The sequence below is a fragment of the Callospermophilus lateralis genome, chromosome 5, assembly GCF_048772815.1.
Source record: "Callospermophilus lateralis isolate mCalLat2 chromosome 5, mCalLat2.hap1, whole genome shotgun sequence".
In the NCBI taxonomy this organism is placed as follows: domain Eukaryota; kingdom Metazoa; phylum Chordata; class Mammalia; order Rodentia; family Sciuridae; genus Callospermophilus; species Callospermophilus lateralis.
Genome location: NC_135309.1, coordinates 65,728,498 through 65,872,676, shown reverse-complemented (window position 1 = coordinate 65,872,676; position 144,179 = coordinate 65,728,498). Strand labels below are relative to the sequence as shown.

The window sequence follows — 144,179 nt, the reverse complement described above, 5'->3', positions numbered from 1 at the left end:
ACAAAATGAGCTGATGCCGGAAAGATTCATTAGCACCTTGTGGCCACAGCTGGAAATATGAATCTGATTCTACATGTGGAATCAGAAGTTTAAAATAATGTGGGTTAATCCCTCTAATTTATATTATAAGAAATCACAGGCTAATATCATATATATGATATTTTATTTATATATAGATAGATATAGATATAAAATAAATAAATCATTGTGCTCCTGGCAGCAAAGAGTCTGATAAGGATGCAGAGTAGCAGTCCACATGAGACAGCAGCAGCTTGGTCCAGTTGGTAGCCATGGAGAGAGTCACAGAGAGTTATAGAGGAAGAACTGATATATATTACAGAGAGCACAAACCAAAAGGAATCAGGTAGAAATCCTGGGTTATTGGTTTAGGAAGTTGAACTGAAGCTGGAGACATTTCCAAAGTCAGGCTTTAGCAATGGGAATTTACCATTGGAGAGTCAATGAGCTCAAGTCTCATGCTGCACCATGATATCCTACTCATGAATGTTTTTTCTTTTGTTCTACATTTAAGTTTTGCTTTTTATTTTCCTCTGAAAAAGAGTACTGCGATGATCAAACTTGTATAATCAGGACAGATCACTGGTTCTATTATTTCATTAGTGTAAGGAAGTTGAATTATAGGATTGAAAATCTGCTCATTTAAAATATTTATTGTGGGTTGGGGTTGTGGCTCAGTGGTAAAGCAATTGCCTCACATGTGTGAGGCACTGGGTTCGAGTCTCAGCTCCACATATAAATAAATAAATAAAATAAATGTCCATCAATAACTGAAACATTAAAAAAAATTATTGAGGGCAAATGATCTGAATAGACATTTCTCAAAAGAGGATATGCAAATGGCCAACAAGTATCTAAAAAAGTGCTGAACATCACTAATCATCAGGGAAATGCAGATCAAAACTCTAACAAAATAGCATCACACTTCAGTTACAACAGCTATCATCAAAAAGACCAAAAAAAAAAAAAAAGGTTGGCAATTGAGAGAAAAGGGAACTCTCATGCTCTTCCGGTGGGAATGGAAATTAGTATAACCATTATGGAAAACAATATGAAGTTTCCTCAAAAAACTAGAAATAGAATTACCATATGACCCAAGTAGTACTGGGTATGCATCCAAGATAAATGAAGTCAATATGTTGAAGACATGACTGCACTTGCATATGTGTTGTAAAACTATTCTCAAAAGCCAAGTAAACATCTATCAGTGAATGAATGGATAAAGAAAATATGATACATTTATGCAATGTAATATTATTCAGCCATAAAAATAAGGAAATTCTGTCATTTGCCTTAACATGGATGGAACTAAAGGACATAAGTAAATGAAATCAGGCACAGAAAGACAAATACCGCATGTTCTCAGTCATATATAGAAGCTAAAGTTGATGTCAAAGGAGTAGAGAATAGAATAGCAATTACCAGCATCTTGGGAGGGTGTAAGGAGGGAGAGATGGAGACAGGGTTGTTAGTAGGTATAGGGAATATTGTTGGATAAGAGGAGTGACATCTAATGTTGTATAGCACGGTAGGATAGCTATAGTTGACAACTCTTAATTGAATATTTCAAAAATAGCTGAGAGGATTTTGTATGTTCACCACACAAAGAAATGATATGTCTGTGGTGACAGATATGCCAATTACCCTGATCTGATTATTACACACTGCATCTATGTATTGGAATACCCTACTCTACCCATAATTACATGTAATTACTAGCTGATTAATATAAATTAATTTTTAATAAGTTAAATAAAAATATTTATTGACCCTCATATATTTCTCTTCAGAATAGTACTGATCCACACTGCCACCACAGTGTATAAACATTACTGGTTTCCACAGACTCTCACAGTAGTGCCTATGTCTTCCTTTTTAACTCTTATGAAACTAGATCGAATCCTATTTCTAGTTACTACATACTGAGGACTCCATCTTTGGCCAACTAAGTTTGAATGTCTTGGAAGGGAGTTGGAGAGAGCATCATCAGAGAGAGAACAGGAGCTAAATAATAGTACCAACAATAATAACTAATACATTTTAAGAGTCTATGATTGCCAGGAACTGCTCTAAGCAATATATGCATCAATATATATATATGCATTAATTTATTTAATTTTGTTAATTTTATTATGAGATAGCAGCTTGAAATTTTCTAGACAAGTAATCTGAAGCTATAACCTGCCCAAGTTTACAGTTGGTAGCAGGTGCAAAGGTAGGCAATTCACCTTCTGTGCTTCTGGCCATTGTCTTCTGACAATCTATGAGACATCTGTAGTAAATAGAAGCTAGTATCTGTGGCTCATCTGTCAAATAATCTAGTAATTGGGGGAAAACACACATGTGCTGATGTATTTAGAACTTGGTAGAACTATTGAAAGCGAGAAATGTCCTCTGCTCTGTTTTCCGTATCTGGTCAAGTGGCCAGGCAAAACATCACCTTCATTATCATCACTACCAAGAGTCGTCTGTGCCTAGTTTCAAAATTCTTACTCTTCCACTAGTGGCAAGTGAAGGATAAGAAAAAATGTTCATAAGCCAGGATGGTATCAAGGGCAAAGGATTTATTTACATGTATCCTAACAGAAAAGCAGTGGCCAAAATGTGTATGTGGTGGGGCTGGGGGTCATGCAGATTGAATCCAGAAGTGCTCTATTGCTGAACTGCATCTCTAGTTCTCTTTATTTTATTTTGATACAGGGTCTTCTTAAATTGCTCAGGGCTGGCCTTGAAACTTGTCATCCCCCTGTCTCAGTCTCACTAGTTGCTGGGGTTACAAGCATACTACACCATCCCAGGCTAGAATGTGTGGACTTTGCAAAACAGAGAGGAGTAATAAAATCTTGGCTGGGAGGAGCCATTGAAGGAATTTTGTGGATAGAAGTCCTCATTAAAGGAATTCACAATAGGTACCATTTATTGAATAATCCTAAGAATTTTCAACTCTTATCTAATTAATACAATAACTGTGAAGTAGTTTAATCTCAGTCAGTGCTCAGAAATTTTAAATAATTTGCTGATACTTCATAGCTAGCAAATAGTAGTTCCTGGACTCAGAAGTTGAACTGTAAAATTTTAAAGACAGTGTTCTTTGTTTTACTTTTTGTGAATGTTATGGGAATGTAGATTAGATGACACTTCCAGATCTGAGAGTGGTAGAGACTGGGCAATGGGATAGCAGCTGATAGAAATGGCCAATATCAACCCCCATTTCATGAAAGGGAACAAGGGGAAGACAGAGTTTTGCTGGCTGGCCTTTTCTTATTTATTCCTTGGAAAGGACGTAGATGATTCATGCTTAAATTCTCTGAATTTTTTTAGCATAGGATGAGATGCTTAAACCCATCTTTGTGGTGTGTGTGTGTGTGTGTGTGTGTGTGTGTGTGTGTGTGTGTTTTACATGATCAAGAAATGTGTTGGTTAACTGGTTTGGGGAGGAATTCCAGTGAAATTGAGATTGGTTAAGGCTTTCGATCTTGAGAGATACAAGATCTAAATTCAATGTAATGAGAAATGATATTGGATTAAAAGTAATTAACTTGCCATATTGATGCTCAGAAGGGGGAAGAAATTAGAGCCTAGAGTTGGAGTACGTGTGTCTTAGCCATTACCAATACTTACTAGACATTTTATTTTGAAACTGAATTCTTCATAACTAACTCTCTTCAGCTGTGAAATTAAACACAGGCATTTACTTCACAAAGCTTTTGGAGGTATGGATCATTAAGACTGAGTGTTTTAAAATGTCAGGGACCAACATTAGTAGAGACTTTTCTGCCCAGGTCAGGCAACATCCACAATTTAAAAATACAATCTAGTATTTAAATTAAAATTTTAATTAAAAAATGTTAGAAGGACAAAGAATGAGAAAATTCCCTTGGAAACAAGGATTTAAATACTCTACCACATATTGTATCTGCAGAAATGTATAAGACATTGCCCTGTTGGAGTCATAGCTAGAGGAAAAAAAAGAAATTAATCATTATAATAATATCTCAAATGGGTGTTTGGTTGGTACATAGGTGCTAGAGGATTTCAGAAGAAGGAGTGGTCCCTGGATACAGGTGGATGGTTCCTTGTGGCTGATGGAACTCTGTTCCACTTAGATTTGAAGGTAGTGGGCAGATTCTTTGATACTGAGCTCCTGTAATACATTACATCATATAATAATGCAATCAACTAATCCTTCTTTCTCATTTCACAAATATGGAAGGAAGGGACCAAAGAAGGCAATTTTCCTATCATCTAACTTTTTAAAAAATCAATACTCAATTTTTAAAAAATCAATACTCAATTCCAAATTACCTGGCTTTCAGGTCATTGTATTTTAGCCTTTCCCTACCTATAGGTAACTGTCGCCCTGGAAGACCTCTGAGTGAGCTCTGTCATGTTTATGACACTCTTTGTATTCAATCACTTTGATTTAAGAGTTGAACTGTCTGCTTCCAATGCTTATTAGAACAAATAAATTAGTGAGCATAAATGGACATGAGTAGTCCTGGATAAAATAACATTCTTAAATCTAAGGAAATACTATGGAATGAATCATCACATTATAATTTAATGTTGGATATTTTGATGGATTTTATGGATGGTTTTATTTAATTTTTAAAAAGAGGACGAGTGGGATCTTAAATGAAAGGCAAAGAGAACCCTTTTTATTAACCAATTACTGGGACAAATTCCATTTTACTTTAATCCTCATGTTATTTTATGAGAGCATTAACATCATGTTTCTTTATGCTAAAGTTTATGCACCTGTCAGATGGAGAAGGCAATATCTAAAGCATGTGTTCTTTCTTTAGCACTGGTTTGTTTTGTACATTCTCCAGATTGGGTGGGATTTTAGGATTCCTCATCTATAAAACGGGGAAAACATTACATTTTCCATCTATTGCCTACGTAGGAACAAATGATGCTCCTTTACTCATTAAAGAAGAGTTAAAGGTATGGTAACATATTAAAAAATGGTATAGTATTTCTTTAAGTTGGAGATGTGGGATCACAAGCTTTTGGAAGTTTAAAACTGGAAAGATACCCAATGGCATGGCTTTGTGAATGCACCCTTCAGGTTGGGATTCACTCTGTACCACTCTCCAATTTTATGATTTTGTGCAAAGAAACTCACCTTTCTGAGTCTCAGTTTCTACTTTTAAAATTGGGCTAATAATACCCTATAGTCTATTGTTAATGTTATACTAGATGACAAGTGCGGAATATTATATTAGATAGTTTTCTAGGTCATACCCAAGGTCATACCCAAGCTACATCTAGTGATGGGAAGATAATTTTAAAAAAATTGTAAGATAACTGCAAAAAGAAAGAAGAACCCTGAGGGGGGAAATGTGATATATACCGACAATGGAATTATTCAATCATAAAAGCAAAAGATTCTTTTATGACTCAAAAGAGTGAATTTGAGAACATTATGCTACATGAAATAAACTGGTAACAAAAAATCAAATACTACATGATCCCACTTACACCAGGTCTAAGAAGTAGTCAAACTCATAGAATCAGAAAGTAGAATAGTGGCTGTCTTGGTGTCCGGAAGGGGAAATGAAAAGCTGCTGTTCACTGGTATAAAGTTTCAGTCACACAAGATGAAAAAGTTCTAGAAATTTGGTATACAATATAGTACTTATAGTTTACAATACTGTACTATACACTTAACATTTTTCTGAGAAGGCAGATCTCAATTTATGTTTTTTGTATCACAATAAAAAAGGAAGAACAAAAGGAAAGAAGGATCCAAAGAAAGTCTGAAAACGTTTTGGTTCAAGACCAAAAACAGCCCAAATAGATGGTCCAATAAGCAGACTGAAAATGTGCTTCAGTCCTACACAGCCAGAACTTACAAGAATATTTTTCAAAGTTCTGACATTTCATTGTAATTAGTGTATAGTTGTTAAAGGAAAACACAAGTGTGTTTGTCTGCGGTACACATGATTTACAATTTTGAAAATTTTGAATTCCATATTTTGTAGAGGGGATTGTCAATGTAATTACAATGATTGGCAGCCATGTCTTCATCTCTGGTAACAACAGATTTCCTTGCTGCCTCTTTCACTAGTTCTTTTTTTAAAAAAACAACAAAACAACAAAAAATAAAAAACCTTTTTATTGTGTCTTATAGTTATACACAATAATGGGACGCATTGTGATATATTTGCACATGCTTGTAACATATCACGAGTTCTTCTAATTCCATACTCTCCTGATGTCAAAAAACTTTGAGTCTTATTTCCTTTTCCATGGACAGTTTCGTGGTTTCTTTATATTGCACTACTCAAATTCTAGAGGGATTATTTAGCTAAGACGATATCTACTGCCCTTAAGAAGCAAGTCTGTACATGGCATCCTCGGCCTGTGGATAGACTGCCTGTGGCTATGTGTCTACCCTCCCCCCCAATTATCGTCTACCTTTCCCCATTCTCCAAGAACAGCCTAGAGCTTCTTTTTCTTCAAAGAAATCAGGTGGGAATATTTCATGTAGACATGTCAGGTACCATGGGACAAATTACTGTTATAGCCATTATTTGAAATTAGAAGTCATCTGGTTTATTCTCTATATGGCATGAATAAGGAACCTCTGTCCTAAACCATCTGATTTAGTCAGATGACTTGAAACTGGTGGCCAAGATTACAATCTATGTTTCTGGCTTTCTACTTCCAGTATTTCTCCTCTATCATTTAATGTTATCAGCTTGGTAATACAACTTGTTAAAGAAAACTATCCTGTGTCAAACAAACCCTTTGAGCAGTACAAATTTGTTATTGACTTTGTCATAGTAACTGTTATCATCCACTGAATACTTGGGTAAATGGGAGTGGGGGGGATTTAAAGCCACAAAGTTTGCGATATTTTTTCTTCTCTTTCTCCTTCTTTGTACTCTTCCTCTTCTTCTCTTCCTTCCCCTTTGTTTTACTTTATTTGTGTGTGTGTGTGTGTGTGTGTGTGTGTGTGTGTGATGGAAATTAAACCCAGTTTTGTGCAGAGGTTAAGTATATACTCTACTACTGAACTTCATATCCAGTGTGTTTAAACAACTTTGATAATTTCTCATTTATTTTCTTCAAAAAATTATTCATATAGCTTGACTCATTTCCAGTAAAATTGTTCATGAAGTTCCATTTTTAAATATCATTTGTGCTAACCTTGGCCATGTTTTTAATAATAATATATCTTTATTGTTTATATATGATTGATATTTGTAGCATTTATATTCTTTAACTATGAAGGTATATCAGGTTACTCTTCAATTTGGCATGCCAAAGTTTGGCCACACTCAGTAAATATTCAAAATATAACAGTTAACTAAGATGTTTATTTTTATATAATAATAGCACCATATACTAATTTACTATAAAGATTTGATATTAGAAAATTACAGACAGAAAAATTTGTAAGAAATATATCAGGATCAGACCTATGATCCAGATATTGTGTCCTTCACATTTTGGACCCAATTCCTTTTCTAATAATATCTATACTTATCTTTATTCACTTCTGTCACATTTAAAATTTAACTCTAAAATATCACTTTGCCCCAACATATTTTCTTCCTTATTCCCACTCACATATTTGTGTGTCCAGATCTTATTACAAAACATTTGTCAAATTTCATTTTTCCTATAAATTTTTTCTTGAACTTTCAATTGACTGTGATTTTTTTTTTCCAAATCCTCGTGAGTCCTTATATTTTGGAAGTTTTAACTTTTTATTTCAAGTAGAGCTCATTGGAGATATGCCTTAACTATCTTATTAGCCTACAAGGTTCTGAAGGGCAATGCTTATATCTGATGATCTCCATTCACTTCTATAGAACTTTGAAACTGATGATCAATTATTACCGAACCAATGATGAATAAATAGTTTCGACAGAGATAAAGAAAACAATGAGAAGTGAGTTTTGAAAATGAAGAAAAGGAACATCAAGTCTGAATGATACAGTCAGTGGAGAAAAACACAATCCTTCACCACATGAGGAATGTATGTGACACAATCTGTAACTTACCTTACAGCATTTGAAATATGGGGGCGGAGAGGGTGAAAGGAAGTATCCATCGTTAGCATGGTTTTGATTTTCAAACTGGTTTTGGTTTTTCTATGTTTCCTCTTCATCAATAATTCAGTATACTAATAAGTATGTATATGCTTGTCTGCATTTACCTACTCAGCTAGCTGCTGGACATATAAAACTGACTTAAAAGTTATGTTCCCTTCTAGATAGGGCAGATGGGTTGGAGGGGAAGGGAGGGGGCATGAGGTTAGAAATGATGGTGGAAAAAATCAAATAATTTGGTGATGGTCATTATTATCCAAAGTTCTATTATGCACATTATGATTATATTTAATATTTTTTTGAAAAAATGTTATCATTTAAATATTAAATTAGATATAGTAAAGACAGAAGCATTGCAAGTCTCAAAGAAATGCCAGAAATCATTTGGCAAGTTTTCAAAGAACAAGGGGAGAGGAAATTAAGAATGTAAGCTTTGTAATGCTAATTTGAGATAAACCATGCTTAGGAGACTAGAGTCATAAATACAAAACAATGACAACAACAAAGCTTTGAAGTGTGATAATCTTTGAATGTCAGTGTCAACTTTAAAGTTCTAGCATAGGTGAGAAACCATTTAATGAAGATCCTTGTAAATAAATGATCTAGAAATTCAATCAAGAGGAATACTACCTTGGAGACTCTGATGACATAATAATGACTGGAAAACAGAGGAGAGGCATAGAAAGACCAGGGTAAGAAGTCAAGTGTGCTACACCTTCTCTTGAAAAGGGTTTTTGGTCAAAATGGGTTATTGATGGGATCAAATTTGTGTGTGTATGTGTGTGTGTGTGTGTGTGTGTGTGTGTGTGTGTGTATTCTGCACTCAGGAGAATAAAGATTTGATTTTCTTTTTTCAAAACAGAGGTAAGAAACTGGTTTAGTCTAGAAGACCATTCAAAAATCAGTGTTGCTTAACTTGTCTGGTAAATATCCATACCTTCTTTTAAATAACATAGCAAAGTTCATTGTTGGAGAATTGACTGTCTCCTTACCATGATAATTAATGAACATTTAAAGCATATCTGACTAAAAAAGTATAGAGCCAGGTTGCCAAACCTCTTTATTGGCATCTTGAACTGCGTTATTATTTGTTGGCAGAGGCATCTTGTGCTCAGTAGGATGTTTAGCAACACCCCTGTCTTCCACCAAATGCTAAAGTGCCCTGTTTGTACCGCTGCCAAATATCCCCAAAGGGTCAGAAGAGCCTCCAATTGAGCGCCACTAGAATAGAGGGGGAGTAACACAAATGCAAGCTAGAGGTTAACCCCAGGACTCAGCATGCTGTACGTGAGAGGGAAAACAGAGTGAGGAAAGAACGATCAACCCCAAAATCAGACATGAATCTATGATGGAAAAGGAAATTGTGGTCTAGGAAAAGCACCAGGACTGGGAGTCGGGAGAATAGGAACAAGATTCAGCTCTGCCACTTTCTAGCTATTTGTCCCTGAATCACTGACTCCCTCTTATTAGGGATGAGTGAAAAAATGAAAGGAGTAGAATATACTGGAATACCTTAAGGCCCACACCAGCTCAGAGTTCTCTTCATAAATCTGTACTTGATTCTTAAAGTACTGAACTCTCTCAAATATTATACGCTCAAGAGGACAGAATATATTTTCTTGCCAGAGCCTAACCTGAGTCGTTTTTCTTCTTTTTTTCCCCCCTCCTCTTTTCTCTTGGGATTCATCCTTGCATCTTCATGACTTTATCAAAATTGCAGGAAGAAAGTATGATATGGCTAAATAAAGCTAATTTTGCTTTAAAATGATATTGACCTACAGAGAAGCAGTTTGGGTTATGAAAGCACTTGTTTTTCTGTTTGTTTATTTGTTTTGTTTGATTGTTTGTTTTTATCTCAAAAATGTATGCAAGTGGGCAAGGACTTAAAGGGGAACTTCCACTGGAACTATATTGTCCAGTCTCCTGAACTTGCCTCTCAGGAAAGGGATGTCAGAGGAGATGTACCATTTCCACCCTAAGTAGGCTGCTATTTCTCCACTGTATCAGACTGAAATGAAAGATTACTCTGACTCCCAAGGGTTGTTTTCCACACACCAGTTAATTAGGCAACATGACAGCAGGGTGGAGTGATACTTGTATTCGAGATGTCTCCACACCCACAGTGGATTTGGCCTGGTGCCCCTGCAAACCACCCTCAGAGCAGTGGCATCTGAGGCAGCCACACCCAAATGACAACAAATTTTTTTATTTAAAGGGCTCATTTTAATCTAAAATGCCATGTATTAGTTAATTTAGGTGTAAATGAGGAAAAGTGCCAGTTCTAATTCTGCCCTTCCCTCACCATTTCTAAGACTTAGCTATGTAACAAGCCAGCCTGTGAGTGCCCTGGGTCACGGTAGGAATGCAGGTGGCTTGACATACACAATATCAATGTTCTGAAAACCTGGCCTTGGAATAGAAGGACCAGCAGCTAGCTAGCTTTTACTTAGCACCTAATAGCTCACATTAACTATATTTTAATTAACTGTATTTTAATGATGAAAGTGACATGCAGATGGTAACATATTTCAAAAGAAAGAAAATGGGCTCAGAGATGTAAATAAACAGGTCTAGAGTCACCTAGACAAGTTCAGGGTACAACACTTTTAACTTCAAATCTCATGTTTTTTTTTTTTTTTTTCCACTCTTTTTAATCGCTGTTCCCTATGTAACTTAAGTGGAATGTTCAGGTTAAAGAAGTCATCAATTAACTCAGTATATATTGAGTACCACTGTGCCGGGGTACTGCTGCCTCTGAAGACAATAGCTTTACATTGGCTGATATACTTGATGAGCACAATGTAATTATCTGCCTTTTTGTTGTCTCCTTTTCCCATCTCCAATCAGCCTCACTTATTGAGTAACTTCAGTCTCACCTCCGCTAAACCTGAAGACTGGAATTAAAACTCAATCTCAACATCAGACATCATTTTGATCACATTTACTACCTTGCTAGTGACAGAGGTAGAGAGGGACTGTAACAATGTGAAGGGCAGTTTTCCCCTCTAGCTACAGGATAAGACATTCCCCCTCTTTTTAAGAATAGAAAATGTTTGAACATTTTAGAACTTAGAATGAGTTGTTTTATTTTCAGACCTATTTGAAAAGTGTCACTTTTTCATTGTTCAGATGACTTGCCAATTCATCCAGCTGTGTGTGGCAATCATTCATTGAAAGGTGACCCAATTCCCTGAAAAAGCTTCACCACATAAGTACAATCAGCTGTCCAAAGCAAGGGTCACTAATGATTCAGTGACTCCTCTGCTCTGGAGGCTGTTTGTGTTTCTAAGATCAGGCATTATTTTTGGCACTTCCATGAGATATTCAGTACTTCAAGAGACCTGGAGGGGGACACCCCCATTTTGAAGTCTAATTCAGCATAATCAACAGCCTAACAGAAGACTTCCAATAACAGCTAACATGGAGAACTTCCTAGGCACAAGATACCATCAAAAGACTTTTTGTATTAACTCTTTTAACAGTTGGGACAACCACTATTATAATCCTCAGTTTAGTGGTTAAAAAAAAAAATCAAGAAAGTGACTTTGGATAAATTGTTCATTGTCACATAGCAAAGAAGTCAGAATTTAAACAGGTATCACTGCTCAAAGGTCAACAGCTGAACTTTTTCTTCTTGACCCCCACCCCTCCGTATTAGGGATTGAACACAGGGGTGCTTAACTACTGAGCCACATACTCAGCCTTTTTAAAAATTTATTTATTTTATTTTTTAAATTCTAATTATATATGTTATATATGACAGTAGAATGCATTTTGACATATTGTATACAAATGGAGCATAACGTCTCCTTCCTCTGACTATACATAGTGCTGAGTCACACCAGTAGTATAAATCATACATGTATATATGGTAATAATGTCTGTCTCATTCTGCCATCCTTTCCATCCCCACAATGCCACCCCTCCCCGCATTCCCCTCTACACATCCAACATTCCTTCATTCTTCCTTACCTTGCCCCCACTATTCCCAGCCCTTTTTTTTGTTTGTTTTATTTTGAGACAGGGTTTTGCTGAGTTGTTTAGCGCCTCACTAAGTTGCTGGGGCTGGCTTTGAACTTGCAATCCTCCTGCCTTAGCTTCCCAAGTTGCTGGCATGACAGGCATGTGCCACCATGCCCTGCAAAACACGGAACTTCTAGGTTCTACTTCCTTCTGGTTCTAAAGTAGGCTTCACTATGTAGGACATGAATTGTTACCAGTAACAATAGTTTCTGCAGCTTTTCATCATCTTCTGAATCTGACCAGCAATCTCGTAAGTGGCTGGCACTCTTATGATATGCCTCAGTTAAAAAAGCTAGCAATCATATTCACAAAGTCTTTGATCTTATATGAGACATATTATAGTTTGAATTAAGAATGTCCCCCTGAAGACTCATGTGTTGAAGACTTGGTCCCCAGTGGAGCAATACTCAGAAGTGAGGCTTTTAGAAATGATTGGATCATGAGGGCTCATCAGTGGATTCCTCAATCTGTGACTATATCTCGTCCCTGGCCTCTTCCTCACTTTATCTCTCTCCTTTTGGGCCACCATGGGATAAGCAACTCTGCTTCACTGTGCCCTTTCCACGATGATGCTCTGCCTTGCTACGGGGCTATAGCAAGGGAGCCTGCCAACCATGAACTGAAACTAAAATACTGATTCGAAAAAAAATCTATCCTCCTTTAAAGTTGTAGAAGTATCTTGTTTTGTTTGTGTCACTGGGAATTGAGCCCAGCAAGTGCCCTACCATTGAGCTATCTCCTCAGGTATTTTCTCACAACAATGAAAATCTGACTGACAACATAGATTGGAAAACTTAACTTCTCTGTCTAGGCACTGTCTGGATAAACCTTCAGATACTGGTCCAGGGATATCTTGAAACACTTTACTTTGCTATGATGGAGTGGGAGTTTTAGAATGGGGAAAATCACCCCTATCCCTAGTTAAAATAAATTATGACATCTGTAACTGAATTATGTAGCTCAGGAAAATGCAGCACTGAGGGCATATGCAATTTATTTTAAAATTTGAAATAATTAGGAAAGTTCACGCTTTGCTTCAGCCAGCATATTGTCACCTGTATAAACTAAAGGGGTATGATGGTTAATTTGGGATGTTGATAGTATTGACAGATGCTTGGAGGACTGGTAACACATTTCTTCTAGGTGTGTCTGTGAAGGTCTTTCCAGAGAATATTGTTACGTAGATCAGTGAAACAAGGGGAGAAGACTCACTTTCAAATGTGGGCAAGCACTATCTGATTGACTGGGGATGGTATAGGAAAGCAGAAACCTTCTCTTTGATTTTTCCTTCAAAGACAGGGATATGTTTCTTTTGACACTGTTCTTAGATATCAGACTCTAGTTTTTGACCTGTGGACTCTGAGACTTGAATCATTGTCTCTTTTTTTTTTTGAAATTTGCTCTAATTAGTTATATATGACAGTAGAGTGCCTTTTGACAAATCATACATAAAGGAGAATGACTTCTCATTCTTCTGGTTGTACATTATGTAGAATCACATTGGTTGTTTAGTCATATATGTATATTGGCTCTTGATGGGGCTCTTGGGTCTTTGGTCTAGGAATAGGGCCAGTGTCATTGATATCCCTAGTTCTGTGTCTTCTGCTTCTTGGACTGAGCAATTCTGCTAATTTCTCTGGTCTTCAGCATGCAGATGGCCTGTGATCGAACTTTTTAACCTCTGTGATTATGTGAACCAGTACCCACAGAAATCCTTTTTAATATATGCATACACATTCTATTAGTTCTGTTTCTCTGAAGAACCCTGATTAATATAGGGGGGTGCCTGATGAATTTCAATGTCTTGTTCAACCCTAACAATATCTGATTATTTTGTTAAAAATAGTGTTCTTGTTCTTAAAAATAATACCTACTTCATACAAAAATCTTATCCGACAAGGAAATTCAAAAGAGAAACATAAAGTGTTATAAGCAATTCCACCCATCATCAGAGATAACATGATAGGTTTTAAAACAACAACAACAACAAAAACATCTGTTTCTGTTGCTCAATGCATAATACATAAATAATTTTTAAATGATCTGGTATTGATTATGGTTTTTAAAGTAGAGTTTGTCACGATAAATTTTATTTTAAAAATTGCAATTTAGGGGGTACAGTTGCAGAATTTTGATAGACATAATTACTTAAGTACCAACCAGCACAACTGAGATAAACTGTTCCAATAGGCCCAAAGGTTCTCATGTACCTCCTTCCCCAGCCCATTAGAATCACTTGTCTGATTCCTGCTTCTAACATTTTGCCATTTGGAAAAATGTCACATCAATGGAATCATAAAGTATATAGCATATAACATTCTGTATATGGATTTTTATAGAATAATGCTTTTGAGTTTATCCATGCAAGTATAGTAGTTCATTTTTATTCTTAAGCATCAGTCCATTGATATACCAAAGTTTGCTTATGCATTCATCATTATGCATTCATCAAATATTTGATGTATATTTCAGTTGTTTCCAGTTTATAGTGATTATGAATAATGTTGCCGTATTTTATTGTAGGTATCATGGGAATGTTTTAACTTAAAAACTTAGAAGTTAAATTGTCAGGTTCTATGGTAAATACATATAGAATTCCATGACTTACTTTTTTAACAAAATAATTATAGATTCACAAGAATTTACCAAATTAGCGGAAAAGTTTTTGTGTACTCCATCATTTCCCTATAGTTAAATTGTATATAATTGTAATACAATGAATACAATGTAAAAATCAGAAATTTGACTTGGATGCAATGCATATATATATATATATATATATATATATATATATATATATATATATATATAATATATATATATACTGTTACTTGGTTACATGAATAGATTTGCATAATTACCCTGCACTCAAGTTTTTAAATTTCCCATCACCATTAAAATCACACTACCTCTCTCCACCATCATCCTTAACCCCTGTCAATCACTAATGTTTTTCATATCTATAGTTTTATAATTTTGAGAATAATATACAGATTGAAGTATTCTGTGTGACTTTCAGAGATGGGCTTTTTTTTTCATTCAATTTAAAACCCTTCAGATTCATCCAGTTGTTGCATGCAGGCATAAATTTATTGCTTTTTATTGCTAAATAAGATTCTATGGCACAGGGAACATTTTGATTATTTCTAACTTTTAGCTGTTACAAATAAAGCTACCATGAACAAGTAAGTATAGGTTTTTGTGTGGATGTAAGTTTTCATTTCTCTTGAATAAATATATAGAAGTTTAATTATTGGGTGATATAAATGTATATTTAGTTTTTAAAGCAACTGCCAACCTATGTTTTGGATCTGCCATACATTCCCACCAACAACAGATGAGAGATTAAATTCTTCAAATCCTTGACAGGATTTGGTGTAGTCACTATTTTTTTTTTTTTAATGTTAGTCATTCTCACATCTACTCTTCTAAAATTGTTTCTCCCTCTTTTCCTTCTCATTTATTCATTGCAGTTGAAAGGCACTGCAAACTTTTCATGGATATTCCACAATATTTTGTTCCAGGGTCTTTGCTTATGTTATTCTGCTGAAATATCAGACAATTTTTTATCTTTTAAAATTGGTTCTTTTTAGTTATACATAACAATAGGATTCATTTTGACATAATTCTAAAAGCATAGACCAGATACATTCTTATCCTCTCTTATTCAAATATCCTAAAGTCTCAAGGCCAAATTCAAGCCAGGTACAGTGATGTACACTTGTAATCCCAGCTATTCAGGAGGCTGAGGCAAGAGGACCACAAGTTCAAGGCTGTCCTGGGTGCTTAGCGAGGCCTTGTCTCAAAATAAAATGGAAAGGAAAATGTGCCAGGGGTGTAGTCCATTTGTACAGTGGTAGAGTGATTGTTACACATGTGCAAGGCCCTGGGTTCAATCCTTACTACTGCAAATACAGAGAGGGGGGTTGGGGAGGGAAGCCAGATTCAAAAATATCACAGCTTTCAAAAAGGGTCATTGCTCATCTCCCAGATTTTATATATATATATTCCCCCATTCTTATTTTATGACATATGTTATGTATTATTGAATCACTTTTGAGCAAGTATTATCATCCTTACTAGGATGTTAGATTCTTAAGGGCAAAGAATCTTTTCATTTTATTTTTTCTCTCCTTCCTTCCATTACCTAGGATTTTCAAGTGTCCAATTAATAAAATTCAACACGATTCCTACAAATTGATACTGATTTAATTTTTAGATTGGCATTAATCCTTATTGATTACAGTATGAGAGAAAAGCATTTAACATCAAACCTCTGTGCTGATCATTTCCTTAATTTTATACTATCATCATCCTTACTTCTGCTGGTTAAATTCTATATAAACTTCAAATTTTATAGATTAAAATCCATTTATTCTATTATTGGCCCAGATAGTAGCTGCCCAGTTACAGGATCCATAAGAGTCAGTAAAGTTTTTCTGTCATTTCCAGAGACATAAAACATAATATCTGCCAGACAGACACTTGTATTTCTTTTGGTTGAGATTTTATTGCAGGAGAACTGCTGCTGGAGTGGAGAAATCTCTGCCCCTAATGTCAGGTGGGTTTTTGGGTTACATGGAATAAAACTACCATTTTTTTTCCTGCTAGATAATAAAGGATTTCAAGTCTTTTGTGATAAGAGGTAAAAACTCCAGATTAAAGTGAACTTTAAACAGATACCTTACTATGTGAATGCCTTATTTTCATGTAACAAAACAATAAAAAATAGTCTCAATTTCTTTAACTTGGCTACTTCTCACTAATTACGTACAACCATTTGAAACTGGCCTGTTCTCTTGATTAATAGATTTTTGTCATCATGAAAAAATCTCCTTATTCCTGGTAATATTTTTTGCTCTGAAATCCATTTTGTCTAATATAAATATACCACTCAAGTTCTCTTTTGATTAATGTTAGCATTTTCTATATTTTCCTGTCATTTTATTTTTAATCTATTTATATCTTTATATTTGAAGCTTACTTCTTTTAGGCAGCAAATACGTTGGTCTTGCTTTTTTTAAAATCTAACTTGACAATTTTTACATATACAACACATTTATATCTAATATTAACATAGAATATGTTTATATTTAACAAATGTATAATTTATATAAATTATAGGCACACAATACATAGATTATTGATATGATCAGATGTGAGTCTACCATCTTGATATTTGTGCCATGTATTTTCTATTAGTGCCATCTGTATTTGTGGTTCCATTTTCTTTTAGGTGAATAAAGTAGTTATATGATATCATTTGTATCTCTTTGTTAGTTTATTAGCTAAGCATCTTTAGTTGTTTATGTTTAAATAGTCCATTATTTTTAAAAGAAATTGAAATAAGAAGTATTCTTATATATTTATTCATACACTTACTCTTTTTAATGTTTTTGCCCTCTTGTATAGATCTGTGTTTTTCTCTGCCATGTTATTCTTCTGCCTGAAAATTTCCCTTTAACATTTTTTTTTGTGTGTGTGTGTGATATGTTCATGCATGTACATAACATAATTTGGTCAATTTCATTCCTTGGTACTTACTCCTTCTCCCTCTATCCTCTTCCTTGACTGTTCTCTCTACTTTCATGAGATCCCTTCTTAGTTTTTTTTTTTTTTTCACTTAGCATGATGTTCTCTAGTTTCATCCATTTAAGAGCAAATGACATAATTCCATTGTTTTTCATGACTGAGTAAAACTCCATTGTGTATATATACCACATTTTCTTTATTCATTCATCTGTTTACAGAACCTAACCAAATTATGCTATGTGCATGTATTAATATATCACAATGAATCCCACTTTTTTATGTCATCATAATGCATCAATTAAAAAAAGATAGGACACCAATAGGGTAGAATAAGGGGATGGGAGAGGGAGGGAGGGAGGGAGGAAGATAGAGAGAGAAAGACGAGGTACTAGGAATTAAATGGAACAAATTATGTTATGTGTATATATACATATGTCACAATGAACCCCAGTATTATATATACTTATAATGTAGTAATAAAAACATAATTAAAATAAGATATAATTATTTTTTAAAAAAAATAAAAACATTCTTCTAGTTCAGATCTTTATAAGTGATAAATTATTTTAACTTTTCTATGTCCATATTTCTATAGACTTTATTTCACCTTAACACTCAAAAGGTAATTTTGCTGAACATAGAATTCTGGGTTGACAGTTTTATTTTTGTTCTTACAGTTTTTGAAAGATGCTATTTCACTGCTTCTTCACTGACATTGTTTTCTAAAATAAATTTGGCATCATCCTAACTTTTATTTCTCTGTTTATAACAAGGTTTCCATATCTCTACCAGCTACTAGATTTTTTATGTTTTACTGTTTTTGAAGAATTAGATAGTGGTGTGTGGGTAGAGTTTCTTGAGTGTGAGTTTCATTGAGATTCTTGGATCTGTCAGTTTATACTTAGAAAATCTTTTCAGCTGTTAACTACACATATTTATCTGCTTTAAAATGTCCAACTTCAGGGACTGTAGTTACATTTCTATGAATCTGATAACTGTTGTTCCACAACAGTGAGCTGTTCTTATTCTTAACTTTTTTTGTGTGTGTCTTATTATAGTTTCTTGTATATTTCTGCAAGTTCATTAATTCTTTCTTTTTACAAGGTCAAATTTATTATTAATCACTTTTATTGCATTGTCATCTCAGATTTAAAAATCAATTTGTATTTCTGTTTTTGTATCTTCTAGGTCTCTAATTTACATTTTGAAAATGTTAAACATTTATAATAACTGTTAATTTCCTTTTCTGATAAAAACATCCATAACAGTTTTGAATCAGTTCTGATTGGCTAATTTTTCCATTCCTCGTGGCCTATATTGCATCTTAGCATGTCCTCAATCTTAGATTGTATACTAGACTTTGTTAATTTTACATTAATGGGTGGGTAAATATGTTTGTGTTTCTACAAATACTCTTGAGTTTTGTTCTGGGACACAGTTAAGTAAGTTAGAAATCATGAAATCATTTTGGGTCTTGTTATTAAATTTTGTTAGGTAGAACCATAGAAATATTTAGGCTACCAATGGCTAAAAGTCCCCTACTACTGAGGAAAGTCCCCTTTGAATACTCTACCCCAAGCCATATGAATATTTGAGTAGTTAAATTCTGGATGGTAGGACTAAGCAGTATTCTTGAACCCACATGAACATTCAGCATGACTTTTCTCTAATCATTTTAGATGGGACAAATATTTCCTTGATTTCAAATTGCTTCCCCTCTGCATTTGATGATCAATACTCCACTGAACACTTAAGGAACATTAGATCTCTGGAATCCTAACTAGGCTTAGCTCTCTCCTCTCCAGTTCTCTGCTCTGCAAACACCAGCTACCTTGACCCTCCTAGAAGCTGAACTGTCACCTCTACACAGCCAGTCTGCATGATTATGCTTGGGTTTTCTTCCATAGCTAAGAAATTGTCTCAAGCCAGGAGGCTGAAACAAATTTAGCATCTGGCTTTTTTGCTTCTTGTCTCTCATAAACCTCATCTTCATTTTATGAGACTGATGTCCACCATCTTAAAAACCATACTTTCCTATATCTCTTTTCTGTTTTTAAAAAATTGTGGGGCCCTGGGTTCAATCCTCAGCATCACCACCACCACCAAAAAAAATAAAATAAAAAATAAAAAATTATATTGTTGCTTCCTTGCTGCATGCAGGAGGGTAATACCAGGCCCTATTACTTCATTTCAGCTAGTCAATTTCTTATGGTTGGTTTTTCTTATTATTATCATGAGTCTTATCTCCTAAATTTGTATGTCTCATGATTTTTCTTGTATTTTAGGCATTGTGTATTTGCTTTGATGAGGGATGAATATATATTTTTGTATTCCTCTAAATATCTGTAAGCTTTGTTCTGGCAAACTGTTTAAATTACTTGGAAATACTGTGATCCTTTCAAGACTTGTTTTTGAGCTTTGCTAGGTGGAAAAAAAAAGCAGGCTTTGAGGTGAATTTTGCCCCAATGTGGGGGCAATACTTTCTTAGATATCTAAATGAGTGACAAACTTCCCCCTTCTGACTAGTGGGAACACAAGCTGTCTCCTATCCTGAGTAAAGTCTAATCCCTAGAGTGATTCTTACTATAGCTTCGACTAGTTTTCTCACGTTTTACTACTTAAAATTCAGCTGAAGATTCCAAATGCACTATTAGCTGCACATTTCTGAAGTTCTCTCTTTGGAGTTCTCTCCTTTTCCAACTCTGCCATGTGAATATTACCTCCCTGGATCTCCCAGTTCCTCAGCTTTATATTCTCATCTCAGGAAAACTTTAGGGCTCTGCCTGTGTTCTCCTCTGAACTGCAATCTGAAAATTCTCTCCAAGCAGGAGGCTGTGGCAATGTAGCTGTGACAGCGCTGTAGTAACTTCATTTATTTTCCCTCTCCCAAGGATCACTGCCCCGCACTATGTGAGGTACAGTGTCAGAAAACTAGTGTCTATGTTTTTTTTTTTTTTTTTTTTTTGTGTGTGTGTGTGTGTGTGTTTTCTCTCTCATCATTGCAGGTGGGAAACATCTTGGCCAGAAGCAGAAATCATATTTGTCAGTTAAAAACAAATTATTATATCCCTTATCTCACACACTAATTTCTATTTGTCTTTTCAGGATATAAAGAAGGTACGTAATTTTTTTTAACTTCTTATTTGCTTCCTAATGAAAGTTTGAAAGCTGTGTCTTCAGGCATCAATACATGGACAGGAAAGTTTAAGGGTATTAGAAAAAGCATCTTGAGTCAATAGACTTATATCTAATTTCAATTTTCATTACTTACCATTTGTATCTCTTAGAATATTCCTCTATGTCTTTAAGTTTAAGTAAATTGGATAAGATAGCAGCAATACATGTCCAACCTACTCACCAACATGATCATGTGGAAAATATATAAGTGTGTGTGTGTGTGTGTGTGTGTATATATGTATGTATGTATATGTCTATCCCTTAGAATTTGTAATGTATTTTACAAATGTTAATGCTTACCTTTATCATCAAGACTGGTTTAAATTTATTTTTATCTTTAATGTATTTGTTGTCTTCCTGTTCTCTGTTTTTGCATGTATGTTTCTCTTTTGCATTCTCTCCACATTTTGTCTTTCTTTCTCATCCTAAAATAACTGAATTTGTGTTTATAATTCTTTTGAATATAAGTGAGTGGAAGAAAAAATGCATCAAAATAGATCAGGCCTGCTGGGTGGCGCATGCTTATAATTCTAGGAGTTCAGAAGACCGAAACAGGAGGATTGCGTGTTCAAAGCCAGCCTGTGGGGATATGTTAAGCACCCCTAGGTTTAATCCCAAGTATTAAAAAGAAAAAAAAAAAAAAAAAAGGTTCAGGCATTCGAGTTCCTTTGTCTATGTCTACCATTCATGGCTAACTAACCTGAGGCACATCAGCCAGTCACACTAATTTTTAATCTTCCTGGCCACAAAGAGGAAATAAATATTCTTTGCTTAAATTAGAAATACTGTGAGGATCAAATACACAAATAGTCCCGACTTAGAATGTCTTGACTCATAATTTTTCAATGTTGCAATTGTATGAAAACAAACACATTCAATAGAAACAGTACTTTTGATTTTGAATTTTCATTTTTCTTTGGGCTGGTGATCTGTGGTACAATCCTGGGCAGGGGCAGCAAGCCATCACTCCTAGTCAGCCTGTGATTATGGGGTGGGGAAAATGCTGGTACTGTGTAGTGCACCATGTGGCTGAGCTGTGATTTTCAGCACGTTAAGTATATAGAATACATTATTGATATAGTTTATTTAAAATTTATAATGGGCTTATCTGAATATAATTCCATTATAAGTCCAGGGTCCTCTGTATAAGATATAAATGTTTCTATACATACCTATTCCTTACAAATTGGCATTGTGCCATCTTTGAATATGTATTGTTCTTTCATAAAATATACTCTGAGTATAATAGACAGGTGAATATATCTTTATTAATGTTAGGAACTATAAGAAGTATTTAAATCATTTCCTATATACTTTTTTTAATATTTATTTTTTAGTTTTCGGTGGACACAACATCTTTATTTTATATTTATGTGGTGCTGAGGATCGAACCCAGCGCCCCGCGCATGCCAGGCGAGCGCGCTACCGCTTGAGCCACATCCCCAACCCCTCCTATATACTTTTAAAATAGTTTCTCAGATGGTATTTTCTGTCTAAGAGGTAAAGAAAAAAGTCCCATTTTAAATTTTAGACTAAAGCTAGTGATTGCATTTTCTGATGATCTTTACATGTTGGTCAAATACACTTACACTGTGTATATTTTATTGATCAAAAATATTTAAATAACTCTTTAGGAAAAACTTAAGTAGCTTTATGATAAGGATTCAATAATGTAATACATTAATATCCCAAAGGAGGTGTCACTTCAAATAAACAAAAAGCATACTGAGTACAAAATATTTTTCATATTAATTTTAATTTCAAACTCTGTACCCTGATTATGTTGTGGGGAGGGTCACTCAGAAAACACATCAAAATTTTCTTCTAATAAATCCTTAGGAGGATATAAATATGGCTATGTTGGGAATGAGTCTGATAAGTATCATGGACAAAAAGTCAGGCTAATCTGAAACTCTTGATTTAAGTGTCCATGATAACTGATAAGATTTTTATACCTGGCATTTCCAATTATACAAGCCTGACTTATATCTATATAGCATGTACTTGATATTAAAATTGACATTTAGACAAATGAGTGCTCATGAAGAAAAATTTTAATTAAAAAATGGATCCAAATAATTTAATTCAAATCAAGTAATCAAATAAAAATATAAATGTCTTCAAGGTTCTAACTTATAGGTTTCTCTAGGTGACCAAACAATAAAGTCTTAATTTCTAAAAAATATCTAAAATATAATATAATATCCATTACTTCTAAATTTTTTTTCAAGAAAACAGAGATGATTAATACTATTAATCATGTTTTTCTTATGTTTTTTACAATTAAAATAAGTGAAGTAGATTTAATATAAATGGGATTAATCTTCATGAGTATAGTTTGTTTCTTTTTTTCAATATTTATTTTTTAGGTATAGATGGACACAACACAATACCTTTATTTTTTTTTTAATGTGGAGCTGAGGATCGAACCCGGGTCCTGCCCCTGCTAGGAGAGTGCTCTACTGCTGAGCCACAATCCCAGCCCGAGTACAGTTTATTAAATACATAAATCAAAAATTACAGCTGATGCCAAACTGATCTCTCATTTTTTCCGGTTGTTAAAGAAACAAGATGCTACCTCCTTTCTTTCTTTAACTCCTTCTTTCAAAGAGGATTTATAGAAAATTAAGGATTATCAACAATAATGGTGGATCAACTTTCAATATCTAATGTGCCATTGTCATTGATAGTTTTTGTTAAAACACCTTATGCTTTTACAACAGTAGTTGCTAATTATAATAAAAATTATATTAAAATAATTGTGTTAAAATAATTAAAATTATATTAAAATAATTATATTGTCCTCATTATTCAGACTATAATATTTTGCCTTTTACTGACACCTGTGTGCTCAATTAATTACTGATGATCATATTGAAATTTTATCCTTAACAGGTATGGACATTCATGTTTCATACCTTACTTATAAAAAAATTTCATATCTCTAATACTTACAATTTTCCTATACTATCAAGTTTTATTAACCGATATTTTAGCCCCAATTGATTTTCACATGCCTCATGACAGAAAATTCTCTTTTATATCAAGTTCCTTAATTATATCCCTTTTCCTTAATTTCTACCATTCCTTTTGTATTAAAGGTGTATACAGATAAAAGTAAATAAAGAGGAGTAATATTTGTTAATGATAAATGGACTATTATACCCTACCTCAAATTTCTCCACAGCAAGCTGAATTAGCTGCCATTATCTTAGCGCTAGACTATTTTCTACTACTTTAAATATTATTACAGATTCTCAATATCTAACTAAACTTGTTCCCCATATTTTAATAGCTGTGATATATCCTCATTTAAATTCCAACTTATCGTCTCTTTTTTTAACCCTTCAAACTCTTTTACAGCATCATACAACTCCTATCTTCCTCGCTCATATACACAACCACACCAAGATTCCTAGACCTTTGATGGAAGGTAATGCTCATACAGATGAAGCTGTGAAATCCCTTTGTCCTTTATTTTCAGATGCTGTAAGTTTCCATGGATTTTTTTTTTATCAAAATGCTTGATTACTAATAAAAATGTTTTCCATCCCTTCTCAACAGGCTCCTGCTATAGTCAACAACTCACTGTATATCTCTCCAGGCTCCTATGTGAAAATCTATAAATCCACAAGGCCGGCATTCTAATACATTTTAACAAATAGATGTTTACCCATTACCTCCTTTTCATCCTTACTCCTTTCTTCATTTTTTAATTGATACTCATTCTGTGTTCATTTGGGCTAGTGACCAGAGGTCTGATAAGGTATCTGCTTGCATTTCTTTTTTTAATTAATTTTTATTTAATATTTATTTTTTTAGTTGTAGTTGGACATAATACCTTGATTTTATTTATTTATTTTTATGTGGTGCTGAGGATCAAATCCAAGGCCTCACCTGTGCTAGGCAAACCCTCTACTGCTGAGCCACAACCCCAGCCCCATTTCATTTCTTATTTATTACTCTGCTTTGCCAACATGGGCAAGCCTGCTTATTTAAAAACAGATATGCCCCTGCATCTTTTTTTAAATAATTATTTTATTGATTATAAAAATCATCTCGTGCTTTTTATAATCAATGAAATATAATTTTAAACCATGAAATTCCTCATAATCCTACTGGACAGGCTTTGGTTAAGTGAGTGCATCATACTCTTAAAATTTACCTTTTAAAACAAAAACAAAAAAGGGGATATAGCCTCTCTCATGGTAATATATGCTTTAAATATTGTATTATTTACAGTTAATGCACTCAACATGCAATACAAAGTAATACTCACAATTGGTCATCTGCTTTGGATAGACATTTTATTCCCAAACAGCCATTACCAAAAATTTATGTAAAATACAGGGTTCCAACAAACCCAGGATGACAAGATCCTATGCCTCTGACCACATGGGGAAACGTAAAGACTGTTATGCTTTCACCAACAGGTCCAGTTTGGATTCCGGCTCAGTGTGTGAGACCTATCAATTATAAATTAACTAGTCAGGGACTTCACAACCTGATCCCCAAGTTGCATTTCATGCTGGATGAGGAGAGTCCCACTAAACAAGAGGACAATGATTACTATCCTTTAAAGAGAAGAAACATTAAAAGAAAATTCCAAGCTACTAGACATCCAGTGACTTGGGGGAATACAAAATTATTACCAGCATCAGCTCAACAGCTTTTGGCTTAAATGGGATTAAAATGTACTCCAGAACACTTAGTCACAACTTTGATTGCTAAACTCACACAAAATTCTGTAAATGCTTTGGTCTTAACAATAATGTTTTTCTGTTGTACCCCAGCTGTGAAAATTCAGTACAAACTCCTTGACTTCTAAAACCCATTATAATATCTAGGTTTGCTTGGCTGATATTGTTATATACCTGCAAAAATGTCTCATGGTACCCAATGTTGTTTTAGCAGACTGTTTTTACTATCTTCAGGATTTAATAGGCCATCATCCTGCACAAAGCATCTTTAAAAGGTCTATTCCTCTTGATAAAAACTGTGCAGATTCAGTGAGCATTCTCTCTAAGGCAAAATTTGACGTTTTGATGTTTTCCTTAGTGGGTATCCCTGGACTAGCTGTCAGGGCTTACAAAACCACTATAAAACTGACCTATGCTATGGTAAAAAATATTAATCATATCTCTATGGCAAGTAATATACTTAATGAAGAAAAAAACAACATCATCAAGCCATACTTGACAATCAGGCCACAATTAATTATTTGCTATTATTACATCATAAAGGGTGTCAGGAGCTTAATAATATATGTTGCTTTAATTTAAGTGATAATAATAATTCTGTTTCAAAGGAGATAAATTACCTTAAAGATATTGTTAAAAAGATCCAGCCACACGATGGAGGTTTAGACCTATTGGATTGGCTAACTTCGTGGTTGCCCAACTTTACTTGGGTCAAACAATTATTCATAGATGGAAGTTTACTAACACTGGGATTGTTATGTTGTCCTTGCTGTTGTCAATGCCCACCCTATATTTTTGACTCTACCAGCATTAAAAATTAAACAGACATTATTCATCCAAAAGGCCTTAAAAAACAAAAAAGGGGAGCTATGTGGGTTCTGTGTTTGGGATTGGGGTCCCTGATGACTTCATGGCTGTGGCACGCTTGGTGCCTGGGAAAGTTTCTGTGCAAAGGCATAGGATACCCTGTTACTATGGTAATGCCCTCCATGCTAGAATCTTATCAGCTTCCACCTTAATCTTGGGCACATAACTCCTGCCAGAGGAACTTGCTTATTAGATAACTACAATGTTTCACCAAGCTCTGGTGCTCCTGGATCTGCCTGCTTAACAGTAACTTTAGCCAATGGGCTTTTTTGAAAGCTGCACAAAGCTCCTGACATTGCATATTGTAACTGTGAAATGTAACAGCAACTGCAGACTAAGCAACCTTACTGGTACTCTAAACAATAATGTAGTTATGGTATTAATGGCCTAATGTAACCTATTGATATAAATAAAGCTTATCATCTTGGTTTCTTAGCCCTTCTGCCACCTTCTCTGCCTCTGCAGAGAAGTTTTTATTTATTTCTTTACCAAAAACCTATTAGATTGAAAGTTAACCTTTGTAAATTGGTCTTAGAATAAAGCAAAGTATAATCAGAAAATCATATTAATCTAGACATGTGGGATCAAAATCATGAATTTAACAAATATAGAATTTTAAAAGCCTTCCTGGCCTTTGTCCTGAAATAGTTCTGCTCATCAAAGGTGAAAAGAATTAAGGGAACATAGACAAACAAAGGTGCCTTATTCCTCCCTGAGAGAACTTCCCAAAGAGGCAGTTCCTTTTATCTCCTCAGGAGGTCCCCTAAGTTTGGGGTTCTATTCTAATTTTTTTTCTGGTTTCTTGGATAGTGGCCACAAAATTATAGACTAACATTGAAAAATCTTTGGATGATTTTTAATAGTTGGGTGTTATTCATGCTTGCAAATACTGAGAGACAAAAGCCAAATTTCCTAGACAAAATTATGTTTTGTAACACAATTTAGAAATAATAATATTATAAAACCCTTTAGAACTAATCTGCCCTCTGTAGGAACTAACATTGTCTTCCCTCTTGGCCACCTGGCCAAGTTCCTAAATGAAGGCAATCTCTAGAATGCTTTTTTTTTTTTTTTTTACCTTTAGCTTTTACTTTTGACAATTTTTTTTCAGTCCTGTTGGCAGCTGTTTATATTTTAATGCAAGCTTTAGTGAGCACAGTTAAAACCTTCTTAACCATTGTTTTAACATTATAAATAAACTGACATAGAAATAAACACCAAACAAAAAGGAGACAAATAATAACAAACAACAAAAAAGACAAGACACAAACATAAGACAGACAATAAAACACACAACCCGTAAGGCTCCAAAGACAAATTTAACCAACAGAAAACCAGACTTAGACTAGAGGGCTGAGTACAAACCAGACCAAGGAAAAGCCAAATCAGAGGACCAAGCGACGTCTCACTATAGCCCTGGACTCAAGGAAATAATACTGCATCCAGCTTTCTCTCGAGCCTCTCCAGAGGCAGATCCACACAGACCAGACTTACCTTCTCCTGGGAAACACAGAAGACTCTTGGCAGTTTTGGGTGGGCAGGGGTCCATGGAGGGATGGCCTGGGGCTGAGAAACATCTTCTCAGAGGCCTTCCCATAAGCGATCTCTCTGCCACCTTACCTCCCTTGGTGGTCCTTAGTGATCTCTGAAATTCGAGAAAAGTAGATCTCGCTGGGGTCTCCAAATGTTGTGGGGTGAGTGGCTCAGAAAACACATCAAGTTCAAGTTTTGTCCAAATTGAAGAGTCTTTATTTAGCTATCCACCTGGTGACTACTTCCCTCCTCCCCCTGCCCACAGGATCCATAACTGTCTCTACAAGGAACAGCCCAGAGCCTGAGCATTTTAGGATATTTAAAGACAAAAACCACATCTGGTTTGACATAGATGCAAGCAAACAGGTACAGAAGCTGAATTGGGCAGTTAGCGAGACAACGCAATGGGCACATTGGTATTTCCCAGGGGTCTTTCTAGGTTGGCATAGCATCAAGCAAGCAGAAGGGTAGTGGGTCAAAATGACTCTAGTTCAGTACAAATTAGAGAATAGTCACTAACATCTAGACAATCAATCTCTGACAAGGTACCTTGCCCCCAAAAAATGGAAACCAAAGAGTACAATTTTACATTGTATAAGAATTGCTGTTTTCTTTAGGTAGAGGGAAGTGAAAGGAGGGGAAAGCAGGGGATGTGGGTATAAGAAAGAGAGTATAATGAAACAGACATTATTACTTTATGTATGTATGTGACTGTATCACCAATGTGATTCTACAACATGTACACTAAGAAAAATGAGAAATTATATCCCATCTATGCATGATATATCAAAGTATATAAGTGTATTTCACTGTCATGTGTAACTAATTAAAACAAATAACAAATTAAAAAATAAAAAATAAATTAAAAAAAAGAATTGCTATTTTCAATTGTCAAGTATGCTATGCTAGGTAATTATTAATGGATACAAAGGCAGGGCTTTCCCATGGAGAAGAATTTCTTACATGATATGGAGTCTAAGGGTAAAATGGAGTCTGTTTGGTCATTGCCCAAAGAGCCTGGCCCATAACAACTACTGTTATTTAGGTAACTAACTAGTGGTATAGCAGGTTAAATTGTGTATATAGTATATAATATAATGGGTAAACTAAAAATGTCAGAAGAAATTACCAAAGCAAAACTTTGGTTCTCTTAATTATTTAAGGAATGATTCAATTCCATTAGCTGAGTTTTCAGGTAAATGAGGTACGTTTTAAGCATCCCAACTGACTTTTTACATGTGTCATCCATTGCCCATCCCCCACATATGTTGCCTTACATAAATCATTTCTTTGTCTGATTATGTGATTGAATTGAAGGACACCTATGTGTTAGCAAGAAAAGAAGATCTATTTTTAGATGGTAAAGTTACAGAAGGGCGTACACAATGTTCCTGGGAAGTTGTCAGCAGTAGTATTGATAGTCTACTTCATAATTAAAAGAATTGTCTGCTTATGATTCCAAATTGTTTTGCAGATGAACACAAAAGTGTATTTATCCTAGGTCATACATCCCCCTACCTACTTGACCTATAATAATTCATCCTACCCTCTGTCATTTATTTTTCCAGCTGTATTAGACTTACTTCAGCTTCTGGTGGGATAGCACTTTCTTCTTGTACATGCTTGGGGGTTATTATTTCTTTTAACTAGTTTTCACCAAATAACAACAATTCATATTTCATTTATTTATTTATGTGGTACCGGGGATTGAACCCAAGAACACTTTACTACTGAACTACATCCCCAGTTCTTCATTTTTTTTTTTTATTTTGACACATAGGGTCTTGATAAATTACTTAGGACTTACTAAATTCCTGAAGCTGACCTCAAATTTGTGATCCTCCTTCCTTAGCCTCCAGAGTCATTGGGATTACAAGTGTAATCTGCACCCAGAATCTGCACCCAGCTTCAACAGTTCATGTTTAAATAGTATAGCATAATTTAATCTGGGCAACTCCTTTTCAATAGGTAAAATCTTCCTATTATGTGCAATTTTTTTCTCTACTGATATCATCTTAAAAACTCTTTTGCAGATTCAGTTGAACGATGATTTTTTTTTGATTATTCCTCTATTTCCTCTATTAGACTATTTTTTTCTTAGAGGTCAGAGATGCTGTTTTGTTCACAGTTTGACATTGAACTCTAGTACAGTGCCAAGCAAATACAGGCTTTAGTAAATATTTGTGATGTTCATGTGGAGACAGTTACGGAACTTAAGAACTCCTCTGGGATACCATAACAATATCCTCACTTTAGGCTTGTACCTTTAACTTTTTAAATCACATTTTAGTAATTTGTTTCCATGCCTGAGGATTCTCTGCTTTCATACTTATTACTCATTTCTTCTTCTTATTTTACCTTCCTAATGAGTCATGATTGTCATATGACACAATGGTTAGTGTTATTTATTAATTTTTAAGTGTTAAGCCCTAGATATGAGTCTTAGCTCAATCACTTAGAAGCAATGTGGCCTGGTGTGAGTCGCTGCTGAGCCTCCCTTGGTTACTTTTTTTCCTAGGATAACCCACTGTCTTAACTTAGTAGAGATCAAATAAAGTAATAATTGTGAGAGTTTATTATAAATTGTATTGCTCAGCTCAATTTTCAGGTAATATATCTTATACATCTACTCATTTAAAACAATTATTTAAAAATATTATTTAGCTCATTCACTTTAGGTGTGAGGAAGCTTGCTGAGGAAAATGTGCACATGGATAATATTTGGAGTTACAGGAGGGAAAGTCTGGGAATCTGCTTGGCTCTGTTCTATACATGCCTGAGATAAGTTAGTTGCAAGTGTAAAAAAATGCATTTATTACATCATGCAATGTCTAAGAGCTTGGAATCTGCAGCTTAACTGCCTTTAATTGTGTTGGCTGTTGTCATTTGCAAAGGTCACTACTTACAAGCTATATGACCTTGAGAAAGTTAGAGAATCTCACCAAACCTTAATTTCTTTTCTTTTTTTTAAAAAAATTTTAAGTTGTATATGGGCTCAATGCCTTTATTTGTTTTTATGTGGTGCTAGGATCCAACCCAGTGCCTCACACTTGTGAGGCAAGTGCTCTACCACTGAGCTATAACTCCAGCCCCTTAATTTCTTTACCTGTACGAAAATAATGAAAGTATACTTAACCTTTATATTTTTTGTCATATCTGTCACTGAATACACAATATTAATAATTTTATGCTTCTTTGAAAATACTTTTATATGATGGAGTGATCATCTATTTTCAATATTGTTTATAAATAGCAGTTTTGTTCCTGCTTACCATAAACACATATATTACATGTATAAAATACAAAATGCTCTTTTACCAAAATTCAGTACACTCTTAGCTATTTCAGAATTAATCTATTGTTTTTTGAAGGACTATAGCCTCACTTTATATTTTTTCCTTTGGTGTCAATATCCTTAATGTGAATTCAGATTCTGAGCCATTTGATAAACATGTTAGATTGTAAAGACTCACTATTGTCCTTTCTAATGAGAGGAAAAACTGTGCCTCTTTGTTTTCTACTTGTAAAGCTGAATCCCAGGAGACTTTACAATGTACTTAATTTTCAATTTATGGACAGGGTGGGACCCTAAAACAGAACTGTTCAAGTAATAAAAACTTAAGGGACAAATTGAATATTGTATTTAAGAACCAAATGCTATAACTGTAACTTTGTAACTTATTAAAGTTAAAAATTAACATTGAAAATTTCCTGTTTCCTTAATCCTAATCTATTAAAAGCAACAATTACATCTATAAATAGCAGAGTCTATATGCTCAGTAAACAAATGATGCCCATCCCATTCTATTCTTAGATAAAATGAGATTCTTATCTCTAAATTTTGTTAGTCTTTCCAGACAAACAAAAAGGAATTCTCACAGAGGAAGTGAAGTTAGTTGCTAATGAATCATTTTGAGATAAGAAGGTCAGTAAAGCTTGTTTTCCACAAAGGAAATTTGCAGACATTGCATCCCTGTGGAAAATATTAGGATTATAAGAAAGGGAATTAAAATTAAGAAAATAAAATAATTATTTTATCTTCTAGGATCTATTAGGAAATACAGGTAATACCAATGCTTCTCAACAGATGATAGGGTTGTGTCCTGATAAACTATCATAAGTTGACAGTGAAGTTGAAAATATGCTTAATGTACCTGAGCTACCAAACACCATAGCTTAGCCTAGCCTGTCTTCAGTGTTCTGAGTATATTTACATCAACCAGCTGTTAGGCAAGATTATCTAATCCCAAACCTAAGTGTTGACTCTTTCACGTAATGTACTAATTGAAAAACAGAATGGTTGTATGGGTATATTTTCCCACCACTGTAAAGTTGAAAAGTTATAAGTTGAACCTCTTAAATTGAGGGCTGTCTGAACACATTTCTGAATTCATGGTCACAATACACCTTTTTTTTTTTTTTTTGCCTGCTTCATTATGAGTACATAGGTGTGTGTGTGTGTGTGTGTGTGTGTGTGTGTGAGAACTGAGGGTCAGAGGAAAGAACTACAGTGGTAACTCTGTAGCTGGTTTAAAGCACTGTAATGTCTGGATCCTCTGAACTGTAAAGTCTGTGAGTCCGTAGGAACTCAGGGAAGTTAAAAGTATAAAAGACAAGAAAGAATCAAGGCCATGATGGGCCTCCAAGCCAGGGTTCTATAATGGTACTCTTTTGGGTAGGTGAGGAAAGGATAATAATACCTGTTTTATCTACCTCACAACATTACATAAAGTAATCAAGAGACCTAATAAAGGGCACATTACTTTGAAAGTTAGAAGTTGATTTAATCATTAGGGACTATAGTCATTTATTAATTATTATCATCATCAAAAATCTCTCTACATAAAAAAAAGAGAGAAGACTAACTGGATTTTGGAAATAACCTTTGTTTTTGGTAACATTTTTGTTCTCCAAAAATCTTGCTTACTTTATGCTTTTTCTTTCCATGTCAATGTCCTTCCTGTGAATTCAGATTCTGAGTCATTTGATAAACATGTAAAATTGTAAAGTCTCACTACTGTCCTTTCTAATGAGAGGAAAATGGGTCCCACATGTTTGATGAATAACTAAACGAACAGAAAACAAAGCAGATTTTTGAATTTGAAAAGAGGTACTCTGATAACCTAACTCTGATCGAAGCCCCAATTATTCAAAACTTCAGCCCCATTCATTTGAACTGAAACACTGGCGGTTTTCAACAACAAGTAGTGATTGACACAGTGTATGGTGAATCACTTCCAGTTTACAACATTCCTGAAATGAACCACAGAAAAAGCTTAGATAACTGAGTACTTCCAGTATTGTGGGTGGTCTTTGGATGCTCCTTTGGCCACCTTCTCCTATTATAAATGATTATTGATTCCAAAGCTTTTATTCATCCTTTGAGAAGGCTATGGCTATCAATGGGTGTTTTGTCAGTAGGAAGGACACCAACTCCTTCCATGTTTCCTCATAGCAGAGATTCTTCATGAAGGAAATCACTTGTTGGTTCTTGTGTTCCTCCCTAGTGCCACTTCCATTCCTGGGAATTCTACCCATCTGGGCTAGATTTGGGGCCACTGAAGGATGCTGTATAGTCACTGATTCTCTTGTAAGACATTCAACTTTTCTACCCCCCAATGCAGAGTACAGTTAGGACACATTTCATGAGGTCTTCTAGGGCAGATGAAAGACAAAAATTAGTTTGGTGTGTCAATAACTAGAAGAGGCTCCTATAGAAATATGGAATTATGATTAAATTAAGAAATGCAAAAGAGAACATGAATATTTATGTTTTAATTTCATCTTGAAATGTGTTCAGGAAGTTATTCTACTCTGACCAAACTGAAATTCATTGAGATCCATGTGCAAGAGATGTTGACTTTTTCTTGAAATCTCAGAAATTATCTAGTACAACCATGTCATTATAATGCAAAGACCAGCTATCATTAACTACAAAGCTTGTAACATATACTTGGTATTGTTATAAACAGTAAACATATATAAACACACATAACCACAATATACGAATTACCTGTAAGCCTTATAACAGTTGAACAATGTAGGTATTATTATCTCTGGTTTACATATTAGGAAACTGAGGCTCAGAGAAAATAAGTGACTTGCCCAAGGCAGAATAGCAATGGTGAGTCAAGTTTTGCACTCAGAAATAACCTTGCTCCAAAGCCTGTTTAGTTTCCATTACACTGTGTAGTTACAAAGACAGGAATAGAAACAGACTTTCTGACTCCTTCTCCCATTCCCTTTCCAGAAAGCCAAGATGGACTGAGATTTACTAACTTGTGACAGTAATGCAATTTGCTTCCTATGCTCACTTCTTTTATTGAACCATTAGAATGAAACAAGCTACCTCAAAAGTGCAACCCTTGAAACCAATAATTATATTTTGCAGGAAACAAATTATTTCATGGGACACCAAAAGAAAGGACATGCTCTTACTTCCATGGTTCTCAGAAGACTGTCATGTCCTCAAAGTTGGCCAGCCTTGATAAGTTTCTTGGAACAGTTATAAAAAAAGGTCTTTGACTGCATGAAGTCCAGAACTTTGCTTCTATTGGATGTGAAGCTCATGAAAATGACTGAAATCAAACCATATAGTTTTTGCATGTTCTTGGAGTGGTAGTGTGTTGAACTGGTAGAGTAAAACAAGCTAGGAGTAAAAAGGCATTACTTGCAAGATGGAGGAGAGATCCAAGAAGAAATTTTCTCTAGAAAAATGTCACACATATTTATAACCTTTAAGAGTTTTTTTTTCTTGTTTTCTTCTTGAAAACCTAAATAATAGGAAAATACAAGAATAAGTTTACTTTTGGTAAAAACTAATTAAGACCCATTTTTTGAACAATAATTTGGATATTTATGTGTTATGGGAAGTTAACTTTGAGTCTCTGATATTTATGAACATGTTTGATTATAAAATTAGGCTGAGGATAGAAAATATCATTGAGACTGAAAAAACGTTAGTAATTATATACAAGCTTTGTTTTCCCTAAGTGTCTGCCTTTGGTAATGAATAGGGGTGAAGCAGTATGTTCAGTGGAAAGAACATTGAACTGTGTGTGGTCTGCTGTGGGTGTCACCTGTCCCTTCTACCTCAACCTTTTGCTCTTGGGAAAATGATTGATCCTTCTCTGAGTATTCAATGTTAGAATTTGGCTAGATTCTCCCTTAGGGTCATTTATCTCTTATGACAATTAATTCAGATAATTCAGAACATATGTGGATAGAGTTAACAAGGCCCCTAGATTCTTACACTATAAGCAGTTTTCTCCAAATATAGAAATCTTTACCTTTGTATCTGACTGGTAGGACAACCAACCTGTCTTCTTTTCTCCTCCCTTTCCACTTATGAAGGGAACTCAGTTGGAAACATGTTGCCTACGAGGTCATATGTCTTGTTCTAATAAGGAACTCAGCTCTTATCCAGGATTATAGAGTGCTCAACTTTGGGTAGGTCCTTGGATTCAGTCCCTCGCTTTTCTGGGGGAGGTATCATGAAAACATTTTACTACTTTAGAAATAGACATTATCTGCTCAAATCTGCCACCTTGACAGGATCCTAAAGGATGGAAGCTTGATTGGTGTGGTGTATGAAGTCTAGCATGAGCCTGAACAACTGGTTTTATGTGTCACCAACCTGCCAGTATATAAATGAGCTGTGTCTCACAAGTTCCGTCTTAGAGAACCAGCTGAGCGATGCACGGAGCAGACCTGTAGCCACCTTACATCATCTTCAACATGAAGTCAGTCACAGTGCCAATGCTTCTGACCCTGGCTCTTTGCCTCATTCAAGGTGAGTAATTTGCATGCAATCTAAGCCTCTTGCCACACATCTCAAAGCCCTGGGGAAGGGCCTTTTTTCCCAAATTGCCAAGAAAATGCTTATGTATATCTATAATTTTGAAGTGTCTTGCCGATATAGGTTTTAAAGATTTAGATACACGGATTTGTAATTATTATGTCAACTTTAGAACTAGCAAGTAGTTTAAAAACATCTTAATTTTTATCCATGAGCAATTCTTCTACTAATTCTCTACTAGTTCTGAAAGGAGAATAGATTCTTCTTCACCTTCCCCTCACCAAACTTATCAATTCACTCTACATAGGTATGTTAAACATTAAAAAAAAAAAAAACTTTTGCAAGTAATATAGATAGCTCAATTCTATATGTATAAATAAAATATTTCAAAAGCAAAATTTAATTATCTATTCTTATTTTAAAGAAAATGTGCCTTCTACCTTATTTTATTTCTGTGTTTTCAAGTGCTAAATGGATTCAAAGTATTGCTCCTAAAATAAGAAGGATTTTTGTATGAGCTAAAAGATGAGTTTTAGCATTTTATATTTTATTGTGAAGGGAATACAGATTGCCTAGATTTATCTTGTTCTGAATCACTTTTTAAAAAATAACTACATAAATAAAGTGAGATCATTATTCACAAATGATACCCACTTTCCTAAAATAAATGTATAGGTACAAGACAGTTAATGAGGGTATGTCATAGTCTGATTTTAATTAATCTTTCTTTTATCATATCTTTAATATTTGCATCTACAGTAAGTAGGCAGAGTTGCCAGAATTTAGAAAATGGAATTTTATGTGTATATGTGATAAACTTTGTGCTCTATTATGCTTTTATATTAAATTTAAAGGGATATGACATCTTTGGTAGTATGTTATATTACAATTTATAAATGGGGACTTCCATACTTTACTCTGAAAGGATCTTTTAGAAATTAGATATTTTGAGTGTGTCAGAAAGCATCTGAGTATTAGTTCCCAAAGAATTTCAGCTTTCTGAGTGAATAGACCTTCGTGAGTGTACATGCTGAATTCCTGGTGCCACTACCCTCATTATATTTGCAGTGATAAATCTTAATGTGTTCAAAAATAATTTGTGGTTTTACAACGTATTGTTATTAAAGCAATCAAAACACTGCATCGAGTGAATCACTTTTTTCATTTACCGGTTTACATTCCCTTAACTTTGGTTTCTGCATTTTTATCCCAGATGCTGCCAGTGAAGATGCAAATCAGGTTAGTCTTGCTTTTTCTCATTGAATCCATTCCAAGATGCCTAAAGAAAAATGGTTTGTGGCCAACACCTTCATGTTAATAACACCAACATTATACAGATGGGTCATAAGAGCTTTCGTTAAATACACAGTGAACAGGTTTTTAGGACTCAAGACATGAATCCCTCAGTCTGTCTTTCTCATTCTCTTTCCCATACTCACACAACCAATGTTTTGATGATGATTAATGTCTATAAGAGACAATCTATTGTGCTAAAGAAGTGCTTTAAAATCCCATAAACAAACACAAAATAAACCAACCAAAAACCGTACTGTTCTACTTAGCAGCTGAACAAGCCATGGTACACCACTTAAAGAGCTAAATGTTTTCATAATCATTGTGCAAAAGAGGTTGTTCTTATCTTGTTTATAGTCAGTGTAAATATTCCATCCAATAAACATATATTGAGCATCTATTATGTGTCAGACCCTGTTTGTAATGTTGGGGATATTCTAAAGTAAACAAAATAGTTGAAAACTCTGCCTTTCTGACTTGTATTTTAGTAAAGAGATGAGTTAATAACTAAATTAGTTAAATATATAGTACATTAAGTAATGATTATTGCTAGGAGAAAAATAAAGTGGGATTCAAGATAGTAATTCCAGGAAATGGAGATGGTATCACTTCTCACTGGAATAGTCAGGAACCTTCTCCCTGAAGAGAAAGATTGGAACAAGAATCTGAAGGTTCATTAGAAAGTGAGCTGTGAAGATTTTTGCAACTTCTAACAGAATAGGCAGAAGCACCCAGAGGCCCTGATACAGGAAGAGGGTGCTGAACCAACCAGAAAGGGTCTTTTCTTTGAGAAACAGAATAATCATTTTCTATGGAAATAATTTTTTAACTCTTAGAAAGACAAAAGGGCCAATACCCCTCCATGCACACACACTGCTTGCTATTCATGCCATTAATTGAACACTAAAAATTGTGTTATGTACATAACAAAATTTACTGAATTGCTCAAAGACCATAAATATTAAAATAATAAAAACTGAAATGATTCTTCTGCCTATTGAAATTCTTTGAACCATAATTAAATTATTTTTTTGCTCTATTTTACTGAAAAAAGATTTTAAAAAGATAATTCTCACAGTAATACCCCAGGGAATGCTATCATAGTCTCTTTCATCTAAGTTTGCTGATTAAGGGGAGCTCTAGAAACTGTAGTAGAGTAGAGGAAAAGGCTTGATTTGGGGGAACCAGAGAGCATGCTCAGTTGGAAAAAAGAAGAGCGTAGTACAGATCTCACAGCACCAAGCCAACATTTTCTTTTTCAGAATCCATGAGAATAGGTGATGATTGAGAATTTTGCACTGATTTTTTTTTCATATGGTTACATTCTATTTCACCAAAAATGTAGGTTTAGCTACATCATATCAGCATAAAAGACAAGAAACACACAAAGAGGTAATCATTTCTTTGGATATTGTGATAGAAAGGAAAATTATTGATGGTAATGTTGTTCTTTTCCATGTTCAGTTGCTAGAGATCTTTCCAGCATCAAACAAGCATGCTGAGTGTTAAAAACATGAGCCATAACAGCATGGAAAAGCACTCTAGCACTTGAAAGGATCTTAAGCACATGCTTAAATTTGTCAATACAGAAGGGTCCTTGTGAAGTCAAAGCAAATGTGTTACTGCTCTGATACCCAGATAGGGTGATGCCAGTTCTTGGAGGGTTATGAATGGACAATGCAAGACCACAACAAAAGAGGCAAACAAAGAGCAGTTGACCCAAGAGGGCTCCAGACATGCAGAAAATAAGGACAGCAACAATAACAAAAGAAGAGTGAGCTGAGGACAGGCAGTCACACTGTCAGCTAATAGTGGCTGGAAAATCATCACCTCACCTCAACAGGACTTATTGGTCTAGATCTTCTCCTGCTTCAACAGTCTGTATCATGGCAATTGAGAGAGAGTCTATTTACCCCAGAGAGAAATACAACTTCTGCTTTCAATTTATATGGCCTTTTCCTGTGTCCCAGGAGAATCACTAGTTAATTTTATGACTCAGAAAAAATAATACTGAGCCTCATCTTAAGTAATTGATACTTTGAGCAAGTTTCTTAATCTACTCACTAAACCTTTGTAAAACAATAAACAAACAAACGAATAAATAAATAAATAGATGTGAGTCTTTCTAGGAACTTAGCTCTCATCTAATTGTGACATCGTAGGTGTTCAATTCAGAATTTATCTGGATTTATGCTAAACTTTTATGATCAATCACTAACAGTTATTTAGAGCTTAATTCCAATATTATTATGTCTTTGCTCTATATATTTTCTCTAAGATAACTTCATAAGGGATATATTTCTATTATGAAGATACAAACTCTTCTCTCATTCTGTTGTCATGTTTTTAAGATGTTTCAGAACCAATTATATCTGGCAATTGAGGCAGTAACTTACAAAGTTGGCATAAAATACTACAGAATCAGAGACTAGACACAGATCTCAAGATGCCTGGACATGAATCTATAGTCAGAAATTAACACTGTGATACTCTGACAATATCACTGGGTGGGGATGATAATCTTAAGAGTTATTTTAACAGGTCACCCTTAGTAAAATTTCCAAGATCTGGACTCTGATATTTTTATTGTTCTTTACCATTAATCATTTTGAAAGTGCTTCCAACTGCCCATCATGCTTATGAGGCTAGACTGTCCATTAGACTATAAGCACTATTCTGGAAAGGATACTTCTGTCTAATTTGCTACTGTATCTGACACCTGACAAAATATAATAATCTCATAATAAGTGATTGTTATTGATTGAAGTATTAGAAAGATATAGGAGGCTCAATAGAATTTTATAATCAGTACTTTTGAGAAGGTTGTCAGAGTTGGAACAAAAATTTTATTTATTTTCTGAAGCAAGCATTATGAAGAATTATTCTTTTGAAAAAATCAAAATATAATAAAATCTTATATCCCAAAGGCTTGATCCAAAGACCTAGTGAACTTTCTAAGCTAATAGGGAATATTAACACTTTAAGTGTGTACTTTGCTAGATGGCACCAATGCGCCACTGATTTTTTTTTTTTTTTTTGTACCAGATATTGAACCCAGGGGCACTTACTCACTGAGCCACATCCCCAGCCCTTTTTTATATCTTATTTAGAAACAGGGTCTCACTGAGTTGCTAAGGGCCTCGCTAAACTACTGAGGCTGTCTTTGAACTCTCCATCCTGCTGCCTCAGCCTCCAGAGCCGCTGGGGCATCAATGATTTTTAAACTCCTTAAAAAGATTAAGTGATATATTCAGCAGGCCTTTAATAAGACATTTCAAACCAATAAATGAGAAGAAAGAACCATCACTTTTAAAGATGATTCTACTGTCATTCCCCTATCCTCTCTACCATGCATAATGATTTCCACTTTCCTCTCTAACTTCGGTATAGTGCAATCATTGGTATTTACCAAAGCTCATAGCACGTGGCAAAATATGTCTTCAAGGATGTTGCACAGAATAGTCAAACAGTGATGCAGGAGAATGATCCGAGAGAGACAAATGGACAGACAGAGAGGGGTAGGTTTTTTTTTTTTTTTTTTAAGAAAATTTTCACTTTTTGAAAAGAATTGCTCAATAACGTATTTATTTATTCTTTTATGTGGTGCTGAAGATCAAACCCAGTGACTCACACATGCTAGGCAGGCACTCTACCATTAAGCCACAGCCCCAGTTCGAGGGGTAAGTTTTGAGACAATGGCACAATACTTCCATGGATTCACAAGCTTTTATTCTGGTTGTAGTGACAGAATTGATATTGAAGATGTTGTTATTGGGGTAGGAGTGGAGGCAATTTTAAGAAAAGAATACAAGTTTGAAAATAAAGAATGGCTAGGACTTTCTCACAACCTTGGGAGAAGGGCCATGCACCTTCAACTTTATTAACTTTTTTATTTAATGGCACCAGGGATTGAACCTAGGGGCACTTAAACACGGAGCCCCATCCCCAGCCTTTTATTACATTTTATTTAGAGATAGATAGGGTCTCCCTGAGTTTCTTAGGGCTTTGCTAAATTGCTGAGGCTGGCTTAGAACTTGTGATCCTTCTGCCTCGGCCTCCCGAGCAGCTGGGATTACAGGCATGCGCCACCTCACCTGGCCACAAACTTTGTTAACTTTCTCTCTCTCTCTCTCTCTCTCTCTCTCTCTCTCTCTCTATATATATATATATATATATATATATATATATATATATATAGTGCTGAGAATCAAACCTATATATGTGTGTGTGTGTGTATGTATATATATATATATAGTGCTGAGTATCAAACCTAGTGCCTCATACATGCTAGGCAAGCGTTCTACCACTGAGCCACAATCCCAGCCCAACTTTGTTAACTTTACAGTAAACTTTGCATATTCCAATAATCATAATGACCAGAACCATAATAATATTACTAATAATAATGAAAGAAAATTTACTTATTGAATATTTTCTGTGTATCAGATATTCTTCAAAAACTTTACATAAATTCACAAAATCTAATCTTCCTACAACCTATGAAATATATATATTTGTATCCCCTGTTTTGTTTTATTTTTATTTTGAGACAAGATCTCATTAAGTTGCTGAGGGTGTTGCTGAGTTGCTAAGGCTGGCTTTGAACTCATGATCTTCCTGCCTCAGCCTCCCAAACTGCTGGGATTACAGGCGTGTGCTACTGTACCCAACATCCTCATTTTAGATAGCATAACTGAATGAATAAATGACAACCATGAAATATTAGCTCAGTTTTGTTTTAACTCCCAGACCCTTATTCTGCCTGTTTCACTAATTGTATCAGATAAATGCTTCTTAGATGAATTTTCTATCTTCAACAGGAAAGCCCAAGTTGTGATTTTTGTTTGTGTTATTTGAAGCAATTGACTGAATGTTTTCTGTGGAGGAGATAGTAATCGTTAAGTTATACTGTCTAAGGAGGTTTTTCTTAAAGTTTTGTTTTGACAAAGTTTCAGCCAGTGCAACCCCCGCTTCCTCTTTGTAGGAAACATGCAGTGGATTTCAAGACTTGATGAAAAATGGGAAATTGTTCTGTTCTCAGGATAAAAAACTTTTTCAAAGCCCTCAAGGAAAATTGCTCTTCAACAAATGTGTCACATGCAAAATGATACTGTGAGTAAAGTTCCTCTTTCTTTCAAGTTTTTGAGGTACATGCTATTCTCTGAACTAGAGAAAATTATTTTTCTAAACTTGGATGGCTAAATAAAAATGCTTAGAAAACTCTTGGATAATTGCAACCCACCTACAATGACTTCAATAATCACTCAAATGGGATCCCAAAGGCATTTGAGAGGACCCAATATTAATATCTTATGTAGCACACTACAGCCTTCTGATAAAGTAGTTGGGTTTTGATTTGGGGAAAAAAAGAATTTAAGAAATGAAGTCAGCTTCCTTTGACCTAATTCTGTTGTAGTAGGGCTGGGATGGGAGTCTTAAAGTTTCCCTTGAGTAGAAAGCTAGGCTTTCCTTGTGGGGATCAAGCAGCAGAAGGATATAAGCAAAATACATTCAGATTCTCTGAGCTACCAGTGTCTTTAGACCTCTTGGATTATGCTGGAATGAGTTGGACCAAAGAGCTGTTTGTAGTTTACAGCTCCCTACATATCAGAAAGAACTAGTATCCTGGAAGCTGATCAAGATATTATGCAATGTTTCGGTGTCTGTCCAATATTTCTGAAATTGATTCCCTTCTCTTCAGTGACTATCAATTATAAACACTCTGACCAAAGTGCTGTAATTTTTGTTTTTTTAAGATTTAATTTGGAATTTTTTTTTCAGTCTGGGAGTTGATCCCAAGGCATTGCATTACTTCTGTGCTAGACCCACAGCCCTCTATTTTTTTTAACATATTTTTAGTTGTTTTTTTATTCATATGAGGTGCTGAGAATCAAACCCAGTGCCTCACACATGTGGGGTAATTGCTATACCACTGAGCCTGAGCCAGCCCCCCAATTGGTTTTTAAACAGGGAGGCTATCTTCAATTTCTGATTGCCATCAGAATTTCAACACTGTTACTAAGGCAATACTAAGCTTATCCATTTAAGATAATTATGTTATAATTTGTTTTTAAAATGCCAGGTTGGTGTGTGTCAGGGGATTTAATTTGACGTATCCAAGAATATTGGGATAATGAAGCTTTGATAGCAGATCTGGAGGGCAGCAGAAATTTAGGGCAGGGTAAATATTGTTTTTTTTAAATCTCTTAGAAGCTGAATGTAAACTAGCAGTTACATTATTTACTATAAAGTTTCCTGTTTGTTACTTTTTTTTTTTTTTTTTTTGCTACCAGGGATTGAACTCAGGGGTTCTTAACCACTGAGCTATATTCTCAACCTTTTTTAATATTTTATTTAGAGACAGTGTCTCACTGAGTAGCTTGGGGACTCTCTAAAGTGCTGAGGCTGGCTTTGAACTCGTGATCCTCCTGCCTCTGCCTCCTGGGCCACTGGGATTACAGGCATGCCAAGATAGGAGACTAAAACTATGAATTTTAATAGGAGACCAACATTTTGAATATAATAAACTTAAAAATAATGTAAAACAAAGATAAAATACCTTAAGACTTGCAAGAAAGTTGATCAGTTTGGAGTCACTTTTCCAATTACTATTTTTATTACTTATGTAAATTGTAAATTTACTTTGGAATTTTTTTTTTTCAGAATAAATTTGTTATCTTAACTGGAAAAGAGATGGTGCAATGTATTAAAACTATCTTCCGATTAGTCCCAGACCAGGTTGATTTGCTCTGTAGGGTCTTGGGAATAGAATTGGGACCAATACAGAAAATTAGATTTTTGATTCAATGTAAATATTGACTTTCAAAGAGTTCATTTAAATAATGACAGAGATAGGTTTTTATGGTTGGTGAACTTCTGGCTGTTTTAAGTATTCAAGGGAGGCAATCAGCAATGTATTCAAAGGCAGAGATTCTTGCATATAATATTCCCTTTTGAGACATTTTTTTCAACATTCAGGGCACATTTGTGCTTTTGTAATTATTTCTGGACATTTCTCCACTTCTGACATGCAAGATTGAACTGAGAAGAGCAATCAAAATTAAGTGTAATTTTGATTTAATTGTACCATGTAAATTTTTATTCTTCAAATTTGGGTAAGCGATGTCTAAATGATGCTATTCCTTGTTTTCTTCTAGGGAAAAAGAAGCAAAATCCCAGAAAAGAACTGGGCGTTTAGTGAAAGCCACTGCCCCAACAGAGGTGAGACTATCAGGAGCCAACCTGTTATATGTGGTTTGGGATGCTGTTTGACCCTAATTAGAGCTATCTGTTTACTTCCTAATTACCAGGTTATACCTGTCATGAGGCCAAATACTTGGAAGGGAGGGACCCTGGCTTAGTCCAGGGGTGGGCTAAATATCTGGTACATCTTGTCTCCAGGCCCAACCCATGACCCAACTCCCTGAAAACATTTTGGGTACTGACAGGTGCTCTGAGTTGAAGTAAGCCAGGGTGGTGTGTGTCTTCCGGGACCATTTCACATACCTCCTGTCCTGACTACCTCTAGAGAGAGGCTTTCTGGTGCTGTGGAACTAAGATCAAATTCCAAAATTATTACTATGTAACCTAGGCACTTTATGTATCTTTGGTTACTATTGTTATTTTTTTTTATCTGTGAAATGAGTCATATTTAAAATGAAAAATTGAATTTAAAAAGTTGCACGGTGTTTAACATGTGTTGGCAGGCGCTTGGCTCATTCTATTTCCTGTCTTTTTTCTTCTTTTGGATTCTATTATATATCTTTTCGAATACCTTCAAGATTCTCCTAATTGGCTAAGGTTGATTATTTGTATCTATTTTGTAGACTGACACTCAGGTTAATATTTTGTTTTAAAAAAACATTCACTGATAAAAAAGATTAAGTAGTAAGAAGGAAAGACAGATTTAGGTTACTACCTCGTCATTTCATGTTGATAAGTATATATTTTTATTTATACAAACATTTTATTTTTAGAATATAAAATAAAATTTAAAAATAAAAGATGTGGGACCATATATCAGTGGGAATTTTTGATCTATGACATCTCACAATTAGCTGGCAAAACTGGGGCCTGCCACCAACTATCCTAACTACTCACATCATCTCCAGATATCCTATATGGCTTCTTCTTCAATTTTTTTTCTTTCTCTTTCTCTTCTCTTGGCCCTGACACATAATTAAACAAGCAATATGAGCAGGTACAACCTAATTACTTAAAACATTCATAGTCTAGCCAACTTACCTTCCTCCATGGCTGTATTACTCAGGGATGTCTGAGAATCTCAACCTCCATGGTAAACATGGTCAATTAATTTCTTGTCCTGGGCTCAGTTAGTCTCACTTTTAAAACAATAACACAGCCAACACACAACTGGTCAATCTCTGTATATCCTTTATCTGTGACAAAAGAGATATGTGTTTTTTTAAATTAATTTTTTTATTTGTTTATATATGTTTTATGGCACAAAAATATGTAGGAGCCAGAAATGGTTAGTAACAACATTTAAATCTGCCTTTGTCATATGAGGGAGGTCACTATGTAAGATCCAGTCTCTTCTTCCTGACATATATCTGTATATTTATATATCTGATCAACACAGGTGTTTTAAAATCATAAAACACAAGCAAAGGACAAAAATCAAACACACACACACACACACACACACACACACACATACACACACACACACACACACCACTCCAAATCTTAACAAATCTATTTAAAAATCTATTTAAAAAATATTACTAGTAAGATGTTTATATCTCTAGAAATGATTTTTGAGTTTCAATCAAATAGAAGTTTTTTTTAAGAAAAAAAATTACAAAATTCTGATGATTATTTTTCCTGAGTTTTAATTTTTAACTCTAGATAAATTACATGCAAATATTTGGTTTTCTACTTAAAGAAACCACTTACTTATAAGCTAAGGTGGTTAATATTTGGCTGTGTGCCTTTCAAATAATTTGTCTAGATATTAAATGATTTTTGCAATTATACTATGTTTTTGTTGGTGTTTCTCTCTCCACTATAAAAGAGAACAATCTACTCACTTTCTCTGCTTAGGTTTCTCCCACCAAGAATCAACCCTGACCCTACCTCTGAGAATGAAGCGCTCTACTTGTTCGAGAATGTTCCACCTATAGACATTCTCTCTCCACCTTATCCTTGATCTCTTTTTCTTCATCTAGTATGTAACCTACTCACCTCCCAACTCTAATATTCACTCCATCAACAAGCTTTCTTGGTGCTGCCTTCAAAGTATACCTCAAACTGAACTCCTTTTCACAATTTCTATTTCTGCCACACCAATTCAGAATCCAGAATTTCTGATCTCCAGTGTGTTTGGTCTATGTGGAGATTTTCAGTTTTTAATTGATGAATTTGTTCATTTAATATTTCTCATGATTCTGGTTGCCAATGTTACAAGACATTAAATTTGTGTGGGTATAGGAGTATTTTTAGCTTCTATGTTCTTTTTAAGTTGGTTCACTGCTTTAATAACTAGTAAGGAAAGTCCTGTTTCTTTGTTCTTGCAATTAAAACTTGACTAACATATACATATATAGAGAGAGAGTTTCCATGTATATAAGAAATGAAAAATTACTGAGTTCATAAAACTTCAATTTGAATTTGGGAAATTAATATGTTCAGCAATACAAAGAATTAAAAATTAATTTAGGTAAAATTGGCTTTTTATAATACTAAGTTGTAAAACTCAAGAATATAGAATAGTTTGTCATTAATTCATATTATTTCTATGTATTTTAGGAAATCTACAAAATAGTCTCCACAGAAATTCTTATATTTTTGTTAATATTTACAAAATTTATAATTTCATTGATATTTTGAGTAGTTTTTTTTCATGATATTTCTATATGGATACTACTTATATAGACAAATTCTATTGATTAAGGAGGTTCATCTTATATTAGACAACTATGTGGTATCTTGTTAATTTGGGTGGCTTATTGAATATAGTGGCTTTTTGGCAGTTGATAACAACATCAGCATAAAACAGGTGTTTATCATTTTCTTTCAGTATTAGTGCTCCTTTATTTTCTCTTTTTCCTTATATCATTGGCAAGGATCTAGATTTGAAATGTTAAACAGTAGCGATGATAATAAATATCAAACTAACCTCTCTCTCCTCATATTGAAGGGCAGAGCATCTCTAAAATTTCTCCATTAGTTATAATATTTATAGTAGGGATATTTTATATATATTTTAGAAAGTTTCAGAAACTCTTTCTGTTCTTAGTTTGCTAAATCTGTGTTGGTCATTACCACACAAAATGCCTTGTCTGCAACTATTAAAATAATCTGAAATTTCTCCTATCAATATAATAAATTTCTGGATAGATTTCCTGATTAATTAAACTATAATGGTTTGCTTAGGGGAAATCATAATTAGTCATAATATTTTGATATGCCATTGGATTTTGATAATATTATATAGAGTTTGACATTTATGTTTATAATTAAAGTGACTCTATAACTTTCTATTGTAATTATTCTTATTAGTTTGTAAATATATATGAAATACCCTTGAGGTGCAGCGCTTCATGTGGTGGCTGAGTAAGGAGGCCAGCAAATGCAGCCATGAAGTTAAGCAAACAATCATGTTAGCGCTCTGAGAATTAACAAGCAGGTATGCCAATCTTAGAAGCATTTATGTTTGAAATACTGCCTAACTTTGGATAAGAAGAGTGGGAGTCTATGATGTTCTTGCTTAGGAATATCTCCATCTCACCCTGCCTCAGTTGGTTTTGAGGTTCTGTTCAGGGCAAGCCATGAGCATCAGCAAGTGCAGAGAGCTTACCCAATTTAGAGTAACGGGCAGCTACCATCCCCAGAGATTGGCAGGTAGAAGTGATGATCTTCACCAAGAGTAAGGAGGATGGCCTAAGTTTGCAGGTATGTTGGGATGAAGTTGTCACATGTGGTCATCAGAGAATAAAAAGGGTTTGCATGCCCTTAAAAGACACAACACATCCCAGTAGAGAGCAAATACTGGAGTAGGTGTACAAATGGTCTAAGCTTTACACATCCTCCTCATACACAAAGGTCCACCTACAGAGGATGGAAGTCTTTTTAGGCTGAGGTATTTGAGCACAAATTTAGGTCTAATCGTTGACTGACCCCTAAATTACAAAGACATAGGGTGAAAAACCTAGAAGCTAGTTACAAAATAAAAACTGAGTATTTTCTTAGCAAACACATCAGCAACTACAGATTATAAGAAAACGAGGTTTCAAAAGATTTAGTGTAGTGAAAGAAACTAAAAACTAACAACTAAATAAATTATTCAAAATAAATTTTAGAAGGAGAAATCATAATCTTGAGTTTCTATTGTACATTATCTAATATGTTCAGTTTCAGTAAAACTTATGAATAATACAAATAGTAAGACTATGTGACTCACATGCAGAGACAGTAGCAGGCATGCTAACAGATGTGTGATAGCAATACCAGAAACAGAAGAGAAATAAAAAGGGACAGAAATATTATTTGAAAGAAGAGTGACCTAAATTATCTCAAATTTGATGAAAAAATTCATCTGAACATTCAAGAAGCTCAACAAGCCCAAGAGTCAGTAAATATAGAGACCCACAGTAGTCCCACCAATTAAAAATGTTTAAATTACAAAGAGAAAAATTTGAATGAAGAAATAAAAATAACACATTCTATACACAGATTTCAAATAAAAGCTGAATTCTCATCTGAAATAACAAGGACAACAAGACAAGGTAATGATGTGTTCACAGTGCTGAAAGGAAAGAAAATTAAAATATTTCATATCCTTCAAAACTATACTACAAAAATTAAGGCAAAATAGAGATATTCCTATATCAGTGAAATGAAAAATTATGTTGCTAACAGAACTGCCTTAACAAATGAAAATAAATGAGATTATTTAGCTTCTAGTAAATCTCTACCAGATAGCATCTTGGGCCTACAGAAGGAATTGAAAAGTACCAAAAATGTTGAAAATATGGGTTAATATGAAGTACTGTATAAATACATTTTTTTCTTATTTTTCATGATTTATTTTAAAGATTTTATATTGTTAAAAGTAACAACTCTAATTCTTTTTTGTTGGGTTGTAGATATACACAACAATATACAAATGGGAATGGAGAAAGTAGAGCTATATTGGGAAAAAAATTATATATTTTACCAGAATTAAATATCAATCTGAAATAGATTACAATAAATTAGTATTTATATTGCAATTACTAGAGTAACTACCAAAAAGAAAAGATATCTAATAAGTATATAGAATCAGCAGAAACAATAACAAGGCACACTGAAAATATTTAAACTAAGAAAAAATGAGGTAATAGATAAAGAAGCAAAAAGAACAAGAGCAGTTTTAAGGCAAATAGAAACTGTAAACGCATCCATATAAATAAATATATTAAATGTAAATGGTTTAAACCTACAATTAAAAGGCAAAGATTGGCAATTAATATAAAAATATATAAGCTGTTCCAATCGACTCATCTTAGATTCAAAGACACAAAAATTTGAAAGGATAAAAGAATAATATGCCAAATCCAGGTATCAGAAGGCAGGATATACTATATTAATATCAGATAAAATAGACATTAAAACACATATGTTATTAGAGACAATTAGGAACATTTCAAATTTTAAAAGTGTCAATATCCCAGAAGATATACATTATAAATATGTATACATCTAATAAGAGTAGCTCACAATTTAAAAGAAAAAACTTGCCATTTCTCAAAGAAACTGACAATTTAACAAAAGTAGTTGGAAATTTCAATTCTCTACTCTCTAAAATTGCTGGAACTACTAGACAAAATATGGCCAAATATTTAAAGTATTTTAACAGTAGTGTCAACTAAGTCAACCTAAACTGAAATTGAGAAAGTATTTCTCCAATGATTGAAAAAATGGGCATTCCTTTCAATTAGTAAGAATATTCTTCAAGAATATTCTTGTTAACTATCATATATACATATCTATGATACAAACTTCTCAAATTTGAAAGGCTTAAATTTATACAAATATGTTGTTTTATGACAACAAAATTGAATTTAAAACCAGCAAGAAAAATGAATTAGAGAAATACCCCAAATATTTGGAAATTGTGCAGTGTTTTTCTAAACAACTAATGAACCAAAAAAAAGTGAATGATAGAAATTAGAAAATAATTTGAACTGAATGGAAAAAAAAAAACCAAGAACAATTCAGAACAAAGAATTTATCTAAAGCAGTATCTAGAATCTGGAACTTTAAATGTCTAAACCAGAAAAGAAGGAAGGAATCAAAGTCATAATTTAAAATATCCACTTTGAAAAACTAAGAAAAAGAGAGTGGACTAAAGTCAAAGCTAGCAGAAAGAAGGGCATATATAAATTAAAGAAGAAATTAATAAAATACAAAGAAATAATAGAAAGTATTAGTGAAAAAGATGAACAAAGTCATAAAAAAGAAAAAAAAACTCTTTAGCTAAATTGGTCAAAGTAAAAGGAGAAGACAGAAATTGCCAAAATCAATAATTAAATAGTGGGCATCAATAAATGCCATCAAATTAGTTGCTTGTATAAAATGGAAAAATTTTTAAGAAATATGTTCTTAAAAACTGACCAAGAATAAATAGAAAATCAGAATAGATCAAAGCAAGTAAAGAAATTGCATTGGTAATGAGTCAAAGGACAACCCAGGCCCAGATGACTTCACTGGTGATTTTCATCAAATACTGACAGAAGAAACAATACCAGTTCTTCAGAGATGCATTCAGGAAAAAGAGAGGGAGGAGACACTACCCAGCTCATTCCATGAGGTCAACTTTATTCTGATACAAAATACAGATGAAGATATCATCTGAAATCTCCTGAAAATATCCCTCATAAACATAGACAGGGAAATTTAGCAAATTAAATCCACAACGTGAGAAGAATAAAGCCACAATCAAGTGAAAATCATCTTCAAAGTGTTAGTCTAATACACCATATTGATAAAATAAAGGGAAAATCAAATGATCATGTCAATAAATGTTGAGACATGATTTTGGCAAAACCTAACACTCATACAAGATTAAAAACTCACACAGTAAACTACTTGTAGAAGTTAATTTTCTCTAATGAAGAGTACCTGTGAAAATCTACAACTAACATCATACTTAATGGTCTGAGAGTGAATGCTTTTGCCCTTAAGATTGAGAAGAAAGAGTAGTTTACTTTCAACACTTCTATTCAACATTGAGCTGAGATTTTAGCCAGTATAAGACAACATTACTTAAATAGTGATTGGAAATAACTTTTTAATTGCAGAAAAGTGATAGTATATACAGAAAGTCCTAAGGATCCCCCCAAAAGAAAAGTCACTAGAACTAATAAATCAGTTTATCAAGGCTTCTGTGTATAAAATCAAAATTACAAAGTAAATTGTATTTATATATACTAGCAAGGAAAAATTCCAAGATCAAATTATTATTAATTCTACTCATAAGAGACCAAAATATATAGAAATAAATTTAACAAAGTAAGTGCAAGGCTTATATTATGTGAGATATGAAATATTTCAGTACACTCATGCACCACATTACAATGTTTGGGTCAATGATGATATATATAACAGTGATTTCATAAGATCATAACGAAGCTCAAAAGTTTCTATCACTTTTGTCTTTAGTGATATCATATCACTAACCTGATTATAGTGATTATAACACCATAATACAATACATCATTCACATTTGTGGTGGTATGGTGTAAACAAACCTACTATGCTGCCTGTCCTAGAAAAGTCACATAAATTATGCATATGTAATTATGTGCATACTTGATCGACAAGTATGTTACTGGTTTATGAACTTAATATACCTTATTTTTTATCATTATTTTAGAGAGTAGTCCTTCTACTCATAAAAAAAGGCTAGTATAAATCAGTATGCCATGTTTCAAAGGCAGAAAACTCAAAGTCCTTTTTGACCATGGCTCCTGATTGCCTCATTTTCTTTTGTGCTTGATTTAACCTTCTGTTGTTTTGTTCATTGTGGTCCCAGGAGCAATAGGATATGATATATAACATAAATAATACAGCTTAGGTGTGTAATAGGTTGTACTATCTAGGTTTGTGTAATTATACTCTAGTGTGCTCACAATGATGAAATCACCTAATGGTGCATTTCTCAGAACATCCTGTCATTAAGTGATACATGACTGTAAATGATGAGGCACTATATCTTCAGAGATGAAAAAGTTACTATTGTTGGGATTTATATTCTTCCAAAACCTAAAAATTCAATATGTATTTATCAAAATCCAAGTAGGTTGTTAAAAATAGAAACTGACAGATTAATCCTAGTACTTATATAAAAGTGTTAGAACACTAAGTAAATGAATTCAAAACTTACTATAAAGCAGGTGTGCCCAGTGATGTGTTATTATTAAAAGAAGAGGCATAAAGATCAATGGAACAGAACTGAGATTCCTTAACTTTAATTAAGATCAATTAATTAAGATCAATTAATATGTGTGCAACATGTCAACATAAATAGATGCTAGGAAAATTGAATGTACATGATAAAAGAAGTTAGATCCCTACCTTATGTTTCATTTTAAACATGGATTTACCACATTACCCATCAAATTCAGTCCTATGAACCCAGTAAAGTTTCTGAGAATGTGTGTCTACCCAGTCAGACATGTGACTACTAAGTAGCAAGTTTTTAAAAAAAAATTGATAAATTATCACTATACATAACCATGGGATTCGTTATCACATATTTGTATAAGCACACAATGTATAAATATATTTTGGTCAGTTTCATTTCCTAATACCTCCCCTTCCTCTACTCTATTGATCTTCCTTCTATTTTGGTTAGATTCTCCCACACTGTTATTTTTTTCTCTTTAGCTTTCACATATGAGAGAAAATATACAGCCCTTGAAATTCTGAGTTTGGCTTATTTAGCTTAACATAATGCTCTCAAGTATAGTGGAAAACTGAAATCAATTCAAATGTCCAAATGACTAGAGAATGGAAAAATAAAATGAACCATACTTCTGCAATGTAATATTATTCTGCAATAAAAAGGAATGCGCTCCTGACCCTGTTATAATATGGTTGAATCTTAGAAACATTTTGCAAAGTGAAAGAATCTGAAATTAAACGATTACATTTTCCAATTTGATTTATATAAAATGTCTAGAAAAGACACATTTATATAGTCAGAGAGAAGTTCTATGGTTATCTAAAGCAGGAGCTGGGAACTGGGAGTTATCTGTAAACGGCACAGGGGAATTTCTTGAGGTGATGGAAATATTCTAAAACTGGTTATACAACTCTGTAAGTAAACTTAAAAAGTATCAAATTGTATAACTTAAAATGTGTGAACTTAGAGGTATGGATAAAGCAGTTTAAAATCTTATTCAGTTCACACACTTCGATTTTGTAGTAACTTGAAAATTATTATTAGTAGATACAAATTTTCCTAACTTCAAAAAAAAAAATAGATTGGGGAGTATTCCAGACTTGGTTATATTACAAAGGAAATATCTCACATCAGTATATCAATTGGATTAATTCTTATTGATCTATTCAAATTTTCTCTTCATTGAACCATTCAGAATTTTATACTTTTTTGTAGTCATGTATTCATTTTGATTTTCAAATATATTAGCATATAGCTGTAATATGCTGTCATTGTATTTATATCTCATTTTTTATATGGTTAGTTTTAGTTATTTCATTTGTGTGTGTGTGTGTGTGTGTGTGTGCGTGTGTGCACAAATGCGTGCATGTGAACGCATGCATACAGGTATGGAATCTAGGGCCCTCTACCCCTGAGCTACATCCTTAGCCCTTTTTAGTTTTTCTTTTGTGAGATGGTCTTGCTGTTGTCTGAGGCTGGCCTCAAACTTGGGAGCATCCTGCCACAGCATCCCTAGCAGCTGAGATTACAATTTTGAGCCTCCATGCCTGGCTTCTTTTTCTCATTTATCCATCCTACTAGAAACCTGTTCTGTCAGCCTTTTAAAACAATCTTTACTGTTATATTTATTTTCCAAATTACGTTTACTTTGCTCATTTAGAATGGGTTGAGAAATACTTAGTGCTTTATTTTTTTCTATTTTATGACAGTTACTGCACTAATTTCTAAGTTATTTTTAAAGTAGATTACTCTTTCTTAGTTTTCTTTGGTTCTGATTTGAATGTAACTATTTAGTTTTATTCTTGTTATAAGTACCATGAACCAAAATCCATACTTTCAGTTATTTACTATTGCTTATATCTGTGTCTGTTACCGCTATCTTTACTTTCTCTCCTAATATGTTACCTTTTCTCAGTTTAGTCTCTGAAAACACCCTGTAAATCTCCACAATTTTGTTTTTAACAAGAGTTTAGTGGTTAGTTGCTATGGCTATTTAGTTCTCTTGATCTTTCATTTTTGTCATTACCTCTAATTTTTTTTTCTATTTATTGAGATGCTTTTACCTGCAGGACTTCTAATTTAATTCCTTATGTTCTTTAGATTTTCTCTTCTATTTTAAATTCGTTTTCTACTTCCATTGCCTTTTAGTAGAGTACCTTGATCCATTCCTCTGGTTTGCAAATTCATCTATTTTAGCTATATAATTTTTATTCCTTATATTATATATTATTTAAAATATTTTCTAATTGAAAAATATGCCACTTTTTTCTTCCTATATAACTTCTATTCTCTTGTTTCATATTGCTGTTATATTTTTATCTCTCTAAATCACAGTAATGCTTTTGATGTATTATTTTTCTATCCATTCCAACAATTTTGCTTTAGTTGATACATGCTGTTTAATGTACTGAATTTCTTTTATGTTGTTTTACTGAGATATACATACATTTTAAAACTTTGTTCTAACTAGTTATACATGACAAAAGAATGCATTTTGACACATCATACATAAATGGAGTATAACTTCTCATTTTTCTGGTTGTACATGATGTAGAATTACACCAGTTGTGTAATCATATATGTATTGGGTAATAAAGTCCAATTCATTATTGTACATACATTTTTACTGTTAAGTTTTCATAATGAGTTTAGCTACCTTTTCCTGCTAAAGTGAGTTAGACAATGTTCAAGGTCAAGTTTCTGGTGTGTGTAAGCATAAGACAAGGGATAAGGCCTAGACTGAAGATTCTGGAACCACTGCCTCCCACTCCAGTTTGCTCCTGTGGGTCAGGATGCATCTTCGAGCTCCCAGGAGTTGTCAGCATTAGGAAGTGGTGTTTTCTGTAGTCTGATTCAGCAACCCATGGAGTATGGAGAAGGAGGAGGTGGAGTGTTAAATACTTGCACCTGTTCTCATGGCCTCCCAGCTGGACTTTTGATTTGCCCCCTGGCAACACCTGTGATCTAGTATTGCCATTAATTTTCTGGTGAAGGAAAAGAGCACTGATTGTCCTAAGTTAATTACTTTGATCTGTAATTTCTTTATTCTCTGTAGTTTCCAGAAATGACTTTTGAGAGAAGGCCAGCAGCTCATATGCATTGTCTCTCTCTCTGTATTGCTCTTTTATGCTCTACCCACAGTTATTTCTGCCCCTTAAGCAAAACAATCCAGTCTCTATGAATTCTTGTCCACATTTTCTGTACCTAGAATGTTCTTCCCTTAGTCCTCTGATGGTTGACTTCTCATTAATCTCATCTTCCCTCAAATGTCACCTTTGAAGAAAGACCTTTCTTGCATGTTGAAAGTTAAAACCATCACTATTCTAGGCACTATCATATTGTTTAGTTTGGTTTTTATAGCACTATCATATAAAATTGTTGTATTTATACTCATACATACATATACATATACACACACATAAATATATATATATATTGCTGGGGCAGATTCACAGTCTAATAGAGAACTTAAAGTCTTATATAAATGTAATAAACTTTATAAAATAAATGAGCAAATGAATGAATGAAATAAAATTATTTATCTTATTTTCACTCTACTAGTGACTTCTTCCTGAATATAGGAAGTGGATAGTGGAATGGTGTTATATGTTTTCCTCTCTATTTTAAAATCTTCTTGTTTTATTACCTTCTAGGAGAGTTCTGCAAGCATATATTCTGGTTGATAAATTTACTATATATATATATATATATATATATATATATATATATATATATATATATATATCTCCCCTTAATTGCTATATTTGTGGCAAACTAGATCATAAAAGGAATATGTTCTAAGTGTTCCATATATACCATTAAAATATTTGACAGTGATGACATCAAAAAATATTTTTCAATGTGAGGTCCAAAGCTTGGGGTATTTCCATTTTATGCAACTGATTTTAGATAGAAGTTAAATTTAAGATAACACTCTTCTTTAGTTAGCATATGTCACAATAATTGTTGCCAAATAATATTTTGTGAGTATTTGTATGATCTTTACCACAGACCTGGAATGTGGGTAGGGTGTGAATTCTCATTTTTCAGGTGAGGAGAATGAGATTCAAAGAGGTGAGGTAAGTGGGTGGCACGTCTGAGATATGAACACCAGCCTTCAGTTATTGCCAGATGCAATTGTTTTCTCACTATACAGGTGTCCCTAAGTCTATGCCATATTATTAGAGCAGAGTTTTGGGATTTCTCTGATTATCCCTAAAAGATGTTTTAGCTTTCTTGGCTTGATTGTCAGTGGAGAAAACATTTAAAATAACAACAACAGATGATTAGAATGTGTTAGGACTATTTCAACTGCTGTACATGTAGTAACATGCTTACATATCCTTGTAGTCCTGAGAGGTTGGTGAAATTATGTTCTGTTAGCAAATGAGGACGATTAAGTGCCATGAGGTTAAGCTACTTGCTCAACCCACACAGCTAGCAAGTGGTAGAGTTAGAACTATGAACACAGAAATGTGACTTTTAATAATCATTCCAATCTATGATAGCAGAAACTTTATAGTAGTTTATAGCTTACAAACTTTTCATATGCATTACCTGTGGAGCCTCATTAACACTCTATGGAGAAGGAGGGTAGGATTTGACAGCGTACTAAGTTTCAGAGAAGTGATTTGACCAACTCCACCCAGATAGCATGTGATGGAAATCATACTGAGATCCTTTCTTTTGAAAGGTAATTATAACTCTATTCTTAGATATGTTCCATTACCCATGATTTTATTAGCTTACTGATCTTAATATTTTTTTTTTCTTTCTGATGGCGAGTTATATGATTCTGGGCTTAAACTTTTAACCTATCTATATCTAATGAATATTTTATTTCTTGTATTTTAATGCTCTTTGATAATGTCTCTTTCAGCTGAATTGCAGTGATTTCCAGAAAGGAGAAAAAAATGGGGATTTTATCTGTACTGCTGATGATGCTGCAGTTTGTGGCACAGATGGGAAAACATACCGCAACAGATGTGAACTGTGTGCTGAGAATCAGTGAGTGGTCTGCCTGTTCTCTGCATAGTCATAGGACAGCTTCCCCCCATCTTTAAGATAATTCATTTTGTGGAAGTTAACCACCCATAAGCTATTAGAACTACTTTTTTTTTTTACCACTTTTAAGAAAGGAGTATGTAGAGTTATGTATGTAGCATAATTTTATATTTTACTTTTGTGCGCACTGTCATCACTGTCTTTATTAAGTAAACAGGATAGGGAGATTTTATATATGTGTGTGAATATGTATAATATCTATACACATGTGTGTATGTACATATATAGACATATACCTCTATGCAATATGGATGTTATATGTATACATGTGTGTCCTTACACACTTCTGTCAATCTATTCATCTAACATGCCATTTTAAACAGAGAATGATTTCATCTCAAATGATATGTGTTCATTAATTAAAGTAGTATTCATTAATTAGAGTAAGAAATTGGATCTTTAAATAATGAATTTCTTCTCATCTATTTAATCTTTGCCCGATAGATAAAGCATCTCACTGCCCTATATTTTGCCCCCATTTTATTCCTTCTCCACCCTGCAGGCTAGGCTTGGTTATTGATTGTTTTCCATCAACAAGATGCAGACCTTCTGTGCAGGTTCTGAATTGTGACCTCAATCTTGAGTTGTCTGCTCTTGAGTTTTTGCAAATATAATAACTAATGTATGAAAAGACTAGTCAGGCCATACTCATTCTTTGATATTCTTTAAGTTTTATCTTTTCTTACAATAAGAATCTCCCACCAAAATAAAACTTTGATCCTTCACATGTTCAAATTTTCAGAAAACATTCTAAAATTAGGCTCTGAACTCCCACCAAGGGCTAATATAAAGAAACACAAAGGAAAATAGACATGTGAAGAACATGCAGGTTGTTATGAGATATATTTATTTTGTAACACAATTGCAAACAAAAGAAACACTTGTTTTTTACTGTCTTGAGTGAGGAATCCTGTCTAACATCTTCAAATCTCTAATCCAGGTGAAAATTCCTCTCCTTAGATTTCTAGAATACTCCTTGTTATTATACACTGAGAAACATACTGCCCGTTAGGTTTCTTTCTTAATATTTTAAGAATTTAAAATTTAAATTTTAAGAATTTAAAATATTAAGAAAGAAATTTATTTCTTTCACAATATTTTAAGAATTTAATTTTAATAGTTTTCCTCAGCCAATATCATTGGAAAACAAACTTCTTTTCTTATCAGTCTTACATATTTTATTTTTATTTGTGTTATTTTTGTTGTTATACAGATCTTAAATTGCAAGTTGCCTTTTTAGAAATTAGGAAGTGTCTTACCTTTATGGTTCTATATTACCAGATTTTTTAAAAAGTTCTACTAAAAGAGTAGAACTAGACTAAACAGAGTAAATTATCAGAATTTTAAGCACTTTTCTTGAAAAAATAGATTACTATTCAGTGTAACCCAAATGAAGAAAACTATAGTGGAATACTGGATAATTAAAGCTTGAATTTGTTTACTAAAAATAACAAGAGCAACTACAGCAAAGTTCTTGAGAGCATCTCACATCTAATTACAAGTCTTCCTTTGGCTATCTTCTGATGTGAATTCCCACCCCAGACACAGGAAACAAAAGGTCTCTGGAAATTACATTCACAACTCTGAATGTTATCAGTCTTCCAACATGGCCATTTCTTTGACTTCAGGTTCTAACTGAATAGGCTGTCATTAGACAACTGAAGTAAAAAATGGAATATAGCACTGTTCTCAGGAGGAAAAAAGAATCAAAATACAATGAAGAGAAGCAAAGTGGGAAAGGTGGGGAGTTAGTTCTGTGATATTAACTGGTAAATCTGCTAACTTGTGATTTCAGGAAGACCAGCTCCCAAGTTGGCATAAAAAGCGAGGGAAAATGTGAAAGCAATAATCCAGAACAGGTGAGGACAGGAGTCAGGGTGGGGGAAAGCCATGGGTGGTGGGGGGTGACCTCATAGAGGAAGTGGGTGCTCTCCTCTTCCTCTTTGGTGCATGCCTGCAAGGAAGTAGTTCTTGTTTTGCTTGAAATGGAATAGTGAATACACCAGCTAATAAGGAAAAGTAGTTGATAGTTCCTGAAAAGAATCACTTTACTTAGGTGGTTAGACCTTCTAACTCTATTTCTGCTTTTATTTAAAAAAAGAATTCAATCAATCAAACTAAAGGAAACTGCATGTGTGGTGAAAAGGGCCCTAAAGTTCAGTCATTTAACCTGATTTGAAACTCCAGAGTTGTCATTTGCTGACAGAAGGCCTTGTAAATTACTTCACTAAAATGATATTTAGTATAAATAGCTACTTTCAATGCTGATTCTGTGAGTCTGCAATGGTAGGGGAAAAAAGAAAGTGTCACATGCACGTGGGGCTTGACATTGTCTAGCTGAAGAACATTCCTGCTCTTCAGAGTTCAGTTCCCTTGCTTTAGGCCTCTGAGGTACTTGAGATTACCTCCCTGAAGGATTTTAGCACGTACTATTTTAAATGTTTCTTTATCTGAATCTCCTAGGAGATAATGAGCTACCTGAATTCTAGCACCATCATCATGCTTACTGCATTAATGAATGAATAAGTAAATAAGTAAATATACTTAAGTATATGAATTACAACTACTCATTGAGCTGCCTCTACACAGTTGGCATTGCTTTAGATGGCTAGGGCCATCATGATGCAAGAGGTGCTGGTTTCTGTAAAATTTATGAAAGCGGTGTTGTAAGTACTGCAGTCATTCTAACAAATGCCAAGTTCCTTTCCCTTTCCAGGATGTATGCAGTGCTTTTCGGGCCTATGTGAAAGATGGAAGACTTGGATGCACAAGAGAAAACGATCCAGTTCTTGGTCCTGATGGGCGAACACATGGCAATAAGTGTTCGATGTGTGCCGAGCTCTTGTAAGTATCCTCATACCCAGGTGGTCCTCTGAGCATGCACTGAATTCCTCCCCAGATACCCTTCCATGGAGCAAACATTCTTTTTAGGAAGCAGGCAATCCTTTGTCTTTATATTTTGAAACAGGCTTTGCTTTCAGAATGGCTTGTTTTTTTCTTTTTCTTCATATAATCAATTGTAGTTTCTAAAAAGGAGAGAATAAAGTGGTTATGCTCGTTATTAAATTTGAGACCCTGCATTTTTGGAAATACCCAGTGTTTATAAAATAAGTCATAATATTTTAATATTCAGAAACAATTTTATATAGAATGATCTAGGTCGATAATTTGGCATGCATTGCTTCATTTGGGCATGTGGAGAGACCCTTGTTGAATAATGACAGTTTAACTTTGATAAAAATAATGATGATAATAATAATAATAGTGCCATGTGTCTGAATTCATTGTTAGTGTAAGTGAATGTAATAGAAGAAAAAGAACAATTGGGTGAACCTTTCTCTGAGTGCCTGGCACTGTTTTAGACACTGGAGACTCAGATATGAATATGAGGCAATTAGTCTTTTATATTCTGGCTGTTAAACTAGGTATAGACTCTATCCTTGCAGCAGCAAGCCTTAAAGTGCTATATTTACATTAATGAATCTTTAAAATCAGGGCAAAAGAAGATTTATCAGATTAATAAACTTCACACTTGCTTTTGAAAATGACCGTCAGCAGTTGTAAATTCCAAGGGCATGTTCCATCAGGTTCAGGAGACAGTGATTATTATTGGTTTCCAAACAGGAAAGAAGTGGATTTCCACTTTCTTACCTAGGAGGCATGTGCTTTTGGTGTTCAAACCTGCCCTAAATTCTGTGTTTTTTTGTTTCTTTTCAAGCACCAGCTGAAAAAAAGAGTATTTGAGCTTTCTCAGCTGGTTCTTCCACTGTAGAAGTGATATTGCAATGCCTGTCTCCAGGAGGAGACTATAATTAGGTAATAGATGTGAAAGGGTTTAGGAGTTCAATTCAAATTTAGCTTTTACTAACAACCATTCCTTTACATGAAGGTAAACAAATGCTTTAAGGTTTAAGAAGCTAAACACAAGGGTGTGGATAGCAATGCCTCAGATGTGCAGTTTGGTTTCACCCCTGTCACAGCATTGTTCTAAAGACCGTGGTTCTGCCTATCAGAGGGAATTTTCCTGACAGCCTCCTGTTTGTCAATCAAAGTGGCACACCCATCCACTGGTACAGAACAAAGCTTCTAATTGACTGGCAGTGAGTCAGTTTCACACCCTTCCTTATCTTTGGTAATTTCTCTGGCTCAAGCATTCAAGACAGGGAAATGCTTGTCTCCTGCAAATGGATCAGTTTCAACAGGTTAAGGCAGAGGACACAAAAGTGCTTAGAGTAAGACTGGATTCTGAAAATAGGATTGAGCCATAAACTAACCAGCTGTTTACTTTCTGTAACAGTTTGAAAGAAGCTGCAGAAAATGCCAAACGAGAAGGTGAAAATAGAATTCGAAGAAATGCTGAAAAGGTATATGATTCACCAATAGAATTTGGCTCATGTGGCCATGAACATTAATCAAATTATGCTTGAAAGTTTAAAATAATGCAATAATGTCATTAACCAAATTATGCTTGAAAGTTTAAAATAATGCAATAGTGTCATTGTCCTTTATTACCACATGGCTTTTTCTGAATGTTAAAATTCCTCAAGTTTATTTATTTTTTAACTCAGGGGCACTCAACCACTGAACCACATCCCCAAACCTATTTTGTATTTTATTTAGAGACAGGGTCTCACTGAGTTGCTTAAGCACCTTGCCATTACTGAGACTGGCTTTGAACTCAGGATCTTCCATTCTCAGCTTCCAGAACCACTGGAATTACAGGTGTGAGCCACTACACCCAGCTAAAATTCCTCAAATTGACTATTATGTGGCTTAGTTTTAATGTTAAAAAATCCCCAAATTGATTATTCCTACTATATTATCATTAGGTTCAGATTTAAACCAACATTTCCCATCTAAACCTCAAAACATAAATCTCCACCTTTGTTTCCTAGTCCCCCCAAAAGGATCAAGTTTGTGTATACTAAATCTTGCTAATTTTCATCAGCCTTCTCTCTGGCATGGCTTAAAGCATTTTACCTTGAATAATATTTTAAAAAATTACAACATAATATAAATGAAGAATAACTTTAAAATTAAATCTTCAAACATTATACTCCCTGATGTATTTTATAAAAATTCCACTGACAGAGTTTAGAGTTATTCACTTTTCCATATGGTTATTACCTTATTGAGATCTGCATTTATAAAGGTATTGCTTTTGCTTAAATGAAGATCTCTAAAATTGAGATGGCAGTTCAAAAAATACTCTTAAAATGCAGGGGTTTTCCCCAAAAAAATTATTTGATAATTTAATTATTTTTCAATCCAGTACAAAAAGTTATTCCTTTTGTTAACTGAAGAATCACTGTAGTTAATGTAGTCTGGATTTTAAGTTACATCAAACCCAACTTTCAACAAGAGGTACAGCAATTGCTTTGCTAAGTGGCTGGCCTTTGTGAAGTTAGGACACTTGGGTTTTAGCTTTGTTTTGTCATGCTGTGGGTGTGTGAGACAAAGCAAATCTTCTCTCTGGGCCTCAATTTTCTTGTCAGCAAAATAAGGAGGTTGGATGAATGACCTCAATTTCTTCCCTTCTTCCTGTTGGACTGTGATTCTACATCCTGCATTCTTTGTACTAACACAAACATTATTTTGTGGATTGTAGGGTTTGTGCTTTCCTATGGAAAACAGGCATAGTGTTTGGAAATCAAGAGCTGACCCTCCTTCCATGTCACAGTGTTAGATAATGAAACAAAGTTCCAAATTCAGTGGGGTATTCTGAGTTTAAATTTTGGGAAAAAAAGGCTATGGAGAACCTTCTACAGTGTGCTGGACACTCTCCAAGGATTGAAAGTAGTCCTTCCATGGTGGTTGGTAAATTTTGGTCTAAAGGTCCTATGATAGGTAGCATTTATTACTCCCTAATACAGAAAGTTATACTCCCCTGGTTTTCTCAGTGTCTGGGCTACTCTGGCTTCTTCTTTATGTGGCTGGGGTCATTAGGCGTAACTGCATTGAATAGGACTGCCTAACACTGATGGCTCAATATGGCTCTGTAATTAACCTGTCAGTGGGTTGCTCACAAAAGTGTTTCTTCAGAATCTCCTTGGGTGAATCACAACTTATAAACCGAAATTATCATTGTTTCCCTTATGGGAATCATTAGGCATTGATTTTATTACCCTGCCATGATTATCAGCATCTGTTTTCCTAGATTGTTACAACCAGGAAGTTTGGCACATACCCTTTACTCCTCCATAAACAAGTACCTTATTATAAGGAGGCAATTAGGATTCTCCTTTAAAGCATCCTATTGAAATTTGAATCATTAAGAAAAATCAGAAAATGCTTGATCTAAAACAGATCCTTAAAATCTTCTATTCCAAAAACCTCAGTTCCCAAAGGTGATGGGACTTTGTTACAGTCTCCCAGTGAGTGGAGCCACAGTCTGACTGCCCAGGTTCTCTGACTCCCAGTCACCTCTTTATGCTCATGTTTCCTTGGTTGAAATGAAAGGATGAGGGTCACACAGTTGAAAAGTTTATATAGCAAATTTTTTATAGTTTATATATTATAATAATATATGCCATCACAACATATGACGTGAAGATCTTAAACCCAGAGGAAATTGGGGGTATTTTTTTTTTTTTTGTTAAGTTTATAGCCCTTACCAAATAGAGCTTTCAAAACACAGTGGGGGAAACCTGAAAGTTCTTTCCAAAGCTTCAGGAAATCTGAGAAGGAATCTCTCTTTGGTTATTTTGATAATTCACAATCTTTTTAGGTTATTTAAGTAGATATTAGTCTTGATAGTCTGTCAATCTCTCGAAGGTGGAGGAGAAAAAAATTAGATTCACTTTTTCAGAGGTTTTCACCTATCATGTCAGAAACTCAATAAACAATGATAAAGCAAGCAGAGTACACATAACGCTGGACACCATCATGTTCTCTTTCCCCTGCAAATGAGGACTGGATTATTTTTGACTTGATCCTTATTAAGTAAACTTTAAACATCTAATTTCTTCAATTCAATCTTTTGTCCATTGGAATTTTTTTTTGGTCTTGGCTAGTATTTTGTTGGGTTCATGTGGGAAAAATCTTGTTTTTTTTTTTTGTTTTGTTTTTTTTTTTTTTGTTCCTATGGATTAGGAATTAGCAAGATCTAGTTTTAGTTTTAGGAAACACTCTTTTTTCATAGGCTGTTTTTGCCTTTTAATAGCAGATAAAAGTGCCAAATAACTTCACAAATTGATTATTATTCCTCATTAATTCTCCTTAATATGTTGTTTGTGTTTACCAATACTTCCAGACCTGACATCCTGTGATTATAAATCTATCATGTAAAATGTCAAGATTAAAGAGTAAAAAATGGTGACTATAATGCTTTGTCTTTTTAAGGACCTCTGCAAGGAATTTGAGAACCAAGTGAGGAATGGGAGACTCTTTTGTACACGAGAGAGTGACCCCATCCGTGGCCCTGATGGCAGGATGCACGGCAACAAATGTTCACTGTGTGCTGAAGTTTTGTGAGTACAGAACAGGAACACTTCCCAATCTGTGGAAAGAAGGAAGTGGAGGCTCACCAGGACTGATCAAACCTCCATTCGATATTATTCAGAGTAATATCCAGTGGAAGTTTTTGTCCGTGAGAATTGTGTGAGCAGTTTATGTCCTCCACAAATCACAATACCATCAGTAAGTCAGCACTATTTTTTTAAAATATTTTTTTAGTTGTCAATGGACTTCATTTTATTTATTTATATGCAGTGCTGAGAATTGAATCCAGTACCTTATACATGTTAGGCAAGTGCTCTACCACTGAGTCACAACCTCAGCCCTAAAGTTTTGTTTCTTTTTCTGAGTGCAAACTGACTCCCTTTTCCAGTTAGAGGGCTGATTTAGAAAACACTTCTTCACATTTCCCCGGGGACCTTTGTGAGCCGCTTCAGTACCCAGTCATAGCACAGAATGGGTTAAAAGCAGACAGCAAGATTTGTTTTTCTTTAGTAATTACATCATTGTGACAAAGTTGATGGAACAACCTCAAAAAAATTGTTTACACATATTTTAATTGTATTTCAATTACCTTTTTATCTGGGATGTGTGGCCTTGGGAAAAGGACAAATCCCACTATGTATAAATTATGACATTTATGAAGATGTCCCAGACAAGTCTCATTATACTTTCCTTCAGATCCCTGAGTTCCGTAAGATCTTACCCACTTGCTGTGTATTGCCAGTGTCTCTCAATCTTGGCATTTTAAGATTCTCATTCTTGGATAAGAACTCTTGAAGTCCTTAATCAAAATCAATCCTCAAATCCTTGGTAATGTTTTTTAATAACAGTCATCACAGATGGTAATTGTATAACTGTTTCTATGACTCTTTGTTAATTATCACCCTAATGGACTACATGTGTCAAGAGAATAGGGCATAGATTCACATATACATGATTGTATACCCAGGCCCAGGCCAAGGATTGCCAAACAATAGTTGCTAAATAAATGATGGGTGAGGGAATGAATGAGTAGATATACAAATGATGATCCCTGCTGTGAGTAAGTTTATAGTTAATAGCAGAAATAAGCCATAAATGCACAGGCACATACATGTTTACATGTTATAAGACAGAATGAAAACTATTCCATAAGAGAAGAATATTGAGGTATAACAACACAGTGATTGACAGAGAGCTCATGTCTCTTTAGGTACTGGAATGACCTCTTCACAAATTTAAGCTGGGAATATTTAAAAGGAGAGATGAGAAAGAAGATCTTTTTAGTGGAGCTTAAGGTGATTTAGATGTGCTTGTGCCAGAATCCAGGAAAACTTGGCTGCTTTTCTATCTGTACCTAATGACTATTTTGCAGCATGAAGTTTTAAAGCACCTCTACTCATTTATTTATTTATTTTTCCAGCTTGAGGAACTTTTCTGAAGAAAAAAATAAATCAGATCAAAATCTGATTGAAAATGAAGAAAATGTTAAACTTAAAAGAGAAATTGAGGTGAGGAGGAGTCTGATCCATCTGGTCATGACCTTTGTGTGAGAGGTTTGGATGTGTGGGCATATTACTCTAATATGTACTTTCAATTTTGTTTAATATTTTCCCTACTACTAACAAGTTTTCTGGAAATTAATTTATAGTTATTGTTTTAAACTTATAAAAATGATTATGTCATTACCATTTCTTGATCCATGTGGAGGAAAATAATCAAGGCTCATTAGTAAAATAATTCCACATTCCAAATGAAAGTGGTATATCCAAACATTGTCTGAACTCAAAGTGTGTTGTGTCTCTTCCATAGTATGGTAGCTGTTGTGAAGATATTCATTTTAAAAGCAATAACCACGTACAAATTCAATATGCTTCCTTTAAAATCATGCTACATTCACTTTCTAAACATCTCTTAACTTACCATCTGCCTGTTTTTCTATTGCTGTTATCTTAGCTCTTACACTTAATAATTTCCCTTTGCACAGATGCATTGTCTGGTCTATAAACTTTTAATACACTTACTTTCCATCTTCCTCAGTCCTCATGATCCATTCACCCTCCCTGTTGTCTTCATAGAACAGGAGATATTTTTATGAGTCCTTGGCATTATGAAATTCCAATGTTTAAAAATATCCTGGAGTATATTTGAGTCATTTATTGAAATGCTAGAAATCTTTTGTGAAGAAACCCTATTTAGATTTATTCTTACTGTTACCAGCTTTCTCAGATGCATAGCTTAGTTTGGCAGAGTGACCTGCCCCATTAAAGCTGACTCTGTGTAACACCATCTTGCTGCCTAGGCTTCAATTTTAACTTATCTCTTCCTTATAATCTTAGTTTACCAAGTTCTTCTAATTTTAGTGCTCAAATATGCCTTGACTATTCGATTATCTCTCACTTCCATTTCCTCCCTCCCTCTTCTCTCCCCACCTTGGTTTGTTCCTTCCCATCCTCCTTTCTTTCTGTTTCTAGAATCTGGTTAGTTTTTTTTTTTTTTTTTAATTTCAATTCTCTATTCACTCAATTCCTTCAAAAATCTCTTTGACAGTTTTTCTAAAATAAATATGATTCTGTCATTCTCTGCTCTATGTATTTATCATGTTTTCATTGCCTAAGGATAAAAATCCAAATTCCTTTAAAAGTTTACAGGTCTGCTTTTGATCAAATTCAAGGTCTCCTTTTTGACCACTTCCCAAACCTTTCTTTTTTTACCCAACTAATTGTTTAGCTGCTATACTCAAAGAAATGTTAAATTATCTCTAGAGAACATGTAGTATAATACTGCCAGGATTTTGCATACCGTAATTCCTCTTGAAGGACTTTTTGTTCCATGGTGATCCTGTGTACATCCTCAAGACAGAATTTAGTCAAAAATTCTTAGAACTTCCATTACACAATTAATCTAGATCTGAGTTATGTTTCTTATCCATGTATATTGAAATTACTTATTCTATTTGGCTAATAAAGGACCTAAATCACATTCATATTTGTATCCTCTTCATGTATTTGTTGAATCCTTAAATGGATGAATATTGCAAGAAGGGAAGTGTTACAAAATTTTTGGTCATTCTAAATCCTAAGTTTTATTTTTTTTTCATCTGAAATTTCTCTTCTCCAATTTTCTTGATTAAACAGCATACGAAATTTACAAATAGAGACCTATGTCTAAAGATTCTAATTTTCATTATTCAGAAACAATGCAGTGAATATCGAGATCATGCAAAGAAGGGGATACTTTTTTGTACCAGAGAAAATGACCCTGTCCGTGGTCCAGATGGAAAAATGCACGGCAACCTGTGCTCCATGTGCCAAGCCTTCTTGTGAGTATGGAGTTTTAGAATGTCACATGGTGCCCTAGTACAGCCAGTTTGTTCCATAGATAGGGAAACCATGGTGCAAGATTGGAGAGTTGAAAGGGTCACAAGCAAGATGCTGCAGTAGAGCTGAAAGTAAGTGCTCAGAGTCATTTGTTTTAAGTTGCCTTGTTTTCTCTGACATTCACTCTCTTAGCACTGGAACCTCCTGACAAACATAAACTTATAAAAATCTTAGTTGTTGCTTTGTTACTGAACCTTCATAGGTGAACCTATTTGACAAAATAGGCACCTCATTTTCCATGGGGGTTGGAGTCAAAAGTTAGCACTGATAGAAATTGAATGGAATTGCCAAACTTCTCTAAAATTATCTTAAACATTACTTTATATACTCTGACATTTTTAGTAAGTGAGAACTAACAGTTTCCTTTTACTATTTAGAATAGTTCTTACTTTATTTGGTTATGCTCAGACTAAGTATTAGACTATATCTAGATTATAAAAAAGCTATATTTAACTTTTTGTTCTGGTTAATAGCCATGTACAGCTGAAATACCATCAGGTAACTGTGCATACCATACAATTGCATTTACAAAACAAATTTAGGGTCATTTGGTTTATCAATGTGTGGAAATCATGATTTTTTTACCGGTTGGTATCATCTTTTGGCTTTTACATAAAGTATCTATGAACAAACAGTGCATTTAAGTTTAACTGAAACCCACTCTCTACATGATGTGTAGATGAACCATGGACTGGAGGGAGGATACTTTGGTTGCAGTCACATCCTGAAAACAGAGATAGTCAAGGCCTTTATGCCTCTCATCCTTTCTGAGAAACAAGAAACAAGAGATTGAATCAGTGAACTTGGTTAAAGCTGCTTTCCACCTCCAGATGTTATATCACCATTATTCTAATTCTGATATCTATCTTCTTTGTGAACCTTGATGATCTTTTTCTCACCATATGCAAGAAGGATAATTTACAGAAAACAAGTTTTCCAGATACACTATTGCCATCTTTCTTTTAATGTTAAGTAGCAACTATCAAGAAGTCATTATACCAAACTGGAGGCATTATACCAAACCTGAGGCTGCTTTGTTGCTTCTTTTTGATATGTCATGATAGAGGGAAAGGGATTCTCCTCCTTAAGAGGGAGGAAAGATCAGTGGTGCAGGCATGCAAAAAAAAAAAAAAAAATTCAGCACGTGTTTGCTCTTAATGGATCTCTTCTATTTTCTTTTTCATTCAGCCAACAAGAAGCTGAAGAAAAGAAAAAGGCTGAAGCCCAAGCAAGAAACAAAAGAGGATCCGAAAAAGCACCTTCATATGAAGTGAGTAGGATCCATCTAACAAATCCTCCTCTAACTGAACACCTCAAAGAAACTATCAGAAAATCCCAACCCTTCAATCCCAGATAGCATTGAGTTGAATGCAGTGGGATATTGTGCTGTTCTTGGATCTTCAGAGACTAACTTGTCAACTATAAAGAACTTCTTGGAGTCAATAATTGAGTTCCAGATCCAATTTCAACATTTCCAGATAGAGGCTTTTAGCTATTGCTAAGTACTGTCCAGAAAAACAGTACATGTGCAATTTCTCCAGATGAATACCTGAAATTTCGTATCTGAGTCGAAATAAAAATGCCCTGATTCTATTAAAGACATGGATTTTACCTCTGAAATATTACAGTATTCATTAGATGAATGATCAGCACAACCTGTTGTAATGATGAGTGTTGCTTAATTCTCTCTCTAGATTCTGTCCTTTCTCTTATCCTCCTCTTATCCAAACATTAACCTAATACAGTAAAAGTAACATTGCAAAATGTGAATCAGGTCATAATACTGCTCTACTTAAACCCACAGACACTCCTTATCAGCTACAGGATACAGTTTAGTCTCATGCCTCTCTATTAATTTGCTTCTTTACCTCTATTCAGAAATCCACTTTCCACTATGTGCTATATAATTTTGCATCTGTGTCTCTTGGCTTGTTTTATTTTCACAATGCAGTGCACATATTCTAAAGTTCATTTTTTTAACCTAGGAAAATGCTACTTTTGACAGACTTACTTAAATTATTCTTGATATCTTTCCTGGTTTCCACCATCAAATTCCATGATCCCAGACATTTAGTTGTCAGATATATTGTACCTGTATATTTTCATTTATTTTATTCTGTTCAGTTTATGGTAGGGTTAGCTTGTGTACCTCTTATATCATATTGTGATGTTCTATTATTTCTTATGTGTGGCCATTTCTTAGAAAATGATATTTTGTTATTGTTGTTGACTTAAATTTTACATTTAAGTGAAATATAATTAAACTCCTGGGCTTATCAAAATATAACACTAATTTAGGCCAATGTAGATATTTGAATTAACTTCCTCCCCATACCATGGCAGGATCTTTGCAGTGAATATCGACAGTTGGTGAGGGATGGGAGACTCCCCTGCACCAGAGAGAATGACCCCATTCGGGGCCCAGATGGGAAAATGCATGGCAACACCTGCTCCATGTGTCAGGCCTTCTTGTGAGTAGAGTCACAGCCTAGTTGCCCTCTCTGCTTCCTTTTATGTTCAATTTGGAAAGGAACTATTTCAGTAGGGAACTACAAGAATTAAAACATATTGAAAAAAACTGCCTCATTGGAGAAACATATAAAAACCATGTCCTTACACTAAGGCCAGGAAGAGTCAAAGTTTTGAAAGATCCAAGAAGTGAAACAGGACTTTTCTAGGTTGCCTCCACGGATGCAATTGAGGCCAGTGAGGGAAAGCTCTGGAAGACAGGCTCCAGGTCAATGCCAGGAAGAACTTCCCAACAGTTTGATGATTCCAAAGATGGAATGACTTATCATTGAGTGTCAAGGATGATATAGGTTAAGGCATTAAATGACAGATTAAAGCAAAGGCTGGACAGTCATCATAGATATAGTACTGAGCACTGGAAGTTTAGAAAACCACCTCTGAACTAGGGTCTAAATTCTTCACTTGCATTTACAATTCTGTCCTTGGATAAATTAGGCATTCTGTCTGTTTTCTTATTAGAAAAAAATGGGTTAAAGTAATAGTTTTACTACATAAAGTCATGCCTATTTCATAGTATGAGCAGAGACTTAGGCACACAGTAAGAATTTAATACATGTTAATTAACTTCAAATTTTGTCTGAGATTATTTTCAATCTGAAAATTCTCTGATTCTTTCTTATATCTTTTCTTCAACCACTCTCATTTAGCCAAGCAGAAGAAGAGGAAAAGAAAAAGAGGGAAAGTACATCAAGAAATAAAAGACAATCTGCTTCCTTTGAGGTGAGCTACCCTTTCGAATAAGTCAAAGGCATATGAACCTGGGGATGAACAGGTGGCATTTGGGAACACGTGAATTCCCTGAAACCCTATGAAACCTTTGTACAGCTTTTGTTTTTTTTTGTGTTTGCATCTGTGCATGTACAGATGTGATTTTCTTGCTTGAGGATCCATTGATAGTATTGCTTACAAGTATCCTAAAATAGGCCAAGAGTTGACCTCCAGTTTAAAAAATAAAAGGCTAAATTTTACTCATTCTTGCAATCAGATCTACACTTTGATTAACACCTCCAACTTTCCTCCTTGATTTCTTTAGAAGTTATGTAGTGAATACCGCAAATCCTGGAAGAATGGACAACTTATTTGCACCAGAGAGAATGACCCCATTCGGGGCCCAGATGGGAAAATGCATGGCAACACCTGCTCCATGTGTCAGGCCTTCTTGTGAGTAGAGTCACAGCCTAGTTGCCCTGTCTGCTTCCTTTTATGTTCAATTTGGAGAGGAAATACTTCTGTAGGGAATGAATATAAGAATTAAGACATATTTGAAGAAACTGCCTAATTGGAGAAACATATAAAAACCATGTCCTTACACTTAGGCAAGGGAAGTTTTGAAAGATCCAAGAAGAGAAACAGGACTTTTCTAGGTTGTCTTCATGGATGCAATTGAGGCCAGTGAGCCAGTGGGTGAAAGCTCTGGAAGACAGGCTCCAGCTCAATGCCAGGAAGAACTTCCCAACAGTTTGATGATTTCAAAATTGGAATGACTTACCATTGAGTGTCAAGGATGATATAGGTAAAGGCATTAAATGACAGATTAAAGCAAAGGCTGGACAGTCATCATAGATATAGTACTGAGCACTGGAAGTTTAGAAAACCACCTCTGAACTAGGGTCTAAATTCTTCACTTGCATTTACAATTCTGTCCTTGGATAAATTAGGCATTCTGTTTTCTTATTAGAAAAAAATGGGTTAAAGTAATAGTTTTACTACATAAAGTCATGCCTATTTCATAGTATGAGCACAGACTTAGGCACATAGTAAGAATTTAATACATGTTAATTAACTTCAAATTTTGTCTGAGATTATTTTCAATCTGAAAATTCTCTGATTCTTTCATATCTTTTCTTCAACCACTCTCTTAGCCAAGCAGAAGAAGAGGAAAAGAAAAAGAGGGAAAGTACGTCAAGAAATAAAAGACAATCTGCTTCCTTTGAGGTGAGCTACCCTTTAGAATAAGTCAGAGGCATATGAACCTGGGGATGAGCAAGTGGCATTCGGGAACATGTGAATTCCCTGAAACCCTATGAAACCTTTGTACAGCTGTTGTTTTCGTGTGTTTGTATCTGTGCATGTACAGATGTGATTTTCTTGCTTGAGGATCCATTGATAGTATTGCTTAAAATATCCATGCCTTCAAAGTTGAGAAGTATCCTAAAATAGGCCAAGAGTTGACCTCCAGTTTAAAAAAAATAAAAGGCTAAATTTCACTCTTTCTTGCAATCAGATCTAAATTTTCTTTAACACCTCCAATTTTCCTCCTTGATTTCTTTAGAAGTTATGTAGTGAATATCGCAAATCCTGGAAGAATGGACAACTTATTTGCACCAGAGAGAATGACCCCATTCGGGGCCCAGATGGGAAAATGCATGGCAACACCTGCTCCATGTGTCAGGCCTTCTTGTGAGTAGAGCATGGCCAGGGAGCTTGGGAAATGCTTTGGGAATACTGTTTTAATGGAAAAAATGCACTTTCTTCTTCAATGTAGAATTCAGTTTGAATGTCATATTTAAAAGTACCAAAAAATCCTAACAGCAAATGGAGAACTTTCAGACTATAAGTGCATAAAGATACAGCATAAGCAAGATGTAAAAGTGAATTAGTGTGTGATCTTATTTATATATGACATCTTAAATATCAAACTTACAGAAGTAGACAGAGACTGGTGTTGGGAAGGATGGATGTTGGGAATGAGGAAATCTCAACTAGAGGATCTGATTTCAAGAGGCATGCTTTTTGAGATCTTTTGCACAATATGGAGACTGTAGTTAATATATCATGTATTTCAAAAGAGCTAAAAGAGTACATTTTAAATATTCTAACCACAGAGAAATAAATATATGAGGTGATTATGTTTCTTAGACTGATTTAATCATTCCACATGTATATCTATATCACATTATCTTCAAAAATAGAAATTATTTGTCAATTAAAACAATTTTTCACAAAAGAGATGCAGAATGGTATCTTATAAGGCATTTCAGAAGTAATCTATAATTTCCTATCTAGATTAGAGATTATATATGACAATCATACTAATTATTTTCAGCTCTCTGAAATATTATTAGTCAAACTAAGAAAATACATGATATTACAGGTAAAGTATCATTGTAGTACATAGAAATTTTATGAGATTTTTTTCTTTTGCTCACTATTTTTCTTCCCACTTATTCTGTGTGAATTTAGGGAATAAAACTAAAATGGATAAGAGGTATAGAGAGGGAGATTTGAGTTTAACATGAATAATAACATAATGATAATGACTTAAGGATTATGATTTCCATGTGTAGAAGTCAGTTACCTATTTTAGGGAACCAGAAGTTTGGCTGTGAAATAAGTGAAATGATATGAACCCTTAAGCAAGAATCTACAATTTCCCAAACTCATTTTTTGACAAAAAGTGTTTGCCAATTTAATTTCTCCACAGGTATTTGGTTATTCAGTTTTCTCTGTTGGGCCCAGTATAATTCATCAGAGTTTTCCCATAATGTTAGAGCCATTGAACTCTAAAAATCTTTTTGATTTGGAAAAGTCAATATGATGGTGACTTAGGTATCATAATAAGCGTTTATCGAATAGATGTAATTGGCTGGTATGTGATAATATTTGCCACATAATCTCATAATATATTCATCATAATCATATGAAATAGGTACTATATAGTCACAAGTTACAGATGAAAAGACGAAGGCCCAGTGAAGTTGAGAATGGCAGAAAATCAGCTGAGGTTATGTTCCATGTTGGTAAAGAAAATTATAACATGCTTCTCACTGTAGTGTAGACAGGACATGATCTCTTATCAAGGGTTTACCAACTACTGGTGATATATTTGCCTATTCATAGGCTTGTTTCCATCTGTTTTTCTTTTTCCTCTACAATCACTTTTCAAGGCAAGGAAATAATTCTGCCACCTAGTGGTCAGTTCTGCTGCCTTTTCTGATCATTCCTCATTAAAATATTTAGTCAACTTGGATATATTTAGGTCAGTTTTCACTTAAAGAAGTATGAAAATCTCACATTTTAAACCTATTTTAATAAATACAATAAATACAAAATTTCTCCAATAAATACAAAAATCTCTATTCAAAAACACTTTTATTACCCATATTTTGTGGATATGCTAACAAAGGTTACTGAGTTTCTTGATGATCTTTTTCCCTCCATTGTCATTTTTTGCACTTTTTCATACCATGTGAAAATAATCTTTTCATCTTTTAAAAATGTTTTAATTTGATGGATGGTCAAATCTTGTATTGATTAGAATACCTTAAAACATTTTAACAAATTGTGCAATTTTTTTCTCTATACATTGGGATTAGTTTGTGTCATATACCAGCTATGCTATAGGTCCAACCACTAAATTCAGTTTGCAACACTAGTAATTGTCTAACATAGAAAGATGTATTGCTCTCACTTAATTTTATCATATGTCTATTTTTGGAATGTTTACTTACAATGATGACAATGCTGATGATATCAGTCCCTTATATCATTTATGCTAATCACAGCATAAATCACTGCATATTATGTAAGAGTTACTATTCTAGTGACTTTATATGTACCAACTCATTTAATACTCCAAACATTCCTATGAGAAAGGTATTCTTATTACCTGTCCTATACCTCTATTGCCTCTTCATTTAAAAACAAGGTGCATCTCATTCTCCTTGGATGATCTCATTCCAGAGTATTTCCCCTTTAGCTACTCTGCTCTACTGCTGCCCAAACCAAATATTACCACTTTATAAAAGTGACCACAGAAGCAAATCAGAGAGTATTATTGCAGTGCACATGCTGGGAAGTTAAATGGATTACTCATTGATAAAGGGACTTCCTTTTGCACACTATTGTCTTGAGGTGTGGTGAACATTTCTAGTTCATTATAAATAAAAGGACAAAGTACTATGGGTGGATCTTGAGAATAGACAAAGCAGTGGATTATCAATCTATGAATCAGCCTATGAATGTGAAAGTTCTGCTCTCCTGGAATAAGATCCATTTCTTCTGTCTCTCTCTTTTTCCCATCCCTTGTAGTAAACAAGAAGAAAAAGGAAAAGCAAAAGATAAAAGGGAAGCTGCAAAGGTAATTTTTTCAGAAATGCTGATTCTGTGCATTGGCAATTTTTCTTTACAGTAACATTCTAGTTATCTCATTATCATAAATTGTTTCTGTTTGTTTCATGTCTGAAATAAACTAAGAAAACTCTTATCCTTTAAAAAAAGAAAGAGAAGTCTTTATGAAATTTTTCTAATACCAATTTTACTTCATAATTATTCAAATTTTGAGGTTCATTTTTATAAAAAAAAATGAGTATTCAAAGGTTAGAGGGAGACCTAAACCCCAAACTGATAACAATGTCCTAAGTAAGAATGCTGAAGTGACCTTAGAACCATTCACAGACATTCACTCCTACAGCAGCAACAGAGAGAATAACACAGAGACTGTAGACAGCACACCTGTCGGGGACCTCAATATAGATCATGTCCATACCTTCACAGAATTGTGAAGCCTAGAAGAGCAATAACAGAGAATGTAATCCATATACACTGCTGCATACAACATATCTGACCCACTGGACGGACCCCACTATTGTGAGATCTACAGAGAAAGTGGGATCCTCAAGCACTAACACAATAAAGTGTCAAGATACACTATCACCACAGAAACAATAACAATAAGGATTCTATGCTACAAAACCCCCTTGGAAATATATTCATAATAACCTGACGATCTGGAACATTTCATCAAGAGAGAGCTATGCTAAAGTCTAGAGCAAAACAGATCAAGATCTGGGAAATCTCCAGGCAAGAGAGGGAGACTTCACATAATAGTGGAAGAGAAATCCATCCCAACAGATGCACAAATACCAACTTAGGAATATAAGAATTATGGAAATGAAACAAAACAAGAGAATGTGTCACCAGAAGGCTCACAATTCACCAGCAACTTATTCCAAAGATTGAGTACAATCTTTGAGTACAAAGATTGAGTACAGAAGATAAAGAATTTAAAGAATGATTATAAAAGTGACTCATTGCATGGAGTTTATTCCTTAAAAGAAGAAAAAGTCAACAAATAAATGACCTTATACTACATCTCAAAGCCCTAGAAAAAGAAGAAAAAAATCAGCAAAATCAGTAGAAAGCAAGAAACAATTAAAATTAGAGCCAAAATCAATAAAAATGAAACAATAAATAATTGAAAAAATTGATAAAACAATTTATTTATTGAAAAAATAAATAAAATTGACAGACCCTTAGCCATGCAAATGAAGAGAAGGATCGAGAGAACTCAAATTACCAGCATACGTGATGAAAAAGGTAATATCACAACAGACACTACAGAAATACAGAGGATAATTAGAAATTATTTTGAAATCTTATTCACCAATAAAATAGAAGATATTGACGGCATCGACAAAATTCTTAAATCATACAATTTGCCCAGACTGAGTCAGGAAGATATACACAATTTAAACAGACCAATTTCAAGTGAGGAAATAGAAGAAGCCATCAGAAGCTTACCAACCAAGAAAAGCCCGGAACTGGATGGATACACAGCTGAGTTCTACAAGACCTTTAAAGAAGAACCAATACGTTTCAATTTATTTTAGGAAATAAAAAAAGAGGCAGTAATTCCAAACTCATTCTATGAGGCCAATATCACCCGATCCCAAAACCAGGCAAAGACACATCAAAGAAAGAAAACTTCAGACCAATATATCTAATTAACATAGATGCAAATTTCTCAATAAAATTCTGGCAAATTGAATTAAAAAGCATATCAAAAGATTGTGCATTATGATCAAGTGGAATTCATCCCAGGGATGCAAGGTTGGTTCAACATACGGAAATCAATAAATGTATTTCATCATGTCAATAGACTTAAAGATAAGAATCATATGATCATCTCAATAGATTCAGAAAAAGCATTTGACAAAATAAAGCACGGCTTTATGTTCAAAACACTAGAAAAACTAGGGATAACAGGAACATATCTTAACATTGTAAAGGCTATCTACGCTAAGCTTCAGGCCAGCATCGTTCTAAACAGAGAAAAATTGAAAGCGTTCCCTCTAAAAACTGGAACAAGACAGGGATGCCCTCTTTCACCACTTCTATTCAACATAGTTCTTGAAACACTGGCCACAGCAATTAGACAGACTAAAGAAATAAAAGGGATATGTATAGGAAAAGAAGAACTTAAATTAGTACTATTTGCTGATGATATGATTCTATACCTAGAAGACCCAAAAAATTTTTCACCAGAAAACTTTTAGAACTAATAAATGAATTCAGCAAAGTAGCAGGATATAAAATCAACACAAAACTGAACTCAAAATGGATCAAGGACCTAGAAATTAAACCAGAGACTCTGCTTCTAATAGAAGAAAAAGTGGGCCCTAATCTTCATCATGTGGGATTAGGCCCCAACTTCCTTAATAAGACTCCTATAGCACAAGAATTTAAACCAAGAATTAATAAATAGGATGGAATCAAACTAAAAAGTTTCTTCTCAGCAAAAGAAACAATCTGTGAGGTGAATAGAGAGCCTTCATCCTGGGAGCAAATTTTTACCCCTCACACAACAGATAGAGCACTAATCTCTAGGGTATATAAAGAACTCAAAAAGTTAAGTACTGAAAAAATAAATAACCCAATGGGCCAAGGACTAGAACAGACACTTCTCAGAAGTGGATATACAATCAATCAACAAATATATGAAAAAATGTTCATCATCTCTAGGAATCAGAGAAATGCAATCAAAACTAGTCTAAGATATCTCACTCCAGTCAGAATGGCAGCTATTATGAAGACAAACAACAATAAGTATTGGCAAGGATATGGGGAAAAAGGTACACTCATACATTTCTGGTGGGACTGCAAATTGGTGCAGCCAATATAGAAAGCAGTATGAAGATTCCCTGGAAATCTGGGAATGGAACCACCATTTGACCCCAGCTATTCCTCTCCTCAGACTATACTCAAAAGATTTAAAAACAGCATACTATAAGGACATAGCCACATCAATGTTTATAGCAGCATGATTAACAATAGCTAAACTGTGGAGCCAAACTAGATGCCCTTCAGTGGATGAATGGATAAAAAAAAATGTGGCATATATACACAATGGAATTTTACTCAGCAATAAAAGACATTAAAATCATGGCATTTTTCAGGTAAATGGATGGTATTGGAGAAGATAATGCTAAGTGAAGTTAGCCAAGCCCCAAAAAACAAATGCCGAATGTTTTCTCTGATATAAGGAGGCTAACTCATTGTGGGGTAGTAAGGGGGAGCATGGGAGGAATAGATGGATTTTAGATAGGGAAGAGGGGTGGGAGGGAAAAGGAGGAGGCAAGGGATTAGCAAGGGCGATGGAATGTGATGGACAGCATTATCCAAACTACATGTATGAAGACATGAATTGGGTGTCAACTTACAAACAGAGATATGAAAATTGTGGTATATATGTGTAATAAGAATTATAATGCAAAAAAGTACATGTATAAAGACATGAATTGCAGTGAACATACTTGATATACAAAGATATGAAAAGTTGTGCTCTATATGTGTAATAAGAATTGTGATGCATTCCACTGTCCTGTATTTAAAAAAAATCAATTAAGTAAGAAAAATTAAAACAATAGATAAGAAACTATGATTAGGTACATAACTCTGGGACAATATTAAGAAACTGAACTTAAATTTCCTGATTTAAATCCTCATTCCCCATCCCTGGACAGGAATTCACTCTAGGAAAGATGTTGCTTTCTCCAGGGATCATACTTTTTCTGCTCACATCTATAAAGAAGAGCATGCTTGTTTTTCCTCTTCTTGGCTTGCTAAAGACAAACCTTGACTCAGCAATTCTCTCTCACCTCTAGGAAGGCTTCCCTATAGGCCTATTGACTCTCCTCACCATGGTTTTTCATAACTCTTAGAGATAGATTAAAATATACATTATGACACAAACATGCATGTTTTCTGTTGAACTCTGCCCAACTCGTCAGCCTGATTCTGCACCATAATTACAGGCATCCTCAGGAGAATGATGGTGATGGTTACAGATCTGATGTAACACCAGGGCAATTTTGAGTGTGTGACTGGAGCTTTGTACTTCTTTACTGATTTATTGCTATATGTCATAACTTTTCCTGACTTTGTCTACACTGCCATGCATGACTTGTTCCTCATAGGTAGAAAGGATAGAAAACTGACCTGAGAAAATATTTTCTTCATTTTCCAGGAAATCTGCAGCGAATTCCGGAACTACGTGAGAAATGGACTGCTCATATGCACCAGGGAGCACAACCCTGTTTTTGGCCCAGATGGCCAAATTCACGGAAACAAGTGTTCCATGTGTTCTAGTGTGTTGTAGGTATCCACCCCAGCTCTCCCTCTGACTCTCTTCATCACTGTTCACCTTGAGCCTCAGATTCCTCCCACCTCTGTAGTATATCTACCATGGACTGTCAACTAGAAAATCTTACAAACACATGGAGAAGACATTAAGTACCACTGAAGTACCCAGTGACAGTGTTATTCTCAAGCCAGTCTTCCTTCTATCTTCTAATTAAGTTAAAGGAAAAGTCTCCCTTTAGTGTTGATATGTTTTTAACACTTGACACTCTTTCTTTATGACAAAAAGGGGGCAGAAGTTTCATGGTCTGGATTGCATGCTCTCTTTGGTCTCTCTTCCTCCTCTGGTATATTACCACTCTGTGAGGATATTCAGATGTGGGTTAAGGTAATCCAGTTGAATAGATAGATGTGTGTGGGGCTGAGACATAAAGATTGTTATAATAACCTGAAGAAGACAGAGAAGTGGAATAGAGAGGACACGTCTAGCTTTTCAGGGAAAGTGCTAGACACAGGTGAAATGCACACTTTGAAAGTGTATTAGTGTGGCAGGAAAGCCCTAAGAGTCAGGTTCATGTGCCAGATGTGTACTGAAATGTTAAGTCAGGTCAGGACTTGCTAGGCCTTTCTGTTGCTTCATGCTATGGATAAACCTGAGGCCTGGAGTTTCACTGTGTGGGGCATTAGAGAAGCTGAATTTTATCAATTCTAGTTCCTTCCTTGTTAGACTGCCAATTCCCTCTTGAACATCACTCTAAAATAAATGTGGAGAAAAATATTTAAATGATTGCTTAAAGAAACAACAACAACAACAATAACAACAGAAATAGTCTCCAATTACAGAGGTCTTACCTTAAGTGTATGCAGGTAATTTCTTAAAAGGAGAGATTGACAGAATGACGCATTAGATTAAATAGTGACTGGGAGGAAAATAAATCAGGAATTTTCCTCTCATCTATTCCATTTGCTTATGCTGTGGTAATAACCAGAGGTGGTAAATACTTTCAATGTCTAGCATGACATGCTACATGAAGTCATACCTGTTTCATGGTTTGAGCACTGGCTTAGGCACACAGTAAAAATTTAATCCATGTTAACTAACTTCAAATTTTGTCTGAGATTACTTCCAATCTGAAAATTCTCTGATTCTTTCTCATATCTTTTCTTCAACCACTCTCATTTAGCCAAGCAGAAGAAGAGGAAAAGAAAAAGAGGGAAAGTACGTCAAGAAATAAAAGACAATCTGCTTCCTTTGAGGTAAGCTACCCTTTCTAATAAGTCAGAGGCATATGGAACTGGGGATGTACATGTGGCATTCAGGGAATGCGTGAATTCCCTGAAACTCTATGAAACTTTTGTACAGCTGTTGTTTTTGTGTGTTTGCATCTGTGCATGTATAGATGTGATTTTCTTGCTTGAGGATCCATTGACACTTAAAAATATCCATGCCTTCAAAGTTGAGAAGTATCCTAAAATAGGCCAAGAGTTGACCTCCAGTTTAAAAAATAAAAGGTTAAATTTCACTCATTCTTCAAATCAGATCTAAACTTTGTTTAACACCTCCAACTTTCCTCCTTGATTTCTTTAGAAGTTATGTAGTGAATATCGCAAATCCTGGAAGAATGGACAACTTATTTGCACCAGAGAGAATGACCCCATTCGGGGCCCAGATGGGAAAATGCATGGCAACACCTGCTCCATGTGTCAGGCCTTCTTGTGAGTAGAGTCACAGCCTAGTTGCCCTGTCTGCTTCCTTTTATGTTCAATTTGGAGAGGAAATACTTCTGTAGGGAATATAAGAATTAAGACATTTTTGAAGAAACTGCCTAATTGGAGAAACATATAAAAACCATGTCCTTACACTTAGGCAAGGGAAGTTTTGAAAGATCCAAGAAGAGAAACAGGACTTTTCTAGGTTGTCTCCACGGATGCAATTGAGGCCAGTGAGCAGTGGGTGAAAGCTCTGGAAGACAGGCTCCAGCTCAATGCCAGGAAGAACTTCCCAACAGTTTGATGATTTCAAAATTGGAATGACTTACCATTGAGTTTCAAGGATGATATAGGTAAAGGCATTAAATGACAGATTAAAGCAAAGGCTGGACAGTCATCATAGATATAGTACTGAGCACTGGAAGTTTAGAAAACCACCTCTGAACTAGGGTCTAAATTCTTCACTTGCATTTACAATTCTTTCCTTGGACAAATTAGGCATTCTGTCTGTTTTCTTATTAGAAAAAAATGGGTTAAAGTAATAGTTTTACTACATAAAGTCATGCCTATTTCATAGTATGAGCACAGACTTAGGCACACAGTAAGAATTTAATACATGTTAATTAACTTCAAATTTTGTCTGAGATTATTTTCAATCTGAAAATTCTCTGATTCTTTCATATCTTTTCTTCAACCACTCTCTTAGCCAAGCAGAAGAAGAGGAAAAGAAAAAGAGGGAAAGTACGTCAAGAAATAAAAGACAATCTGCTTCCTTTGAGGTGAGCTACCCTTTAGAATAAGCCAGAGGCATATGAACCTGGGGATGAGCAAGTGGCATTCAGGAACATGTGAATTCCCTGAAACCCTATGAAACCTTTGTACAGCTGTTGTTTTCGTGTGTTTGTATCTGTGCATGTACAGATGTGATTTTCTTGCTTGAGGATCTATTGATAGTATTGCTTAAAATATCCATGCCTTCAAAGTTGAGACGTATCCTAAAATAGGCCAAGAGTTGACCTCCAGTTTAAAAAAAATAAAAGGCTAAATTTCACTCTTTCTTGCAATCAGATCTAAATTTTCTTTAACACCTCCAACTTTCCTCCTTGATTTCTTTAGAAGTTATGTAGTGAATATCGCAAATCCTGGAAGAATGGACAACTTATTTGCACCAGAGAGAATGACCCCATTCGGGGCCCAGATGGGAAAATGCATGGCAACACCTGCTCCATGTGTCAGGCCTTCTTGTGAGTAGAGCATGGCCAGGGAGCTTGGGAAATGCTTTGGGAAAACTGTTTTAATGGAAAAAATGCACTTTCTTCTTCAATGCAGAATTCAGTTTGAATGTCATATTTAAAAGTACCAAAAAATCCTAACAGCAAATGGAGAACTTTCAGACTATAAGTGCATAAGAGATACAGCATAAGCAAGATGTAAAAGTGAACTAGTGTGTGATCTGATATATATATATATATATATATATATATATATATATATATATATATATATATATATATGACATCTCAAATACCTAACGTATAGAAATAGACAGAGACCAGGGTTGGGAAGGATGGGTGTTGGAAATGAGGAAATCTCAACTAGAGGTTCTGATTTCAATTAAGAGGCATACTTTTTGAGATCTTTTGCACAATATGGAGACTGTAGTTAATAGTATATCATGTATTTCAGAAGAGCTAAAAGAGCACATTCTAAATATTCTAATCACAGAGAGATAAATAAATCATTCCACATGTATATCTGTATAAAAATATCACATTATCCTCATGAATAGAAGTATTTGTCAAAACAATTTTTCACAAAAGAGATGCAGAATGGTATCTTATAATGCATTTCAGAAGTCATTTATAATTTTCCATCCAGATTGGAGATTAGTCTATGATAATCATACTAATTATTTTCAGCTCTATGAAATATTATTAGTCAAACTAAGAAAATACATGATATTACAGGTAAAGTATCATTGTACTATATGGAAATTTTATGATATTTTTTCTTTTGCTCACTATTTTTCTTCCCACCAATTGTGTGTGAATTTAGGGATTAGAAATAAAATGGATAAGAAGTATAGAGAGGAAGATTTGGGTTTAGCACGAATAATAACATAAAGATAATGACTTAAGAATAATGATTTCCATATGTAGAAGTTGGTTACCTATTTTACGGAACCTAAAGTTTGTGAAATAAGTAAAATGATATGGACCCTTAAACAAGAATCTACAATTTCCCCTAATTCATGTTTTGACTAAAAGTATTTCCCAATTTACTTTCTCAACATGAAAGTCTATGAGGATAATGTGATATTTTTATACAGATATACATGTGGAATGATTTAATCAGCCTAAGAAACATAATCACCTCATATATTTATCTCTCTGTGATTAGAATATTTAAAATATACTCTTTTAGCTCTTTTGAAATACATGATATATTATTAACCACAGTCTACATATTGTGCAAAGGATCTCAAAAAGTCTTCTCTGTTGGATGAGGGGAGGGGCAGTCTAATTCATCAGATTTTTCCCATAATGTTAGAGCCATTGAACTCCCAAAATCTTTTCTATTTGGAAAGTCAATATGATGATGACTTAGGTATGATAATAAGCATTTATTGAATAGATGTAATTGTCTGGCATATGATAACATTTGCCACATTATCTCATTTAATCTTCATCATAATCATATGAAATAGGTTCTATATTATCACAAGTTACAAATGAAAAGACGAAGGCCCAGTGAAATTGAGAGTGGCAGAAAATCAGCTGAGTTTATGTTTTATGTTGGTAAAAAAAAATTATAACATGCTTCTTACTGTAGTGTATACAGGATATAATCTCTTATCAAGGCTTTACCAACTACTGGTGATATATTTGCCTATAGATAGGCTTCTTTCAATCTGTTTTTCTTTTTCTCTACATTTCATTTTCTCTACAGAAATAATTTGCCACCTAGTGATCAGTTCTGCTACTTTTTCTGATCATTCCTCATTAAAATATTTAGTCAACTTGGATTTGTTTAGATCAGTTTTCACAAAAAGAAGTATGAAAAACACATTTTAAACCTATTTTAATAAATACAATAAATACAAAAATTCTCCAATAAATACAAAATCTCTATTCAAAACACTTTTATTACCCATATTTTGTGGATATGCTAACAAAGGTTACTGAGTTTCTTGATGATCTTTTTCCTCCATTGTCATTTTTTGCACTTTTTCATACCATGTGAAAATAATCTTTTTATCTTTTAAAAATGTTTTAATTTGATGGATGGTCAAATCTTGTATTGATTAGAATACCTTAAAACATTTTAACAAATTATGCAATTTTTTTCTCTATACATTGGGATTTGTTTGTGTCATATACCAGCTATGCTGTAGGTCCAACCACTAAATTCAGTTTGCAACACTAGTAATTGTCCAACATAGAAAGATCTATTGCTCTCACTTAATTTTACCATATGCCTATTTTTGGAATGTTTACTTACAATGATGACAATGCTGGTGATATCAATCCCTTATATAATTTATGCTAATCACTTAATGATGTAAGAGGTACTGTTCTAGTGACCTTAAATGTACCAACTCATTTAATACTCCATACATCCTTATGAGAAAGGTATTCTTACTACCTGTCCTATACCTCTATTGCTCTTCATTTAAAAACAAGGAAGGCGTAGGGAGACTAAGGTGTGTCTCATTTTCCTAGGATGATCTCAGTCCAGAGTATTTCCCCTTAACCACTCTGCTGTATTGCTGCCCAAACCAAATATTACCACTTTATATAAGTGACCACAGAAGCAAATCAGAGAATATTACTGCAGTGCATATGCTGGGAAGTTAAATGGATTACTCATTGATAAAGGGACTTCCTCTTGAACACTATTGTCTTCAGGTGTAGTAAACCTTTATAGTTGATTATAAATACAATGACAAAGTACTATGGGTGGATCTTGAGAATAATCAAAGCAGTGACTGATCAATCTATAAATGTGAATGATCTGCTCTCCTGGAATAAGATCCATTTCTTCTCTCTATTTTCCTGTTCCTTGTAGTAAACAAGAAGAAAAATCAACAGCAAAAGAAAAAAGGGAAGCTGCAAAGGTAATTTTCTCAGAAATGCTGACTTTGTTTCTTGGAAATTTTTCTATATAATAGAATTCTAGTTATCTCATTAGCATAAATTTTTTGTTTGTTTCATGTCTGAAATAAACTAAGAAAACTCTTATCCTTTAAAAAAAAGAAAGGGAAGTCTTTATGAAATTTTTCTAATACCAATTTTGCTTTATGTTTATTCAAATTTTGAGGTTTATTTTTATAAAAAATATTGAATATTCAAAGGATAGGAAGAGACCTAAACCTCAAACTGATAACTATGTCCCAACTAAGAATGGTGAGGTGGCCTTAGAACCACTCACAGACATTCACTCCTACAGCAGCAGTAGAGAGAAGTAACATAGAGCCTGTAGACACAACACCTATAAGGAACCTCAATATAGATCATGTCTGTACCCTGTTACAACAGAATTGTGAAGCCTAGAAGAGCAATAACAGAGAATGTACTCCATATACACTGGTGCATACAACATCTGACTCACTAGATGGACCCCACTATTGTGAGATCTACAGAGAAAGTGGAATCCTCAAGCACTAACACAACAAGTGTCAAGATACACTGTCACCACAGAAACCATAGGAATCTACAAAACCCCCTTGGAAGAATATTCATAATAACATGATGCTCTGGAACATTTCATTAAGAGAGAGCTATGCCCTAAAGGGGTCTTCACATAATAGTGGAAGAGAAATTCATCCCAAGAGATGAACAAATACCAATATAGGAATATAAGAATTATGAAAATGAAAAAAGAGAATATGTCACCATAAGGCTCATAATTTACCAGCAACTTATTCCAAAGATTGAGTGGATGAAACAGAAGATAAAAATTTAAAGAATGATTATAAAAGTGACCAACGAACCAGAGAACACAGAAAATTATGTGAAAAAAATAAGGAAACAAGTATAGGATATGAATGAGATTCAATTAAGAAATAGGAATATTGATGAAGACCCGAACAGATATCTTAGAAATGAAAGGCACAATCAACAAAATAAAAAATTCAGTTGAAAGTCTCTTCAACAGATTAGATAAGGTAGAAGACAAAATTTCAGTTTGAAGACAAGTTGGCTGACTTTGAATATACAGATAAAATTAAAACAACAGATAAGAAACCATGATTAGGTACATAAATCTGGGACAATATTAAGAAACTGAACTTAAGAATAATTGGCATTCAGGAAGGAGAGGAAATTCAGATTAACGGCATTAATAACCTTTCCAGTGAAATAATGGCAGAAAACTTTTCTGAATCTTGGGAATGAGACGGACATCTATATACGGGAAGCACTTAGAACCCACAATAAACAAGCTTGCTGGTTTCATACAGTTGCCTTATACACAATTTGCATTTAATTTTATTTTTAAACAATAACTACAAAAGTCTGAACCTAATCATTAGTTGGGAAAAGTTGATACCAACTCTTTTTTAATAAACGTTTTTATTAGCTGCAAGTGTTCCTTATCAGTAATTTAAAACTAAAAATCTATTTCATCTATTATATTTGATCATTTTCCAAGGTCTCTTTGATATTCCCAATGTTCCTCACCCATTTTCTCCTTCTCTCCTCTCCTATTGTACCCTCCTGATTTAAATCCTCATTCCCCATCCCTGGACAGGGTTTCACTCTAGGAAAGATGTTGCTTTCTCCCGGGATCATACTTTTTCTGCTCACATCTATGAAGATGGGCATGCTAGTGTTTCCTCTTCTTGGCTTGCTAAAGACAAACCTTGACTCAGCAATTCTCTCTCACCTCTAGGAAGGCTTCCCTATAGGCCTATTGACTCTCCTCACCATGGTTTTTCATAACTCTTAGAGATAGATTAAAATATACCTCACGACACAAACATGCATGTTTTCTGTTGAACTCTGCCCAACAGAGTCAGCCTGATTCTGCACCATAATTACAGGCATCCTCAGGAGAATGATGGTGATGGTTACAGATCTGATGTAACACCATATCAGTCAGCCTGATTCTGCACCATAATTACAGGCATCCTCAGGAGAATGATGGTGATGGTTACAGATCTGATGTAACACCAGGGCAATTTTGAGTGTGTGACTGGAGCTTTGTACTTCTTTACTGATTTATTGCTATATGTCATAACTTTTCCTGACTTTGTCTACACTGCCATGCATGACTTGTTCCTCATAGGTGGAAAGGATAGAAAACTGACCTGAGAAAATATTTTCTTCATTTTCCAGGAAATCTGCAGGGAATTCCAGAACTACGTGAGAAATGGATCACTCGTATGCACCAGGGAGCATAACCCTGTTTTTGGCCCAGATGGCCAAATTCACGGAAACAAGTGTTCCATGTGTTCCAGTGTGTTGTAGGTATCCACCCCAGCTCTCCCTCTGACTCTCTTCATCACTGTTCACCTTGAGCCTCAGATTCCTCCCACATCTGTAGTATATATTTACCATGGATTGTCAACTAGAAAATCTTACAAACACATGGAGAAGACATTAAGTACCACTGAAGTACCCAGTGACAGTGTTAATCTCAAGCCAGTCTTCCTTCCATCTTCTAATTAAGTCAAAGGAAAAGTCTCCCTTTAGTGTTGATACGTTTTTAACACTTGACACTCTTTCTTTATGACAAAAAGGGGGCAGAAGTTTCATGGTCTGGATTGCATGCTCCTTTTGGTCCCTCTACCTCCTCTGGTATATTACCACTCTGTGAAGATATTCAGATGTGGGTTAAGGTAATCCAGTTGAATAGACGTGTGTGGGGCTGAGACATAAAGATTGTTATAATAACCTGAAGAAGACAGAGAAGTGGAATAGAGAGATTTGTGTCTACCCTTTCAGGGAAAGTGCTAGACACAGGTGAAATGCACACTTTGAAAGTGTATTAGTGTGGTGGGAAACCCTCGATACTCAGGTTCATGTGCCAGATGTGTAGTGAAATGTTAAGTCAGGTCAGAGCTTGCTAGGCCTTTCTGTTGCTTCGTGCTATGGACAAACCTGAGGGCTGGAGCTCCAGTGTGTGGGGCAATATAGAAGCTGAGTTTTATCAATTCTAATTCCTTCCTTGTTAGACTACCAATTTCCTCTTGAACATCACTCTAAAATAAATGTGGAGAAAAACATTTAAATGATTGTTTAAAGATACAACAACAACAACAACAAAATAGTCTCCAATTACACAGGTCTTATCTTAAGTGTATGCAGGTAATTTCCTAAAAAAGAAAGATTGACAGAGTGACGCATTGGATTAAATAGTGACTGGGAGGACAAGAAATCAGGATTTTTCTCTCATCTTTTCCATTTGCTGGTGCTATGGTAATAACCAGAGGTGGTAAATACTCACAATATCCATCATGACATGACACATGTCAGAGGAAATGACAAGAGAATGAAAGCGTTAGGCTTGTGATCAACCTCAAAAAAGGAGCTGCTGCTGAGCTTGGTGGCACACAACTATAATCTCAGTGGCTGCAAAGGCTGAGGCAGGAAGATCATGAGTTCAAATCCAAGCTCATCAACTTAGCTAGACCCTAAGCAACTTAGTGAGAACCTGTCTCTAACTAAATAATAAAAAGTGCTGGTGATGTGGCTTATCTCTGGTATAAAAAAAAAAAAAGAAAGTAGCTGCTTAATCTTACTGAACTTGGATCACTATTATGATCTCAAACTAGAATTTCTCTATGAATATTAGATCCTCTAAAATAATATTTAAAATTTGTGTTTTATAGTAAAATATGTTTCTTAGACATGGTACCATTTTTTAAATACCTTTATTTTGTTTATTATTTATTTTTATGTGATGCTGGGGGTCAAACCCAGTGCCTCACATGTGCTAGGCAAGTGCTCTACTACTGAGCTACAACCCTAGCCCGTAAAACATGTTTTATATGATGATGGGTTTATCATCGAACTTGGCATTACCCTTTGCTCCCGTCCTTGACATGGTAGTTATTTGTATAGGAAAGGTTTCACAATTTAAAAAAAAAAATCAAAACAATTGTGGCTTCTTATAGATCACTGATTGAAATCACAAAATCTATAGAATATAAGATCAACAGAGGGGCATAAGCTGATTAAATTCGAGCTTTTTTATTATTGCTATTTTTTAGAGAGGGGATATAGACTATTTAATTTATCTGTGCATTGGCTAAAACAATAGCATTTGTTGGGGTGGGTAAAAGTGTCATAAAGACTGTTTGACTTTCATTCTGAAAGCTCCTCATTCCTTCTTGAAACGTGCTACCAAAGTCAGTGGAGAATCGTACTCAGCCTGTGATCTTCTATTGCAGCATGCTTGAAGAAGAGGAGAAGAAAAATCATAACAAAGAAGAAACGGAGAAAGCTGAGGCTGAAAAAGTTAAGAGAGAAGCCGTGGAGGTAGTTGTTTTAAATCATCAGAGTCACATACATATACAATGTCGTTCTCCCTCAACCTGTCTCCTACCCCACTAGTTCCAGGGTCTTAGTGTCTGCAAGCTGAGGAAATATATTGGATCCCGGTGGATTAGAAGACTCCTTTTCTTCTTATATATTAAGCCCAACAGGGCTAATATGCCTGAAGGGCTGTGCCTAGGTCTTTATTCCTTCTTTCCTTTATCCTTTTCCAGTTTACAAGACCTCATCTCTACTTTTCTCTTACCTCTTTCCTTTACTCCCTAGTGTCTATCTTTGATTCTGAGAGAAAAGTAACCATTCAAAAACATTAGGCAAGCCATGTCACCCAGAGGCCTCTCAGCTCAGGGTAAGAACTGAGATCCTTCTAGTAGCTTACAGGCCAGGCTTGGTCTGATCCCTGTCACATCTCAGACCTCATTTCCTATTGTTCTGCATACCGTTCTTCTGCTGGTTTACACTGACCATCTTGTTGCTTTTTGAACATGCCAAGAATCAATTCATGTCTTTCTGTCTTGTAGAATTCATGATATCATGGTTAAAAATCTGAATTCAAACTTGTGCTCTCAGGGTTCAAATCCTTGCTCTGTCTTCTTACGAGTTAAGTTCAGATAGCCAAGATCTCTATGTCTTAATTCCTCATTTATAAAATGAGAATGTTATTATTACCTATAAGGAACTTATCTATGTATAACAGCACAGTGTCTCCCATATCTTTTTTAACATGTTTTTAGATCTTGATGCACCTTTATTTTATTCATATATTTATTGTGGTGCTGAGACTTGAACCTACATATACTAGGCAAGTGCTCTACCACTGAGCCACAATCCCAGCCATATCTTAAGCACTCAATATATAACATCTGTTGTTGCTGTATTTATTGTATTTATCTGTGTAATCTCATTACCCAATAGGATGTGTCACATTGCACAATTCACTAATTATTCAACAACTTTGCCTTCTATATGGCTTTGCTCTTAGGAAATTTCCTTGACTAAATAAAAATTCAGGCTCAGAATACAGAGTAGTTTCTCCCTAAAGATTTCCCCCACTTGAATAATGTATTTAATAACTCTATCATTTATTATGCGAGAAAATTTCTTTATTTTTACAAAATTTGCTTAATTCTTATAATTTCTTTTTATGTTTTTTTTTCTAAAAAAGTAAACACCTTGTATTAGTTTTCTATGTTTGCTACAACAAATTACCACAACTTGGTGGCTGAAAGCAATGTAAATTTCTTATCTATGATTTTGTAGGATTAAAGTCAGACAAACATACCAGTTGGGCTAACATTGAAGGTTGGCAGGGCAGCCTGCCTCTCTGGAATCTTTAGGGAAGAATCCATGTCCTTCTCTGTAGCTTCTGGAGGCCATTTGTGTTGCACATGCTTGGACTCCTTCCTCCATCTCAAAGCTAGCAACACTGCATCTCTCTGACTATTCCTCTGTGATCATATCTCACTCTCTATTCTGTCTCATCTTTCAATTTTAGGGGTTGGTTCTTGAGATAAGCCCATTAGAGTAACCCAAGATACTCTGTTCATCTAAAGGCCTTTAACCTTATCTTTGTCATGTAAGGTAATCTATTCACTGGTCCCAGGTAGTAGGACTTTGACATATTGGTGAGAGTGAGAATTATTATTCTGCATGCCAAAAATTCCTTTGAAAATTTAAGAGACAATAAATTGTGCTTTGTATCTGCCACAGTGCTTGCTTCAAAATAATGTTTGAAGATTTTCTAAAGAGATGAATACAACTGCCTTAAATTACAATTAATGTATGACTTAGGCCACTGAGAAAAATCTTGGCTAATATTCTCCTTCTGCATCATGTTTTCTATGCTGTAGGGCATTGTGTTTTAGTTTTCAAAAGGTTAAGTGGAGAAAAGTTTCCAGTGCTTAGTTATCTGATTCTGAAATCATCCTCCTTTTGACAGAAGCTGTGCAGTGAATACCGTCAGTATGTGAAGGATGGGCGGCTCCCCTGCACCAGAGAGAATGACCCCATTGAGGGCCTGGATGGGAAAATCCATGGCAACACTTGCTCCATGTGTGAGGCCTTCTTGTGAGTAGAGTTGCAGAGGAAAGCTCCGGTGGGTGAGAGGGTGACACTGCTGGTCTCTCCAGGAGATAGATAATGAAGGCTGTATAGGCATTGAGTTTGGAGATTTACTATTTTGAGGCTATATACTTAGCATGCTTTTCTCCTAGTGTTCTGAAAGGTACTTGAATTACCATCAAGGAAGGCCCATGTGCTAAGGGCAAATTTCCGTGGAGTTAATGGCATAAAAGGGTTAGGCCTTCTCTTTTCTGTGCACAGGGCACAGTTGTGATTAATCCAAAGGTGTAATCTTTGGGTACTAACAAGTAGAAAAAAGTGTTAACCTCTCATCAATATCCTAATTTCTTTTTGAGAGAAGGACAATATCTGTATTTTGTAAAAGAAATGTCATAGTGAAAATTTGTTTACTGGTTTGCTATTACATGTGTGTCTTATTTTTTAAGAAATATTAAAAACCAGAACCATAGCTGGGCATGGTGGCATATGCCTGTAATCCCAGATGTAATTCCAGCAGCTCAGGAGGCTGAGGCAGGAGGATTGGGAATTCAAAGCCAGCCTCAACAAAATTGAAGCACTAAGCAACTCATTGAGACTATGTCTCTAAATAATACAAAACAGGGCTGGGGATGTGGCTCAGTTGTCAAGTGCCACTTGTTCCCCCCCCCCCCCCAAAAAAAAACCCAAAACAATGATATGGAGGTGTATGACTTATTTTTTTTCAAGTCCTGCGGTAAATAAATAGAGGTATAGAAGTAATGGAATATTCTTACCTAGAGTTATTTTCCTTTTAATATTCTCTATGCTGAGTGGTATGAATGATTCTCCCCTACCCCTCTCTAACAGCCTGCAAGAAGCAAAAGAAAAAGATAATGAATCCAGAGAAAAAGTTAAAAGAGAATCTGAAAAGGTAATTGTCCTGGAAAAATACAAAATCAATCCTAATTACTGATGGTAGTTACTTCCATGATCTTAAGTGATTCGTTTATTCTCTCTCAGTTTCTCAGATAACTCTAGAGTTTACGTCTATCGAGTAGTGTCTACATGTTAGTAACTGTGCATATTTATACATTTATCACATATTCTCATAATAATCTGGGATATTTATTGAGTACTGAAAACATATTGGCCACTATTATTTTAACCATGTACAAGAGGTGCTATTACTTCCTTTTATAGATGAGATAACTGAAGTACAAAGAGGCAAAAACCTTTACCCAAGGTCTCTTGATGGAAAATTTGGAATTCTAACTGGCAGTGCAGTTGTCAGCATAGTAGTGCTTACCAGGCCACACTTAGGATATTATGCTGAACTTATTAGGAAAGGGAAAGAATCCAGAGTAGGAAATGGAACTGAAACCACATCATAAACAGAACAACTAAAGTATCTGGGTATGTGTAGCTCTTGGAAGAGAATATTCAGAAGCATGAGAAAAGATCCAGAAAGCTCTCTGAAGAACATGCGTGAAAGGAAAAATACCATTGATTTTTCAGAAGGATGTAAAAGGCTTCATCTTTGCTTGCTGGTCTGAAGGAACATATTCATCCTACTTTATTAACTTAGGAAAATAAACCTGTTTTCCAAGATCTCCCTAAAGTAGTATTACGGGTAGAATTATCCAGTAAAAAATTTGGAATAAACCATCTGGTAGGTAATAGAGTCCTTATCACCGCATGTCTTCCAGCAGAAATTGAATGACTTCTTGGCAGTCATAGTTAGGGATTGAGAGACAGTATGGATGGTCAGACCAGATGAAATTTGAGGATTTATCCAACGCTAATCTTTTAAGTCTATGACATGTGTAGCGTTTTTAATTTTGTTTTTTGCATTATGATGTAATAGAGATAGACAGCAACCCCCTGAATAAGGACTGCAACCAGTCCTCAGAGAACCCAGTTTGTTAAGAGTCTTACTTGTGTGTAATTGCTGGTTTAGTCTGGATTTGGGGGATAACTTGCAAGGAAAAAGAAACACAGATCTCTTTTTGAGTTCTATGTTCTTAGTAGGAATTGAGTGTTAGAATTGTCAGAGAAAAAAATCCCTAGGGAATTTCTTTCCCTCATCCCAGCACCTTTCAGGAAGTACTTAGTAGGAACCAACAAAATAATTTCCAAGAACATAATCAAGCTCTTGCCTTTTCTCTTTCTTTTAGGATAACTGTAGTGAATTTCGGAGCCTTTTGCAAAATGGAACTCTTTTCTGTACACGAGAAAACGATCCTGTGCGTGGCCCAGATGGCAAGACCCATGGCAATAAGTGTGCCATGTGCAAGGCAGTCTTGTGAGTGCACAGATAGAGCTCCTGCTGTGGGTTGAGAAAGTAATTGGGAGGCAAAGCTAGGTAGGAGATATATATGTGTGTGGGGTGGGGAGGGGTCTTTTCCCTTCCTTACATATAGAAGAAACAAATGATTATCTATCTTGATTATCTGTAAAGAATTTTAAGGTAAATTTATATATATATATATATATATATATATATATATATATATATATATATATATATGCCAAGATTCATAGTTCTAGAAATAGACAATACATTATTAGGTCATTCTCTAGTTCTGGGGTACAGCCTCGATCACTACTAGATCAGAATATTTTTCTTGATAATATTTAAGTCCTTTGACAAGTATATCCCTTTTCTCGATTATTTTAGAATTCCCACTAGGAAGAAAACATGCAGATTTTACTGTCAATTTAAGTTTTCTATTTACAATTTTGGAAATATCACATTTTGGGAAATAAAACATTTAGAAGTACATCTAAAATATTTAATTCATTCCATAGCAATTTTCTGAACATGTGTAATATATAGCATATCTAATGATTATATACAGATGAATGAAACAAATTCTCAGAAATCATATAGGCCCTTAGATATTAGATATAGACATGAGCTAATATAACATGAAAGGAATTGTTAAATGAAAAATGTTGGTATGGTACTTCAGAAAAAGCACAACTAATAGAAAGTTCTAAGTTGAATGAGAACTGAACCTTGCAGTTTGGATTAGGTATAGACATGACAGGAAGGAATGAAAAAAGAGTGAAATAGCAGAGGTGAGCACCTCAGTTAAGAGACCTATATTATGTCAAGAGCAAGACATTTAGTTTAATTATAAGTTACCAACTTACAACATTTGAATGACAAATCAAGGATTCTGGGGTCAATTCTACACCTAGGAAGCTGCTGAAATGGTTCAGGTAGGAGAGGAGGTGGCCAAAATGTGGTTCCTTTAGGAAGATCCACTTGCTGGTAGTAAAATTGAGAAAGAGAGGGAAGGGCCCAAAACTCAGAATGCTACTGGGTGGGGGTGGGGACTGAGGGGAAAGGGTTGCAATAATCCGGTGAGAGACAACTAGAGTACAGGAGCAGGTTAGAAGTGAGTGGATCAAGGGGGAAGAGCTGTGAAGGTGAATTCAAGGTTATGTGGCCACAGCTATACCAGCTGAGAGAGGAGCCCTCAGAGGTGATTCCAATACTTTGTTCTTCCAGAAAAGCAGAGAATCCAAGAGGATGGTAATGCTTGGTAGAGAAGCTAATTATTTTATGTGGGAAAGGCCTCTTAAACAAAAGGTATTTATAAGAAATACAGCTGGAGATCTAGTTAACACTTAGGAAATGCTAATTAATGGCTCATCTTGCCTTATTTGTGATTATGTATATGTTGGTTTTCTTGTACTGTCATGAAAGCTCTTCAGGCAAGGGTCTCCACCCAATTCATCCCTTTTATTTTTGGACAAGAGGGTCCATAGTAGATGTCAAGTAAGTGCAGGTAGACACTATGCAAATCTAACTTGGTCATATGATGAGAAGCTCATAGAAATATGCTCTGTGTTCTGGAAACCGTTTCTTGCTATCTTCCATTTTCTAATTTCTAGCAAGAAGGAAAATGAAGAAAGAAAGAAGAAAGAAGAGGATGATCAGAGAAATTCTTCAGGACAAGGTTCTAATGGTGGAGGAGGGAAAGCTCAGGTAAGAGCCACCTCTAATGACATAACCAGGGGATGGACTTTGGGCAGTGGGGCAATGATAGGTCCTGAAGCAAAGGAGAATATAGGGAGTAATGAGCCAGAAGGTGCTTGGAGGAACAGTGTATTTCTCCTGAAGGATGCAGGGTAAGATGTCAGCCGTCACAGCTTCTCTAGGGCTCCTTTTGACTTCTCTAAACCTGGAAGTAATTAGCCACATGAAGGCCTTATCCCAGTTTCCTGCCCGCTGTTCTGGTGACCTAGTACTTCTGTCAGCATTTCTTCTTACCAGTTTCACACGCTCTGCATCTTCTTTCATTATTTTTTCTTACCCTGGATGGATCCAAGTCCTGAGGCATCTTTTCTATTGGTCTAAGGCAGTATCACATGGTGAAAGAGCACAGGATTTGGAGTCTAAGAGTTTGGGATACAGACCTGCTCACTCCTACTTGGACCTGTGAAGCACTGAATGCATCATTTGTCTCCCTTGCCTAACAGTACTCTTACAGAGATAAAATAATTTAGGCAAGCATTTAGCGCATTTTTCGAAACATTTTTAAGTGTCAGCATGACAATATTGCATATAAAGCAACTCCTCGGGCCGGTCAATACAACCTTCCAAGACTATGGCCACCTTATTTATCTTCTTATGACCTTGGAATTTCAAGATCATTTCTTTGTTTCTAAATCTAAAACATGTCCATTATTTTTATCTTTGATGTAATCTGTCCTTTCTGCTTTTTCAATATCTTCTGCTTTAGGAGGTTGAATTCTCACTCTCAAGTACACCTATTCAGAAGTTTTATCCATCTTCTCTGTAATTTGAACAAGCTAGCTTTTTTGATAACTTATGTAACTTTGCACTTATCCCCAGAATTTTTCTCTCCTTTCTACTCACAAAAGAAGTCAGCTCTTGTATTTACTAACTGGCATGTGGGTCATATGGTGTCTGTTGTAACTCTGCAACTCTGTCATTATTGTTGGAAAGGAACCACAAATAAAGCCTAAAAAAGGATCAAGGATGTGCTTTGATGAAACTTTACATGTGGGATCGGGCAGCAGGACATATTTTGTCTGTGGACTATAGTTTGCCTATCTTTGATCTATGCTTTTAAATTCCAATCAGCTTTATAACTTGCTTATGTAGGTCCTTAAAAGCAGCATTAGAAGCTAGGACACCTGACACTTTATACTTAGAAAACAGATGAGTCTAGCCCCTCTTTCTGTGTATACAGCAATGTTAGCTATCGTAATTCTTATAAAGGCAGATATGCAAGAACTTTTCTCAGGTTGTTTAACAAATTTAATGATAATTCAATAGTCTAAGCAATTCAGGAGGCCTGCTTTCTTTTCCCTTATTAGGATCCATGTGCTGAGTATCGGGATCATATGCAAAATGGAAAACTCAGCTGTACTCGGGAGAGTGATCCTGTACGTGGTGCTGACGGGAAATCATACAACAACAAATGTGCCATGTGTAAAGAGCTACTGTGAGTACTTATTACAACAGTCATTTCTAAATGATAGCCATGTATTCCTCCTGAGTTAATGGCTATTTCTAATTTTCTTTGACTTCCTTCATGAAAATCATTATTTCTGTCATTTCCAAAATATTATCTCTTTCTCTTGTATTTCTTAAGAAATATAGACCCTAGGAGGCAGCTAATCAAGTTGCTGGTGCCCACGTTGTTTTTTATTATAATTCTTTGTGACCTCCAAATGCTGTTATTGATAGAGTTGTTCTTCAATTGTGCCTGAACCCTAGGAGGACTTCATGATGGTATTTGGAATAGCCAATTTGTACAAGAGAGCTTGTTTCCTGTTGTATTCATGGACACACTTATTGCTATTTACTTTACCTTGGTTCATGGTACTGAATTAACATACTTTATGACCCAGTTTGGCCCTTGTTTTGTGCGTTTAGGGCAAGTAACACAATTACTGTCAATCCCATCTGTAAGTAAAAGTAGTGTTTTCAGTTCCCAAACTTATCACAATATTCTTAATTATGGCATTTAATTGTTAAGTGTTTAACAATTATTTAGTGCCCCCTTAAAACACACACACACACACACACACACACACACACATATGTTCTTCACCTTTCTACTTGAAAAAAAAATTGTTCATATAGGCCATGTGAGAAAATCTTATTTAAATATTACACTCTACTATTAAGAAAAACAGATTGATTTATTCAGGGTTTCACGAGGTGTGAACATCAGGGCTCAAGCTAGAATCCAGTTCTTCTGAATAACAGCCTATTATCTATTCTACGTTATTAAATCTTCAGTAGGAGCAAGAGTGGGGTGATGTGAGTGGTTAGCATTAGATGGGATTTTAGTTCCATGTTCTTGAACATGTCACATCCCTTCCATAGGCTTTAATAGCTCATATGTTAAGTCCAAAGAGACAACAATAATCACAATAGCTGTGTAGTGTTTCTTTTTGTAGTTCAATGAGATGAGCCATGTAAACTTCTTAGCCCAGCAACAGACACAAAGTAGACATCCATTTAATGTGAATTGTCACTAGTAATGTTGACCTAATGTTCAGTAAATATTTGGTACAATATTTACAGTAATAAATAATCACTAATATTATGGTCTCTTACATAATACCATGTTCTCTTTTTCCATGACTCATACTTTGTAGATATGATACATTTAAATGATATAGCTCTTTTCATTTGTGACTTTCTTTCTGCATCATTCTTTAATAGCAAAATATTTTGTAAAAGAACATTTTGTATAAAACCACAGATCATCAAATGAATAAGATTATTAAGATAAAAAATCTGCTATTATAAGATCTTTACCTGGAATAGTTAACAGGAGAAAACATAAATTGATTATTTTGACAATATTTTAAAGACACTCATCTTACAATGATTGGCTTTTAAATGCCTACCATTTGACAGGCACTCTACATGGACAGGTTTTCTACAAGTGAACTAGACAAAGTTCTTGCAATTATGAAACTATAATATAATATAGGAACTATAATGTAAAATAATATAGATAATAGACAAATAAGCAAATAACTATATAAGATAAGATGATAAAGATAATAAAGCAACAGAACGGGAACATAGTTGCTGTTTTAATTATGGTATTCAGAAAAGCCTGAGAGTTCAGGGAGACCTGTGAGGTTTGGACAAAGTAAATCATTTGGAAATCAGGAAGAAGAAAGTTTCTGACAGAGCAAGAGACAATGCAAGGTCTGAATATATGTGTGTGAGAATTAGCAAGCCCACGTGATCAAAAAGGAGGTTACGAAGATTATCATCAAAGATTATTGAGGAAGGGAGACAAATACAGGAAATTAGTTTTGAAAGATTATTGAAGGCTGTTTAGAGCCATGAGAAAGATGTTGAATTTTATTCTATATGTGTTCAGAGGATACTAGAGGTTTTTTGAGTAGAGCTATGACTATAATTCAAATTCCAGTAAAGCCAAATAATTATAGGAACACTCATTTTTCCAATAATTTACTTGATTAAAATTTCATGACTTTAAATGTGAGTCTTAAATGTGTATTTTATTGCCACATCTCTATTTCCTGTATACTTAAAGGGAACTCCCTAAAATGAATATGTACTTATTAAAGTTTTATATTGTTTGGACCTTGGGTTAACTGCACCAGAATCACCAGACTTGCTTTTTAAAAATTAGGTTACTGAACTCAAATTCAGTTTTATTAAACTGTTGAGATGGTCAGTGAATCAAATTTTGCATAGAGTGATATTCCAAACTCATAGAGTGAGTTTGGAAGGTTCCCTCCTTTTCTATTTTATGGAATACTTTGAGGAGTACTGGTGTTAATTCTTCCTTGAAAGTCTTCTAGAACTCAGCTGAGAATCCATCTGGTCCTGGGCTTTTTTTGGTTGGTAGGCTTTTGATGGCATTTTCTATTTCATTACTTAAAATTGATCTTTTTAAATCATGTATGACTTCCTCATTCAGTTTTGGTAGATCATATGTATCTATAAATTTGTCAGTGTCTTTGATATTTTCTATTAGAGTATAAATTTTCAGAATAGTTTCTAATTATCTTCTGTATCTCAGACATGTCTGTTGTGATATTTCCTTCTCCATCTTGTATTTTAATAATTTGAGTTTTCTCTGTCTCTCTCTCTCTCTCTTTTTTTTTTTTTTTTTTTTTTTTTGTTAGCATGGCCAGGGGTTTATCTATTTTATTTATTTTTTAAAAGAACCAGCTTTTTGTTTTGTCAATTTTTTCAATTGTTTCTTTTTCCTGATTTCCAAATGGTTTACTTCGTCCATAATTTACAGATCTCTCTAAACTCTCCAGCCTTTCTGAATACCATAATTAAAACAGCAGCTGTGTTCCCTTTCTGTTACTTTATTGTCTTTATCATCTTGTCTTATTTAGTTATTTGCTTATTTGTCTATTACCTATATTATTTTACATTATATTTTCTATATTATATTATAGTTTCATAATTGCAAGAAGTTTGTTTAGTTCACTTGAAGACTACCTGTCCATGACTATTTTATTTCATTGATTTCAACTCTGATTTTAATTATTTCCTGTTTCTACTGCTTTTTGGTGTTGACCTGTTCTTCTTTTTCTAGGGCTTTGAGATGTAGTGTTAGGTCATTTATTTGTTGACTTTTTATTCTTTAAATGAATGCACTCTAAGAATTTCTTTATTTCATCCTTGATTTCTTCTACTATCCATTCATAATTTATTTGTGAATTATTTAGAATATTTCAAACTCATTATATGAGTTTAATATCACCCTGATATCAAAGCCAGACAAAGACACATCGAGGGAAGAAACTTTAGACCAATATCCCTGATGAACAAAGATACAAAAATTCTCAATAAAATTTTAGCAAATCATATACAAAAACATATTTAAAAGATAGTGCACCACGATGCAGGGTTGGTTCAACATAGGGAAATCAATAAATGTAATTAATAGACTTAAAAACAAGAATCACATGATTATCTCAATAGATGCAGAAAAAGCATTTGACAATATATAGCAAACGTTTGTGTTCAAAACACTAGAAAAACTATGGATAGTAGGAACATGAAAACATTGTAAAATCTGTATATGCCAAATAAAACCAGCATCATTCTAAATGAGAAAAATTGAAAGCATTCTCTCTAAAAAATGGAACAAGACAAGGATGTCCTCTTTTATTACTTCTATTCAACACTGTCCTTGAAACTCTCCCCAGAGCAATTAGACAAAAGAAAGAAATTAAAAGGATACAAGCAGGTATAGAAGAACTCAAACTATCACTATTTGCTGATGACATGATTTAATACCGAGAAGATCCAGAAAATTCCATGAGAAAACTTCTAGAAATAATAAATGAATTTAGCAATGTAACAGGACATAAAATCAACACCCATAAATCAAATACATTCCTATGTATCAGTGATGAATCCACTGAAAGAGAAATTAGGAAAACACTTCATTCACAATAGCCTCAAAAAATAAATAAATAAAACTGGGAATCAATCTAACAAAGGAGGTAAAAGACTTCTACAATGAAAACTACAGAACACTCAAGAAAGAAATGGAAGAAAACCTCAGAAGATTGGAAGATCTCCCATGCTCTTGGATTGGCAGAATTAATATTGTCAAAATAGCCATAATACCAAAAGATTTAGTGCAATTCCTATTAAAATCCCAATGACATTCTTAATAGAAAAAGGAATCATGATATTTATTTGGAAAAATAAGAGACCCAGAATAGCTATAGCAATACATAGCAAGAAAAGTGAAACAGGAGATATCACAATCCCAGATCTTATACTATACTGCAGAGCTATAGTAACAAAAAGGACATGGAATTGGTACCAAAATAGACTTGTAGACCAATGGTACAGAATAGAGGATACAGTGACAAACCCACATAAATATAGTTATCTTATACTAGAAACAGGTACTAAAAATATTCACTGGAGAAAAGATAATCTATTCAACAAATGGTTCTGGTAAAACTGAAATTCCATATGTAACAAAATAAAATTTAACTTCTATCTCTCACCATGCACAAAAATCAACTCAAAGTGGATCAAAGACTTAGGCACTAGAACAGAGACCCTGCACCTAATAGAAGAAAAAATAGGCCCAAATCTTTACCATATCAGCCTAATGATCTGAATTCCTTACCCTAAAGCACAAGAAGTAAAATCAAGAATCGATAAATGGAATGGATTCAAATTAAAAAGCTTCTTCTCAGCAAAGGAAACAATTAATGATGTGATGAGAGAGCCTACTGATTGAGAGAAAATCTTTACCACATGCACCTCTGATAAAGCATTAATCTCTAGGATATATAAAGAACTCAAAAAACTTAACACCAAAAAAACCAAATAACCCAGTCAATAAATGGGCTAAGACACTGAACAGACACTTCACAATTGATCAACAAATATATGAAAAAGTGTTCAACATTTCTTGCAATCAGAGAAATGCAAATCAAACTACTCTAAGATTTCATCTCACTCCTGTCAAAAAGAATGGCAATCATCAAGAATACAGGCAACAATAAATGTTGGTGAGGATGTGGTGAAAAAGGTACACTCATAAATTGCTAGTGGGACTGCAAATTGGAGCAACCACTATGGAAAACAGTATGGAGATTCCTCAGAAAATTGGGAATGGAACCACCATTTGACCCAGCTATCCTACTCCTTGGCTTATACCAAAAGGACTTAAAATCAGCATACTACAGTGACACAGCCACATCAATGTTTCTAGAAGCTCAATTCACAATAGCTAGACTATAGAACCAACAGAAGAGAAATACAACTGATCGACAAATATATGAAAAAGTGTTCAACATCTCTAGCAATCAGAGAAATGCAAATCAAAACTACTCTAAGATTTCATCTCACTCAATAGATGAATGGATAAAGAAAATGTGGCATGTATACTCAATGGAATAGTAGTCAGCTTTAAAGAAGAGTAAAATTATGGAATTTGCCAGTAAATGGTTGGAGTTGGAGAATATCATGCTAAGTGAAATACGCCAATCCCAGAAAACCAAAGCCAAAATATTTTCTCTTATATACAGATGCTAATTCACAATAAGGCAGGGGGCACTAGGGAAGAATAGCATTATCTTAGATTAGGAATAGAGAAGTGATGGGAGGGGAGGGGAGGAGACCTGAGGAAAGGGCTAACACCAATTTCACGGGGGATAGTAAAGATAGTAGAATGAAACAGACATTATTACTGTGTGTGTACATAAGTGATTACATGACCAATATAATTCTGCACCATGTACACTCAGAAAAATGAGAAATTATATCCCATCTATGTATGGGATATATCAAAGTGCATAAATGCATTCTACTGTTATATATAACTGATTAAAACAAATAAAAAATTTTTTGAAAAAGAAAAAAAAAATTGAACAATCTCTCAGGTAATTCTTAATGCATGTAAAAACTTACAGACCACTGGCATAAATCATGTGTGAGTGTCTTAGTCAACTATTTCACTGCTGTGACTGAAAGACTGACAAGAACAATTAGAGGAAGAAGAGGCTTTTGTGGGGGCTCAACAATAGAGGGCCAACTCCACTCCTTGGGGCTCAAAGTGAGGCTCAACATCAGGGCAGAACAGTGTGACTCAAAGAAGTAGCTTCAGACATGGCCACTGTGAAGCAGAGAGACTCCACTCACCCAGATGCAAAATATATACCCCAAAGACATGCCCTGAGGACCCACCCCTCCAGCCACACCCTACCTGCCTTCAGTTACCACCCACTTAATCCCTATCGGAGGGTTATAACCCAATCATTTCACCCCTAAGCCTTTTGCATTGTCTCACACATGAGCATCTGGGGGACACCTCACAGCTAACCCATAACAATGAGAAAGATAAGATATAAAACAGAATGTGATCCTCCGATGCTTTTAATATTACTCTTATTTCTATTTGGGGTTCCACACTTTGAGAAATGATGATTTAATGGGTTGACTTCAAAGTTAAGGAAGTGGAATGGGGAGTTGATGCAGCATTAGAAACCATTGCTTATACTGAAAGACCAAGGACCTGAGGAAAGGGCGAACGCCAAGGAGTAATAGATTGGGTGTCAAGCTCTGTACTGTTCTGAGAATACGATCAACAGAATGAAATTTAAAGGAAGATAAATCTGGACACAAACATAGGAGACTGTGTAATTGGGATTTGATGTACCTTGTGATGAAGCTCAACTGCTCTAAGGTCAGTAACTCAGTGGACTGTCTTCCTCGATGAGGGGCAGAGGGAGTTGCTCATGAGGAGGTTCAGGCTATGTAAACCATCACCCCTGAGTACGTGCTGCTAAGGTGACACTTTTTGACACTTTTCTCTCTCAGGCAAAAAGAAGTAGAGGAAAAAGAAAAGAATTCTGGCGTCAGATCAAATGAGACTGGATCAGAGTCAGGAAAGGTGAGTCATTAACTAGGTTTTGACAGAACTGTCTTAAGTCCTCATAGACATAGAAAAGGGTTGTGAATATGGTCAACCAACATCTTGTCCTTTGAAGATCCGGAACCAATGTTAAAACAAGAATATTATTGGCAATTTGCAAATTTGGCAATTTAATGTCAATGGGAACCTTCCAGTCTAATGATTTATTAATCATTACAATTAATAAATCATAGTTTATTCAATTGTCTCAGCAGCTTGTAAAACCTTTAAACTTTATTTTAGAGGAAATGAGTTTTAACAAGTATAGTTCTTTTTTAATTGCTATTATAACAAATGACTATAAACAGTAGCATATAACAAGACAACCTTATCATCTTAAATTTCTGGATTTTAGAAATTCTAAATGGTCTCACTGAAACCAGCACACAGTAAAGTTGTGTTCCTTTGTGGAAACTCCAGAGAAAGTTCTGATTCTTTGCCTTCTTTAACTTTTGGAGGCAACCTGCTTATCTTCAGAGCGAGCCAGGGCCTGTCAAGTCTCTATTATGCTCTATCATTGTGACACTGACTTTCTTGCTTCCCTCTTTCATGGATAAGAACCTTTGTATTTACATTTGATCCAGTCTGATGACCTCCCCATTTCAAACATAAATGCCAGATCTAATTCTATATTCAATACAACCCCCCGCCCTTGACATGTAAAGCAGCATTTTTGCAGGTTCCAGAAATTGGGACACAGACATTTTTATGGGCCATAATTGTATCAAGCAAAGCAAGATTAACTGGCTGCCTTGCTCTTGGATGCAATCTGATTTTCAAATCCGGTCAATACTATGTGAAAACAGCACTTCTGACATAATGTTTCCTTCTTTTCAGGATGTATGTGATGAGTTTAGAAGCCAACTAAAAAATGGACAACTCATCTGCACTCGAGAGAGTGACCCCGTCCGGGGTCCTGATGGCAAGACACATGGCAATAAATGTGCCATGTGTAAGGAGAGGCTGTGAGTACCTACCAAAAAAGGGGTCTTGTCTGCAAGTCAGGAAAGTGCAATTTCTCAACAATGTGAGAAAGGAGAAATTGTTTTAGAATCAGATCTTGTCATTGATGAGGGGTTTATTCACTTTGGTTGAAATGTTTCTTTTCCTCCTTTCCTTCAGGGAAAAGGAAGCAGCTGAGAAAAAAAAGAAAGAAGATGAAGAAAAGAAAAATAAAGGGGAAAAGAATAACAACAAGGAGGTGATGCATGCTAGACACACTAATGCCTACACTAGGTTGCTTTGCTGTTCATGAATTCATCTGAAGAGTGTTTGTGGAGGGCAGAATTTCCCCGTCATTCCAGTAAACATGAAAGACGAGGCTCCTTCTTACAAAGAAACAGCCTGCTCTCCAGAGCCCCAGGATCAGCTCTGATGCACACATTTGTAGGGCAAGTGACAGTTCTCAAATTATTGTGATCATACATTCAGTGAATTTCACTTCTAAAGTTTTAAAACAAACCAATAAACAGGTACCAAAAATTACAAATAAGAAAGCAAGTATCAAAATTTAGAGTTCGAGAAGATAAATTCTTTAGCTGGCATTTCAGTGCCACCTAGAGTTGATTTTGGCTTTATAAATAGTGTTCACCCTATAAGGTCATCCTTCTAATCTGTCCAGAGATTCCAAATAGAAAAACAAAATAGTAAAATTTTCCTAAGCAGGTTTTCCAAGTAGTGAGGCAACTTTTCATCAGTTCACTGTACTGGACTAAACAAAATGAAGCATTAATAGTAATCATAGTTACTCTAAAATATTTGGGCAATATCTATTGTGCATTTTAGTGATGAAAGGCTTTGAGAATACAATTTATTGTACAACTTCAGATGATCTGAACTGTATTTCATGTAAAATTTTGGTCAATTTTCATGTTTGTAATATTTTAGAAATTTCAAACTGAAAAATAACTATCTCTGTGTGTGTGTGTGTTGTGTGTGTGTGTGTGTGTGTTTGTATTTAAAATATTGAGATTTCATGTATGTGTCAAAAGGCTACTCTGGTTCATCTGTAAGTAAAAATTACCCTATTTAGAAATCCCTAATATGTATGATGTGGGTTGTTTAAATTTTACAACTGAGAAAAATTCAAGAGACAGTGACTACACATAAATATTAAACAGAAGGGACTAAACCCTCAAAGCAAGTGTTGCACTACAGGCAGATGGGTACTAAGATGAATGTTTGTGGTACTCTGGGCACCTAGAAAAGAATATGATTCTAGTTACCTCTAAAATTGATGGTTGTGAGACATTTAATATATTTATCAGGTATTCAATTTCAAATTCCAGAGATCTTTCCTGCCCCTTCCTTCCTTCCTTCCTTCCTTCCTTCCTTCCTTCCTTCCTTCCTTCCTTCCTTCCCCCTCCCCCTCCCCCTCCCCCTCTCCCTCCCCCTTCTTCTTCTTCTTCTTCTTCTTCTTCTTCTTCTTCTTCTTCTTCTTCTTCTTCTTCTTCTTCTTCTTCTTCTTTTCTTCTTCTTCTTCTCTTCTTCTTCTCCTTCTCCTTCTCCTTCTCCTTCCTCTTCCTCTTCCTCTTCCTCTTCCTCTTCCTCTTCCTCTTCCTCTTCCTCTTCCTCTTCTTCTTCTTCTTCTTCTTCTTCTTCTTCTTCTTCTTCTTCTTCTCTTCTCTTCTTCATGCAGCAGATTAAAGCAGGCCTGGAAGGTGGGAGACATGGCTCAGTGGTAAAGGGCTTGCATGGCATATGTGAGGCCGGTTTTGGTCCCTGCACATTAAAACAACAACTACAACAAAAGGAGTCCTGGAATTGTTTATGAATATCACAATTTAAAGAAAAAAAAACACTATCTCTAGGCATTTAGCAGTATTTTTTAAGATGTTTTCGTATCTCTACTTTGCCTCTTTGAAGTTAAAGGAAGTTCAAGTGACTTCTACACATCTCCAAAGCTTTAAAAAATGCCAGGTTCTGTGGACTCAGTTATATTGGCTTCTTTTTGATGTCCTTATTTTCAACCAACAAAAAGGTCAGTTTGGATGTGTGGTTCAGTGGTAGAGCACTTGCCTACTATGTGTCAGCTCCTAGGTTCCAAAACTGGGAGGGAAAAAACACTCAGCTCTATTTTTAAGAAGTAGACAGGATTTTTATCTTGCATGTAAAAGCAAAGCAGTAAAAAGAAAAGCCTAGTTGTCATAAGATTCCTGGTCAAAACTCTAACTTTGATGTTAACTACTTAATATTGCTGATTCATATTTTTCTCATCTGAAAATGGGGATAGTGAATATTTATCTTATGGATTTCTTTGACCACGACAGGAAACCTATTAGAGCATGTAACAAATGCCTGACATGTAGTTCACATTTGATTAAAAAAAAGAAAAAAAAAGTGTGTGTGGGACGGGGGGTTTAAAAAATTGTATTGAAGAACAAAGCTGAACATTTACATGTTTGTAGCCACAAGAGTGTTTTCCATTCATTCCAGGGCTGTTGAATTAATCTTTTTAATGTATATAGTAATGACTACAGTTGCAGAAACAGACTTAGTGGTTAGCATCTTAAGAGACTATGTAAAAATAGAATGTTTTCTCCAAGCAGTAGTGAAATTCCACTAGGGTAAGACAGTTATTGGGAGAGATTCTGTGGACAGGATTCAAACTATTTAGACAGAGATTGGATAGAATACCTTTAAAACACATTTCATCTCAGAAATCTCGTTTTTTTTTCTTTTTTTTCCCCCTTCAAGTGTTATGAATTTATATCTAACCAACCAATCATGTTTTCAGGCTTCAAAGATTAGCCTATTATAGTAACATCATCTTTCCTCCTCCACCCCCTCCTGTTGACAGGATCTGTGTTATGAATTCCGGAGCAAGCAGAAAGATGGAAAGCTTGTCTGCACCAGGGAAAATAACCCTGTTCGAGGCCCAGATGGCAAGATGCATGTCAACAAGTGTGCCATGTGTCTGAGCGTCTTGTAAGTGAAGAGGCTTATTTATCTGTGCATTTGTTATATTATGCCTATTACTTTAAAATCTAAGAGCCCTTGGCTTCACACATTAAAGATAAATAGAACTTCAATTCTGAAGAGAACAGTTAGTTTCCAAAACACTAAGATTTTTTTTTTTTTAATTTCAATGATAGGAAGCATAATCCTATGTGAAGTCCCTGTGGTAGGAAAACATCTACAGTCTAATGACAAAATCCATGGCCTTTCAAAAGGGGGGTTAGTAAGTAACCTGGGACAAGCCAGCTCATTTTGCAGAGCCTCAGTCTCTTCTCTCTGTGAGTGAAATACAACAAATACCCAATACAGTTGTTGTGGGGATTCAAAGTGAGAGCATTTTTTAAAACGTTTCTAAACTTCAAATCACTATCACTATGTAAAGAACAATCACAATGGAGAGTTTAGATATAATACACCTGGAAAGGTGAAAGTGGGAAAAGAAACACCTCTGTAGATGAGAGAATAAATGTATTCTATTAAGGGAAAATAAAGTAATGGCCTTTTAGGATTCTGTCATTCTATATGACAGTATCATAAGTTAAACAATGAAACTTGAGAGCATTGATTGCCACAGATACGATATGAAAACTCCAACCCCCAGAACAGACTAGGCATTTTTTCAGTATGAGAAAATCGTGTTAGATTTGCTAATGTTTAGAATTGGCAAGATAAGCCAGCCTGGTGGTGCATGCCTAGTGACTTGGGAGGCTGAGGCAGGATGATCACAAGTTCGAGGTCAGTTTGAGCAACTCAGTGAGACACTAAGCAACTTAATGAGACGCTGTCTCAAAATAAAAATTAAAAACAATGGGTGACATGGCTCAGTGGTTGAGTGCCCTTGGATTCAATTTTCAGTACCCCCTAAAAAAGAATTGTCAAGATTACTTGTCTAAAGACAATTCATTAACAAGCCTTAAAACACACACACACACACACACACACACACACACACAAACACACACATCCTATTTTTCTTTTTCCTTCTGCAGTGAGCGAGAAGCCAGTGAAAGAAAAAATGATGAAGAGTCAAGTTCCAAGCCTTCAAACAAGCCTTCAAATGATGCAAAGGTTGTTTCTTAAAAGATACCAAAATAACTCTTCCGCCTTTTACCTTTAGAATCTTGCCTTCTTCTGAGTCTTGGGATAACAAAGATACTAATATTTTATGTAAAAGATCATTGATTTTGCACTGTTATCACTCTGGGTCATAATGAGACTTTGGGGGTCTGATGCTTTTCTTGATTTTGTGGATAATTTTCCTAGAGCATGTGTCAATTATTGCTTTAGTTTTTCTGCTTTAGGAGAAATGAAGATTCCAGTGGTTGGTAGTCATTGGTTTGAATAATACAGGCAAGTTAAACTAATCTTAAGTCTTCTGGTTAGTTTCTCTCCTTGATGTCTTTTTTTCTGTTTTCTCCAGATGATTTTCTCAGCATCAACGAATCAATAGTGTCCATACACCATGCTGCCTTTTCTATTTTGCTTTTCAAGACTGCAAAGAAGAACCTCCATTCAGTCCTTTAACAGTGATAATCACATTTGTAGAGTTGCATTCTGGTGGGATTCTCCTGGAGCTAACAGCACATCTAATGTGGAAATGGGGAACAGTGGATGAAAGGGAAAGGGCAAGAAGGAAGGCGTATCAAGTACTGTTTTATGTTTCCCTACATTTCCAGGACCAGTGCAGAGAGGTTCAGAATGAAGCAGAGGATGCAAAGTTTAGACAGTCTGGGAGTACCTTGGCCTCGGTTGCCGGGATCAGAGCAGTGAGTCTGATCCCAGAGCCAGCGGAGGACTACCTAAAGCCACCTTTGCTTCCTAAAGCCCCCTAGCAAAAAAAGGAAAAGGCCCTGTTAACCTCCCCTCTCTCATCTTCCAGGATGAGTGCAGTGAGTTTCGGAAACACTTGAGGAATGGAGAGCTCATCTGTACCCGAGAGCATGACCCCGTGCGAGGCGAAGACGGAAAGTTCTACAGAAACAAGTGCCACAAGTGCAGAGCTGTCTTGTGAGTAAGAAGATTCTGTTCTGGCTGTAGAAGCAGGGGAGCTGCATTTTTAGAAACAGTTCATTGAATAACTGTGTGTGCTCATGGAGCCACGGAGTCCTTCAAATAAGTCTTTGGAATCCTTGCCCTTAACGTGAGAATACGCAGCTTGGTAGAGAGAGTAGAAGGAGTGGTTGAACTTGCTGACAGGAAACCCAGGTGTAAGTTCTTACCATGATACTTTCTGTACCACTTACATTTTTTCTGCCTGCTTTCAGCATCATAGTTAAAAGGAATCATTCCAAATCTTTGTTCTACAACTCTATTGGATTCTGCAGAGAAGTCTTTTTAAAAGCAGATTTTTATACTTAAAAATTTATTAAATCAAAATTTCTAGAGCTAAAGAATTTGTGTTTTAGAAAGGGTTTCTAAATTGTTTTAATGATCAAACAAATTTTGAGACCAATGTAAAAGTGACAATCAATAGTTATGAAAAACACTAAGATAAGAATAACAATATTTATTTAACTTTCACAGAGTATGTTTTTTGAAGTAGGAACTACCAACACTGTACTCTCTATATTCTAGGAAATTGAGACTCAAAGACTCTAGGCCACTTGTCTAAGGTCACACATCTATGAAGTGATAAGAGCTCTACACCAACTCCCTGTTGCATACTTTTCTAGATGTTTTTTCCTGGTTGCTCTCTAATGTTCTGGGTTCCATAATATTTTACCAAGATTGCCAACTTCCCACTAGACATCCCATTCACATTCCTCTTGTGATTATTACTTTAAATAATAATAATAATGATGATAATGATGATGATGATGATGATATTTTGTTCCCTTGCTCAGTCAAAAAGAAACTTTTGAAAATGCAAAACTTCGTAAAATGTCATTCCACATTAGAGCTTCTGAAGAGGAAAAAAGCCCAGGTTCGCTCAATTCTTCTCTGGTAAGAATGACTATTTTGAAAACCTATTCAAGAATTTAATTCACTTGCATTTTCACTACAGCTGTTCCTTTTGCATAATTCCCATTTGCTAGCAGGGTCTGGGGAGGCTGATTGGGTGCAGCCCCAAGAGAAAGCTTTGCTTAGAGGACTAGATGCAGTTCATGCTTGGTGACATTTCTGGGATTACTCATCAGTGCATCTTTCTGCTCTTTAAGATTATTAGCCGTGATTGCATTGGGAGCATTCTGAAATTTTAAGAATTGGGTGAGACTAACTCAATGTGTGGTTAAATATGTAGTCAGATGCCTTAATTTTCTAATATCTGCAGGTCAGAAAGGTCCATCACTCAGCTTCCACTCATTTGCCTCCTCCAGCCCAATCCCTTCCTAATAGCCAAGAACACACAGCAAATCATTCTGGAAAGACATTACAGGGAGGCAAGGGCAGAAGCCAGATAATCCATGAGAGACTGCAGTAATTCATGAAAAAGTTATGCTGGCTTTTACCACCATGGAGGGTAGAGCTCCTCAGAGGTGGTGGGATTCTGGCTCCACTTTAAAAGTGGAGTCAAGAGAATTTGTTCAGAGTCAATGTACTAAGAAAAGAAGCATCCTGCCTTTGTTGCTTCTGTCTTTTGCTTCTTTTGTGGAGCTTTATCCTGATACCAATCATTGCAGCTACAGTAACCTGAAAATACAACGGACTTAACTAGTTCAGTCCAGATTTGCCAAGATTCCTAGAAGTTCCTGTCTGAAATCTCCCTGGATATTTATATTACTATGGAACTCACTACAGTCTAAAGCAGTTTATTTAGACGTTTGAATTATTTATCAAAACAAAAGAACAAGTAGTTGCTGCCCAAATCCCTTAGAGTATCAACAGTTATAATACCGTTGCATTTTTAATTTCTTTGTGTTTGTTTCAGAGTGTAGTTTCCAATAAACTTATTGATTTGTTCTAAGTTGTCAATTTCATTGGCATATAGTTATTCACAATGTTTCCATGTTATCCTTTTAATATCTGTAGTTGATATGTCTTTTTATTTTTAAGAATGGTGATGTGTATTTTTCTGCCTTTTTCATTGACTTCACAGGTAGATATCACTCTATTAATCAATCTATTAATCCCTTCTAGAAGCTAGCTTTTGGCTTTGTTCTCTTTATTTCATCACTTTCCCCTTTTTTTTTTCCTTCTGGTTTCTTTGAACTTAATTTGCCCATCATCTGCTGGATTCTTGAGATAGTAATTTTCATAATTGATTTTAAAACTTTCTTATTTTTCAATCTGTATAAATTTAAAATTTCTCTCAAACCACTGCTTAAATTGCTGAGATTGGATAGCTTTTATATATATATATATATATTAAATATTTATTATTTTTAGGTGTAGATGGACACAACACAATGCCTTTATTTTTATGTGGTGCTGAGGATCGAACCCAGGTCCCACCCATGCTAGGGGAGCGCTCTACTGCTGAGCCACAATCCCAGCCCCTGGATAGTTTATATTTTTGCTGTCCTTTAATCTAAATCATTTCTAAATTGTATCATGACTTTCAGTCATGAGTGATTCAAGACTCATTCTTGTACTTTAAACCTTCCAATTCCCTTATACTTAAAGTATATTTGTTATAAATGATAATAGGACCTTCATGTTCTTCCTGCTTGACATTTCTGTCTTGTAACATTTATAATCACCATCAAATTTGTCTTCTGTCATCCTATTTGTTTTCAAATCTGTTCACCTTCCTTTAATTCTTTTTCTTTTGGTCTTACTTTTTTTTTCTGAATAATCAAATTATTTTTGTTGTTTTTGCTATCACATTAAGTATTGTCCAACTCATACTTCCAAAAGACTATAAAAACATGTTTCTTCTATGTTGAAAATACAATGATTACCATGGAAAATGTACTGATAACTAACATTTACTGAGCTTTTGGAATGCAATAGACTCTGTATTATGCATGCATTCAAATACATTACTTGATATAATTCCAAAATCAATAATGTAAGAGCTACTATTATTGTTATTCAGGTGAGGAAATTAAGGCTCAAAAAATCTAGATAAATTGCTTCTCTACTTAGTGGCAGAGCTAGGTCTCAAAAACCCATGCAATTAACTAGTATTTAGCTATGAGTTTTTTTTTTCCTTCTAGGATGTACATTAACAGCACCTTCCTTTAAAAAGTGGATGTTATTTCTTGTGTGATTAACATCCTAATTTTCTTCCTAGGCATGCACAGCTTACCATGCCTGGTACTTCATGGGATTTATGCTTTTATTGTTTTGTTCTCCTTGGTTCCTTTGTTTAGAAAGTCGTCTTTTATACTTAAAAGAAGCCAAATCCAGGAGGTTAAGTTTGTCCAATATGGTGTGAAATAAATATGTAGTTTGTATCACTGTCCTGTTCCTAATCATGTACCCAGATGTGATTAAGGAAACCAGAATGTGCTCCCAAACCCGTCCTTTTCTTTGAATGCTGTTAAGTAAGTCTGCTTTGTGCTTTGCTTGTTCAGGATTCCGAGATGTGCAAACAGTACCGAGTGCTGCCAAGGATGGGTTTTCTTTGCCCAAAGGATTTACAGCCTGTCTGTGGTGATGATGGACAAACATATAACAACCCTTGTATGCTCTGTCACGAAAACCTGTAAGTATGCAGGATGCACCTCAAAACTCCCAGAGCAGCCCAGGGATAGTGTTGACCTACACTAGTGTACTGATATCATATCATGTTGGTGTGTGTGTGTGTGTGTGTGTGGTGCTAGGGAATAGAACTCAGGGCCTTGTGCAAGCAACTGAGCTGTATCTCCAGCCCTGTTGGGGAATATTTTAGTCATTTATAAATCATAACAGTTAAAAAAATTCAAAATTCCACATCTTTCTTATATATAATAGAAAGGATTCACTGCTATTTCTTTGATAAAACTGCTTACGTATAACGTATATTGTTATATTCTTTACTGAGTAGAAGAGAACACAAACAGGGGTTTGGCTACAGCCATTACAGAGCTTCTCTATAAGCTCACGTATACTCACGGGAGCATGGACATCATCCGTCCTGCACATGGCTAAGGAAAGCGTGGAGAACCACTGCTGTGTAGAGTCAGCCTCACCTATGATGTCTAAACAAGTCCTATAGCTATAAGAGAGTCACTGACTTCCCACCTTCTGTGAACCTTCTTCTTAAAGGAAGTGGTTCCATACAAAAGACAGTGCAAAACATGCCAGGTGTCATGCTCACCTGTAATCCCAGTGGCTCAGGAGGCTGAGGCAGGAGGATCTCAAGTTCAAGGCCAGCCTCAACAACTTAGGGATGACCAAAGAAGCTTAGTGAGATCCTGTCTCAAAATATAAATAAATAAATAAATAAATAAATAAATAAATAAATAAATAAAAAGAGATGGACTGTGGTTAAATGCCCCTGGGTTCAATTACCAGAACCAAAAAAAAAAAAGAATCCCAGAGCAAACGGCATACTGATGTCTAGGTTAATTCTAATTTATTACTGTCCGTGTAATCCAAATTGCCTCATCATTCCTTTGATAGCTTCATTAAAAAAGTGGGGACAGTTCTCTAAGCAGCTGACTCCACAGGTTATTTAGAATAACTATTAGATATGAAAATATTTTTATTTTAAGGGATCTATTTTATTGCTTTTACTATTGGTTTTAACTTTGCTCCAGTAGACCAGTTTTCAATGAAACTATGGTGACGGAGTTTGACTTTTCCATCCCATGCCACCCTAGACTTACACTGCAGTTCAATTACTACTCAGGCCTTCTTTCAACACTGCAAACAAGGTCCGGGATATAAGGAAGAAACTCCTTGATATCCTCATTTTCAAACCTAGAAAATATCTGAATTGGCATTTATTCTATTTTGAATAAAATAACTCATAAAAGAAAAAAAAACATCCCCAGGTCACATACTTAAAAACATAAATTATGCATATAAGTGCTTATGTGTTCTAGGAACTATATGTAAGTATGTAAGTCATGGTAGATAGAATACCTTCACATTCAGTCAAGGAGTCCCTATAACCTGCTGTGGAGGGGTATTGGCATCTTTGTTCAGAAAGGTTTAGAGAGTTCAGGTAATTCATTAAAAGTCACAAAGCCAGGAAATACATTAGACAACATCTTAGCCTTGTTGATTTGGGTCTAAATAGTTTTTTTAATTATTTATTTACTGTACTCCAGTTATATCCAAAGCAGTAGCTCAATAAAACTTTGTGGAAGCAAGGATTCCTTTGGTAATATAAAAAAAGTTACTGCTTTTAAGAATAGAAAAATAATGATGTAACATGAGAGACTGATATGCATAACATCTATGGGCTTATGGGTGACTTATAAACCATTTATGAACCCTACAGAATTTAAAGTTAATAAGCCTTGTTTAAGCAGTGAATATTATCGTCTAGGAGATAAGTTGTTGTGTATACTATACACCCAGTCCAGAAATCCTCCAATTCCTTTTCATTACAAGTATCAGGAATTAAATCATCTATATAATTTCATCAAACTTTGTATTAACTGTATAGGCCCATAAAAATTGATCCTCTATTCAAGGGAGATTTAGAGTCAGAAACTTACATGATGAAAATATTAATAAAGCATGCCTCAGGATGTATTGTTTGGCAAAAGAATCTGGGAATATATATTATAGAGAAGAGAAGACTCAGGTTATCCCAGGCAAGAGGGGCCATTTTTTTTCAATGATGTTAGAGAAGTTGTAGGGGAGAAATTTCAACATAAATTCTATTCAAAGACAAAGTGCCCTTTCTTGTTAGACAACCAGTTTCCAACCACAGAGGCAAACAAGTCCATGTTTGATTCATAATATTTCTGGAGTGATAGGCACTATCATTCCTACTCTTTAAGATTATTTCAAATGATGAGGTACAGACTGTTTGATGGTGTCTTTGTTATATTTTCCATGGCCCCAAGTCATATTACATAAATTTAATATAGTCAGCCTTCTCTCTGGGATCTGATATTCCCATCTACAAAATCATGACCTGTGGAGTAGATGATGTCCAACATTCTGAAATTCTATGAGTATTAGTGGATGAAATGTGACAGTATAGGTTCAGGGCTAGAGGATATCTGAAGCAAGAGAGACTGAACCTAGAGGATGAGCCCTGGAGAATGGTTGCGTTTTGATCCCAGGCCCTTCTAACTCCAGTTTTTGATGTTCAGTTTTACTTACGTTGATCCTTATTTATATATCATGTAGGATTCTTGAATCTTCTTCTGTTGTGTTTTAGGATGCGTCAAACGAATATACACATACGTAGTGAAGGGAAGTGTGAGGAAAGCAGCATCCCAGAAACCCCTGTGGACGCACAGGCATCTGTGAGTACTCAGGACTTCCTGCTCAGGGTGTTAGAAGCAGCTGGTCCGCCTCTGTCCTCTTGCTCTGGGTGATGGAAATTTCTCAGGCCAGAGAAGTGACACTAGGTCTGGTGACCCCAGAATTGGTCATATTTTTACTGTTAAGATAATTAAGTAATGATTGAAATATGTTTACATTTTAGACTCATTACTTGACTCGTTAATAGATTTTTATGAGCAATGTCTCCAATCTAACATTACAGTTTGCAGGGTAATTTTTATTCTCTATAATCCACATGAAAAAGATGAAGCAGAGAATAGGGGTAGGGTCAGAGCTGGATTGCAGCCATTTCTATGTAATGCTAATATCCTCTCATATTACACTGCATTTAATTTTCCCAAGCCTTGAATTGAACATTGACCCATTTCATTTAAATCCCTGCAAGGATATTTTAACACATATAACTATCTTTGATAGTCTCCCTGATAACTTTATTTGAGAAGTTTCTTCCCTAGGAAAAATGATTTATAACCTGGAAAAAAATTTTCAAATAAAACACTTATTTAGAAGATAAATATGGGCACAAATGAAAGTTTTTAATGTTTTTCATGCATGATACCTTTGGTGAGTCACATAAATACGGTAAGCCAAAGATCTCAATGAACTATTGAAAATAATCATTAAGCACTGTCTTTAAAACACATGGAACAGCATCTAAAACACAAATAACAACTTTTATTATGATAATCACTGTCATTATTATACCTAAGACCAGAGTATAAATTTAGAGATAGTCCCAAGTATAAATTTAGAAAAAGACCCTGGCATAGTGCTTAGTTAATGTAAATAAATAAATAATTCAACTAATTACATTTTAATGTGACTATACTTAATATTTGCATCAAACAAAATGAAAATATCTTAATAAACTATATTTAACAACTTTATTATTTTTCAATGGACTTTACTTCATGCCACTGCCACAAAAAGCTTTAGCAATAATGGAATTAAAAATATTCTGCTAGATTTGAAAGCAACACTAAATGAGTCCTTATTGCCTTGATGTGGAAAATTGGGAATAATAGGAGTGTGATCAGGTATTTCTGGTCTCACGATAGCAGTGGGAAGGCAGAATAGAGTAGACCAAGAACCAGGAAACCTCTATTTCTTTCTCATGTAACTTGACAGGCAATTATCTATGTTGGATCTTTAGACATCCATAAAAGAAAAGGCTAGTTCCTATGTTATTTTCTAATCTATTCCATATATAAATTTTTGATCCTATTTTATTGACAGAATATACTGTTCTCCTTCCTCACAAACATACCTCTTTGCATATATCTTAGAAAGAAGAGGTGGAAATAATCTTTATTCCAGCCAGATAGACCACACCTCCCTGTAACAAGCATCCTGTGTGGGTGACTTGTCAAAAACTACTTCAGGAGGAACTTGCCTTAAGGTTACACTTATAAGATATATATATTTTTTTAAATAATGAAGAATCTAGCCAGGGGGTTGGCACCCAGGGCTTTAGAGAGTAGTTGTTTCCTTTAATTTCTGGGTATTTCCTTTCCACTAGAGTTCCACAGCTGGTGTTATTAATGACAGGAAAATTTTAATAGTTTTCTTTGGTGAAACAAATTTCTATACCAGAAGGTTTCCTGGATGTGGGTGCAGTTTCATCTCCCTCTGTGTGGTTTAGAGTGATTTTGGGTACAGGTGGTACAGATGAGCATGGCTCAGTATTGCACTGCTGGTTATTATGGTGGTATATTCTGGGTTAGATATAGATTAGAACCTATTGCCTGAGCTTTACTGCTGGGTGAAAGATCCTCCAAGAGAGTCTGGCATCCCAAGAATGAAATGATGCCAGGCAGTGGCAACTTTCTCAAAAAGTAGGTTGAGGATCCTGAAACTCATACATTTGCTTACTATCTAAGTTGTGCTTTCTATTATACAGAAACTACTAAGATTTATGTAGCTCTTTAGAGTTGCAAATACATTTTCCCTTTTGCATCTTCATTCTTATGATTAGAGCAGGAATTGTCACCTTCCCCGTCTTATAGAAAACCAACCTGGGAGAAACTCTGCCATTTATCCAAGTTACTCAGGGCAAATCTTGAGTCAAGTATGAGTCTTCTGATTTTATAATCCATTCCCTGTCATGATTCCTTAGTCATCAGGAGATTCTGAAAAACAGTCACTGTAAAGAAGATCTTATTTCAGATTTGCTATATCAGGCAATAGGTTCCAACCTCAGGGAATATACAGCCATGGTAGTCATCCGAGCACTGTTGGACCATGACCCATCTTTGGCAGCTGGGCCCAAATAGTTCCCCCATAAAGGAAAATACAAATATAATTTTGTGAGATGAATAAATAACTATTCTTAATGTTATGACATATTATCAAAGATTTGACAAGACCACAGCTTTTCCCTTTCAAACCAAAGGAAATCTTGTTAAGCTGATGTGTAGGTACTGAAATAAATAGTTAAGTTTGGAATAACTTAACTGTTCTTGCCATGATGGTAGTAGCTGATGACATGCAGTTACCAAGAAGGACAGTCTTAGGCCTTCACCCCCTTTTAATTTTTTTTTAATTTTGATTAATGTTTTAAATATTGAGTTCAATAGTGTTTGAAAACAGGTAAGCCAGGAAAGGAGTATAGCTGATTCTATTCTAAAGGTGAAAAACAAACTGTAATAGAAGAGCATTAATATCACAGGCATTGGATTCAACATGACCTAATCTGAGAATTTAGTAAGCCTCTAAGATCTGAAGCCCAATTTCCTCAACTATAAAATAGTGTTAATGACACCTACCTTTTTTATCATCACAAAGGTCACATGTAATCAAGAGCAGAGTTAATCTATATTCATTTCTGTATTATCTACCTCAACAGGAGTTCAAACATGCTAGGAGCTCAAACAATATTCATAGGAAAACACTGGATAAAATGTGAAAAGAACTATAAATTGTTAATTCTTAGCAGAGTGATTAAAGTACAGCTGTGTACAGTTCAGTTCTCTGCATTGTACCTGACTTCTATCATCTGACCTTCCCATCTTCTCTTCCAGGACAAATGATTCAAGGATTGGTGGATGCAATGAGGGAAAAAATATGCCCTAAATTCTGAACCTCCTACCTTCGTCATCTGTATATATAAAGAATGCTTCAGAGTTCTTCTTATTTACTATAGAAAACAATGCAGAGCTGTTGGGACTGGACCCACTGATTTTCAGTCTTTTTCCATCTCTTTCCTCCTAGACACTGTGGTCTTAGAGCACACAGAAATCCCCACCTGGTCTGTGTTCTGAAAATGCCCTGATCACAATGTTGTCTGTCCAACTGCCTGTTTAATAAAAGTAGACTCCGCAGAACACCCTTTGGGGGATTTCTTTGTCACTGCCTAAGATAAAAGGAACCTTTTTTTTTTTTTTTAAATTTTTTACAGAAGTTGGATCAACTCTACCCTTTTGTCTTGCTAATAAACTCACTGGTAGACCGACTACTCATTTTCTTTACATTCAAGTTGCTGTCATAGTCGGGAAGGAGTGCCTAGGTAGGAGAGAAGGCAGTGTGGACCCCTATGCATCCAGCAGTATATAAAGCTGCCTACTACAATACCAGTTCTCCTGTTTGGCTCCTGCATTTTCATGAAGAGCATAACTATCTCTCAGTTATGTAAAGCCATTCAGTGAACTAGCGAACTAATGAATAATTTCTCATACCCAGACATGTTACCTCTTGACAATTCCATATGTGGGTGCTTTGTACTCATAATCTGGGAAAGACTAAGGAAATGATTACCCATATGTGCAAATCCCCAGAGTAGCAATCTCCAATAAAACAGTACAAGCCACATCCATGCTTTCAAATTTTCTAGTAGCTACAAAAGAAATGAGTAAATTTAATTTTAAATAATGTATTTTATGTAGTCCCATATACCAAAGCTCTTAATGTAACTAACATAAACTCTTTAACTTGCAAAGTCTTTGGTATAGGTGTGTATTTGACACGTTAAGTACATCTCTATTTGGACCAACCACAGTCCAAGGGCTGAAGCTAACAGGCATGGGAAATGAGGAAAGGAGGAACCAAGCATTAGGTAATGGTGGAATGAAATGATGTGTGGACTCCTGCCTCTGTGCTGAAACTCATTCTCAGAATCTGTTTCATGGTCTACCTCCGGGTCTGGTTCACCTGAAGATTCTGGACTGGTGCTGAACACATTCCAGAGGAAGAAACCTTGAGAGAACCCTTCATGGCCCAAGGCATTCTCAGCCTCCGAACTGTGCCTGGTGTTACTAAGCTATTTGGATTTGAAGAGTTAATTTTGTATATTTTCCTTTGCTCTTTTAAAAAGTGAAGCCTCCGTCCACTAGGCCAATTATAACAGGATTTTGTGATCTTTATCTTTTGTAACTGAATGAAAATCCATCAATCTCTATGTTGGGTTTTTTTTTCCTATGGACTATTAATCATTTTTCAAGTATGAAAAATATGGGGTTATTTCAGAAAAAAATGAGAATACAATGTTGGAACTGTTTTCTTTCACAATTCCAAGATTTGGTTTAAAGATTCTATGGTATAGGAGGCTGCATCCCCTTCCTGTTCATATCTAGGAAATCTAGGAACTTTTCATGACTAATAAGGTGTTTTGTTGAGGAGCTGATGTTTTGTCATGTCATTTCATATGTTATTGATATCTGAACAAGAAACCCTTTACATTTCTCTCGTTCTTCTTATGTAATATGTACAAAACTTTAATATTCTGCCCTCAAGAATTAACCAGCCCCGGGCAATCATCCTGGGTCCCCACGAAAGAATGTGGCTGAGAGACAGAATGGAGTGGAGCAGTGGGGTCTGGAATAGAATGAGACACAGGGAGGGCAGAGTCCCAGGGACCACAGGGTGACGGGAGCAAGGTGGAGATGAAGAAATCAGGAACAGGGTGGGAACAAAGGAAAATAAAATCGAAGGGAGGGTGAGGCTTAAGATCAAGATTAAAAGTGTGAATGTGCTGAACACATTATTTTGGATTTGAAAGAGGCCTCAAGTTGATTTCTTTTTAGATACACTAGAGGTACATGAAAATGCCATGTATGTCAAAATGATCACAACAAAAATTAGCTGCAGGAAATGTCAATGGAACTACTTTTGGAGTTACTTCTAAATTCTAGGATATGACAAAGGATAATTGATACTTTAGGCTCTTTTTCAGAATATGGGTTTTTCAGAGATCTATCCCTTTCAATCTCTTTATTTTCTCATATGATGAACTCTCCTGGAGTCTTCTTATCTTTCTCAAAGCTTCAGAAACGCCCAAGGAGAGGACCTATGTAGAATATGGATTGGCAAACTTTTTCTGTAAGGAGCCAGTTAGAAAATATTTTGATTTTTATGGAATATATATTCTCTGTCACAACTATTCAATGCTTTTGTATTTTTAAGAGGAGAAAAAGTTTATTCACTTCTAACAGTTTCAGAGAAGGTGTCAGTCCATAGGTAGTCAACTCCATTCCTCTGGGCTTGGAGTTACTTCTTGAGTTACATCATGACAGAAGGGCAAGGTGGAGGAACGCAGTTCAGGATATGGCAATCAGGAAGCAAAAAGATCTCTGCTCACCAAGCACAAATTATAAACCTCCAAAGCATGTTTCTAGTGACCCACCTCCTTACCTGCCTACAGTTACCACCCAGTTGATCCCTATCAGTGGATTAATGCATTCATTAAGTTAAAGTTCTCTTAATCATCTCTCCTCTAATCTTTCTTGCTCACATGATGATCAGCTTTTGGGGGACACCATATCTCAACCATAGCAAGTATAGAGCCTTCATAAAGGCTCCATTTGTGAATGGGATTAAAGCCCTTGTGAAAGAGTCTTTCTATATCATTTGACTTGCTTGACCATCTGTCTTTCACCATGTGAGAACAGAAGATTCCTCTCCTCCAGAGGATGCAGTAACAAATGCTGATATTGTATATATAAATGCAAATAAGTGTATTTATATTATGTAAAGAGATCCAACTCTATTTTAATAAAAATATGTAGATTGAGCATTGATAATACAAAAATCTGAAATCCTAAATGCTGCAAAATCCCGAAAGTTTTAAGCACTGACATGATACAACAAGTGTAAAATTCCACAGTATGAAACTTTGTTTCATGTACAAAATTATTCAAAACATTACATAAAATTGCCTTTGACTTATGTGTACAAGCAATATATGAAACATAAATGAATTTAGTGTTTAGGCTTAAATCTTATTGCCAAGATATTTATCTTTTCCTGCTCCCTTCTCTCTCTCTCTCTCTCTCTCTCTATATATATATGTATATATACATAACTGCAGATATATATATATATATATATATATATATATATATATATATACACACACATCCCCAACCATATATATACATATATACACATAATATAGAGAGAATATTTGCATATATATGAATATAAATGTATGTATACATTTATATATAATAGACCTAAAAATCTCACATTTATGTTTGAGAATATTTGGATATATATTATACACAATACATATGTATATATATATACATATATGTATATATGCAAATATTCCTACATCTAAAAATATCCCAAATCCTAAACTCTCCTGGTCCTAAGAATATTGGAAAAGCTTATATTTACAAAAGAAAGTGGCAAGTTAAATTTGGTCTGTGGGGCTCTAGTTTCTGGGGTGTAAACCAACTCAGTAATGAACAAACATCTGTCTCTTGTCCTTTATTTTGATAAATTGTCTTCTCTTTGCCCCTCTCCATTCCCTTAAACACTAAGAACTTTTCTTATTCTAGGATAGTGATAGTAGAAAATAATACAAGTTGATATTTATAAATACTTAACATGCTTAAAACTGAGAGAAGCACAGGGCAAGTCTTGCATGTGTTCCCCAATCTGGTGTGTTATATTGTGGACTGAACTGTGTTCCCTCAAAATTTACAGGTTGAAACTGGAACCCCTAATGTGACTGTAATTAGATTAGGGAAGTAATTCAGTGTTCTAGTCAGATTTTTATCTGTTGGGACTTAAGAGCCCAACCAGAACATTTGTAGAGGAGGAACAGTTTATTTAAGGCCTCATGGTGGTTTCCGAGGTCTGAGTCTATAGAAAGCTGGATGTATTCCTCCGGGCTCAAAGTGAGACAAAGCATCATAGTAGAAGAGTGTGGCAGAGGGAAGCAGCTCACATGATGATCAGAAATGAGAGACTGACCCCACAATCAGGTACAAATATACACCCCATAGCCACTCTGCCAATGCCCCACCTCATCCAGCCACACACCACCTGTCTCCAGTTAACACTAGGTTAATCCCATCAGGAATCAATTCACTAATTAGTTTAAGGCTTTCACAACCTAATCAGTTCTCCTTCAAACCTTACATTGTCTCACACATGAGCTTTTGTGGGACACTTCACATCTAAAACCATAACATTCAGGCTAAATGAATTTAAAAAGTGAGGCCCTGGTCTGACAGCATTACTGTCCTTCTAATAAAGTGTGAGAGACACCAGAAATGTCTGCTTGTGCACAGAGAAGAGCTCATGTGGATTAAAAAAAAAAAAAATAGTCAGGAAGAGCCCTTGCCAAAATCTGAATTTGCTGTCTCCCTGATCTTGGACTTTTAAAATCCTGAAGTATAAGAAAGTGAATTCCTGTGGTTTAAGCCACCCAAATGTGGTATATTGTTATTGCAGCCCAAGCCAAATAATATGCTATTCTCTTTCTACTATGATTTGTGATGTTCTTGACTCTGATCAAGGAAGTTCTCATATCTTATCCAGTTAGATTCTAAATGTGTTCTCAGATAACATCTCTGTGGAATTTACTAGTGATGCATGATATCATAAACTTCTAGAAAAGAAGCAAAACAGAGTGCTTTATTCCCTCCATGACACTATCCTGGCACACAAATCCGTTTTGATTGATCCCTATTGAAATGAAAAGTGCTATCTAAACAATATATGACTATAAATGTTTTTCAGGCATAAAGAATGAACAGAGAAAGACTCATAGATAAGTGCCCCATATGCTTAAAACCTTTAAGTAACTTCTGAAATTCCCAAGATGGTCTTCAAACTCTTCCTGACACTCTAGGCCTCTATTCACCTCAAACTTCAAATCTGTGTTGCCTTTCTCCCTTTCACAGTGTAATAATTTTCTTGAACATGTTCCGATATGTCATTTCCTACCCATTTGTGTGTGTGTGTGTGTACACACGTACGCAAAAGTGTGTGCACACATGCGTATGGGTGGTGTGTCACAGTGGATCAAAACCAACACCTTGCTACACAACTGCTCTCCAGGTGAGCTGCATCCTCAGCCTGAAGATCTTCTCTATTCACCCTGGTCCTCTTCCTTCCTTTATTCCTTCCATCTTGCAAGGTTCACCCTCCAAACTCTGGACTAATTATTTTTTTTACCTCTTTACTAGACAAGCTTTTACTCTAGAAGCTTTCCGTAATCTTTTCTCCCTGTGGATGTGAATAATTTACTGCATTTTTATGTTCCCACAATACCCCATTCTTACACCCAAATTATCAGCTGTCACTATTTTGTAGCTGCTTATTTATGAGTATCTTTCTCATCAGACTTCTCCAGAAGAGAGCTTAATGTTCTTGTCTATATCTCTGATATAGAACAATATTAAGTATGGATCAATTTCTCTTTAAAAGTTGTTGAGTACATTCAGACATTTAAGGTAAGGATTTTAAAAGAAGAGTTGTTTTAGGATAGATGGTTTCGGTTCTAGTTCATAACATAAAGCTTACAAGGAAGGGGAGGAGTATTATTTTTCAAAGAACTCAACAATTCTACATTCCCTTCCTGGTACAAATTTGGAATTTCTGGAAACAAACTAGTTACATGAAATATGTATTTATAGAATAAAATCACCTCCCCTGCTGAAGAAGCCTACATTCATGAAAAAAAAATAGTGGAGATTGCAGTTAAAGAAGAATGCAAAGAGCAAGCAGCATAAGCCCAGAAAAATATGTGGTGAGGCGTGTTTTTGTAATTAATATTATGTTTATTTTCAACTAATTAATTGGTTTTGGTTAGCTAAATATATGATATATATTTGATAAAGATCTTGATCAGGAAAATGTCTTTATTTTCAGTTAATAAAATACTGGATTCACAGAGATAGAAGAAAATCTGAGATGATATTCCCAACATCTAATAATAATACACAAGGATATTGACACTGATGGGAATGTGATTTTCTGCATATCCAAGTGGGTCTAAATCAGAAATACAAACACAGGTACATGGATTATGAAGTCCTGTCCTTGCGCCTCTCCCTGACCTAGGTTTATGTTTTTATTAAATGAATTGTCTATGTTTTCAGAAAAAAAAGGAATGTAAATTATATTCAGTAATACTAGAAAACTGTTCATTAGATAAAGAAATATGCACTTCTGTTCATTTGTGGAATAGTTCAATCCTATATATGCAGAATATGTGGGAGAAGGAAGTACACTTGCAGTGTGTAGCAATGGGATTAGTGATGAAAAGAAAATTCTAATGCCTTGAATTACATGAAAGAAATCTATCATGGCTATAATAAAGTTGTCAACTATGAAGTTCTCATCTCTGCATCCACTTTGCTCCAAGAATGTTATATGACAAAGTTGTCAGAAGTGCTGTTGTCAAGGTCCTTAAAATAAACTATTGATAATTTGAGTTCACAAAGGATAATTGCATACATAGGTCCTACATAGATATTAAAGAGTTCAAAATAAAATTCCACTCCCTTCTCCATCCAGACGTCATTCCTGTGCACTCAGAAAGAGGTAACAGCAGCTAGCTGGGTTTCTGACACAAGATTCACTTCAAACCTGATAATATAGATATTATTGAAAAACAAAAGGCAAATTTCAAGAGCATGTAGAATTTGGAACCCTGTGTACTGGTCATGAGAATGTAATATGAAGCAATCATAATAGAACTAAAATAGAGGTTCTTCAAAAAATTAAAAACAGACAAGACACAGTGGTGCATTCTGTAATCCCAGCAACTTGAGAGGCTGAGACAGGAGGATTGCAAGTTCAAAGTCAGCCTCAGCAACTTAGAGAGGCCCTAAGCAACTTAACAAGACCCTGCCTCTAAATAAAAAATAAAAAGATCTGGGGATGTGGCTCAGAGATGAAGTACCCCTGGGTTTAATCCCTAGTACAAAAAAAAAAGGAAATAATTAAAAATGGAACTACAATATGATCCTTCAGTCCCACTCCTGGGCACATATTCAAAAGAAATGAAATCAGGATCTCGAAGAGATAATTGCACTGTGATTGATGTTCAGTTCATCATTATTCACAATAGTCAAAAAGTGAAAGCTACCTAAATGTCTGAACACAGATGAATGATAAAGAATATGTGGCACATATATACATGTAACTGAATATCACTTATGAAAATGTCGTATGTCACAACATGAATGTTCCTTGAGGACATTATACTAAGTGAAATATGCCAAACACAAATGGACAAACACTGAATGTTTCCACTTGTATGAGGAATCTAAAGTAGTCAAATTCATAGAAACAGAATAGAGAATGGGGGCAGGAGCCATGAGGACGGGAAGATGGAGGGGTTGCTCGGTGGGAATAGAGTCTCAGTCTTTCAAAATAAAAAAGCTCTAGAAGGGCAAATCTCTCTTCTTCTTCTCCTTCTCCTTCTCCTTCTCCTTCTCCTTCTCCTTCTCCTTCTCCTTCTCCTTCTCCTTCTCCTTCTCCTTCTCCTTCTCCTTCTCCTTCTCCTTCTCCTTCTCCTTCTCCTTCTCCTTCTCCTTCTCCTCCTCCTCCTCCTCCTCCTCCTCCTCCTCCTCCTCCTCCTCCTCCTCCTCCTCCTCCTCCTCCTCCTCCTCCTTCTTCTTCTTTTTTTGCCACAATTTAAAGAGAGAGATTTGTGTTTGGCAGCATCCCAAGGAGGCACAAGTCTCCAAAGAGTGTCTAGTGAACTTAGCAGTATTTAGAATTCACTGTGATAAAATGTCAAATCTCAGCTAAGCAGCAGGGTGAATATTCATAGAAATAAGATCTTTCTTCATGTGTGTCCTCTGTCTTTTCTCCAATTTTCTAGCCTTTTGGAAAATTTTCCACCAAGTGCAATAGCAAGTACTGTTCAGGTCTGAGATTTCCATTTAGCCCTCTCCTTGCCCCTCAACTACCTTCCCCTTGGCTTTAGCTCATGTTTTGCCATTAGGAAACCAAGATGCCCCAAACATAGGGCAACTTTTACTTAAAATAGTACAGTGTACTGGGCTTTTCCCTTCTCTTATTTATAATAATTGTTATGTATAATCGTTTCATTTGATCAAGCTTCAGAACTGTTTGGTAAAGTCAGATGGAATAGCATTTGCATGTGAGACTCAAGCCTTCCAGGCCAATGGAGCCACAGAAAGTCCAACACAGTGGCTGCTTCCAAGAGTAATGACAACTCAATAGAGTTTCAGTTGTAAGTTTTAGAGGATTTAATTTTTGCTTGGTGAGAAATCATCTTTTCATAAATGAAATTTTACTACCATTTACTTAGTTCTGCTCATTGTCACATAAGAAGTACAAAAATTTATTATGAAAAATTTTAATGCATACAGAAGTAGAGAAAATACATTAATAAATGTATTTATGTGTTCATCATCAAGTTTCTACAATTAAGAACCCATGGCTCAGGACCCTAGAAATAATGAAATATTATTGTCAACTAAGAATAAAACATTTTAGAGACAATTGGTCATTGATGGTCATTGATGCTAATTTAGGGCAATGTGTGGAAGTAAAAGATTTTGTACCAGAAAAAAAAAAAAAGCTGCAAGATCAGGTGATAGAAGATTTTAGCATATGCAAAGAAAGAATGTTTTGGAAAGAATATTTTGGACAAGTGGAAACAGAGAAACCAAAAGTAAGAGAGGTCTGTGTTGCCACCTTCAGCCCAGCATTGCACAGAGTCAAGGGTACTCTCCTAGGGTGCTGCAAATCCTCTGTACACCCTACTGATCTGCACACCTCTTGTAAATACGTATGCATCAGCTATTTCTTTGTAAGGACACAAAGTCTAGGCTGGTGACTGGTCTTAGTGAGACAGAAGAAGTCAATGCCCCAGGAAGCAAGGAAAAGAAAGACTGATGCTCATTCTGGGTGATTGCTATTTATCACCCACTGTTCTGCTGCCATGGATATTAGTTTTCTTTGAGGGAAGCAACAACGAAGCAAGTAGGCAGGGGGACCGCTAAGGGATGAGAAAATAGAAAGCTAGATTCGTTACAGCATTGCTGTCAATTGTAGGAAAAGGAAACAAAACAAATGATAAGAGACAAGTTGATTATTTTCCTTTATCCTTCAGTTTGAAGGCTGGGGAGAGCAAGGATTCTTAAGTCCTCACAGAAATGGTCATTTCCAGTGCAATAAAACTGACAGTCCGTGTAAGGGTATTTTGTTTGTTCTGTTTTATTTTGGCCTGTCTGGAAGGTCTCCCCTGAAAACATGAAAGTAAATAAATTTCTTCTTAAGAGAGATGGGCAGCTTTCAGGAGAGAATTTTTGTCTCCTTGAGGAAGGAGTTAGTTAGTTAGAATGAAAATAAACTTACTTTCTCCTAAAAGAATATACAGATTTCAGATAAAAAGTTTTTATTCTTCTAGGGACTTTAAAGATTTGATCAAGGGACTTTAAAACTGTAACCCACTGTTTTCTTTCAAAAAGGTGTTTTATCTCACTACTTTGACACACACACACTCAAACACACACAGTTCAAACTGTATTGCAATTCCTATTCTATAGTCTATTTCATTTTATTATAGTTTATTTTTAAGGAGTTGTGGAATAAGCTTTACAACCAGTGAAGAATTGCAATCTGCAGGTTGAAAACAAACATTTTTTTCCTCTGCTGTTTCAAAGGTAAAGCTGCCTTGTGGCAGTTGTGACTATGGACATATGTATGTGTGTTATTACCCATTTGTATCAGATACTATGGGGGGGAAAAGCAGGGCCCTCTGGTCAGATGCATGCTGATCAGGGTACAGTGAAGAAGTGTGCTCCCAGAATTAGTTGTGGACCCTTACTAAGGGTTAGATGCCAGAGCCCTTGCAACTTAGACATCCTATTGTTATTTTGGACAGGATTTGTTGTCCCAAAGAGAAGTGGAAAGAAGCAGGGAAGTCTTTGAAATGGTACACAACCTGAAGAAAGCAGAAGCTGGTGAAGCTTGGAAAGCAGTATGGAGATTCCTTGGAAATCTGGGAATGTAACCACCATTTGACCCAACTATTCCCCTCCTCAGTTTATACCCAAAGGACTTAAAAACAGCATACTACAGGGACACAGCCACATCAATGTTTATTGCAGCACAATTCACAATAGCTAAATTGTGGAACCAACCTAGATGCCCATCTGTAGACAAGTGAATAAAGAAAATGTGGTATACATACACAATAGAATATTACTAGGCATTAAAAGAGAATAAAATCATGACATTTGCAGGTAAATGGATGGAGTTGGAGAATACAATGCTAAGTGAAGTTAGTCAATCTCAAAAAACCAAATGCCAAATGTTTTCTCTAATATAAGAAAGGTGATTCATAATGAGGTTGGGAGTAGGAGCATGAGAAGATTAGACAAACTCTAGATAGGGCAAAGAGAAGGGAGAGGAAAGGTGGGGGCAAGGAGTGTACAAAAGATGGTGGAATGAGATGGACATCATTACCCTAAGTATATGTATGAAAACACAAATGGTGTAAATATACTTTGTAAAAAACCAGAGATATAAAATTGAGCTCTATATGCATAATATGAATTGTAATGCATTCTGCTTTCATATATAACAAATAATAAAAAAATAAAATAAATCTAAAAACAAAAAGGCACTAGTTATTCTTGTAGAACATGTAATGATATTCTGCTAAGCTCTTTCTGATGGGGCATGCTTCTTCACAGTTAGATTGCCTCTTTTCTTGGTTTGACTACTAAGGATTGCCCTTTCCAGTGATCGGTTCTCACCTTCCTCAAATCTTCCTCAATACCCCCTGCTAATGTTTGACCTGATTCGACCTGAATGGTGGACCTCCCAGGGCCTGTTCAGACCAGCACATGATGCCTCGGTGCTTTCTCTCTCCTAAGCATCTACTCTGTCCTCTACTGAGGTCCTAAGACATGCACCTTGAAGGAGTAGCACTAATCACAAAGGGCACCTACATTCCTCTGGCTTTTCTCCTCTAAGGTGGGTCAGCTGTTTGCATGAGGGATGGGGAGAGAGAGGGTCTTCTTGCTTGGTGCTTTAGATCTCTGGTTGTTTCTGTTGGTTCTTCATTACTTCAGGAATCTAGGGAATATTTCAGGAAGAAATGTGGGTGTGCTTAGCAAGTTCATGGTGTCTTAGATTGTCTCAGAGCAGGCAGACTAGGCAGTCTGGGACATTGTGCCAGAAACTTCCAACCATCCTAGGGAATGCAGTTTTATGGAGACATTGTAATGTTTTATATAATCCATATCCCACAAGAGTATATCAAAAACAAGTTTATATAAATTACCTTCTGACACCTATTGCAGAGCAGAGAACTAAAGGACACAAGGAGAACCAGGTCACTGTTGCAGGACTAGGGATACAGAGAGAGTTAAGGGTGGTCTTGGTCAGACCCCAGAACCTGTGGATCCCAATTGTCTCAAGTCAGAAATGCTATAGGAGATTGTTCCTGAGGGAAAATTTGCTCAATTTCTTCTCCCTCTGTGTGTCCAAATTAAAATAGACATGGGGCCCCCATGAGATGGCACCGAATGTTTTCTCTTCCTCTATGGTTTCTTAGAATGTCCCAGGAGTTTAGGATTCAAGTGAGAAGATTCCCAGCACAATCCACCTGGCCTGCAATATCAGGGATCTTTGTTTTGATCCAGAGAGCTATTCTCTGCTTCATGAACAAATACAGACCTATTTCCTCTGTGGAGGCACTGTTGTCTTGAAGACTGTGGTGGCCACAATTTTTAGTATTCTCTCAAAAAATGAATGTGGGTGAAACTCCAGGAAAGGAGTTTCCTTTTCAAGGAAAGTACTGAAGGAAGTAATGAAGTACTGAAGTGCTTCCACACTAAAATAATACAATGGTGCACAGAGTGCCTTCTGTTTTCTGAACATTCCCAGGTCTGTCTCTGAGCTCTATTTTTCAGTCCTTATGATGGTTATTCAAGATTTCTCTTCTCCTAAGCATTTGTTCTTGAGGTAATAGGATTTCCAAATGGAGTGTGCTAACAGAGATAATGGACTAACTGAAGAGGGCTATTTATTTCAATATCTGTAATATTCTGATTATCTTCGTTTAGGTGATTGTAACAGAGAGCTACAGCCTGAGGCAATATCTCAGAGCATCTGTCCAAGAACAGGCCAGGAAGAAAAATGGCCAAATTTTTCCGAGTACTCTGGTCTCTTTTGTTCTTCATTTGGATACATTTTGTATCAGTTTTAAGTGAGTAATTTGGCTGATACTGGCAGAAATGTAAGGCTGATTTATGTGCTTTGATATTGTAATCTGAAAGACAATATTTTAAATTAAAAAACTGTTTCATTGGATCATTTACATAAATATATGTATTATATATGAAATATGTATATATATATATATATATAACATATGCATATACACACATATACAAACACATACACACACACACACACACACACACACACACACACACAGGGGCGGGGGTAGACCAAAAGACTCTAGGTCAATGATTAGATACCTTAGTTTTCCTGTCTATGAGATGCAAATTTTGAAGGCTAACTCACAGAGATAGAAAGGCTTGGGTAATTTAGTGAGGTACCATGTAAAAATGACTGGCAGTATGCCTAGACCACAGCACATCTCAAAAATCTAGAACTTTTGAAAATGTTGTTTTCAAGGGAATCATGAAGTCAGGGTGAGGAATCATAAAGAGATCTAGCCTCTAGAACTAAGATCTCAGTTTTTCACACATCTAAAATCAGCCAAATGATCACAGAATTCCAGCATACCTTATTTCTTTACTTTATTGGCTACCTGCTCTGAATCTTCTCAAGTACAGGCTAATATGTGTTAATTAAAAAACAAACAAACAAACAATAAAAAACTTTGGTGTTTTGGGCTGGCAACTTTTATGGGAGCAACGATGCATTGATGTAATACTGCTGATTATGAGATATAGTAGTATTTTAATGAATGAATACATATATAAATGAAATAGTGTTTTCGATTATTGAAAGCTTCCTTTGTAATACATCAGAACTATTTTATTTTGCCAACAGAGTAAGCTGTGATTTATCAGGAACTAGATTCTGTAACTATTTTCATGTATTCTCTAGTTTCAGGCCCTCAACAATGGTGGCCACCACATGGAATTATGAAGGTAATTGTCCACTAGATTTCTCAGGACTGAGATTCTAATCTGAGGTGTTTTTTTTTATTATTCTTTTGAATTGTCATTTGAAACTTTACTGCAACAAGATCATCAATGATATTCTTAAAGGTCTCTTCATATGAGGATGGTAGGCACACTGCTGGTAGAGGAGCACAAAGCAGAGCAATCCAAACTGGGAACCAAATCAGAGTTTGTTCATATGCACACCAATAAATCCCCCCTAGTGCCTGAGAATGTTTAGGAGTGTCGACAATTGGCAGGTGACAGGGTGACAGGTTCTTAAGACCCACAGACTTGGGCACTACCATGGTTCCTACTCTCAAGGAGCTCACTGTCTGGTGGAGGGAGCATCTGGAGTGAATGTCCCTAAATGAATGTCTTTAGATGGCTCACATGATGACTATGCAGGTTGTAAATAGAGAAAACAACGTGGGCGTAGGGATGGAGGAACATGTGAAAGAACAAGACCTCTGAACTGGGCCTCAGTTATGTTTGCAACTTGTCTGAGAGCAAAAATATGCTTGGTCAAGTGGTCAGAACAACCTAAAAGACAAGGAACAACTGAAAAAAAAAAAAACCCTAAAATGTCAAAAAGCAAGTTGGTATAAGGAAGGTTGGACAAGTTGGGAGGATTTTGTTCTCATAGGATGATTTAGCTTCTAATACGAAAGTTGTTTTTTTTTTTAAGAAAAATGAAGTACAATAAAAGAATTGTAATCAATGGAATATGAGTATTCAACTAATATTTAGATACTGAAACTATAGGAAATGGAGAGAGAGGAAGTAGAGGGATTAGTCAGTGATGGTTGTGGCCTCGCCATGATGATAGTATTAGATAAAGGAGGAAGAGGAGCTTCTGAGCTCAAGCATCACTCCTTTGTCTCTGAATTCCCAGTCCAGTCCTCTCTCTACCTTGTACCTGTGGTGCTTTATCTGTACCAACCTCATGTTACCGACAGTCCCTGGTCCCTGAGACCACTATCTTCAAGCTCCAAGCTTTCAATGACACTGGCTCTGTCCAGGGAAGAACTTTCAAGTAATCACAACACCTGGGGGCTAGCACCTGTGGAGAATGCCTCTTCTTTTGTTTTCAGGTTTCCCTACAAAATCAGGGAGCTTATTTTAAATGATTTCACATTTAAGAATCTTTGTAATTAAAGACAGCACTGAGTATTCTCACTGTGGATAAAATTGGATAAAATAAATATTTTAAATTAAGATGTACTTTTCCAGTGAAATGCCTTTTTTAACTATTGGGCTTCAGTTTCCTTAGCTGAGTGGCATAGAAAATGTCTAAGAATATTCCCTAGTCTGGTAGTATGGGTATAAGGGACACTGAGAGAGTAGATCAATGTCCCAGATACCTTCTTCATGTTTATCCACTTCCCCAATCCATTATAGCATACCAGGCCTCTGTTCTAAGTTACCAAGGAGATCCTAACAAGGGTATCACATGGTTATTCAATAGGATACGCATAGGTTCTCATTCTATTGCTTGTGTAAATGGAGCCTGTGAGAGTTCTTTTTGAGACCAGAATATGGTAATGAGACTGCTTAGATTTTCCTAAGACAGTCCGAACGTGGTACACCTCTCTGAGCATGGCTCTCATTATATCATTCTTTTCAACTCAATTTCAGATCAAATGTCCTCATAAGAAAATGAACTTGAGTTGGTTCAGTCAAAGACCTGATCCATGCCCTGACTTAAAACAACCCATCTGTGGCAACAATTTCGTAACCTATGACAATCCCTGCATCTTGTGTCTTGAGAGCTTGTGAGTACTTCTCAGGAAAAAGACAACTATGGCTGTGATCATTCATACCAATTGCCATCTACCTTTCTTGTCAGGTACCCCACCGTTGAAACCAGGGGTTTGTTCCAGTTTCTGCAGATAGCTATCAGCCTCCAATCAGAAGGACATGTGCTACGAGACAGCCTACTGGAGTAGAAAGCAGACATATTGTACTGAGCAGTGTTCCTTGGGTTCTTTCTGATTCTGAGTCCTCACATTTCTGTATGGTAGTTGACCTATTTCTACTTAAAGTTCTGAAATATCCCTTCAAGTTCCCAAATTCTTTGATTTTAAGACAAATTGTAGTTTCACCTTCTCTTCCATATCTTCCACCTCCTATGTGTTTGAAACTCTAAACTAGGATGAGGCAACTTCAACATTTGGGTCCTTCACGTATGATTAAGTATTTAGACTTTTGCATTTACGTGACATGAAGTCTGTGACTAGACACTGAAATCTCACATCATAAGGTTTCAGATTTGATGCCTACGTGAGCCAGGGCATTTTGAAGGGGCAAAAATTTTCCTTATGGCAACAGACTGGAGCCTTCATCCCAACAATGGATTTGTAATTTTATACAGGGACAATGACAGGAATGTGAAAACCCCAGATCATTCTGCTAATGAATAATTCAACCAAAGAAGGAGAATATTGACCAAATAGGTGAGGGCTGGCATACTTCACACAGCACAAACTCAGGCCTGATTTAATAGCTTGTTTTCAAAAATACTGTAGCATATGTCATACTAATAACAGTGGCATCTTTGAATCCTGGAAACATGACTGGGTAGGAAATCCAATAATTTGGCTTTTGTCTTTAGTCAGTTCCAATTATACACTGAATTTTAATTTCTTGAATACAAAATAAAGGTGATAGATAATTTTTTAAAGTATTTTTGTGGCTTTGACCGTCTATTAATGAAATGTTTATCGCAACTCTTAGGAAATCTCATGGAAAAATAAAGTTTTACCATGATGGAAGGTGCTGAATGGGCTCTGATATGGAAGATGGTAACCTCTCTGTCCATCACAACAATCCTCTTCAACCTTATCCCTGCGCTATCTCTGTTTTTGGTGACAGACAGCTGCCCCTGGTGAGCTTGCAGCTGGTTTCTTGGGTATCTTGAGGTTCCATCTGTGGGCCCTTTTCTCTCATTGATTAACTGTTTCCCATATTTTCCCTAATAAACTTTTCTGAGCTTTTCTGTAGCTCCTTCGTGGAGTGCTTTCCTCGAATGCTGGAGGTCATGGATTCTAACTCCAGCTTTGCAAATAAATAAATAAATAAAACTTTTCTGAAAGTCTTATTTGACTTGGATCTCAGATCTACATCTCAAATTTTAGAAGTAGAATAAATTGAACAATTAAGCCACGAGTCAAAGACAACCATTAGGATTAATCAGCTCTCTAATCCTGTGAACAGTGATGTAATCTGTGTAAAGCCTCTAGGCTGTCTTCTCTGGAATGTGACATTTAAAAGAAACACTAAAACTTATGGAGCACTGTACTCTGCTTGGTCAATTCCGTTGCCCAGCTTCTGCAAATTCCTCATTAAGTCTCCTCACATTTACATTCAGCCTGGATGCAGAGGCATTTATACATGTTCAGTGCAGATCAATAAGACATGGTATCTTGACCAGCACCACTCATCTCCACCGGAGGAAGCCTTCGTTGTTGGAATTTATGAATGTCCTGTTGTTCATTTTTCTTAAATTCTCTGGACACTTTTAACCTCTGAAGGATAGAAACATTTTTCTCTCAGTTATGCTTCCTCTGAGCAGACTACTATACACTGATGTGCACTCTCCCTCTTAGCAGCTCTCTGTTCAGGCCTGGGAAACTGCAGCTATTCTGCTTCTCCATGCTCTATAGGGTTCCAGTCAGCCTTTGTGGAAACATGACCAGTGCAAGGCTCCAGAGAAAAGAAAATTTCCTTTCATCACTTTTGGTCTTTTCTCTTGAAAATATGAGGAGGAAATAGCTCTGGGGAAAGGAGATATTCACTGACTATAGCTCACCAACTTCTAGACTTCAACTCCTGGGCTGTGTAGGAACACCAACAACTTCAGGCAGGCTTGTTTTCTAATGCTATTGCTCTACTTGCGTGTTCACAAATCATTTTTTTTGTGCAATAAACAATTTTGTATTAATGTTATCCAGTGAAGTTTTCATCTCAAAGATGCACTATCACCAACCTTTTATGAGATTAGGGCTCTGTTATCTCTAATTCTCTCTGGTGATTCTTTCTTGACTCTGGTTAATTTTCTTATGTATGCACTGATAGTGATCTGACCCTTCAGTGCAGTTCTCCTGTGCTGAGATCCTGCAAACACTAGTCACGTTGGTCTCTCCTCTGAGCTTTGCATCATCAACTCATGGTTGCTCCATCAGGGTTCCTCTTGGCTTACCCTGGAGTCTCCCACAGTGCAGAGGTGAAGGCCAGCCACAGAGTAAACTTATGTGTCATTTCAGAGCTCAGGAATCAATGTCCTTCAATGTCTGATGGTTTTATCTTGTTGTTTCGCATATTTAGTGATATTTTATTGTTATTTTAGGTAAACGTATCTCTTGCACGACAGTGTCTGAGAGGGGAAGTCATCCTTATTTTATTATGCCACACTGTACTCTCCTTCTCCTTTGGTATCTTCTAAAGTCTACTCTAAAATTCAATGTCACTATTCTATTCTTTTTCTAATAATTCCAAAGAACAAGTCTATATTTTTGCAATAATCATAGTCTTTTTGGTGGATAATAAAGCACTTATTTAACTATGCTACACACAAGAGGAAAAAAAAGTCTTTGATAACAATATTTTTCTGTCATTGTGTGGTAGACATTTCTGAAGAGGGAAAGGGGGTCAGCATGTATCAAGTGCAAGGCTCCCTCCTTCTAGGGCAACCAAGATAACCTCCACAGATCTCCTATGCCTGCATGCATAAAGGGAGTTCTCCCTTTGTGTTAGTTTTGATAGTCACCACCTCGTTTTTTTCATCTTTTTCTCTCATTTCAGATGTCCAGGAAGAAGATGATAGCTTTCTTCTTCAGGACCTTATTTGAAATTCTTCTCTTTGATTCCCTGTATTCTTAATCTTCTAGTTTTGGGTCATTTACAGGTTTCTGTGCTTGCTGTCTTCTTCGTACCATCTGACATCCCTTGCTGGTAACCCCATGTTACTGATTACCCTGTTGCCTGGGTAACACGTGCATCCACATCTTGAGACCTCAGCCACATTAAGAGCCTCTGACTCTGGACCTCTTGATTTCATTGGCTCATGGAATATTTAAAGTCAATTTGATATAACTTCTGTTTATTTTCTTTTAAATGTTCTTTTACATGTGCTTTGATGTAACGAAAGTTAATGCTATTAGTCTAAATCCTTTCTAACTCACACTCAATTTCAGTATATAACCTCTACATATCTATATCATCTTTTTTATAATTTTAATTAATTAATTAATTAGTTAGTTTATTTTTGTGTGTGTGTGGTGTTGAGGTCCAACCCAGTGCCTCACCCAAGCTAGGCAAATGCTCTACCACCCAGTCATAACCCCAGCCTTACATCATCTTAAGTGTTAATTAATATAACATTTATTTAACCCATGTCATTATGTTTAATAAGTTATTTTGATATTCATCTTAATGATTATCTCTGTCTCTATTCTCTACTCCCAATCATAATCCTGTCTGTATTCTATAATCATTTAAATATAGCCTGTTAAAATCCTTATCCTCTATTCTTACACAGTCCCCATTGTGAGTTAGCATCTGCATATCAGAGAGAACATTTGGCTTTTGGTTCTTGGGAATTGGCTTATTTCGCTTAGCATGATATTCTCTAGTTCCATCCATTTACTGGCAAATGCCATGAGTTAATTCTTTTTCCAAGGCTGAGTAATATTACATTGTGTATAGATACCACAGTTTCTTTATCCATTCATCTGTTGAAGGGTACCTAGGTTGGTTCCATAGCTTAGGTATTTGGAATTGTGCTGCCATAAACATTAATGTGGCTGTGTCACTGTAGTATGCTATTTAAATCCTTTGGATATATAACAAGGAGTGAGATAACTGGATCAAATGGTGGTTCCATTCTAAGTTTTCTGAGGAATCTCTATACTGATTTCCAGAGTGGTTGCACCAATTTGCAGTCCTACTAGAAATGTATGCGTGTACCTTCCCCCCCCACATCCTCCTCAACATTTATTGCTGCTTGTATTCTTGATAATTGGCATTCTGACTGGAGTGAGATAGAATTTCAGTATAGTTCTGAATTAGAGAGGAGTGAAGGGAGGGAAAGGGGGTATTAGGGTAGGAATTATAGTAGAACAAATTGGACATTATTAACCTATATGCATATATGATTACATGACTGATGCAACTCTATGTACAACCAGAAGAATGAGAGGTTATACTCCATTTATGTACTATGTGTCAAAATGCATTCCATTGTCATGCATAACTAATTAGAACAAATAAAAAGATAATAAGAGTTAAAAAAATTCTTATATTCTTGAGAAGTATCTGTTTAGTTCCTTAGCCCATTTATTGGGTGAGAAATGCAAATTAGAACTACTGCAAAATTTTATCTCACTCCAGTCAGGATGGCAATCATCAAGAATACACTAACAATTGATGTTGGCAAGGATGTGAGGGAGAAAGTACACTCATATCTTGTTAGTGGGACTGCAAATTAGTCCAGTCACTCTGGAAAGCAATATAGAGATTCCTCAAAAAACTAGGAATGGAACCACCATTCCTACCACCATGTGACCCAACTATCCCATTCCTCGGTATATCATACTACAGGGACACAGCCATATCAATGTTTATAGAAGCTCAATTCACAATAGTAAGCTATGGAGCCCTTCAACAGATGAATGGATAAATAAAATGCAGTATACACACGTGTATGCACCCAATGGACAATGGAGTATTATTACTCAGCTATAAAGAAGAATGACTTTAGGCATTTGCTGGTAAATGGATGGAACTGGAGAATATCATGGTAAGTGAAATAAGCCAGTCCCATAAGTCAAAGGTTGAATGTGGTAACTATTCTCCCCCACCCTGATGCAGATAGATAGATAGATAGATAGATAGATAGATAGATAGAAGTGAGATGAGAGGAGTTCACAAAAGGGAATGAAAGTAAGGAAGGAGGGAAGAGACAGGGAAAGTCAGTGGAAAGAATCTGACCTAACTTTCCTATATATATATTTGAATATACCACAGTGACTCTCACCATCATGTGCATCCACAAGACACTAATTTAAAAAACTTTAAGTAAATGTCAGAAGAACAGTAAAGTAGAGGGAAGTAAACAGGGTGGGAGGAAGGAAGTTGAAGGGAAAATATTGGGGACTGAAGTAGAAAAAATTATATTCCATGCTTTTATAATATATTGTCGTGTATAACTAAAAAGAACCAATAAAATAAAATGAAGTAAAATCCTTATCCTTTATGAGTTATAATACAAATCAATATCTTAGTATAACTTATAAGACACTTTCTCTATCTGCTACAGACACTCATAAAGAACCCATGTGGTACTTGTAACAAGTCCTGTTTCACCACAAGATGGTAGTAAAGCACCAGGGATTAGACAACACTCTGACAAGCTCTTCTGCCAATTTGTCATTGCACCAACGAAGTAGTTTGGGGCAGTCTGCTAACACTCTGTGAGCTGCAGATTTCTCCTCCCTTAACATGATGACATCCTTCTTTCCAGGAAGGTAAAAATCTCCTAAAATACTACAAGTTTATCTCTTATTTGGGGCTGACATTGGTTGGGAGAGCTGGGAATTGCCTCTAACTAACGGAATGTTTCTGACTAATAGACTCAACGTTCCTCTTCTAATGCCATAAAGTTCATTTTGTTTTCTGATTAGATCCTTTTTACCACCAAATAATAATGATAATGATAATAAGTTAATTTGAAGAGACAGAGTAAACTTTTTCCACATATTTTTCAGATTAAAAATTAGGAATGACCTAGGTATGGGCCTATGTCTGCAGGCAAAAGTTTTCTTGTTATTAAAAATAATAAGCAAACAACAAGAAAAATCAACACATGGTTAATTTTATTTCATTTTAAATTTATTTACTTATTGTATTAATATTATTTTGACAAATCATGGATTATATATACACTTGGGGATACAAGGTGATGTTCCAATATCTGTTTACAATGTTGAATGGTTACATCAGTGGTTAAATCAAGCAGGTGATATATTCGATATTTTGCTTAGTTTTTTGTAGTGACACATTTGAAATTTATCTATTCTTAAATACAATATTATTAACTATCATGACACTGCTGTGCAATTGATCTCATAAACTTATTATTCCTGTTAAGCTAAAGCTTTGTGATTTTCAACTAATGTTTCTCCACGCTCCACCCCAGCCTCTTTTTGTGTTTGGTAATTGACATCTTACTCCCTACTCCTGATGAATACTTACATTGAGCATACTAGGCTATTTTGAAGAGTGTTGCAATAAATAGGAGTTCAGGTGCCTCTTTTACAAGTTGATTTCATTTCTTTTAGATTTACACCTAGTATTGAGATTCTTGAATTGTGTGATAGTTCTATCTTTAGCCTTGTGAGGTACCATACTACTTTCCATATGAATATGCTAATTCACATTCCCATCAGCAGTGTATAAGAATTCCCTAATGATTAATGATGCTGATCAACAGATATTGGCCACTTGTATGTCTTCTTTTAAGAAATATCTATTCAGATATTTAACACATTTTTTTTAAAAGACAAGCTTTCACTATGTTGCTTGAAAGCTCATGAGATTATTCATACCCACACCCCTCCCTAAGCCACCTTCTGAATAGCTGAGACCACAGACCTGAGTCACTACACCTGACTTTAAGTTAAATTTTAAAGTGGAGTTTTAATTTTATTTTTTATTTGCTATTGAGTTGCTTGAGTACTTTGTATGTTCTGGGTATTCTGGGTATTAACCCCTTGTTATATGTATAATTTGCAAATATTTTCTTCTCTTCTGTAGTTTTGTTTTTACTCTGTTGATTATAACCTTTGTAGTGTAGAAACTTTTTAGTTTGTTGTAATCCCGTTTGTTCATTTTTTTATTTCATTACTTGAATTTTTCAGATTGTTTCTAAAAAGATCTTTGCCCATGCCAATGTCTTGAATCACTTCTTCTGTTTTTTTTTCTAGTAGTGTCATACTTTTGGATCTCATAATTAGTGTTGAATATATTCAGAGGATCAACTCTGAGTAATTCTTTAAAATTGGTGAGAAATAGGAGTCTAATTTCATTCTTCTGTATGTTCCCAGGGTCCAGGACTCCCCACATTTCCTCATTTTGTGTTCTTGGCTCACTTGTCAAAAATGCACCGTGGCTTGTTACCATGTGGGACTATTTCTAGACTCTCTATTCTGTTCCATTGTCTGTGTGTCTGTTTTAATGCAAACACCATGCAATTTCAGTTACTACAGTTTGGTAGTGTATCTTTTAAATGTGGTACCTCCAACTTTGTTGTTCTTGTGTAGGATTTTTTTTTTTTTTTCCTATTCCGGGATTCTGTGGTTCCTTACAAATTTCAGGATTTTTTTTCTATTTCATTTAATAATGACATTGATATTTTGATAATGACTATATTGAATCTGTAGATTGCTTTGGCTCTAGGTACATTTTAATGTTGATTCTTTCAATCCATGAACACAGGATATCTTCCCATTTATATCTATATCCTCTTCAGTTTCCTTCATTAATATTTTGTAGAAATCATTTACATTTTCGTTAAATTTATTCATATTTTATTGATTTTTTGAAATTATCATAAATGAGACTTTTCTCATGATTTGTTTTTCAGATAGTTCACTATTAGTGTGTAAAATTGTAATTGATTTTATATCCAAAAATGACTGAATTCATTTGAACAATTATGAGTTCCAACAATTTTTTTTTTGGTGAATCTTTATGGTTTTCTATACATAAGACCACATTGTTTGAAAACAGTAACAATTTTAGTTTTTCCTTTCCTATCAAAATGACTTTTATTTCCTTTTTATGTCCAATTCCTCTGGTTTGAATTTCTAGTACTATGTTGAGTAGAAGTGGGACTCAATTCTGCCTTGTTCCCAATCTTAGAAGAGAAGTTTCCATTTTTTCACTATTGATCACAATGTTAGCTGTGGGATGGCCAAATATGATCTTTATTGTGTTAAGGTATATTCCTTCTGGCCTGATCTGCTGAGAATTTTTAATCAAATGCTTTTCTGCATCTATTGAAAAACATCATGTTTTGTCTTGATTCTGATAATTTGAGGTATCACATTTACTGATTTGCATATAGTGAACCATCCTTGCATCCCTGGGACCCTATTCAATCACAGTTTGAAACTTTTTTATGTGCTTTTGGATATGTTTACTAGTATTTTTGAAGATTTTTGCATATATCTTCATTAGAGATGCTCGCTTGTATTTTATTTTCTTCTTTCTTCTTTCTTCCTTCTTTTCCTCCCTCTTCTTGTGTCCTTGTTTGGTTTTAGTATCTGTGTAATGCTAGTCTGATGTACTGAGTTTGGAAGAATTCCATTCTCTTTAACTTTTCAGAATAGTTCGAGAAGAATGGTAGAAGTTTTAAACATTTTGTTATAATTCAGCCATGACCCCATCAGGTTGTGGGCTTTTCTTTGATAGGAGCCTTTTTATTACAAATTTAATCTTATTGTTCATTATTAGTCTATTCAGGTTTTCTATATTTTTTTATTATTCAGTTTGGTAGATTACCTTTGTCTACATATTTATCCATGTCTTCTAAGTGTTCCACTCTGTTGATATATAGGTGTTCATAAGAACCTCTTATGAGCTCTT

At 35.2% G+C, this 144,179-nt stretch overlaps 2 protein-coding genes across 2 annotated transcripts; both read left to right on the top strand.

Annotated features, from left to right (window-relative positions):
• The first annotated feature begins 35,653 nt into the window (after nt 1–35,653).
• Nucleotides 35,654–117,206, top strand: Spink5 (serine peptidase inhibitor Kazal type 5). The gene is made up of 33 exons (XM_076857643.2): nt 35,654–35,708; nt 36,928–36,953; nt 41,992–42,119; nt 44,165–44,228; nt 57,299–57,426; nt 59,279–59,342; nt 60,200–60,327; nt 61,781–61,847; nt 64,825–64,952; nt 66,344–66,431; nt 68,115–68,242; nt 69,489–69,570; nt 70,644–70,771; nt 71,477–71,549; nt 71,863–71,990; nt 75,861–75,909; nt 80,077–80,204; nt 90,295–90,382; nt 92,337–92,464; nt 93,305–93,368; nt 94,612–94,739; nt 96,341–96,434; nt 97,793–97,920; nt 104,787–104,859; nt 105,718–105,845; nt 106,003–106,081; nt 108,680–108,807; nt 109,827–109,905; nt 110,514–110,603; nt 110,717–110,844; nt 111,681–111,780; nt 114,297–114,427; nt 117,047–117,206. Exons 1-33 carry the CDS (start codon nt 35,654–35,656, stop codon nt 117,204–117,206), a joined length of 3,318 nt encoding a protein of 1,105 aa, XP_076713758.2.
• A 15,328-nt stretch (nt 117,207–132,534) lies between these two features.
• Nucleotides 132,535–136,314, top strand: Spink14 (serine peptidase inhibitor Kazal type 14 (putative)). The gene is made up of 4 exons (XM_076855940.2): nt 132,535–132,604; nt 133,477–133,520; nt 135,171–135,307; nt 136,269–136,314. Exons 1-4 carry the CDS (start codon nt 132,535–132,537, stop codon nt 136,312–136,314), a joined length of 297 nt encoding a protein of 98 aa, XP_076712055.2.
• The last annotated feature ends 7,865 nt before the right edge of the window (nt 136,315–144,179 follow it).

Coding starts and splice junctions, on each gene's coding strand:
- Spink14 (XM_076855940.2), top strand. CDS start 132,535: ATGGCCAAATTTTTCCGAGTACTCTGGTCTCTTTTGTTCTTCATTTGG. Junction 132,605..133,476: donor ACATTTTGTATCAGTTTTAA/GTGAGTAATTTG, acceptor TGTATTCTCTAG/TTTCAGGCCCTCAACAATGG. Junction 135,308..136,268: donor ATCTTGTGTCTTGAGAGCTT/GTGAGTACTTCT, acceptor CGCAACTCTTAG/GAAATCTCATGGAAAAATAA.
- Spink5 (XM_076857643.2), top strand. CDS start 35,654: ATGAAGTCAGTCACAGTGCCAATGCTTCTGACCCTGGCTCTTTGCCTC. Junction 66,432..68,114: donor AACTTAAAAGAGAAATTGAG/GTGAGGAGGAGT, acceptor TTCATTATTCAG/AAACAATGCAGTGAATATCG. Junction 69,571..70,643: donor AAAAAGCACCTTCATATGAA/GTGAGTAGGATC, acceptor ATACCATGGCAG/GATCTTTGCAGTGAATATCG.